Source organism: Oryx dammah, unplaced genomic scaffold, assembly GCF_014754425.2.
Source record: "Oryx dammah isolate SB20612 unplaced genomic scaffold, SCBI_Odam_1.1 HiC_scaffold_27, whole genome shotgun sequence".
Lineage (NCBI taxonomy): Eukaryota > Metazoa > Chordata > Mammalia > Artiodactyla > Bovidae > Oryx > Oryx dammah.
In genome coordinates, this window is record NW_024070211.1 from 86,746,363 (window position 1) to 86,890,541 (window position 144,179).

Sequence of the window (144,179 nt, forward strand, 5' to 3'; positions counted from 1 at the left end):
GCCTCCTTTAGTTCCTGCCAATCCTGGCTCTATAGCCTTGACACTGATACCCTTCCAATAAATTCTTTAGCCAGAATTTGTTTCTGTTGCTTGCAGTAAGAACCATAATTATTATACACTGGAATGGATGTGTGTAATGCATGGTGAAAATGATGCCTGGAAGATGTAAAATGAAAGTTTCTACTGAGAAATATTTGGAATAAGTTGGATGAAGAATGAATTGTATCCCAAAGCACTATTTGAACAAAACTCATCTGAAGACTATCGGGGGAAGAGAAATGAGCAGGACAGAGCCCTGCCAAACATCCCACTGAAACTAAGGGAATACAGGCTATCTTTTATGTGTGCACAAGAAGTCTGCACCAATTTACATGTGGAAAGCAGAGGAGCCCCTTTTCTTTGTGCATTGCAGTGATCCTCCCAGGGTCATCACTAGTGGCTCTGTCGATGCCTTATCATCCTCTTCCTTATCTTCTCTATATACACGAACAGTCAGTCTCTAGTTCTCCAGTGTGACTGAAAGCTATACAGATCTGGAGAGATGGAGACTTAAACCAGCCCAAAGTTAATCCTGCTACTTTCTAAGCATCATTCACAACATGTCCCAGTGAAGACTATCTTGGGAAATTACCATAGTCATATTGACTCTGTAGAAATCCATAACTCAGCTCCCCCAAAATAAGAACACACAACTGAATTCTATAATTAATCCACATTGTGGCAGTTTGTGAATTGTAAGTTATAAACTCACTGTTGAGTACAGCAGTCCTGCTGTTCCCAGAATGTTAATTTTCATGGCTCCATCCCTATAGCAACCTTTCCATTGCTAAGTGCCCATATTCTTCACAACCAAGCCTTGCTTGGCATTGTTAAACTTTGTAAACCAGTGTTTCATTTGCCCTCAGAAAAACTCTTAAGGTTAACATGAATCTCATTTGAAGACCAGGAAATTGGAGCTCAGGGATACTAAGTGACTTATTCAACATCACACAGTCAGTAAATTGCAATTTCAGGAAAGAAATGCACCATGTTTTTAAATAGAGCTTAATGATATTGTTAAAGGGCATTTGTTTTTATATCAATCTCTGTGTTATGATTACTGTCTTTTTAAGACAAGTATAAAGCATCATTTTCATAGGTGGGGTATTAGAAAGTCCTGCTGACTAAAAATACCTCCCTTATAGAAAAATGAAAGATCACTGCTACTAATGTATTGCTTTGGGTTAAGCATTTGTTTCACCCTTTGCCTACCTTCTTTTAAAATGCAAATGTCACTGGAAGAATAACACATCAAATCAATGGTTTTTGTCCTTTTGCTCCTTTTAATATCTAGTTAAGTCAACAACAGCAAAAAAACAAGGATGACTACAAAAAAAGCCAAAGGTCATGAGAAGATGCTTAAGGGTGAACGAGAAAGGAGATAAGAAGACAAGCATCTGCTCTTCGGTTTCCTGGATCATGAGGGGCTTCCTCACTCTCTACATCTCCCTGTCCACGTGCCAGTCTCAGGACCAGAAATAGCGATTGAGATGCCAGGACCATGCTTGTCCTAGCACTCATCTTCCCTGCTGAAAGTGCAGCTCTTAATTCTGGGGCAGATAAAGATGGAGGTGGATGACCAACCTCACAGATGTTTTTCCCAGGGTGTTTCCCTGACACTGATTAAGCAAAGGTGTGGAGTGGTCCCATCCATCTCTATAGTCCTCCACAGGGATCTCTGAAAACTACTACAGAAAATCAGATAGGGCTGACTCACAGGTATTATCCTCAGAAAATTCTTTCAGAAACCTACCAAGATGTAATTCCCTATTTTACGAAGTAATGAATGCACAAAGTATATAGGAGTGCCTACTCTTCTGCAATGCTGAAACCCAGAGGTGAGGCGATTTCGACTGGAGCTCTGAAAGAGATTCAGCCTCTCTTAGGTGATGACCTTGGAACATCAGAACCTCTGAGTTCCCAGATGGCCGCTGCTATCACCTCTATGGTATTTTAAATATTCAAATGAATCTCCACTCTGGAAAACTCACATCAGGCATTCATTGAAATGAGTAAGACTTGCACCCTCTTAAGATAGCTTTTATGACATAGAGGTCTCTAATATGAGTTTATTAAAGTATTAGATATTAGGCCATTTGTAAGTTTTGCAAACTCCTCTATTTTTTCCCCTTTGACCACTATATTAAAGGGGACAAAGATTTTTGCTTTTGTTTTTCTTATAATCATGGAAAACTTCTGTTATTTATTTAATAATTTAAATTCATTTTAAAAATTAAATTTATTAAAGAGAAAAATAATCTGGACCTTGATTGAAAATTATTAGAAAAAATATTAGAAAATAATTTTAAAGCTTTATATTTTCAATTAATTTAGATAAAAATTGTGAGAAAGATACATTCCCCAAATATGAAGATAAACAATAAAAGTATAAAAACTATTAGCCAAACAGACTGAACAGTCAAAAATCAAAACACATCTAATTATTTTTTATTAATGTAAAAGTACAGATGATATCATATTTAGAATATTTTTGTAAAATTATTTAATCAGTGTTCTGAGGCTCCAGTACTGTTGGCCAGTGGAACTGGAGCAACCCGTTCCTAACATCTATTTGCAGTATAGCTTGGATCCTTAGCTAATCCTGAGTATTGATTCTCAATTACTGATTTACACAGCAGACTTACCCAGAGTCCCAGAAGGAGAAAGACCATGGCTCAGGACTTCATGGTGATATGTGTGTGGAGCATCTGCTTGGATGGAGGTTAAATTGCAGGTAAAGAATAATGGGCTCCTGAGAAGCGGTATACCTTAGAGGGAAAGGAGTAGGGACATATGAATTTAAAATAGCCCCCCAGGATGAGGGAGATAGAGGAGTACAATTTCTGAGACCCCCATGTTTTTGTTGTTGTTGTTTAGTCACTAAGTCATGTCCTACTCTTTGGAACAGACTGTAGCCTGCCAGGCTCCTCTGTCCATGGGATTCTCCAGGCAAGAATACTGGAGTGGGTTGCTATTTCCTTCTCCAGGGGACCTTCCTAACCCAGGGATTGGACCCTCGTCTCCTGCATTGAAAGGCAGATTTCTTTACCACTGAGCCACCAGGAAAGCCTGCAGTTTCTGAGACCCTCAAATAGCTTAAAAGAACCCATCACAATCCTGTCACTTGGGAGCATCAACTGAACCTTTGGGGAAAAAGTGTGTGTGTGTGTGTGTGTGTGTGTGTGTCCTATAAAGCAGTGTCACTAAAGAGCTAAGCACTTTGCAATCCAGACACCGAGGGACACTCCTTACTAACAAAAAAGGCAGAAGTGAAAAATGGCCCACTTGCATTGTAAAAACATGCTGTGTCAGCAAACTGTTAACCGATCTCTTGTAAATTTTGTCATCAAGATGGCAGGAGATAACCCCAAAGGTGAACCACCTCTCCATAAAGCTGTCAGGAAGAGGCAGCCTTAGCTCCTATCAGCAGCACAACAGAGGACTTTGATATGTAACCAAGGGTAACAGGTTTGAGCCACTCAGAGTCCTGGCTTCTCCACCTCCACGTGGCTATCAGAAAGACTGCAGTGTTGCAACCCAGCCTCCAGGAGGACAGTTCAGCTCCCACTTGAGAGCAAGTGGAGAAAGGCAAGTGAGAAAATACCGAGAACTGTCTTGTAGACACAGGTTTCAAGCTCTAGAGGTTTGAAAATTTTGCAGGGAAAAACTGCAAGAAAGAATCAGAGAGCTTCTTAGTAATGCAAGTGAGGTTTGGAAACCATCATCATTTGGAATATAAGTGTAAATGTGGCCTCATTGATACAAATACTTTTTAGGCCTATAACCTAGTAGCTACTCAATAATCTTATTTTCTAGTTTTTTCCACTGCCCTACTATTTAGGAAGGTCAAAGAGAGATTGATACAACTCAGTGAATTATACAATTCAGTTATATAAATCACAAATTATCCAAAACAGTTTTTTTCTTTTTTAGAAACCATTTTTTACAAAATGGTCCTTTCATTCTGTGTTATAAATATTTATTCATTTGTGTTGCAGTGTTTCTGTGGACTGGCTGCCACTTCTAATAGAAGGTCTTTGAGATTAGAACATTTAATGTGACTTGGTTCATATCAATACTTAACACTTTTGGGGTCTGATCCTTTTGAAAATGTGATGAAATATATGAATATTCTTCTCAGAAAGACACATGGATATATAACCCTAGAGTATGCCAGCTTCTAATTCCCTTCAACACTTCCTCTCCTCCATCATCTTTCATACCTACAGTCCCTCCCTTGAACCCTTGGAAAATCTTCCTGACACCAGCCTCCCTGCTTTCTCTACTTCTTTCACCAATCCCCTTCTCTAGGGAACCTTCCTGACCCAGAGTTCAAACACAGGTCTCCCTCATTGCAGGCAGATTCTTTACTATCTTAGCCACCAGGGAAGCCTGCAAAGAAATTGAAGTGACTTAAAGATGCACAACCATCGTTAGGCACCATGTTAACTGCTGAGGCTGTAAGGAGAAAGATGATTTGGTCTCTGCCCCCAAGTGGCATGATAATCTAATAGGAGTAATATCAAGTAAAAGGCAATTGTGTGAACCCGTAAAAGGTGCCTCGAACCCTGCCTTGGGGCACCAAGAAAGTCTTCCTAAAAGAAGCATATTTAGATTGAGAGTGAGCCAAGTAGGCTCAATCTCTGGAAAGGGAAGTTTGAAGCAGAGAACACTGATTGAAAATGTTTAACCTGAAATCCAGCCTGTGAAACAAGACTATACAGGATAGTGGAGAGGGGAAACAGATGTGGGTCAAATCAAGGTTCTTTAATCATTGGCTAATATTTAAAAGCCACTTGCATTTAAAACTTGTGATAGTCATAAGATTGGCTCAGTATGTGGGACAGATGGCACAGAGCAGACATTCAGTACATCTTTGTTGAACTAATATAAGAAGGAATAGAGAAAAGAGATTTATTTTTCTGGATAGTTTATTTGCAAGCACTTTGGGGTAGTATGCAATGAGGGAAAATTTTCCAACTCTTATAAATTTCCTTGTAGAGCTTTATGATTTTGCTTAAAATATTAAAAACTCCATGACTCAAACTGCAAGTATTAATTTAGATTCTGATACCAATGACAAGTTATATCTAAATTATCGACAGCCTTGGGTTATCTATTCTGTTCTTTGGACCTCCTGCCTTCATTAATGAGTATATTTAGAAGTTGATAATGAGAATCATATGTATGGTTAAAAAGTCTCTGAGAGAAGCAAAACCGTTCATTCCAAAAAATACTCAAAATATCAAACTACAACATATTTCAGGATGATCATGAGGGGAATACTGTCTGCTGGAGAAAAGTTTAGTACTCAGGATTCAGGTGATCTATACTTGGTTAATTGCTTAGCCTTAAGGAAATGATCTATGTCTTATGGTTTTGAGAAAGCCTCACTCTTTTCTAACAATGTATTTTTTATTCTACTCTTTTACTCAATGATGCAAGAATTTATAGTCCTCAGAAATATGTATGGATATTCCAAAACTGGAGTCTCTTACCCATTGCCTTATTATTTGACACTAGAATCGTTATGGGAAAATCACGAAGGTGTATGCATGCATACTAAGTCACTTCAGTTGGGTCCAACTCTTTGCTACTCTATGGACTATAGCCCACCAGACTTCTCTGTCCATAGGATTCTCCAGGCAAGAATAACTGAGTGGGTTGCTATTCCCTCCTCCAGGGGATCTTCCTGATGAAGGGATCAAACCCACACCTCTAATGTCTCCTGCATTGGCAGGCTGGTTCTTTACCACTAGCACCACCTGGGAAACCCATGAAGATGTATAGCTTTATTAATTTGAAAGCTAAGATCTTTCTAAGCAGGTAGCACTATAATTGTACAGTTTCTTTTTCTTACTCTTTGGATTAGAAAATCATCACTTTGAGAGAACACTGGAAGGTAAAAGATCCCCATAGAATGAAAGTGACACTAAATAAAGACACTGGGTTTACTGCACAACTTGTAATATGAAGTAGGTCCAGACATAATCCAGACCTAGATTCTCACGTCATTTTGGCCAGTACAAAGCTTTTCCCCAATGGCTACCTTATTATTTAAGGGCTCATTATGGGGAGAGTACTAACAGCCAATGCTCTGCCTAAATCAGAGCAGAATATATACTAAACTCTTATATTGAGACCCAGAAGTATATAATCTTCCACTTTTCTTAACCTTAGTTTCCTCATTAGGGAATTTTGGAAAAGAAAACAAGTCTTTGTGTCTTTGTTCTACCACTTACTGATTATGTGCTCTTAAAATTATCATTTAATATGTCTTATTATCCCAATTTTACTGAGGCATATGCTGACACCTACCTCACAGGGTTCTAAGAATGAACAAAATAAAATTAAGTGTTTCAAAAGTAGTCATGTAAGGTTTTATCAGATAGTCCCCTTTGCTGAGGCAAGAACGTGTAAACATGCTTCCAAATGAACAACAAGGCGCTGAAATTTTTATACCAGTTCCTTCAATTTCCCAGAACATACATACTCAACATATGTTTATTCTTCCATTCAACAAATATGTATTAACTGTGCATTTTTAATTTTTTAATTATTGGGGATAGTGGGGCACTCAAATCACATTTTGGGGGACCAACAGATACAGAGAGTGAGCCAAGCATTACCATGACATCAAAGGTCAATTTGTACATCATTTTCATCAGTTTAAGTCTTTCAAGCCACACGTTGAGCCCAAATTCTGAATTAACTGAACTGCCAGAACTGTATGCCATCCCAGGAATGTCTCATAGAGTAGCACTGTTCTGTAAAAATAACTTTGTCTTATATTTTAAAAAAAAACCTGAAAGATCCTGGAATGCCATTTCTTTCCAAAAGAGTAGCCATATTTGAATTTTCTTAGCAGCTTGCTGAGAGAGTGCAAAGCTAACAAGAATCAAAACAGACTCTTTACATAGTTTGTTTGGGTCTAGAGGAAATCTGTCCATGAGCTTTTGTGAAGGGGCCAACATGTCAGCATATGCCTGACTACAGTGAGTTTATCTTTCAATTGATTTAGTCCATTCTGAGGAATCAAGATGATGCAAGACTGTGGCACATAACCAAGCTCATTCTCTTTTCATTGACAGAGGTGCTAGAAATGTCTTTATTCTTGTGGATCACTTGATCAGAGTCAGAGACGATGTTTAAATTCCTATGATAGTTATTTTTTTCTGCTTCAAGATTGTATTAACATATGATATAATGTTTTCAACAGTAATGGTCATCAACAGCAAAGAGATAGAGTGGATCCATGTTTCTGCTGCCCTGCAGTTTACATGCAATTTCCTGGAACGTATATTCTATTAATGGAGTTTGAAATTAGGCTCTCACCTTCTGAAAATGCTCGAAATTGAGCTACAATGGTAGTGGATATGTTTTTGCGGTATTCTCACAAATAATTCAGTCTTGGATATTCCAAGAAAATGTCCTCTATTCAAAATCTCTGTTTCTTTGAAGTTGGCTGGTATATTTGAACACCAAGGGTAAAAACTGAGGTTAAATTGAGATCATGCACCTGAGTGGCAGTCACCTCAGGCTTCTCTTTCTCCAGGTTATTTGCACAATTTCTCCAGGTTGTTTGCTCAAGCCACAGAACCCTAGAGAACAAGACAGCAGGTGCCAAAGAAGTACAGCCCACAGCTGAATAGAGAGCGGCTGTGCCCAGTACCTTGTTTCATATAGCAACATGTGAAGCACTGCCAGGACCACCAAAACACATGGGGTTAGAGGGAGCTGCGGTCTCACAGAAGCAATAGAGGCATGTTAAGGTACTGAAATGCCAATGCAATGTGGTATAAATGCCAATCTTATTTTTATCCACAGGCTGGTGAAACCTGGTGGCATATGGTTATACATAAAATCAACAAATATTACTTGAGAACCTAATATGCCCAAGGTGTACACACACACACACACACACACACACACACAAACAAACACACACACACATGCAGTTAAATGTAAAAGACATTTATATAACAAAGTTTACTGATTATGTAAAAATTTTTAAATAACAGGAATTAAGGGGCTAGCAAATTCAGGCATGCTAATCTTGTTGCTGGTGAAACATCTACTGAATGATGTTAGGTCTCTGAATAAAACATTAAAAACCTAGGTTTTAATTCTGGCTTTTCTTAACTTTGCTTAAATATGATTGTGTTTTTCTATTCATATTTGGAACATATTTTAGCTATAGAATAAAATAACTCTGGGAGATGAGCTGAAGAAAACCTAACCAGCCTGACCTTAATTATCAGGAAACAAAACATATGCCAAGTCCATTGCTATCAACATGGTTCCCTCTTCCTTTCTCCTCTGTTGTCTCCAAACAAATGCTATGTCTGGTCATCAAGATCAAGGAAGTCAATTATCAAATGGTAGACCCTTAGTGACTGTTCTCGCTTAGCTCCTGGAAACTCTGAACTCTCTTCCATGCCCTCTGCTTACTTGATCCCAAAGATGCTCCTCCCATATCTTCTGTATTCATAAGTCACATTGGCTATCAGCTTTGCCCTGACATGTCTCTGGTTTCTTCTTCCTTTTATTCTAACAGTCTTTTGTCTCTCAAATACACAAATAAAAAGAGCCTTGTGCCAATAAGAGGTGGAAAACAACAAAATGTGTTCAAGACCTCTACAAAGCTGAATGTGGCTGGTGCATGACCAAACAGAGATTTACACAGACAGGACTGGAGAAATGGGGCTTAGTTAGATAAAACCTTAGAGTTCAGTGGTGAAAATTTTGAATTTTTATGCAAAGCATAATACAATATCAATGTAAAGTGTTTTGTTAGCTGCTCAATTGTGTCCAACTCTTTGGGACCCCATGGACTATAGCCCACCAGGCTCCTCTGTCCTTGGGATTTCCAGGCAAGAATACTGGAGTGGGTTGCCATTCCTTTCTCCAGGGAATCTTCCCAACCCAGGGATCAAACCTGAGTCTCCTGCATTGCTGGCAGATCCTTTACCATCTGAACCACCAGAGAAGACTATCAACATAAAATGGGAGATGTAAACAACAGATGCTGACATTCATGAAGGAGAAAGGTAATTATGAGTTGTGTTAGGGAAGACTTGCAGAGAAAAGAGCCTTTAAAAGAGAGCAAAATATGCATGGCTCAAAAGGAGGCAGGCGGGGGGTCATGTATGTAAATGTCATGTTTGATGCTGCTGCTAAGTCGCTTCAGTCGTGTCTGACTCTGTGCAACCCCATAGACGGCAGCCCACCAGGCTCCCCCATCCCTGGGATTCTCCAGGCAAGAACACTGGAGTGGATTGCCATTTCCTTCTCCAATGCATGAAAATGAAAAGTGAAAGTGAAGTCGCTCAGTCGTGTCTAGATGATGCTAAGTTGGTGTTTCTGGTTGGAAAGTGTGTTTGAGGGGAGTGGTAAAGGATAGGTGTGGAATACTAGAGTGGAGTCATACTATGATAGGCTTTAAGTTTAGACTGATTAAGTTATGCTTTATCCTTCAGAACCACCCTTTTCCTATGCCTTATTTGTCTCCCAGAATCAGCTTTGGGTCCTATTTTCTGTCCTTATTCATCCACATTGTGGTGAAGGGGTACTTCCATCTGTTATAAGTCTTTGTCAGTTTCTTCATAAGGCAGATGGTCTATTTCTGTTTCTAGACTTTTCCAGATCTCCTTGAAGGTTTCATCCTTTATCCCTGGGGATTTATTGCTGGTGCATCAACAAATATCATGTGGTAGATGAGTTTAGAGGATGAGTTTTAATAGATTTATTCACCAAGGAGCCACCCTAACACATTAACTAATGGCATCCTCTGTTCATAAGATACAATGGCTAAGAGGAAGGTCAACACAATTTAAGCTGGGATTAGGTCAAACTTTTTATTGGTTGTCCTTGGGTTTTTTTATGGATTTGTTTTTCTTCCCTGCAATGATTTCATTATTCAGTTTATCCTTTTGCATGAACCAAAAGACAAAAAAGTTATTAGATGTGTCCCATTTTCCCAGCACCACTTACATGGAAAGATACTCAACCTCATTTATTAGAGATATTTTCCAAATCAAAACTGCAATGATGTATTACCTCACACCAGTCAGAATAGCCATCATCAAAAAGTCTACAAACAATAAGTGCTTGAGAGAGTGTGGAGAAAAGGGAACACTCCTGCACTGTTGGTGGCAATGTAAATTGCCACAATGTAAATTGATACAGCCACTATGAAGAACAGTATGGAGGTTCCTTAAAAAACTAAAAATAGAATTACTAGCAACCCCATCTTGGGCATATACCCAGAGAAAACCATAATTCAAAAAGATGTATGCACCTCAGTGTTTTTAGCAGCACTATTTACAACAGCCAGGACGTGGAAGCAACCTAAATGCCCATCAACAGAGGAATGGATAACGAAGGTGTGCTATATATATACACAGTGGAATATTACTGAGCCATTGAAAGGAAAAGGATTGGGTCATTAGTAGAGCCTCGAATGGACCTAGAGAGTGTCATACAGAGTGAAGTAAGTCAGAAAGAGAAAAACAAATATATTAATATGTACATGTGGAATCAAGAAAATTGAAATAGATGATCTTATTCGCAAAGCAGAAATAGAGACACAGATGTAAAGAACAAATGTATGGATACTAAGGCAGAAAGGGAGATGAGAGGTTTGGGAGAGTGGAATTGACATATATATACTACTGACACTATTTATAAATGATAACTGATGAAAGCATACTGTATATAGCACAGGGAACTTCAAGCTCTGTGGTAACTTGAATGGGAAGGAAAGTCAAAAAAGGAGAGGATATATATTTGTGTATGGCTGATTCACTGTCCTGTACAATAGAAACTAACACAACATTGTAAAGCAACTAGACTCCAAAAAAAGATTAATTTTAAAAAGATACTGGATGTGTCCCAGTTTGTAGCTGAGTTTGGCTACCTGATGCAAAGAGCTGACTCACTGGAAAAGACCCTGAGGCTGGGAAAGATTGAGGGCATGAAGGAGAAGCGGGCAACAGAAGATGAGATGGTTGGATGGCATCACTGACTCAGTGGACAGAGTTTGAGTAAACTCGGCAGACAGTGAAGGACAGGGGGGCCTGGTGTGCTGTAGTCCATGGTGTCATAAAGATTCAGACATGACTGAGTGACTGAACAACAACAATAAGCTGAGTCTTGAGAACAAACTATGTGCCTGCTCGTTTTTTCAGACAACCTCAAGCCTTTCCTTCATTAATAGTTTCAGCTGGACATGGACCTAAGAAAGACTAGGAGGAAAATAGGGAATGGGAAAAGGGGAGTTTAAAATCTATGCTCATTTAAAACTGAGAATACCATCTTTGGGAAAAGATGAAAACACATTTCTTTCTTTTTTTTATTTTTGCCATTTTATTTTAGTTTTCCTCTTTTTTTTTTTTTTTAATTTTACTTTACAATACTGTATTGGTTTTGCCATACATCAGCATGAATCCGCCATGGGTGTACATGAGTTCCCAATCCTGAACCCTCCACCTACCTCCCTACCCATACCATCTCTCTGGGTCATCCCAGTGCACCAGCCCCAAGCATCCTGTACCCTGTATTGAACCTAGACTGGTGATTTGTTTCTTATGTGATATTATACATGTTTCAATGCCATTTTCCCACATCATCCCACCTTCTCCCTCTCCCACAGAGTCCAAAAGTCTGTTCTATACATCTGTGTCTCTTTTGTTACAGGGTTACCGTTACCATCTTTATAAATTCCATATATATGAGTTAGTATGCTGTACTGGTGTTTTTCTTTCTGGCTTACTTCACTCTGTATAATCAGCTCCAGTTTCATCCACCTCATTAGAACTGATTCAAACTGATTCAAATGTATTCTTTTTAATGGCTGAGTAATACTCCATTGTGTATATGTACCACTGAAGCTTAGACTCTTTCTTCTTTTCAGAATTCAATAAGATATCCACTTGTTTCTTCTCAAGTCTCCGAGAAGTCTGCCTCAAACATACCTCTAAAGAACTGAGTATTCTCCTTAAATATTATAAAACTGTTTTAAAAACTAAGAAAAGTACGTCTTTATTTGAGAATAATATTTTTTAAAGCAGATCAAAAGATTGGCCTAGAGCCCTAAAAACTTACCTCTCTAATACTTACTTCTCAGAGCTGATCTTTTATCTTATTTTATATTCATTATGAGAATTTTGTCTTTTTCATTTAGAAAATTTTTGGTGGAATGAATGCTGACTTTCAGTTAAAAGGGAAGAAAATGCTATCAAAACAGTCACATAGTCCTTCCTTTGTCATTTTCATACTTGCTGAACAAAGGATCAGAGAAACCACATGACCGTGTGCACGTATGCGCATACACACACTTTTCCTTTTGTGTCTCTCATACTCATAATCTATGGAAGTTTATATAACACTTTACAGAGCTCAAGAGTTAATCTCTTCTCAGCAACTGGATTCTACTGAGGAGGACATAAGAAGACAAAAATCAAAGGACAAAAATTAAAAGACTTCACTTCAGAATGTTGAATTTATAAACACTAGCTTAAAGTCATACATGACACTATGTGTTCTGAATGAACGTCAGTCGCATTTTGAGTACCTTAATGTAGCTGGTTTTAGAAAAGGCAGAGGAACCAGAGATCAAATTGCCAACATCCACTGGATCATGGAAAAAGCAAGAGAGTTCCAGAAGAATATCTATTTCTGCTTTATTGACTATGCCGAAGCCTTTGACTGTGTGGATCACAATAAACTGTGGAAAATTCTGAAAGAGATGGGAATACTAGACCACCTAACCTGCCTCTTGAGAAATCTGTATGCGGGTCAGGAAGCAACAGTTAGAACTGGACATGGAACAACAGACTGGTTCCAAATAGGAAAAGGTGTACGTCAAAGCTGTATATTGTCACCCTGCTTATTTAACTTCTATGCAGAGTACATCATGAGAAACGCTGGACTGGAAGAAACACAAGCTGGAATCAAGATTGCCGGGAGAAATATCAATAACCTCAGATATGCAGATGACACCACCTTTATGGCAGAAAGTGAAGAGGAACTAAAAAGCCTCTTGATGAAAGTAAAAGAGGAGAGTGAAAAAGTTGGCTTAAAGCTCAACATTCAGAAAACGAAGATCATGGCATCTGGTCCCATCACTTCATAGGAAATAGATGGGGAAACAGTGGAAACAGTGTCAGACTTTATTTCTGGGGGCTCCAAAATCACCGCAGATGGTGACTGCAGCCATGAAATTAAAAGACGCTTACTCCTTGGAAGAAAAGTTATGACCAACCTAGATAGCATATTCAAAAGCAGGGACATTACTTTGCCTACTCAGGTCCGTCTAGTCAAGGCTATGGTTTTTCCAGTGGTCATGTATGGATGTGAGTGTTGGACTGTGAAGAAGGCTGAGCGCTGAAGAATTGATGCTTTTGAACTGTGGTATTGGAGAAGACTCTTGAGAGTCCCTTGGACTGCAAGGAGATCCAACCAGTCCATTCTGAAGGAGATCAACCCTGGGATTTCTTTGGAGGGAATGATGCTAAAGCTGAAACTCCAGTACTTTGGCCACCTCATGAGAAGAGTTGACTCATTGGAAAAGACTCTGATGCTGGGAGGGATTGGGGGCAGGAGGAGAAGGGGACGACCGACGATGGGATTGGCTGGATGGCATCACGGACTCGATGGACATGAGTCTGGGTGAACTCTGGGAGTTGGTGATGGACAGGGAGGCCTGGAGTGCTGCGATTCACGGGGTCTCAAAGAGTCGGACAGGACTGAGCGACTGAACTGAACTGAACTGAACTGAATGTAGCCAAATTTCTTGGTCACCAAAAATTTGTCAGAATGTCTCCCAGAAAACATTTTAATTCATTGATTTTCCAGGCAAATATTTAAGTGTCTAGACAAACTGAGCGACTTCACTTTCGTGCATTGGAGAAGGAAATGGAAAGCCACTCCAGTGTTCTTGCCTGGAGAATCCCAGGGACGGGGGAGCCTGGTGGGCTGCCGTCTACAGGGTCGCACAGGGTTGGACACGACTGAAGCGACTTAGCAGCAGCAGACAAACCTTTAGGGAGAGAGAAATGAGATTTTTTTTCTTAACAAAATAAAATTTCCGTCTCACCTTTGCCAGACTCTCAACTCTGTCTCTTATGCATCTTTCCATTCTGGCTTCTAACAGAATGTTTGAAAAATAGATCTTGGTTTGAATCTGAAGTCTTGTTTGTTTTTCAATTTTGTATGTGTGTGAGAGAGAGAGTTGAAATGAACGAAGTAAATTGCTTTAATATGTTTCTGTTCCTAGCAAAGACAAAATCCACATGGGAAGGGTGAGCTGAAGCTGGCCTGAACTACCACAGAAATTTGCTCTTGATTTAATTTTAACATATACAATCCCTGGATATATTTGAAATGAAGATGCGTTGGGCATCTGGGCAACTAAAGTATTTTGTAACGCTGTTCTTTTACAATATCTTGCACTCTATTTTACCTTATAGGGTATTTACCCCTGTAGAATAGATTACTGACACCCAAGTACAAACAGCCAAAGTATTACACCCTCCAAGAAGCAAAGCCAGCAGAGAGAAAATGTCCTTGCTCTTGTCACAGTACATTTTTAGAACTAAGCAGCTGATTTTATTTTCTAATGAAAAAAATCTGTGAGTAAATTTTAATTGTGCTGTGAGGGAAAAAATCCATTTGCAATTGAATCCAATTACAACTCATTTGTGATTAAGATTTAGTATTTAATATTGATGGGTTTATATTGTTTTCTTATTGCTATCTATGGAGAATTCAGTATGAACAATATACTGAACACAGAATACATAAATGCCTATTGTTTCTTTAATCAATAAATATTGGATTGGATTTATATGATAAACATAAAGGAATCATTTGTTAAGAGCATTTTAAATTAAAAAAACATGAATATGCATAAATGAAGAGCACCAGAGTTCCTGTCTAATGAAACTCCATAGGAAGACATTACGCAGCATTTAATATACAGACTGCAAAGGAAAAAAATCAGGTTACCGTTAGATAATAAACCTCTCCAATTCCCAAATTTCCTCTTGGCAAAACATGTAAAGAAAGATACTTTTCCATGTGATTTGTCGGAAATTAGACTTGACAACAGATGTTTGATTTAATAGCTAAGCAGTTTACTGTTCAACTTTGAACTACATCACAGATAGACAAAGGTTTGTTGTCTCAGTCCTTCCTGCACCTTTTTCACTCCAAGTTAATGGCCTCACAGGATGCGAGAATCTACCTTTGGCTTTGAAAGTTGCACTTGGCTTGCATAAAGGAGAGAAAATAAGGCAAAATAACAAACAAACACAACCACAATGGATAACAAAGGGGAATAATTAAGTAAATTGTAGTCTACCTATATAAGCAAAATCATAAAGACATGAATATATCCAAAATATGCTAAAATACTTAAAAATGAAAAGGAAAATATTTATATTGTATTTTTAAGTGATAGAAGGTAGAATGGCACAATTATAAATACATTAAAAAATACATAGCATACTGAAAGAAATGTACCAAAAATTTTAACGATTTTTAAATCTAGTTTGGGAACTGTAATTTTTTCTTTATACTTTTGAAATTTCCCAATTTGTATAATGGGAAAGTATTATTTCTAAAACTGAGAAAATACACAGTGTTATGTGAATAAAAGTAAACTAATACTTTCCTCTGTGCAAAACAAGGGGACACCAAAAACTGAGGGGAAAAAATGGCATCCAGGTGCCCATGTATTATAAATCATTTCCTTGCAAATCTAAAAAACAGTGAAAGCCAGAGGAAGAGAGAATCGGGCTAATTAAGATATTGTTCCAACAAAGCTGAAGCCATAGATACTGCATTCCCTCCACAACACCAGCGTGTTTTCCTGGCCAAAGCTCATTCCATAGGAATTGCTTCACTCCACTCCAGTGTTTCAGCCAATCCCTAGTGTCTATGATTCAACTGAGAGAAATGGCCTATTCCAGTTCTCTTCCCAGTAACCTCCAGCACTTAGGCCTTCACATCAGATCACTCACTCTTGGGAACAATCTTCCCATAATATTTTGGCATTTAAGATATGTTAGAATTAATGGACAGGGAAGCCTGGAGTGCTGTACTCCATGAGGTCACAAAGAGTCAGACACAACTGAGGGACTGAACTGAATTGAACTGAGAATGAATGGATTTATAAATTTCAACTGAACTCCCAATATTGAACTCCCAGTAGTGAACCTCTTTATGGTACACTGCACAAAATATGATATTTTTTCAAGTCTCCTTAAAAAATATATTTTTCATTCTATTAACAGGGTTTTAGAGCAGAAAAGTTGTTTTTGTGTGACTGTTTCTTAGACCAGGCATAGGAGCTGGGTTCTCATCCAGCTGCTGGAGCTTGGGGAGAGGCTAGATTTTGTCTTTAAAAACTGGGGACATATAGAACAGAGTAGGACAGGCTTGTGTGGAGAAAACCGATATTTTCTATTCAGATATTGGGGGAGCTTAATATCTGCACTGCAAAGAGCTTAAGGTGGAACCTGAGTTCAGGTGTACTAGTTCTAAGAGACTAAAACAAGATGAAGTTGAGATTAATGCAAAAATATTCCATAGAGGAAATAGTTCTAGTTAAGCAGCATTTACAGGGTCATAATTTCAAAGAGTATCTGATATCCTGGGTAGTAGTTATGAGATAGCAAGAGTGACAAATCAGGCAAGATTAAAGAGTTGAAATGTATACTGTGCAGTATAGGGACCATTTAAGAAAATCCTAAGTCACTTGTACCTTAAATACACTCATTTATAAATATGATATATTCTTCAAAATGTGCCAAAGTGTCTCATTTAAGTGTCAAAGGGAAAGATTAATGATTTAACTTTATCTAGACTACTTGACTACTAACTCAATACACTACCAAGTAAGCAATACTAAGTCTCATACAAGGATCAACACAAACATAAAAATTATTTTAATATTAACTCATCAATTTCTACACCTTCTAAGACTGTAAGGCATTGCCATCAGTGAATCCTAACTTCCATATAGCAGGATTAATATCAGTATATAACAAATAAAACATGTTATGCAATTTATTTATTGACAATCAAAGGTCCCAAAGATAATATAATGAAATAGAAATAAGTGGTATCTTATTTATTCATTTGCCTCTCATTTTTTTGAAAAGTTATGATATGTTAAACTTGATGTTGAGGTATAATAGAAGATTGCCAAGGAAATAAGACATAGTTCTTACCTTTAAGAAACTTGAAATTTAAAGGATAAGAAATGAATGTGAAATATTTTAATAATGAAAATAGTAATGGTCAGATTAGTCCCTTCAGCTGAAATAGTCTCACCATCATCATTCCTTCTTCCTTCACTGTCTGATGAAGCACACCCTCTCATTGCCACTCCAGCTAAAAATTGCATACACCATGCAAAAGGTAGCATCCAGAAAGTATATTCAACCCTTGCTGGCTTTGTTATCACTCTAGAATCTCTACCTGCTTCTTATAATGGACAAAGGAATAGCTCTTCTGACAACTTGAATCCTTGAATAAAAATAATATTTACCTACATTTATTACAAGATATCCCTGGTGGCTCAGTTGGTAAAGAATCTGCCTGCAATGCAGAAGACCTGGATTGATCCCTGGGTTGGGAAGATCCCCTGGAGAAAGGAATGGCTACCCGCTCCAGTATTCTTGCCTCGAGAATTCCATAGAGGGAGAAGCGAGAATTCCATAGAGGAAGAAGCTTGGCAGCTACAGTCCATGGGGTCGCAAAGAGTTGGACATAACTGAGCGACTAACACTAATGCATTAGAGCTACTGCCTAGGACTGTGCTAAGTACTTAATATGCATTGCACTATGAGTATTTCCTGAACTAAGGACCCAGTTTTGTGACGGAAAAAATTAACTGATGAAGAAGCTATGAGATACTTTTATCTGATAAGATGCTAATCTGCTGTCAAAGGTACTGTTAGAAGGATCAGATGTTCGCCTGTCCTAAGATTGGTTAAAGAGGCCCCTCCAGGTTCTGGGAGTCTATGAGAGACCCACATAGTTCTACAGAAATATTTCAGAATAGTGAGGCTGAGCTGCAGAGTCTGAAAAGAGGAGGGAAAGAGTTGGAAAAAACCCTCACATCTGAAACATTTTTAGGGGGAAAAGCAAATCACTGTCTGGTTGGATTTGTTCATGTTCAACATCCTTATATCATTCATCATTCTTTATATTTTCTTCACGTGGGAAGGGAGGTAGGAGGGGATTTCAGGATGGAGGGGACACATGTATACTTATGGCTGATTCATATTGATATATGGCAAAACTATCACAATATTGTAATTATCCTCCAATTAAAATAAATAAATTTTTTAAAAAAGAATTGACTGCTAGTCGATTCCTTTTCTTTATTTTCCCAAGAAATCTAAAAATGTGTTGATAATCACATTAATACATCTTTCAAAAGCTGAAGTCCACTTTTCATTCATTTGCGTGTGCTTGTCTCCCAACCCAAGAGCTGGGAGTAATAGCAACTGTGGTCTGACAAAATTGGACAGCTGCCTTTATCCCAGGGCTGTACAGGCGACAGTCTGACTCCAGATTCAGTGCATTTTAGACTTAGAGTTGCTTGGCTAGGAATAAGAGAAAGATTATATAATATTTGTGATTTGATATTCCCAATTACCATATAGAGCTAAACCTATGCATATTAATTAAAATATGAGAGCACTCCTTTCTCAAAGGATTTGTATCCCAAATGATTCCAGTAACCGTGGGACTTTATGATTGTGTTCTCATTGTGTTGCCTTGGATTATGATAAACCAGCAATTGCAAATGGTAGGGCTTAGGTCTAGGTCATATATGGACCACAGGTGTATTCAGGGATGCTGAACAAGTGTTCAAGAAATAAGGAATCTACATAAGAGTACATATTTCTGACTTCTTTTGGACATTCTTAGTGGACAACAATCAGCTGTTCCAAGTAGCACTTACTCCATTAGACACAGAGTGTGATTTCCACTTTGCCACAAGTCCCCACTGAATTGAACCATGCCTTTTCCACCTTTCATTTAAATTACCTCCTTTCCTCTGTCTGCATTCAAGTTTACAATTCTAAGCATAGGCTCTGATATGAAATTCATGAAATTCACGGTTTTTGAAAGTGGTAAACACCTTGAAAATAAATGACATTGTACCTGTAGCATAAATGTGAAAAATAGATATAGCACTAACTTGCAGATGAACACTTAATTAAAGAAATCAAATCTGGAATATTCTTTATCTTGGTTTGGCAAGTCGTACATGAGTAAACACTATTATTTGCTGCTATGAATGGACACATTGTATTTTTATTCATTTGCATGTTGAAATCATAATACCCTAGGCATATTTGAATTGTGTATATGATAAAACTGAGGGCCAATTTCCCAAAGTCATTACATTTAGAGGCTGGTATTTGATCTATTAAGTTTCTATAGCTTTCATCTATTCTGCATTGATCTGTGCTGAAGGACTTCAAAGTGTTGTCCTTCAAAAGAAGCTGCAGTTTGCATTGTTTCCATTAGATGGCACAGAAGATTCTTAAGGTCCCAAACAAACAGGCGCATTGGCGAATTCTGTGTCATCAGCTATGTGTAAACACCAGCAGATTCAGTCCCACCACACTTAAAGTATTTCAAGGGAGGAGTTAGTTTGTAACTCATGAACTATTTTTCCATAAATACTTTAATAAGATATGAGACCATTTCCTTTGCAATCCAAGTTTGTTGTTCCTTGGTTATAGCCCTATTCCTTATCAAATTTGTGAAAAATTATACCAAGTATTGCAAAAGATATGGGATAGAAAAAAAAAAAAGAAGGTCACTTTTACACAACATGGAGCAAGGGTCAAATTTGAAGCCCATGAGATATTAACAAACATTTCTAAAAATTTTGTCATTGTCTATAATTACCAGAATATGCTGTTAGACCATTTATGGTCATTTGTGTCCAATCACCCTTTGAGTTTTCCCTCTAACATTATTTTTTTCCCTTTGATAATTTAGGATATAAAATGGTTTTCAATACTTTGGATAAACTTGACGTAGTCACATCTAAGTTCTTTTATTATTCCAAGTGCCAATTATTCTATTATACTTCCTCATTTGTGACTTCCAGAGTTTTTTGGGGTTCTGGAGGATTTGAGCATTGCTTTATTTTAATTCTAGAATAAACTGTCCCACGTTTATTTTATTGGTAATTTAACTGAGCACTGCACTTGATTATGGTCCATATTTAGAGAAAGAGTTTGAGCCTGAACCATTAAGATGCCTGATGACTTAGCTTGGATATCCTTAATTCTTCCCTTCACATGTGTTGAAAGATTTAGGGAAGTCCCACGAGACTCCATGCACTGGCTAACAGGCAAGCCCAATGTTTTATATAAACAGGAAGAACATTTTTCTACCAGATTAGAAGGCTCAGCATACTTGAACCAAAATCTGTTGAGCCAGGAGTGCAAGTACACAATATTTGTGTACTGCCCTTACTACTGTCTCATGCCCCATAATTAGTGCAATCTCTTCTTCGAGTGGCTCATTTCCATTATTCTCTTCTATACAGCTGTCTAAACATTTATGTTTCAAAGTCAGGCCCATCTTGGAAAATCACAGCTTAAACTTATCACAGAGTCATGGTGATAATGCTGAACACTGGACTGCTTTGACCATCTCTCCATGGAGATATGAGCAGAGACAGCAAAATAGATTATGAGGAACTAATGGCAGACGGGCTACATTTAATTCTATGTCCTTTCCATCCCTGTTGAGGTAGCTTTCTGGTGACAAAGAATGTAATTTTTTATATAATATGTAGTCCCATTTCAATAGAAATGGAACGGCTCTAAGGTGAATTGAGGACTCAAGGTAAAATCTGCACACCTTGAAAAACAGTACAGGGAACAATGCATCATTGTTTCAGAGAATGTCTTGGAAACAGAACAATTAGAAATAGGAGGATTATGAGCTCAACTGAAGTGGCTCACATAAAATTGGAAAAGCAGAGGGAGCAAACTCCATGAGGCCTTTTTTAGTGTGAACCTGTGGATATTAGGATTCTTATGATGGCGCTAATGGCAGGCTTCACTTAGCACAATTAGCATAGCTGATCAATTTGAAGAACTAAAACATAAACCTTAAATAAATGAAACTAGGTTAGGAGACTCTTAGGACATTCTTGCTAAGCACTAGACAAGGGCATCAGAAGATCTAAGTTCAGTCCTTATTCTTACTTATACTGAGTTAAAATTCATCTCACTAAAGCTTCCTTTTATTGATTTTATTTTTAGTCACATAGGCACACAGTATGGTGGATTTTCTGCCCTTTAGGAAGCAATCAACACTTCTTTGTTGTTATTTTCATTCCTTCAGATCCATAACACACACAAACACACACACCTTTAAGTCCTAAACCTGCATAGCATGGGTATTCTGCACTAATCTTTCTAAAATTCTTTGCTCTTTTTTTAATTTTATTTTATAAATGCTTGATCATTGTAATTGCATACTCTAGAGCATACACACTTGTTCAGATCTGAATAACACATGTTCACTTCCAAGTAATAAAAGCTGTGAACTTGTTGATATGACAATAGTACTAATATCAATCCAATAAAAATATAATATTTCAAAAAATAAAAATACTGACTTTTAAAGAAATGAGTAAGAAGCAAAAGCCAGGAATACCAATATAATAAGAAACAGAAAGCTTGAAATTAAATGACTATTTGGTTTTAGAATCAATAATTTTATTATTATTTATTCAAATCTGAAAAGAAGGTTGGATCAAAAGCAGATATTCCTGTATAACTTATATTCTAAATTCTTTTGCAGATTCTACTCTTTTTCAATTCTGAGTAGATAAAATAAGTGTGGAGAGAGAAATTGGGGAGAAAAGCTAACCTTTATTTTGAATGGTGAAAGTTTTTTTGGATGTGAAAGGCACTATTTTCAACCCAGTTTGAGTTTGATTTATGCTACAGATTGTCTTGTCCAATACCAGCTGTAAGTTTGGACTGATGTTGCCATTACTTCTGATCTCAGTTTGGAGCCTGTGGAAAGGTGAAAAGGAGCTCGACAAAAACTCAGGTTCTCAGAGAAGAGCAAAGTTAAATGGTCCACACAGAGACTGAAAACCTGACCCTGGAGTTAATGACAACATCCCTGTTTTTTTTTTTTTCTCCCCACTATATTAAAGAAAATCTCTCTGTCCTGAGAAATACCTGTCATATGAGTTACAAATGGGTGTTCTGGAAGACAGAAAAAGATTCCATGAGTTCAGAAATTTCTGGATACATTATGTCGCTCTTTGAAATTCACAGTCTACATCAACACAGTAAGTATTCTGAGGAAAGCTGTTCCAAAGAATCCTGGTTAAGAGAAATGTTTCCAGACTTAATTGGCCAATATCAGTATCTAAGAGGATATTTGAGCATATTAGCTTGAGGGAAAAATAGAAGATGTTAAAATGATAGTATTGAAAATTAATGACATATTTTCAACCTCTCAGTTGTAAACAGGTTCTAAGGAAAAGTCTACTTTCCTCCCACCAGTTCTAATCTCCCATTAGGCATTACATAGGAGAGCATAAGAAATTACCACAAAATAAGGGAAACCAATTTGGCTATCATCTAAGGACCCTGACAAATGATTTCATTTGAAAAAAAAAAAATCACAAATCAGCTTTCTGTCACAGGCTAAAGTATGAAAACTATTTTATTATAAAAACTGAATTTCATCTCCAACTTCTTAAATACTGCTATTTTCATACTTTATATCTCTTTCTGTGGGTCTCTACCATCATTATCCATTGTTAAACTTCATAAGAAAGGAAGGTGTAACTGCCATAAAACCCTAATGCAGAGACATCTGCACTTATACATTAACCCTTTTATAAATTATTGCAAAGTAAAATTTTCTATCCATATTAAAGGAATTTTAGGTGGCCATTAAAGCTTGCAGAAAGGTCTTGAATTAAACAATTATAACATATATGGGTTTACTACAAATCTTATTTTTATTTTATAATTTCCTCTTATAAAATTATTTCTTATGCTTTTTTTTAATTTAAAAGAAATGGATTTATTTCATGGTTAAGGATTTTCAGGGTGGAGTGTGTACAGTTTATATATGTAAATACACACACTCTCATGAAGTAATATTGACAATAAATGAACAAATGAATAAATAGATTTTACCTACTGAGAAAACTTGCCTACACAAGCTTCGGCAGTTCTGTTCAAATATGTGTGTGAGTGACACAGATTTCTCAATTCACCTCACCCTATTGCTCCAGGGCAAATTGTCAGGTGGATGTGCAACAGGAGACCAAGATTAAGATTTGTTTTGATTTTCAGCTAGCACTAGTATACTTGAAATTTTTCATTCACTTTTTTAATTTTTTTGCAAAATTTACTCAAAGTGTATGAGGAAGACATATTAATGTATCAGATGGAAAGACATATGCAGGACAAAGGCAAGGACAGAGGATTAAGTGAATGGCCTGGAACATAAAAGACTACAAATAGAAGTACAGTGCCCAAATGAAAAGTCTCCCCAATAGTATATTCCCTGGAATGATTCACCTTCATCTCTCATCGACTTGCTCTGAATAATCACATGAGAACTATAAAGAAAAAAGGTATGTTACTTAGAAACAAAAAGCATGATCAAAGGGAGAAGTCAACTGTAAAGAAGGAGCAAAAGAAATAATGTGAAGTGCTCAGTGTCCCACAGCATCGTCTGCTCTGAGAAAGCTGCCCTCGGGGATATTACAACCTGGACTCAGACCTGGGAGGACCAAGGTGAGAAAGGCTACGTGTAGGCTGAGCTAGCCCTGGGCATCATTGTGAAGTGGGAGCTTTGTATTTTTTACTCCTATCTTTCAATGCATGAAACAGAAAACCCTGTCAAGACAAGCTCCATTAAAAAAAAAAAGGGCAAAAAAAACCGGAATGTACTGGTTCATCTCACGGGGACCTAGGGCCAGAACAGACCTCATTCAGAAGCCCAACAGGGCTCAGGAGGGTATTTCTGTGGTTCTGTTGCCTTCACTCCATATCCTTGATGTCGGCTCTAATTTCAGGTGTATTCTCACTATGTTGTCCCAAGATGACTGCCAGCAAGTGCTTGGTTGCGTGCTTCCTTCTTTGGGTCTGTCAAGGAAGGGAAAAATCTACATGTGATCATTTCTTAGCAAAATCCTTTTGGTTCATTTTGATAGTACCAACTTGGAACACAAACCGCTTAAAACACAAAGCACTGAAGGAGGGCAATGTAACGTAATTGCCCTCTGACTGACTAATGTCTGTGTTATGTACCTATTCCTAAATCATTTACCAGGATCATAAGAATGGCTTGCTCAGATTATCCTAATGAAATTAAGGTCCACCTCTGGAAGTAGGAATGAGTTCTGCTGCTGCTGCGGCTAAGTCGCTTCAGTTGTGTCCAACTCTGTGTGACCCCATAGATGGCAGCCCACCAGGCTCCACCATCCCTGGGATTCTCCAAGCAAGAACACCCAAATGACTAACAGTGAGGGCAAGGTGTGTGCATATGTGATTGTGTGTGTATGTGTGTATGTCTGTGTTGGGGGTAGAACATTGCTAAGAAAAACATAGACTCTATGCCAGGAAGGATGAGACACAGTATCAGACAGCAATCCAGGCGGGCTGCCCAGTATAACACTCCCTTTGTAGATCCTAATTCCTTGACTATGTATTGAGCCAGAATGCCATTTAATGAGTACCTAAATTCAGTTAGCCCTTTGATTCATATGAATTCACTTAACTCAGAAATATCTCAGAACTCGCTTGAAAGCCTACCTACAGAAACATTTTGAAGGAAAAAAAAAAAACTTATTTGAATACTCAAGTACTCTTGCCTAGAAAATCTCATGGACGGAGGAGCCTGGTGAGCTGCAGTTCATGGTGTCGCTACTAGTCGGACATGACTGAGCGACTTCACTTTCAATTTTCACTTTCATGCATTGGAGAAGGAAATGGCAACCCACTCCAGTGTTCTTGCCTGGAGAATCCCAGGGACGGGGGAGCCTGGTGGGCTGCCATCTATGGGGTCGCACAGAGTCGGACATGACTGAAGCGACTTAGCAGTAGCAGCAGCATGCCTATATAAGCATGTATATTTTGAAGTAGAAAATGGCACCCCACTCCACTATTCTTGCCTGGAAAACTCTATGGACAGAGGACCCTGGTGGGCTATAGTCCATCAAGTCTCAAAGAGTCAGAGCAGACACAATTGAGCACACATGAATGATATATACAACATATATACTTAGGACGTGTTCATTGATAATGCAGTATATAGTATCTGAAAATGAATAGTAAGTTATAACGTGGTCAGTAAAAATGCAACATAATAAACTGGTTAAAATCAAAAGTATTAGTTCTTTACTGCTGTCTTAACAAATCACCACAATCTCAGCAGCTTGAAACACTGGCCATTTATTAGCACATAAACCCTGCAGGCCAGCTTTATGGCATGGCACAACTAGACTCTCTGTTTAAGATCTCATTAGCATAAAATCAGAGTATCATCTGAGGTTGTTTTTCACGTGGCGCTCAGGATTGGCTTCCAAGCTCTTTGGTTGTTGATAGAATCCAGTTCCTTGTGATTATAGGAATGACATTGCCATTTCCTTGACACATGACTTCCTTTATCTTGAAGCTAATGGGGTTGGTTCACTGAATCCCTCTAATGCCTTGAATCTCTGTGCTTTCCTCTTCTTCTCTTAAAGGCTTGTGTGATTATGTTATGTCTACTTGGATAATAAGTAAAATCTCCCATTTTAAAGTCAGCTATTTAGTAATCTTCTTTATTGACTATGCCAAAGCCTTTGACTGTGTGGATCACAATAAACTGTGGAAAATTCTGAAAGAGATGGGAATATCAGACCACCTGACCTTGAGAAACCTGTATGCAGGTGAGGAAGCAATAGTTAGAACTGGACATGGAACAACAGACTGGTTCCAAATAGGAAAAGGAGGACGTCAAGGCTGTATATTGTCACCCTGCTTATTTAACTTATATGCAGAGTACATCATGAAAAACGTTGGGCTGGAGGAAGCACAAACTGGAATCAGGATTGCAGGGAGAAATATCAATAACCTCAGATATGCAGATGACGCCATCCTTATGGCAGAAAGTGAAGAAGAACTAAAGAGCCTCTTGATGAAACTGAAAGAAGAGAGTGAAAAAGTTGGCTTAAAGCTCAACATTCAGAAAACGAAGATCATGGCATCCAGTCCCATCACTTCATGGGAAATAGATGGGGAAACAGTGGCTGACTTTATTTTTCTGGGCTCCAAAATCACTGCAGATGGTGATTGCAGCCATGGAATTAAAAGATGCTTACTCCTTGGAAGGAAAGTTATGAGCAACCCAAACAGCATATTAAAAAGCAGAGACATTACTTTGTCAACAAAGGTCTGTCTAGTCAAGGCTATGGTTTTTCCAGTGGTCATGTATGGATATGAGAGTTGGACTATAAAGAAAGCTGAGCACCAAAGAATTGATGCTTTTGAACTGTGGTGTTGGAGAAGACTCTTGAGAGTCCCTTGGACTGCAAGGAGATCCAACCAGTCCATCCTAAGGGAGATCAGTCCTGGGTGTTTATTGGAAGGACTGATGTTGAAGCTGAAACTCCAGTACTTTGGCCACCTGATGCAAAGAGCTGACTCACTTGAAAAGACCCTGATGCTGAGAAAGACTGAGGGCAGGAGGAGAAGGGGACAACAGAGGATGAGGTGGCTGGATGGCATCAACGACTCGATGGACATGAGTTTGGGTAAACTCCGGGAGTTGGTGATGGACAGGAGGCCTGGCATGCTGGGGTTCATGGGGTTGCAAAGAGTCAGACACTACTGAGTGACTGAACTGAACTGAACTGATTTAGTAAACTTAATTATGTTTGCAAGCATCCATTGGCCATGTAATACAATCACAGGTACAACAACAGAGAGTGAAGACAAGAAGGGGTCAAAATTCTGACTCCCACACTGGATGTTTCATTTTCCACACTGGAGGTGAAATTAAGTGAAATTTGAGGAAGCACACATAGGCAGGAATCTAAGGGTGGGTTCTTCATCTTTCTCATTTTGGTGAAAAACATCCTTACATCTATCTATATATGTAGATACATATGTAAATTACAAAAAGATAAAAGGTGCTGAGACTTTTCATTTGTTCTGATTTAGACTTCTAAAATCTCTGTTCTGCAGACTAGGAATCAGTAATAAGAACAACTTTGAAAGAATCTGCCTGCATTTATCTTGTGTTTCTTTTTTGTCAGACAGTACAAAGAAATTAAGGTTTTTCTTCTTTGCTATACATATAATACTCAGAAGTGAAAGCTTAATTAACTTGTCAGAATCGTGGCATCTCTTTTCTTGAACTGCTGTATCCACCTTCCCAAAAGATTTGAAAAAGGAAGAATAAACCTCCCAAACACCTTAGCTGGAGGAATGCAAATCCACGGCAATCTTGCCCTCTAATATGGCTTCCTGTCATTACAAGTGGTGTTTTCATCCATCTGGCTGAACACACACTTTCACATTTGTCAAGAAATGTCTATGGTGCAAGAACACCAATTGTTTCATAAGGGAGGGCCCATCAGGTTACAAAGAGGAAGCAAAGCAGAGCAGCTAATTACCATGTACCAAATTCATCTTTTTCAGCAAGACAAAAAAAAAAAAAAAAAGAAAATTAAAAGAAGCAAAGTAGTTGACAACTCTACTGTTGCCTGTAAGTTAATTTTCACTTTCTCACAGCTGACTTTTTAGTATTCTACTGTCTCAGAAAATGATGTTCCCAGAAACACCTCAAATATCAGACCAGATTCTCTCAGTGTGTAAGCTTTCCTCTGGGTCTAAATTATTTACCTTTGAAAGCTGCATAAACTCCTTCCAGAGGCTAAGAGACTGAGTATAAATTGTTTCTTTCACTTATCATGGGTAATTGTAGGGATTTGAGTTACTTCTATAATGAAAAGGATTGACAACATTTTTTTCAATCTTTGACATTCACTTTCTTAAACCTCCCATTGACCCACATCAGAACTTAGCTTTTCTAGGTACTGCTTCTCTGATACAGCCCCATATCTCTCTGGCTACTCCAGAAAGGATTTAACTTTTCCCAGTTCTTATGTGTGTGTGTTGCTGAGTTATTTGGTATGTCATCTGTGCTGGTGGGTTCCAACTTCCCAATTGAAACACAATGTGCACAGGAACAGAGACCACACTTTGTATTACTAACAGCTCTCAGTTAATATTATTGACATGATCATAAGTTTGACAACATTAAAAAAGTTAATAGTCTGACAATTTCAAAATCTCTGTCATATCTGAGTCTAGTTCTGATGCTTGCTCTGCTTTTCATACTGTTTTTGTCTTTTGATTTGCTTTATAAGTTTTTCCTGATAACTGAACATAATGTACCAGGTAAAAGCAACTGCTTTAGAAAGGTCTTTGGTATGTAGTGGTGAGTTATGAGGGACGGGTAGGCTGACAAATAGGCTTCAGTCTTTGGCATTCCACTTCTGGACTGTGAAGTTCACTTGTGCTTTTCACTCTTCTCTGCCCACTCCCAGCTGGGTCGAGATGGCTACAGTTGGCTGAAGTTGAATATTTCCTTCCCCTTGGGTCACTTAGTAAGTAAGTAAGTAAGTAAGTAAGTGAAGTCACTCAGTCCTGTCCGACTCTTTGTGACCCTATGGACTCTAACCTACCGGGCTCTTCCGTCCATGCGATTCTCCAGGCAAGAATACTGGAGTGGGTTGCCATTTCCTTCTCCAGGGGATCTTCCTGACCCAGGAATTGAACCCGGGTCTCCCACATTGTAAGCAGACACTTAACCATCTGAGCCACCAGGGAAGAGGGTGGTTTGGGTCACTTAGACTCTGATAAAACTCTAGCACGTTGGTCTCTGGTTAACTATTATTAATAGTTTCTCCCGAGGGCAGATTTCATTAAGTAGAAAAGAGAAGGTATTCTGGAGTATTTCAAAATTGTTTCTTTCCCTTCCACTGTAGGAATTCTGAGAGGATTTTTCTCTGTGAGAACCTGGTCAAGCTTCTGGAGGTAAAATTCACAAAAGTGTGAGAGTCTCTGATGATTGATTCCCCCAGGACTTTTTAGCTTTAAGACTTGCCAACTCTGAGCCTCCAGCAATTCATCAATTACAGTTCAAGTCTTTCTTCTCAGGACACTGGATCCTGCTCCAGTAGGATGTGATTCTCTATATTTACCTGTTTCTCCAGTTTGGGGTTGCAGGGAGGGGGGTGTGGGGGGTGGGAAGTGGTTTGCCCTGTGACCTCATGAATCTAAAAAATCTAAAAAGAAGTATTTATTTTGCACTGTATCCAGTCTTTTACTTGTTAAGACAGTGTCAACTTCTAGTTTCTTACATGCTGGACTGGAAACCACCAGTCCTCAGCTTCTAGTTTTTAGCTTTTGACTTAAACATTTACCACATGTCAGGTGCTGTTCTAAGAGTTTTACAAATATTCAGTCATTTAATCTCCCTACTAACCCTATGAGACAGTTAATGTTATTATCAGGTAATATTATTACAGGTGAGAGTCACAGAAGTCATAGGACTGGTGGGGGTGGAGCTGGGATTCTGCATACTTTACTCACAAGAGATAAAATCAACAAGTTATAGTTTCTAAGTATAGTTCCTCTCTGCAATGAACTGAAGAAAAATACTCCCTCATCATGAATTCATATCTTTTGAGTATCTACTGGGTTTGAGTTGCTCTTACATATTCTCTTGGCTTTTACTTTTGTAACAGGAAACAAACCTTAAATGTTGGATCTATTTCTTTAGGCCTAACTCTTGTACTCTAGTGCCTGTACTTAGTCATGCTGGCTTTGCACCTTTGTAAAAGAATGTTGCCTATAGCCTAAAATATACAGGATAGCCTATTCTCAAGGCACTGACCTTTAAAGATACAACACTTTTCCATTCATGTAGGAATAAAAAGTTGCAGAACAGAAAATAACAGTGATCTTGTCAGAAGTTACAGGAACACTGTGACCAGAACTAAGCAGGCAGCTGCAAGAACAAAGGATTCTTGTACCAATAAGTTTGTAATAACCAGCCATGCCATCTCCTCTTTTAATATAAAAGATGCCTGAATTCTAAGATGGTTCCTTGGGATGCTAATTCACCATCTTCTTGCTTTGCTGGCTTTTTGAATAAAATCACTATTTCTTGCCCTAACAACTTGTCTCTCAGTTTATTGGCCTGGCATGTGGCAGGCAGTATGAGCTTGAACTCGGTAACACTTTTTCCAGGTAAACCACGGTCAACCTTGTTTGGCAAGCTTTATCATTCGTCTTCCAGACTGTTCAGTGAGCCTACATGCTCCTTTAAGAACTAAAAGTGAAAGTGAAGTCGCTCAGTCATGTCCGACTCTTTGTGACCCCATGGACTGTAGCCCACCAGGCTCCTCCGTCCATGGGATTCTCCAGGCAAGAATACTGGAGTGGGTTGCCATTTCCTTCTTCAGGGGATCTTCCTGACCCAGGGATCGAACGCAGGTCTCCCGCATTGTGGGCAGACACTTTAACCTCTGAGCCACCAGGGAAACCCAGCAAATGACTTCCTTGCTTGTCTGGCTTTGAACTAGGAGGCGGGGTGAGGTGGGGCTTTGTGGTTTATCACGTGTAAGATACCTCTTTCCAAAGGATAGTTTCTTAGAGCAGTTATATCATCATTTCAGATGCAGGCAGATAAAATATATCTTAAAAAGAGAAACAAAGAGAATGTCAAAAACCTGGTCAAAGGAGATGTCTTTGGCAGGGAAAATATTCGTTAATTTATAAATTCATTTCAGTTTAAATATCAACTATGATAAAAGAAACTCCTGGCTAACTTAAGAAGAACCACCTTCTGCAGAAGCTCTTCCACGCACAAACAGGTTAGATTGTAAAAGGCTTTCTGTAATTTCATGTGTCAGAATGTCTCCAAGAGCTACTATACTGAGATAGCTTACTATCTGTTGGTGGAATGCAAAGTTGACACTTTTTTCCCCCTTAAATTTAGCTTGTCATTTATTTATGTACACTTTTAAACGAAAGTTCCAGAAGTAGAGGGGTTTCATTATTATGACTGAAAGTGTCAACATAAATAAATATTTACCATTGTAATCATTTACCTTTGCCACAACAATACTGCATAATAAGCAGACAAACCTCACAGGCATCCGACAGAATTTAGTTTGCTCAGCTATCTGTCAGTTACCTGGGTGCTTCTAAACTGGCTTATCTGAGCTGAACTTGTTCATGTGACTGTGATCAGTTTTCAGTCTGGTGAGGAGATGGCCTGTCTAGAAGTCCTCAGTTGGAATGACTTAGCTTTGTTTTTCTTGGTCTCTCATCCTAGAGCAGGCAGGCCTGGGCTGATTCTCAAGATGGATGCAAGAGTCCTGGAGAAAGAACAGAAACATATATGGCTTCCTGAGGTCATCGTTTCTGCCACATTCTGTTAGTCAAAGAAAACTATACCACCATCTTAGCTAAGGCCACTCCAGATTGAAGAGGTAGAGAAAGTGATTCTATGTTCTAGTGAGAGGAGCTGCAAAGTCACTTTGCCAGGGGTGAAGGTAAGAGAGTGAGGGGAATAATTGTGCTTATTTGTTACCAAGTCCAAACTTCAACCACTTGCTGCATGACAGGCCAATAAATTGAGAAGAGTTGTTGGGGTAAGGAACAGCGACTTTATTCAAAAAGCCAGCAGACCAAGAAGATGTTGAACTAGTATCCCAAAGAACCATATTAGAATTCAGACATCTTTTATACTAAAAGGGGAGAGGGTGTAGCTAGTTGTTGCAAGCTTCCTGGTGTCAGAATCCTTTGCTCTTATAGTTGCCTGCTTAGATCTGTTCACAGTGTTCCAGTAAACACAACTGGAACACAACTGTCTTGTTCCAACAAGACAACTGTTATTTTCTGTTCTGCAACTTTTTTTGCAACATGAGTGGAAAATTGTACCTACAAAGGTCAGAGCTTTGAGAACGGGCTATCGTGTACATTTTAGGCTGCAGGCAACATTCTTTTACAAAGATGCAAAACCAGCATGACTCAGTACAGGCACAAGATTTAGAACTAAAGGAATAGGTCCAGTATGGAGTCTTCTCTGTTATACATTTTTGCAGTTTTTCTGCCATACCAATCTCATGAGTAGTGTTTCAACATGCTTGAAGCAATTCAAATATATTTACCTATACCATATCAGATACAATAAAACAGATTCAATTCAAGCAAATAATTTGTGGAAACTAGACAAAAAAACATAAAAAATATGCTAGTGTGTCTTATTTGGTAGACAACACTAGCCTCATTTTCTTTATTTTCCAAATTTGAATAACTTTCGAAATCTCATGAAGTTCAACCAAGACTTCTTACATAAAAGAAAAATACATCTGTTCGTGTCTTGCTTATTTGTTTTTGAAGCTAATGTAGCAACATTGTGATGGAGAGAAAAGAAAATAATATTTTCTTAGAAGGCACTTTTTATTATTTTTTCTAAGCAAACCTCATAATACATAAGTCCATTTTAATTTTAGTGAGCCCTTGCACTGAACATAGAGTTCTATCTGTCTTTAAATTCCAGGGCTACTTTATGTAATTGCAAGCTCACACACCCCTATTCCTTTTACCCTGTTGAGAAATTCTATTCCCTGTTCTCATTATGAAAGGTGCATAAAAATCTGAAATTACTGAGTCCCACATTTATTTCTACACATGTAACTAATTAGATCTGGCTTAAAAGGAAAAAAAAAAATAGTACATCAAGGTAATGGGCTGGAAATATTTTATCCAGACATTTTCTGACCATGTGAATATTTAGGATCAAGCTAGTTTTGAGACAGCCTTTTTTATTGCTAACAAACATGCTCCCTGAAGAAGAAAACCTTTCACTGGAGACTAAGCATAGTCACACTTACACTGGAATTGAGAAAGACATAATCTTTCAAGATACTGGGGGCTCTCATTTAGTGCTACAAAGTAACTTATGAAGCAAGTGTTGCCTTTAAAATGTCAGCATGGTGCCATATGGTCTTATATAGAACCCTGCCCTTGTAAACAAGAATGAAATGTGACCCAGCCACACTGGGTATGTTCCTTAAGAATAGTGTTTCATCTCAGATTCCCAATAAAAAGTTCCTTTAGGGAAATGAGTGTGAGCAGAAAGTACCTTTCTTTAAAATATACTATAGTAAAAAGCTTTTTCATGCAAGGCAGGTAGAGAGTTATGCCAGTTAGACAAAGACTCTGAGAAAGAGAATTCACATTGGCTCAGGGGTCTCCTGCTTCCAGCTCACATACTTTTAACTCCTAAGACATATGTGCGAAATAAAGGACAGTGAGGAATCACCCACATTAGTAGAGTCCCTCTAGGGAAGAGTTCTAACTTTTTTCTAAAACTGCGGGAGAAATAAATAACAACCCAAGAGGTGACCAGCATAGTCTAACTCGTTTCTTCCTGTTGCCTTGATAACAGTCTCAAAAATCTAACAGCCTGTACTATATGACAGGGTGGCCTGGTGGTCAAGCACAAGTTGGAGGCTCTTTCAATGACTCGTTTTGAGACTGAATAATTCACTAATTGCCTCAACTCAGGAATACCTAAAAGGAGGCAATGAGGACCCCTCTACCGACCTCAGAGGCACTCGTGTATGTGTGTGTGTAAGTCACTGTCGGGTCCGACTCTGTGACCCCACGCACTGCAGCCCTGCCAGGCTCCTCTGTCCCTGGGATTCTCCAGGCAAGAATACTGGAGTGGGTAGCCATTCCCTTCTCCGAGGGATCTTCATGACCCTGTGATCGAACCCAGGTCTCTTGCACTGCAGGCAGATTCTTTACTATCTGAGCCACCAGGGGAGCCCCTGGATGAACTCTATAACCATGAAATAAAAAATAAAATGTTTAAATGCCACTAAAGGTGCTGTGAAATTTTAAAGATCACGGTAGTCATTAGATGGAGGTGGGGGAGGATGCAGAAAAGTGCAGAAGAAACAGCACTGGATTAGAAATCAGGTGACCTGATTATTAATCCCAGTTCTGCTCTAAACCAGCTGGATATCCTTGGGCAAGTCATTCACATTCTGGGCTATAGTATCCTCATTGGGCAACCACATGAGATTATGGCAAGATCAAAATGAGAAACTGGGAAACCAGAGTAAATAAGGCTGTTTTTGCCCTGGAGGAGTTCACCTCCAGTGGGAGAGATGGAGATGTAAAGAGATGAAGACGATAAAAGGATTATAGAGGACACTATGCACTCTGCTTGGAGAGGAGGGAGGAAGAGTGATTCATATTGTCTTGAGGGGCTTTAGGTGAGTTCCACAGAGAAGGGAACTTTTTAGTTAGGTGTTTCCCAGACAGCAAGAAGGGGCTGGAAAGGTTGAGCTGAAGGACTTTTCATGTCATGCTGTTTATACAAAGGGACAGGTGACAGCACAAATATCTGTTGATTGCATGGCGTCATTGGCTACAGATGTGACATTATTAATGGCTCATTCCCAAGTCTGCCTTTTTATTCACACATGTGAATGGTACACGCAACAGTTTAGGGTTATCCTGGCTATACATTCTGGAGCCTTATCTTCTCTCTTCAATGGATTGTCTGTCTTCTGCTTGCATAGTTTCCATGTCCTAATAGCAAAACATAAAACCCTAAGGTCTATATGTGTGTGTGAGATCAGTAGGAGATAAGGATGGGCTCTAAAGAACTCTAATACAGTGCTCAGTATCTTGCTGTTCTTGTTATTGAACAGCTCTGATCCTCAGCTCCAGTTATGACTTGTGTTAAGATCTTACCCCCTCAACTCCTTTATCTGATTTCTTATGCCCAGCTCCTCATCCTGATTATCTGTAGTAAGCACTTCATAGCCCTTTGGAATTTGGGGGTATTTCTTATTCTTTATTAGCCACTTTGATCCAAAAGCTTGTCTTCTGCTGATGGACACCCTTGAAAACATCCACTGAGGCATCTGACTAAATGCTAATTGCTGAATATTAACCTGTCTAAGGTTTCTGCTGCTGGTCATTACTATGCTCCATCTGCTTGTGACATCAATCTTGCACTTTCTGTTGGACTTCCATGACCTGGTCTGCTTACTGATGCTCTTTTGGTGCATTGCTCAAATATTGTCCTACTTTCTACCTGGACTTTGTTCTCATACCTCCAGGTGGGCTTATCCTTGTAGCCTGCTTCACTCCACCAGCCAGGCCTGCTTCCAGGTCTCTCTGGACCCTGCAGTGCTACCTTCCACCTTTCCAGTTAGCCATGGCCTGCCAGGACAGGACACAAGCTATCTCATACACTGTGTAACAAAAATAGAAACAAAAATATCTCATAATGGTAAGAAGTCTTCCAAACTCAGGCACTCAAGACCTCTAATAAAACTGAAAATATACCCTAAAAGGAAAATTGGTATAAATAATTACTACCACAAATACACCTGCCAATACATTTGTACTATTTTAGTTTTCCTGTCATAGTTAATCCATCACCTACCAATGCTTTGAGGACAAGAAGCACAGAATAACACCTAATGAGGGGCCTATAATAATCTTTCAAGGTAAAGGTCATGATATTTCACAAAGGTAGAAACTGAGATAGAAGCTAATTTGTCCAAGGAAAGCAACCAGTTAGTAAATTAAAAAAACAACCTTAATTTACACCCCTTCCTCCCTTTAGTCTTCGATTTGTGCATCTAACAACTTTTACTGATAGCCATATGAATCGTCACTGGTGTTAGTGGCACTGTTAGTCGCTCAGTCGTGTCTGACTCTTTGTGACCCCATGGGCTGCAGCCCACCAGGCTCCTCAGTCCATGAGATTTTCCAGGCAAGGATACTGGAGTGGGGTTGCCATTTCCTTCTCCAGGGGATATTCCCAACCCAGGGATTGAACCCAAGTCTCCTGCACGCCTAAGTTTAGGATATCACTACAGCAGAGTTGAAATAAACAACTCAGCGGAAGACATCACTGCTCCTGTTATCCCTGAAGCATTTCTTCCTGATCCTGTCTTCCTGTAGTTTCTGGTCTCATGCTTTGTTTCTTAGGAAGCTTTATTCTCTAAACTCTTCCTCATGCCCTCTTCTTTCTTTTGGAGTAGCTGAGCCCTCAATTCGGTGATCCTTTATAGGTAGGTTGGTTCCTGTAGAAGTGTCAGAAAGCATGAGAAGAAAGTAAGAAATACTTCCAGCACAGAACATGCTGAGACCATAGGTCACATATTGTGGAAGTTGGGAAGGGATATTGGTGAGGACAAGGAAAGGTAAACAAATTGCACATGTTTCACAACTATGTCGAGAATCAGTATCCCACTATCTAGCAGTGAGGATGGATAAATGAATAACAAACCTGACTTAGGGGCACTGTGCAAAATGAAGGAGAGGGATACTAGATTAGATACTGTCATTAGAATAATCTAGATGGATGAGAACAAAGAATAGTGTAAGCTATCTTTCAGTATTATCTTCCCAGTTAAACCCTACATTGATCTGAACTTCTGGGTTTTGAACCATGCTTTGCCTGCTTGGTCTCACTAAAGATTACAAAGTCATTCTGTGTGGAGCTGTTATAATGTGAATCTCATCATTGGGGCCTCCTCTTCCTTGCCCTTGGTCCTTTAATTTCCCATCACCATATTGTAGGCTCTATTGCCACCCCCAGAAGCTCCCTCTGCACTCCCACCTCAGCCTTGGCAGAGTATCTTATCTTATACATCAAGCATATATGTGCAAACTACATCAAAGTACCTCCATTCATCCCCATTAGATTCATCGTGTATTTTGCCACCTCTAACTCAAAGAAAGTCTTGTCTCTAATCCTTTCCAAGGCAAACATTCCCATGTGTACTCAAGATTTCAGTCCCTCCATATCATCTGAAAAGTTAATTTTTAGTAAATCCCTTTTGTAGGTTCACTCTTTTCTTCTCCGCCCATTCATTCCCCTCAACAAGCATATTCAGGTGTCTTTCACTCCCAAAATAATTTCATTTTTTGTTTCATTTTTAGCACTCATGCTCTCCTTTCACTTCCCAATAGCAGTAATTTTTTGAACGAGTAATTGAAATTTTCAGCCTTTAATTCATTACTTTCCATTTATTCCTCAGCTTAGTTTCTGTTTCCACTATTGTGCTATTAAAGTTGCTCTGACGATGTCATCAATAGCTGAAACTCAGGTAGGCTCTCAGGCCTGCTTAAATCTTGGAAACACAAAGCTGGAGAAGACAGGGAGCTCACTTCTGAGACTGGACTAGTAGGATTAGGGAAGTAACCCAGACACAAACATAAACAATGAGCAACACAGGATAACATTTAGAGTAAAATGAACTGTAGATGGGAAATTATACATATATTTATATAATATTCTTGAAGAAGTTAAATAAAATTCAAAAATATGTGCAATGCTTTGAGTAAGTGCTCTAAAAGCTATTGATGAAGTTTGAAATATGTATATATATACATAATAGAAAACAATATACATCTAGAAAAGACTAAAAGATATTCACCAAGATGTTAACTTTGATAGCCTTTTTGTGTGTGGAATTGTGGGTGACCCTGTTTTCATGTTTATAAATTTTTATTATTTTTAAGTGTTTAACAATTTTTTTTTTCCAGAGATACAGTTTGTAAAGGAAATATCATTGTTAACCTTTTCAACTTTTCAGTTTTTAAATAGTCAAATTTTCACTGTAAACATCTTTTCTTCTTGCTTTAAGTCTGTGGTTCACAGCTATGTTCTCAGATATGTGCAGATGTGTGCATAAGAATGACCACAGTGCTTACAAAAAAAGAAAAAAAACTGATTCTGGACTCTACCCCTCCCACCAGATTCTGTTTCTTTAGATCTTCCATTCCAGGGATCTGCTCATTTTAATAATTTCTTCTGTTGGTTCTGATGCAGGAGATCATCCCTCTATCAGACTAGATGCATCATGGGATGTCAATTATTCTTCTCAGTATACAATACTAGCTTTTGTTCCCTTAAGGTAGAAGTCCAGCAAAAATACATGGTGGTAATAAGGCAGGATAGCTCTCTTCTTTGTGGTTCTTGGAGCCACTGACCATATTCTAAGAACAGAACCTTAAGAAGAACAAGATCCAATTAAGGGGTCAATCAGAAGCCTAGTCCTAAATTGAAGAATTAAACAAAGAATTACTCCTAATATACCAAGCGGTTAATGCAAAGCTATTGTTCAGATTCAGGATGGAAGATTATCATCCTGACACTTCAAGTACAAAATTAGAGGTGCTTGAGCAGCTAAGACAGCTAATGAATAAAAAATAGAGAACACCAATAGTCAGAGGAAGTAGATCTACCGAAATTCTCAAACTTCATAATGAGCAATGACAGTGCTTTTATTAATCTCCTGTGGATACCAGGAGAAGAGTAAGTACAAAATTCCGGAACTATTTATCTGAGCTCTAATCCACATTTCCAGCTACCAGTGAAACACTGACAGCTGATTAGGACACAGGCATCAGGGACTCAAATTTTCCAAATCCAAACTCATTACGTTTCCTGCTAATCAGATACTTACTGGTTTAATCTCTTCCTCCATTGAAACTATCACTCTCTACCCACTGGCCCCAGTAAGAAGTCTTCATCATCCTGTACTTCTCCTTTGGTTGCAAAACCTCATCTTCTGGTTTCACCATAAGCAGTGTGATATTGGTTATACTATGCATCAAATAGAGAATTGACAGCACCTAGCTTAGCACCTGGACAAAGTATGCGTTTTAATATCCACATCTTTGCATATATGGTATTACCTGTTAAGGGATCTTTTCCTGATTGACCTTTTAGGTAACTTTTTCAGAAGACCCAACTTAAACACTCATGAGTTCTAAGATCTCACCGTATAAGTCTATTTTAGTATTTAAACTTCACTAGATTATAGTTACTTATTTATCTTTCTACCATTTGGATCAAGAGAAACAGACTGCACACGATAAGAGCCTAAGTGACATTCATCAATGTGTAACAGATATTTCCCCAAAACATTTTAACCTGGGGTTGTGTGCAAGGGTCCAATAATCACAAATCTGACTTTGTAACTATACTTTCTTGGAACTTTAGACCTCATCCAAGGCCTCTTATCTGATTTTAGGATGTGTGCCTGAGCTCAAAAGCAGCCCACAACAGGCAGACAATATTTATTTTTTTATATAAATTTATTTATTTTACTTGGAGGTTAATTACTTTACAATATTATATTGGTTTCAGTTCTAATGAGGTGGATGAAACTGGAGCCTATTATACAGAGTGAAGTAAGTCAGAAAGAAAAATACCAATACAGTATACTAACACATATATATGGAATATCTATTTTATACTCAACTTCTTGGCCCATCAAGCTGCTGAGGGACTGCCCAGACGTGCTACACTCATTACCATTACCCTGCTACCCCATGTCAATGCCGTTTCTCCACAACTGCCTCACCGAAGCTGACATCTGCTGTCTTTATCTGGAACCCTGACTAATCTTCTGATAATAGAAATCCTTTTTTCTAGCTCAGAATCCATTCTTGTGGTAGCACAGATTTGCTAATCAAAATTCTCTATTATTGTTTCATTCTCAGGAAGTACTCAGGAAATAGTATACGAACCATGCCAAGAAAATCAGAGCCCCTGCTGGGACTGCTCTAAACGGGAAGGCTATGACTCTGGGGCTGGTTACCATCTCACCTGCCACATAAAAATGGCATACTTGCAAAGTAAAGTTACACAAATCAGTAGAGCTTAGAGAATAAGCTAGAGCCCTCGAAACTTGTCATGTGAGCCAGTAAGTTTCATTGTGGTTTAAATTTGAGTAGGATTTCTATTGGAGAAGGCAATGGCACCCCACTCCAGGTCTCTGGCCTGGAAAATCCCATGGATGGAGGAGCCTGGTGGGCTGCAGTCCATGGGGTGGCTAAGAGTCAGACGCGACTAAGCAATTTCACTTTCACTTTTCACTTTCATGCATTGGAGAAGGAAATGGCAACCCACTCCAGTGTTCTTGCCTGGAGAATCCCAGGGACAGGGGAACCTGGTGGACTGCTGTCTATGGGGTCACACAGAGTCGGACACGACTGAAGTGACTTAGCAGCAGCAGCAGCAGCAGCAGGATTTCTATTATTTGTAACTACAAGAGTTCCAATAGCTTCTAATACTATTTTTACCATGGAACCTAGACTGCTTGTTACTTGAGCAAGTGACATCTGTGCATTGCCAGGACTGAGTCCCTGGGATGCCTCCTCCCCTGCCCTGCCATTGGAGATGTGTCATTCTACTCCCGTAACTTCTAACTACCTAAAATCTCATCTGTAATTCCTAAGCCTTAGCCCCTAGCTGTCCACCACAGCCTGGTGTTCTGCAGTAAGTTATTTTGCTTCAGCTCCTAAAGAATGAATGAAGATTTCTTTCTTAACCCCTTTTCAGAGGCAAGAAAACTTCTTTCTATAAAGGGCAAGGTGATAAATATTTTTGTTTATTATAATAATACTATCTTGGCTGGCCACACTCACATCTGTTGTAACTATTCAGTTCTAACATTATGAACATAGACAATATAAAATGAATGAACATTCTGTGTTCCAATACAACTTTATTTATGAACACAGAAATTTGTCTTTCATGTAAGTCTCATGTGTTACAAGTTTTTTTTTTTTTAATTAGTTCTCTGAAGTTTTTCAACTAATTGAAATTGCAAAATCATTCTTAACTTGCAATCTGTATACAGATTGTAGATTGCCTTTCTCTGCGCTAGGCCAGAGTCCCCCCATCAGTTCCGTCAAATAATTTCTCCCCCTTCCTATGCCCATCCAACTCTCTACTAGAATTCAGTCAACAAATTCAAACTATTTGAAATTATTCCCAAACCTATCTATCCAATATACTAGCCCAGGTTTGTTATATGAGAGATCATTCAACACAAGTCTGTTAGATGACTGGATGAAGAAAAGCTAGTGGAAGAAATGACAAAATTAGAAGGGAAAATTCCTCATTCTTTCTTAAATTAAACAAGTTTTTAACATAATATCTTTTTTCCTAGCATAATTTCATCAGAAAGTGAAAAGACCATGCAGAATCGTACTTTTGGAGGACACCCAAAGCTGTCATCTCAGTCAGGGGAAGGATTCTCCTAGTGAGCCAGTTAAAAGAGCCAAGTTGAATGTTACAGGAAAAGATTGGCCAGCTGGACCCCTGTACTTTGAATGTGGACTCTGAGAATTCACTGTGGAGAAGGGGAGAAGAGTTCTAAACTGGCAGCATATTCGGGGTTGAGTGAATCCAGACAAGAGGCTGAAAAATGACTAATTTATCATTTTCAATTAATTTAAAGTTTTCTGATATTCGAACATTTTCATATTTACCAAATCGATTTCCCTGTGGAGTTTAAGCATTCTGGTAGGAAATGAAGTAATTTTTCAAATTTAAGTTCAAATATCTTGTGTTTTAATGTAATAAAGATAAAATGATATGTTATTGCCAAGAAGGAGAAAAAGCCATGAGTTCCATCCCAAACACCCCAGTCCCTGGCCACCCTGTGAACCCGCTGCGTCTACCAGAACTCCTGTTTCAGGCAGACTGTGTGGCTGCACATACATGCTAACCTCTAAGGGTATCTGGTTTGTTAAACAATTACAGCTCTAAGAGTCTGGAAAAACCACATCTGGCACACAAGAGTGAGAGTCTTGGGACTGACCACATTAACAAAGGTGGAAAATCACTACTTTCAGTGTGTGTGAAACAGAAAGTCAGAGGCTCCCCGGCACATGGCCTTGGACATTCTCATATTCTGATCTCACCTTGATTCCTCCCTGGCTTTTCGTCTTTTTCTCTTTATTTCTTTCTCTCATTTCCAGATTCTTCCTCCTTCAAAGAACAAAACAAACGATTGATTTTTTTACATTCCAATACACTCAGATTGGAAGGATTTGGAAACTTTTCTTCCAAATGCATTAGCAAACAACCAGCTTTCTGCAAATAAATCCTCTAGCCCAGGTGTCCACTGCCACATAATCAATCATTCACCTGTACTACATGCCAGGAAGACACAGTTCTTGGTGCTTAGGAAATGCAGTTGGCAGAAACTTGACCCCCATGACCTTTATTCCCCATTACTACTCCTGTGAATATGTTACATTACATGGCAAAAGGAACTTTGCAGATGCAGTTAAGGTTACTAGTCAATTGACCTTAAAATAGGGAGATTGTTTTAGATTGCCCAAGGGGGGCTGATGTAATCACATGAGCTCTTAAAAGCAGAAGTAAGGGTAAAAGGAAAATTCAGAGTGATTTGAAGCATATAAAAGACACAATATGCCATTATAGGTTGAAAGATGAAGAATCACATTCAAAAAGAGTTGCAAGAGACCTTTGGGATTTTAGGATCTGAAAGCAAATACTCTGGTCAACAGTCAGCAAAGGATGGGGACCTCAGCTCTTCAACTACAAGGAGCTGAATTCTGCCAACAAGGTGAATGAGCTTAGAAGTAAATTCTTCCCTAGGGCCCCTGGATAAAAACCAAGGCTGGCCAACACCTTGATGTCAGCCTTGTGAAACCCTAGGCAGAAAACCCAGTTGAACCATGCCAGGCTTATGACCTACAGAGAACTGTGAGCTGATAAATTTGCACCATTTTAAGCCACTATACTTGTTGGCATTTTGTTACTCAGCAGTAGAACTAGCACAGGAAGCATCAGTGAACAAGATGGAGAGACAGCTCTGCCTGCATCAAGTAAAGATAATGAACAACACACATGACTAAAAACTAAATAATACAGTGTACTGGCAGTTGTAAGTACCAGGAAAGGAAGCAAATATAGGAATGATGCAGGTAAGTGGTAACATAAGAAAAAGTGAAATGAAGAAATAAGGTAGGAAAATGTAGACAAGAGGAATCGGAAAGCTGTTTGGTTGGAGTGGTGCAGATGACAGTTGAATTAACAGATGGTCAGAGCCTCGCCGAGGAAGTAGTGTTTGAGTGAAGAGGTGAAGGAGGCAAGACACTGAGTCAAACAAACACTTGGATTGGTAGAACAGTACAGTTAAATGTCCTAAAGCAGGGCAGGGCTGGTCAGGCTCCAGAAATGGCTAAAGGGCTGATGCTTTGGGGCAGACTTGTCAAGGGAAGAGCAATAGGAGGCAGGTCAGAGAGGTGACAGGAAGCTATATCACATGGGGCTTTGTTGACCTGTCTGAATCTTTGATTTTACTCTGAGAAAAATGAGAGAATCATTGCAGTGTTTTGAGCAGAAGCAAGACATAAGGCTCACCAAGAGTCTCAAGGTAAAATAAGGATAAGAGACTGCAAATCAGTAGAAGGCAATATCCAGGGGATAATGATTACTCTTTGGACCTGGATAGTAGCAATGAATATTGTGAGAAAAAGTCTGTATATATCTTGAAGATAGAGCCAACAGGATTTCCACTGAATTGGATGTGTGGCTATGAGAAAAAAATAAGACTTTACAATGACGACAAGATTTTTAGACTGAGTAACTGAAAGGATAAGTTACCATCATCTGAGATGAGAAAGATTATAGGTAAAGAAAATTTTATGGGAAAGGAGAGAGTCAGACATGTTAGACTTAACATGTCAGTCTTAGACATATTAAGTTTGAGGTGCCTTATATGTTAAACATGTAAGTGGAGAGTTTGATTACGCAGTTGTATAAACCCAGTCTGCAGCTCATGAGAGAGCTCCGGACTGAGCTGGTAATTGGAGAATCACCAGCATATAGATGATGTTTAAAAACACTGGCATGAGTAAGGCCATCAGGGCTATGATTCAATAAAAGAACAGAATCTAGAATGGAGTTATGAAATTCCCTAATGTTAAGAAGCTTGTGAGAAGAGAAGATAAACTTACAAAGGTGACCTAGAAGAAGTTACAAATGACATCATAAACCTCATACATTTCCCTTACACCCTTGGCATAAATTCTTCTTTTCAATATCATTCCCACTTCATCCCTTCCCAGCATCCGAATGAAAGTGATGGAAAAGCAACACTTCAAAATCCCCAATATGCAAATTGCATGAGTAAGGGACATCTGGAAAAAGTCATTCTTAATTAAGCCCTATTGGCTAAATCAATCAATTTAGTGTCTTCAGGAACATATTATATGTTATTTTTTGGCCATTTGTCTTCATGTTAGTCCCAACTATCTTTACCTTTTATTTCCCAAACTCCAAAAGGTATTTGCTTATACTAATCTTCACATGTATTGTCAGAATCCCTCCATTCTCTTCATTCATTGAATCTTTTCTTGCCACTAGATTAAACGCCCCCTGAGAACTGAAACTATGTTGCCTACTTCTTACAACCTCATAGTTGATAACAAGAATTTCACTGTATTTACTGAACACATCGATATGAGTTTATCTTCTTTCTGTTTCCACATATCTAATTTGCAAAAATTAATTGAATCTGGGTAAACTGCCTGCCAATGACAGGTTGGAATGATGAAAGTAACTCTGTTTCTCTTGTTAGATTTAAGAATTGAGCTCATGATATGAGCCAAATCAGAGAAGGCAATGACACCCCACTCCAGTACTCTTGCTTGGAAAATCCCATGGATGGAGGAGTCTGGAACTTGCAGTCCATGGGGTCGCTGAGGGTCAGACATGACTGAACAACTTCACTTTCACTTTCACTTTTCACTTTCATGCATTGGAGAAGGAAATGGCAACCCACTCCAGTGTTCTTGCCTGGAGAATCCCAGGGACTGGGGAGCCTGGTGGGCTGCCATCTATGGGGTTGCACAGAGTCAGACACGACTGAAGCAACTTAGCAGCAGCAGCAGCAGCAGCATGAGCCAAATGCTTTCAAACCTAGCTCAAAATATTTTCATGGGTCTCAGATACTATGAAAATGACAGCAATGGCAGAACATTTTAACTGGAAGAAAAGGTGAGAAAAAATCCTAACAGCATTGTCTCTCATCTGCATCCCATCTAATGCATTCTGAGCCTTCATTATGATGGTCACTCATCTAGAGAATTTTTCTGGTTTTCATGTATCACAGACAAATATAATAACTATCCCAATGTAACTATTCAATCTTTGTGAAATCCATTGCAATGAGCAAATTATACCTGGAAAACTTTGGACTAGAGATTTCATACTAGATTTTGCCAGGGAGATGTGGTTGAATTCCCCAAGAAGCAGACCCAAGATAAGGAGGTAAGTATAAGGAATTAATGTGAGAGTTTATCCTGGGTAGAGGGAAATAGACATACAAGCCAGTGGAAGGGAAAGAAATCAATAAATGATGTGTTCTAAAGTTTTTTATTCCTATGGCATCTACCATCCAGTATTGCCAGGGAATTCTAGGTGACAGTGAAAAGCATGACGCTAAGATATCCTAATAGATCATCCTGAAAGATGATGCTGTGAAAGTGCTGCACTCAATATGCCAGCAAATTTGGAAAACTCAGTAGAGGCCACAGGACTGGAAAAGGTCAGTTTTCATTCCAATCCCAAAGAAAGGCAATGCCAGAGAATGCTCAGACTACCAACACAATTGCACTCATCTCACATGCTGGTAAATTAATGCTCAAAATTCTCCAAGCCAGGCTTCAGCAATACGTGAACTGTGAACTCCCTGATGTTCAAGCTGGTTTTAGAAAAGGCAGAGGAACCAGAGATCAAATTGCCAACATCGCTGGATCATGGAAAAAGTAGGAGAGTTCCAGAGAAACATCTATTTCTGGTTTATTGACTATGACAAAGCCTTTGACTGTGTGGATCACAATCAACTGTGGAAAATTCTGAAAGAGATGGGAATACCAGACCACCTGACCTGCCTCTTGAGAAACCTACATGCAGGTCAGGAAGCAACAGTTAGAACTGGACATGGAACAACAGACTGGTGCCAAATAGGAAAAGGAGTACATCAAGGCTGTATATTGTCACCCTGCTTATTTAACTTCTATGCAGAGAACATCATGAGAAATGCTGGGCTGGAGGAAGCACAAGCTGGAATCAGGATTGCAGGGAGAAATCTCAATAATCTCAGATATGCAGATGACACCACCCTTATGGCAGAAAGTGAAAAGGAACTAAAAAGCCTCTTGATGAAAGTGAAAGAGGAGAGTGAAAAAGTTGGAGTAAAGCTCAACATTCAGAAAACGAAGATCATGGCATCCAGTCCCATCACTTCATGGTGAATAGATGGGGAAAGAGTGGAAACAGTGGCTGACTTTATTTTTCTGGGCTCCAAAATCACTGCAGATGATGATTGCAGCCATGAAATTAAGACACTTACTCCTTGGAAGGAAAGTTATGACCAATCTATATAGCATATTGAAAAGCAGAGATATTACTTTGCCAACAAAAGTCCATCTAGTCAAGGCTATGGTTTTTCCAGTGGTCATGTATGGATGTGAGAGTTTGACTGTGAAGAAGGCTGAGTGCTGAAAAATTCATGCTTTTGAACTGTGGTGTTTGGAGAAGACTCTTGAGAGTCCCTTAGACTACGAGCAGATCCAACCAGTCCATCCTAAAGGAGATCAGTCCTGGATGTTCATTGGAAGGACTGATGCTGAAGCTGAAACTCCAGTACTTTGGCCACCTCATGCAAAGATTTGACTCATTGGAAAAGACTCTGATGCTGGGAGGGATTGGGGGCAGGAGGAGAAGGGGACGATAGAGGATGAGATGGCTGGATGGCATCATGGACTCGATGGACGTGAGTCTGAGTGAACTCTGGGAGTTGGTGATGGACAGGGAGGCCTGGCGTGCTACGATTCATGGGGTCACAAAGAGTCGGACATGACTGAGAGACTGAATTGAACTGAACTGAAGCTATCCTAATAGAGGAGAGAGGGAGCTGAGGTATATATCCACCAGTTCCTCTCTCATCATTGGTCAAGTGATATTTCCAGAGGCACTTACTGCACCTCACTGCCTGCCTGCCCTATATGTCAGTCAGGCCAAAAGAAAGTCCTTGGGTGAAGGTAAAGGTAGATCCCATAGTATGCTGTCAGCATGGTGCTGCAATAGTGAGAAGCTGAAGGAATGTGAGTGAGACACAAAGAACATCCATTACACCAGTCCTAGAATACCTGTGTTCATGCAACCTCACTTTTTCTTTTTTTTATAGACAGGGTATCTATTATTTTATATCTGTGCTATATCTTTTCTCTCTGAAACTATTGGGGCTGTCAGTCAGAGACTCTTCCTCCTCTATAAAACCCTGGGCCAGTGAGGTACTCAGAGTAACTCAACATGCTGGACATAGTGATTATTTCAAGGTATATAACTAAAGAAAAAAAAAAAGCCAATAAGAGTCCTTGAGGACTGATACACAGGTTGGTAGAGAGGCTCCCAAGTAAGGATACTACTTGAAAGTGCTGCTTTTGGCCTTACTGTCTGCATTTAGAGACAAATTGCTTAATAATGAAGCCAACACAAAGGAGGAAAACAAAAAAGATGGAGTGAGACAGAGCCTTAGTGACACTACCTGTGTATCCCAGATCCATCTGTGTCTAAATCTAATGCTAATCCTGGGACTTTGTAGTTTCCTGAGACGATGAATATTCATTCTCTCTCCCTATCTCATTTTAAAGATTTCTTTGCCTTACACTAGTTTGAGTTGGTATTCAGCCACATGCATCCATAAGTCCCAACAAATATGAATTTTATAATTTGGGCAAATGGATACTATTGTTAAATATTGTTTATCTGAGTAATGCCCAAGTTATATGCAAGAACATTAAACAATTAGGGGTGGAGATTAATCAGTACAATGTTTGCATCAGTCTTTTCTGTACATTTTTACACATTCAGAAAATATTTATTGGAAGTGGAAACAAAATGCACTAATGCATATTGACTCTCTAGTAAGATTTAATATTCATTCATATTCTATGTTGTATAATCCTTGAAGAGATTCAAACCTTGTTTTCCCTTAGTCCCACAGCTAATAAATTTCAGAAGGTAAGAACTAAACCCAGTTTCCTTGATTTCCCATTTTTTATAGCTCTTTTCTACTGGTTACCTAGGTTTAAGCCAAGTACTATGGGAAAGGAAGCTATAGTAATATAAACGAGAAAGCCCCTGACTACAAGGTGAATAAAGCAAACATACTGACAAATGTTCTCAAAAAGTATATAATTGACTGTTTGCGGCTTTATGGACTATATGCAGCCCACCAGGCTCCTCTGTCCGTGAAACTCTCTGGGCAAGGATACTGGAGTAGGTAGCCATTCCCTTCTCCAGGAGATCTTCCTGACCCAGCGGTCAAACCCAGGTTTCTTGCATTGCAAGCAGATTCTTTACTGTCTGAGCCACCAAGGAAGGCCCAGTATATAATCCATGTTAGTGCCATGTCAATGTATGAATGAAGATCTCCAGAAGAGAGGTAGCTGGGAAAGGTTGTGTGATGGGAGTGCCATATAAGCAGGATTTTGATGAGAAGGCAAGGTGGATATTCTAGATGGAGAAGGTAGCACAAAAGCACGGAGGTTATTCAAACTACACATCGTATAGTGGCTCTTAGAGAACAGTTGGCAAAAGGATAAAGAAATATAGTCAGATAGTATTTCCTAAACTTTTTTCAGCTGAAAAACATCCTTACAATTATTTTTCACATCTGTAGGCTACTTGTACTATCATTTAATAATTTAAATGAAAATAGCTCTGAATCAACTCATTTGTTTTTATTAAATTAAACAATAGTATCTGTAAAATCATGACTTGTTCTATATTTCTTAAAATAGTTATTGAAATAAATATATAATCATCAAAGTAGATTAACCATCATCTAAAATTATCTCTCCTACTGGTTTGGAGGTAAATTCAAGTGATTCAGAAGCAAACTGACTTGGTCTCTATCTGAACTTGTCCCTTTAACTTTGATCTCAAGTGCTGAACTTTTCTGGTGTTTTGTTTCCTCATTTGGAATGTTGTGAAGTTTAAATGAAATAATGCCTGTGGGACTCACAATAAAATGATGTGTTGTTTATACCCCTTCTCTTATTCCCTTTCCTACCCAGATGCTTTGGTAGGTGCTTTGTTTTGCTGAACCACAGAAAAAAAAAACTGAGAATGAATGGGCAAACAGTTTTCTAACTATTTAAAGAAACTATCACAACATTGTCAGTTGGCTATACCCCAGTACAAAAGGTTTTTGGTGTTAAAAAATAATAAAAAATAAAATTAAAAAGGAAAGGATGAGTCAGTGTCTGCAAAAAAAGAAACTTTGGGACAAAAGCAAAGACACTTAGCATTCAGGGGTCATTTGACTATATGCATTCCATGTAACTTTACAGTCTCTCTCTGTGAACACAGCTCTAAAAACAGGTGTATTATTTGTTGATATTTTTAGAGTGTGTTTATAGGGTGAAAAAAAAACATAAAAATTGACGGAGATTGACCTAAGAAAAAACATATAAGAAGAGGTTGCTGGTGGCATTGTTGAAGGAGATCAACACAAAAGAGAAAAATACATTGATAGGAGTAATCAAGATGGGTTGGAGGGATAAGATACTTGAGAGAAAGAAAAAAGTATAAAATCTATTAGCTCAGGCAGTGATATTAGTCATAGCTATGCACAAGCAAATAGATAAAAATGGGGGTGGAGGGCAATGGGTGGGGAGTAATATGAGAACAAATGAAAATAACAAGTTGCTATCAAGCTTTGTCCAGTTGATTCTTATACTATATAGGCTTAGAGTCAAAAAAGAAAAGAGAAGCAAAAAAATAAATAAATAAAATAAAGGATGGTAATACTTTTATGAGAGTCATGAACAGTATTGACCAAGCAATCTAAAAAATTGAGTTTCTGTACTGTTTTTGAGAGCTTGTTTTATCTGATGCTTGAAAAGTTGAACCAACCCCATTTCCATTTCCTTTATCTAAACTACTATTGATCCATATTTCCCACTGGTGATATGGACATGCCTCAAGGTCAACTGAAACTTAAGAATGAAAAGTAAATAAACTAAGTACACCAGCTTTCTACTCTTCCAATTGTGTTCATGCCTGGTAACATAGGCAGTGCTGTGTTTAGGATTATTCTTTGAAAAGTAGTTCAGTTTGAGACAAGTCAGTTTAGAATCAGGGCTCCATTTGGCTTTCCTTTATTAATTACAGTAATGGAAATCCTGCAAAACGTGTTGACAAACTTTGGGAAATTGTCCTTAAAACCTTGGTGAATAATAAATGCCAACCTTGATGAGTTGATGTGGAGTGACTCATTATGAATTATGATGAAGTAAAGTGTGTCACGTTAGACTACAAAATGCATAAGAGCAAATCTGATTAAATTATCGTAAGTGATGACTGAACCTAACTAAGCCATCTGACTCATGGGTGCTAATGAGTGATAAAACCTCCCACACCAGGAGTTCTCAAACTCATACTAGGCCTCCTGTTGAAATCAGTACCATAGGGGATTCCCCAAACACACGCTTATCTACAAAGTCAAGGGAGGAAAGTGATTTCTTCAGTCATATCTTTTCCATATCATTAACTGTTTAGCATTTCAGCAGTTTACTACCTGTTTGCTTGCAGAGTCAAGTGGAGAGATTTCTTTCATATACTCTGAGCATTTGTAACCATCCATCCACTTTCAGATTTGAAAATGCTTACATTTTCAGACTTGTTTTACAGGAAGAAAGGTCAAAGAACTGGCATTAATCTGAAGTGTTAGCTTGAGTTTTTTGGAACTTGGTTGAACTTGATGAATTGAATGTATATTTACATTTTCTTTGAAGAAAGAACAATGGGAATACAAGGAAAATATCATATCAGTTCAAACTCAGATTCCATTCACTGCATCTCAGCAACTCAAATAAATACCTATAAGTAATGCATTTCAATATTTGTGATGATTTCTCCAGTTTTATGGCATAAAATAGATGTTTATATGATTAAACTAGATCATCATTATACACAGTGATAAAAACACAGATATGAATTCACAACAAGGTGATAAAGAGATCTAGAAATTTAGTAAGAAAGGCACACATGTTGAATGTTTCTGATATCCCATACCCTGTGCCATTTCATTCATCATGTACTGTTAAACACTGCAATGACACTGTTATAAAGTATTTTATTCCCTTTTTGATAAAAGAGAAAACTCAGGATCAAAAAATCAAATAACTGGTAAAGTTTTCATAGATTGTAGCAAAGCTAGGACTGAAGTTCAAGTTTGCCTGCCAAATTCACATTTATTTTATAATTGTCAGAATAGAAAAAGCAAATATCACAATAAGTACATTGAGGCAGAAATAATATAGAAAACAAACACTTCATTAGGGAATCCACTTTATAAACTGAAAACATCTTCTAAATAATGTGTTTCTTCCAAAAACACATTTTAGAATTATTTCATTTTAGATGTGAAATTAGAAATTCAGACCACCAGCAAGCAAAGAATGTCATCTTTTAAATATGTATATATAGCATAAATGAGGTTTGTAAGATGCCACAGAATGACATAATCCAGTCTAGAACATCTTTGTCTTAATTTTGTCTTTTCAAATGTGAAGCTTAATTTTTCTTAACCTCGGGTTTTATTTAAAGGACAATTAGCCTCTGATAATGTTTAGCTCCATCCTAAGTAGCATTTATTTTTAATGTCCATTTACAAGGAAGACTAAAATCAGACTAATTCTGTGGAGGAGGCAAATAACATCTCTCCTTTAAAGAAGGCAAAAAAAAAAAAAAAAAATCCCAGAGTCTGGAAATAGTTATTGTTGTCTCTAACTGCAAGTGTGGTTTATTACACTCTTCAGGAGGACAAACTCTTAAAAGGCATATGAAGAACAGGTGAAGCTTTTTAAGTTCATTATTTACTGTGGACTCAAGAAACATGCAGTTCATGAGGGGTTATTGGAGCCAGTTACAGAATTCCAAACGAAGCTCTATGAACAGCTTTCTAATTGAATCTCAAAAGACTGTAATTGTGTTCCACTCTGTAGTCAGCCTCCATTCCATGTGGCTACAGTCGGTTGTAGGTAATCAGATTACTCATGGGTTACTGCCTGCAGCCTGCAGGAGAGTGCCAAGAGTAAGAAGGCAACGTGTTGTAGGGTTAATGAAGCTTAATATGGTGCCAATATCACACTGAGCCATTGCCTACAGAGTGAGAAAGGATTATATCCCATGTTAATATGCCATTTGACCCGTGCCAGAGAAGCAGTCTAAATCACTGAATAAGTATGTAAGTCACCACTGAGAAGTGTTTGCCATGCCAGCTCTCATTGCTGTGAAAACAAGTTGTTCCCTGCTTGTGAATTTTAACTTTGGTGCTCTTTAAAGTACAGTGTCAACATTGGCTCCCAACATCCCTGGGAAGGCCATACAGACAGACATAAGATTCTCTAGATTGTAGCCAATGCAAGAAAACGTGCAGGCTTTTCTTCAGTTTGAACTAAACTTCTCTGGAGAATAAATCTAAGGTCAGTGTTCTGTAATTTCCCAACATCCATCAGTGATTTCATTTCTCCAAATTTGCCTCTAAACAAAGGTGTTTAGGCCCTCATGGGCCTTGGGATTTACTGCTAGTTAAATTTTTGGTCAGATGATATCCCAATTTGTGGAGTGAAGAAAACTCAGAGAATTGATAGGAAAAACAGCAAAATTCGTCCAGTTTGTACTGTGAAAGCTGAACCTCATAACAATAGGACAATATAACCAATATTCCGTTTCCTCATTTCCATTATGCTCTTGACATGGTGGGATGAGAATGAAGCGACTCTCACTGGTATAACGCTATTAGAGAATTTTGGTTGTGTTCTTAAATTCATAAATATTTAGGATTAAAAACCAACTTCTGAGGAGAACAAGATGGTGGAGGAGTAGGTGGACGCAGAGTACATCGCTCTCCACAGATATATCAGGAATACACCTTCAGGCACAGAAATCCATGCAGAACACCAGCTGAGAGCAGACAGGAGTACCTGACCAGCAGAAAAGAATATACAGACCCAAGCAAAACTTGGTAGGGCAAAGGAACGAGGGGGAAAAACAGGAGTGTTAGTAGGACTGGACCTGCCCTTGAGGGTGGGGAACTGAAGCAGGCGTCCGATCCCCACAGCAGGACAATTGTCTGAGTCAGAGGAGAATCATTTAAGACTGAGAGTGAAACAGCTGATCTGTGGCAGCCTACATGGAATGAGAATCAGACAGTCCTTGCCACAGCCATACATACCCTGGACAGGGATGCAGATGCCCTGGGAGGTGCAGAGCCTGGGAGCTGGAGTTTAGGGATTGTGGAGCAATCCCAGGGCGAGGGCTGATATTGACTGCAGAGAGACAGATCGAGAGGATGTGAGGGGGGAGAGTGTGTAGTGGGAAATGCCTGTGGAGGAAAAGCCAGGCAGCCATGGAGGCAAGGCAATACTGCTGAGAGATGTGTATTGGGTGGAGCCATCACCATAGCCTCTGTCCCTCCATACGCCACCATTGGCAGCTGAACAATAGAGAGGCTGGCCCATCAAACGCCTGATGCATTGAACTATAGAGTAGGACCCCACCCAGGGTGCTCCTTTAAGTGCCTGATGTGATGATCTACAGAGTAGGAGCCCAGCCAAGGGGGTCCCCTCTATGTGTCTGATGTGCCCAACAACAGAGAAGGACCCCAGGCAGGGAAACATCTAAGAGGCTGAATGGGCAGAGCTACAGGGAAAGATTGGCCAAAGAGGCCTTCTGATCACCAGTTACAAGAGGCTCGAAAAAAGACTCTGATAGGACCATAACTCCTGCGGCGAAGGCAGTCAGTTGTCGCTGCACACTACGCCACTCTCATACTCAACTCTCACTGGGGCAGAGTTGCCACAGGCAAAAAAGTCTTGCATCTATGTGTGCAGGGTCACTTCCTTAGTGTCCTACTCTTTGTGACCCTGTAGACTGTGGCCTGCTAGGCTTCTCTGTCACGGAGGGGGGTTCTCCAGGCAAGAATATTGGAGAACATTGGCCAATACTGGTTGCCATACCCTTCTAGAGCACTATATTTCCTGCTGCCCTAGCTGCCAACTCCCCTGAGTACCTGGTGCTGCTGGAACCCCTGCAACCCAAGCAGCTGCACCACCTCTACACTTGGATCTCACAAGGGCAAACCCAAGTCTTCCAGGGCAGCCTCAGGAGCAAACCTCAGTGGACAACCCACATGAAGAAGTGGAAATAAAACCATAATTGAAACCCAGGGGCAGTGTGATGAAGGAAGACCCAAAACCTTCCCACCAGCTGTACAAGCTGCAGATCAAATCCACCTGATCAGCTAGGCAGACTCTGTGTCTACGAAATATATAAAAGGTCATTGAGAGCTCCCACAAAAGAAAGTGCACTAGTTCTGATAGCTGTGGACATCGGAGGAAAGAACATACAGGAGTAGGACCGGATTAGAATCTGAGCCACCCCCCACAACAGGTCCAGAGATCAGCGCAGTGCTGAAGGGCATCCTAGGGAGGTGGAGTGGACTGGGACTTCCAGCGAGGGAAAGGACTTTGACAGCAGTGACTGAAGAAAAACATTTATTATTCTTATGTTTTGATTTGTTCTGTAGATTTTTTTGGATTCTCTCCCCCCCCTTTTCCTTCCCTCCTCTGTTGTAGTTGTCAATTTTATTAGAACCATGAAATCTAATTAAGCTTTAGAGCTTTTTTTTTCCTCAGTCACTTTTTTTTATTGTTGTTATAAACCTCTGCATCTATGTTGGGCTTTTGCAGTTCTGGGGTGTTTTTTCCTTTCCCCCACCCCCTCTCTTTTTAAAAATTTTCACTTTTTAAACCTATTATATGTTTTCTACATTTATTTCTTTGTTTGCCTTTCCTACTACTCTTTTCTAATTTCAGTTAATCTTTAATGTATATATATCTTCTTCATCTGCCTCTATTTAACTTTGCATATCCATTCTTTCTTTCTTATATTTCTTTCCTTTGCTTTCAACATATTTATTAGTTTTGTTTTCATTGCTTTATTCCCCACTTGGCAGCTTGCTTTAGTTTTGTTTTCCACTTTGTGCTTTACTTAGACTGTTCTCAACTGGTAAATATAATTTTGGATTTCCTTTGTTCATCAGGTCAATCTATTGTACTTTATTTTTCTTGAACTCTATTTTCTTTGGATGTATATGTATATGTGTATATTACATTATTTTAATTATCATTTGCCTGATTTTGTACTGCCATTTGTCTAGGGTTCATCTTTGGTTTCTCGTTTTTGGATATTTGTTTTCATCTCACTTAATGCCATAACAAACCACTTGTGGAATCTTCATTCCTGACCAGAGATAAAGCCCTGGGCCTTTGGAGTGGGAGCACTGACTCCAAGAAAATAGTGAAAACTCACACAAAGGGAACCATTGGAATACAATGCCAGTAGCAACCTGGGCAGGATGCCTCTTCTAAACAACAAACAAAAGTACAAACCTGTTCCTCAGCAGACAGGATCAGCAACTCACTAGGCCTTGCCCATCAGAGGAAAAACAAACAAACAAAAACTCAGCACAAATCTCACCCTGTACAAAGCTTACACAAACCACTGGACCAAACTTAGGAGGGAAGAAAACAAAAGGAAGAAAGAATTCAACCTTGAAGCCTGGCAAAAGGAGACCTAAAACACAATAAGTTTAAAAAAAAGCAAAGCAAAGAAAAGGCAGCAAAATACTACACAAAGGAAGGAATGAACTAGAAACACAGAAGTCCAAATAAATGAATAGGAAATAGGCAAACTACCTGAAAAAGAATTCATATTAATGAAGTAAAGATGATCAAAAACCTTGAAGACAAAATGGAGAAAATGCAAGAATCAATTAACAAAAACCTAGAAGAATTAAAGTATAAACATACAGAGACAAACAACACAATTACTGAAATTAAAAATACTCTAGAGATAGTGTATTAGGAATAGGAATCAATAGAAGAATATCTGAAGCAGAAGAATGAATCAGTGTTCTGGAAGATAAAATGGTGGAAATAACTTCTGAAGAGCAGAATAAAGTAACAAGAATGAAAAGAACTTAAGACAGTCTCAGAGACCTCTGAGACAATATAAAATACAACAACATTTGAATTATAGGGATCCCTGAAGAACAAGAGAAAAAGGAAGGGTATGAGAAAATTCTTGAAGGGATGGATTATAGTTGAAAATTTCCCCAAAATGGAAAAGAAAATAGTCAATCAAATCCAACAGGCACAAAGAGTCCCATACAGGATAAACCCAAGGAGAAACATGCCAAGACACATACTAATCAAACTAACAAAGACTAAACACAAAGAAAGAATATTAAAAGCAGCAAGGGAAAAGCAACAAGTAACATACAAGGACCTGACATTCCAGGTTCCTATGCAATATTGCTCTTTACAGCATCAGATCTTGCTTCTGTCACCAGTCACATCCACAGCTGGGTATTGTTTTTGCTTTGGCTCCATCCCTTCATTCTTTCTGGAGTTATTTCTCCACTGATCTCCAGTAGCATATTGGGCACCTAATGACCTGGGGAGTTCCTCTTTTGGTATCCTATCATTTTGCCTTTTCATACTGTTCATGTGGTTCTCAAGGCAAGAATACTGAAGTGGCTTGCCATTCCCTTCTCCAGTGGACCACGCTCGGTCAGACCTCTCTACCATGACCCGCCCATCTTGGGTTGCCCCGCAGGCATGGCTTGGTTTCATTGAGTTAGACAAGGCTGTGGTCCTAGTGTGATTAGATCGACTAGTTTTCTGTGAGTATGGTTTCAGTGTGTCTAGGAATCGGTGAACTAAAATGGACTGGAATGGGTGAATTTAACTCAGATGACCATTATATCTACTACTGCAGGCAGGAATCCCTCAAAAGAAATGGAGTAGCCATCATGGTCAACAAAAGAGTCCGAAATGCAGTACTTGGATGCAATCTCAAAAATGACAGAATGATCTCTGTACATTTCCAAGGCAAACCATTCAATATCACAGTTATCCAAGTCTATGCCCCAACCAGTAATGCTGAAGAAGCTGAAGTTGAACGGTTCTACAAAGACCTACAAGACCTTTTAGAACTAACAGACAAAAAAGATGTCCTTTTCATTATACGGGACTGGAATGCAAAAGTAGGAAGTCAAGAAACACCTGGAGTAACAGGCAAATTTGGCCTTGGAATGTGGAATGAAGCAGGGCAAAGACTAATAGAGTTTTGCCAAGAGAACACACTGGTCATCAAAAACACTGTCTTCCAACAACAAAAGAGAAGACTCTACACATGGACATCACCAGATGGTCAACACCAAAATCAGATTGATTATATTCTTTGCAGCCAAAGATGGAGAAGCTCTATACAGTCAACAAAAACAAGACCAGGAGCTGACTGTGGCTCAGATCATGAACTCCTTATTATCAAATTCAGACTCAAATTGAAGAAAGTAGGGAAAACCTCTAGACCATTCAGGTATGACCTAAATCAAATCCCTTATGATTATACAGTGGAAGTGAGAAATAGATTTAAGGGCCTAGATCTGATAGATAGAGTGGAACTATGGACAGAGGATTGTGACATTGTACAGGAGACAGGGATCAAGACCATCTCCATGGAAAAGAAATGCAAAAAAGCAAAATAGCTATCTGGGGTGGCCTTACAAATAGCTGTGAAAAGAAGAGAAGCAAAAAGCAAAGGAGAAAAGGAACGATATAAGCATCTGAATGCAGAGTTCCAAAGAATAGCAAGAAGAGATGAGAAAGCCTTCTTCAGCGATCAATGCAAAGAAATAGAGGAAAACAACAGAATGGGAAAGTCTACAGATCTCTTCAAGAAAATTAGAGATACCAAGGGAACATTTCATGCAAAGCTGGGCTTGATAAAGGACAGAAATGGTATGGACCTAACAGAAGCAGAAGATATTAAGAAGAGGTGGCAAGAATACATGGAAGAACTATACAAAAAAGATCTTCATGACCCAGATAATCACGATGATGTGATCACTAATCTAGAGCCAGACATCTTGGAATGTGAAGTCAAGTGGGCCTCAGAAAGCATCACTACGAGCAAAGCTATTGGAGGTGATGGAATTCCCGTTGAGCTGTTTCAAATCCTGAAAGATGATGCTGTGAAAGTGCTGCACTCAATATGCCAGCAAATTTGGAACACTCAGCAGTGGCCACAGGACTGGAAAAGGTCAGTTTTCATTCCAATTCCAACGAAAGGCAATGCCAAAGAATGCTCAAACTACTGCACAATTGCACTCATCTCACATGCTAGTAAGGTAATGCTCAAAATTCTCGAAGCCAGGCTTCAGCAATACGTGAACCGTGAACTCCCTGATGTTCAAGCTGGTTTTAGAAAAGGCAGAGGAACCAGAGATCAAATTGCCAACATCTGTTGGATCATCAAAAAAGCAAGAGAGTTCCAGAAAACCATCTATTTCTGCTTTATTGACTATGCCAAAGCCTTTGACTGTGTGGATCACAATCAACTGTGGAAAATTCTGAAAGAGATGGGAATACCAGACCACCTAACTGCCTCTTGAGAAATCTGTATGCAGGTCAGGAAGCAACAGTTAGAAATGGACATGAACAACAGACTAGTTCAAAATAGGGAAAGGCGTATGTCAAGGCTGTATATTGTCACCCTGCTTATTTAACTTCTATGCAGAGAACATCATGAGAAACACTGGACTGGAAGAAACACAAGCTGGAATCAAGATTGCCAGGAGAAATCTCAATAACCTCAGATATGCAGATGACACCACCCTTATGGCAGAAAGTGAAGAGGAACTAAAAAGCCTTTTGATGAAAGTGAAAGAGGAGAGCGAAAAAAATTGGCTTAAAGCTCAACATTCAGAAAACGAAGATCATGGCATCCAGTCCCATCACTTCATGGGAAATAGATGGGGAAACAGTGGAAACAGTGTCAGACTTTATTTTTTGGGCTCCAAAATCACTGCAGATGGTGACTGCAGCCATGAAATTAAAAGACACTTACTCCTTGGAAGAAAAGTTATGACCAACCTAGATAGCATATTCAAAAGCAGAGACATTACTTTGCCAACTAAGGTCCATCTAGTCAAGGCTATGGTTTTTCCAGTGGTCATGTATGAATGTGAGAGTTGGACTGTGAAGAAGGCTGAGCACTGAAGAATTGATGCTTTTGAACTGTGGTATTGGAGAAGACTCTTGAGAGTCCCGTGGACTGCAAGGAGATCCAACCAGTCCATTCTGAAGGAGATCAACCCTGGAATTTCTTTGGAAGGAATGATGCTGAAGCTGAAACTTCAGTACTTTGGCCACCTCATGCAAAGAGTTGACTCATTGGAAAAGACTCTGATGCTGGGAGGGATTGGGTGCAGGAGGAGAAGGGGACAACCGAGGATGAGATGGCTGGATGGCATCACAGACTCGATGGAGGTGAGTCTGAGTGAACTCCACAAGATAGTGATGAACAGGGAGGCCTGGTGTGCTGCGATTCATGGGGTCGCAAAGAGTTGGACACGACTGAGTGACTGAACTAAACTTAACTGAACTGAACATACAAGGGAAACCCCATACACTTAACAGCTGATCTTTCAACAAAAATCTGCAGGTAGAAAGGAATGGCAGGATATAGTTAAAGAACTGAAAGTGAAAAATCAACAGCTAAGATTACTGTACCTAGCAAGGATCTCATTAAAAATTGATGGAGAAATGAAAAAGCTTTTCAGACAAGCAAAAGTTAAGAGAATTCAGTACCACCAATTAGCTTTACAAGAAATGTTAAAGGGGCTTATATAGTCAAGAAATACAAGAGAAGGAAAAGGATCTTCAAAATCAACTCCAAACAATTAAGAAAGTGACAATGAAATAAATATATCAATAATTACTTTAAATGTAAATGAATTAAATGCTCCAACCAAAAGACAGACTGACTGAATGAATATAGAAACAAGACCCATATGTATGCTGTCTACAAGAAACCCACTTCCATCCTCAAGACACATATAGACTGAAAGTGAGAGGATGGGAAAATATATTCCATGCAAATGGGAAGTAAAAGAAAGCTAGAGTAGCAATCCTATATCTGACAAAATAGACCTTAAAATAAAGAAGATTACAAGAAATAAGGAAGGACTCTACATAATGATCCAGGGATCAATCCAAGATGAACAGATAACAATTGAAGCTATGTATGCACCCAACATAGGAGCAGCTCAATACATAAGACAAATACTAACAGACATGAAAGGAGAAATTCCTGGTAACAAATATAGTAGGAGAGTTTAGCACTCTACCCACACCAAAGGACATATCATCAAAACAGAAAATTAATAAGGAAACACAAGTCTTACATGATACATTAGATGAGATGGATGGATCTCATTAATATCTTCAGGACATTCCATCCAAATGCAGAAGAATACACTTTCTTCTCAAGTGCACATAGAACATTATCCAGGATAGACTACATCTTAGGTCACAAATCAAACCTCAGTAAATTTAAGAGAATTCAAATCATATTAAGCATCTTCTCTGATCACAACATATGAGACTAGATATCAATTACAGAATAAAACTGTAAGAAACACAAATATGGAGATTAAACAACATGTTTCTAAATAACCAATGGGTTACTGAAGAAATCAAAAGTGAAATAAAAAAATTCTAGATACAAATGACAATGAAACATGACATCTCAAAACCTATGAGATGCAGCAAAAACAGTCCTCAGAGGGAAATGTATAGCAATATACACTACCTGAAGCAATCCTACCTCAAGAAACAAGAAAAACATTGAATAGACTACCTAATTTCACACCTAAAATAACTGGAAAAAGAACAACAAAGAACCCCCAAAATTAGTATAAGGAAAGAAACCATGAATATCAGAGCAGAAATAACTGAAAAAGAAATGAAAGAAACAATAGTAAAGATTAATAAAACTAAAAGATGGTTCTTTGAGAAGATAAAACTTTAGCCAGACTCATCAAGAAAAAATAGAGGGAAGAATCAAAACAACAAAATTTAAAATGAAAAAGGAGAGGTTACAACAGACAATGCAGAAATACAAAGGATTTAAAGAGACTATTATGAACAACTATATGGCAATAAAATGGATAACCTGGAAGAAATGGACAGATTCTTAGAAAAGTTCAATCTTCCAAGACTGAACCAGGAAGAGATAGAAATTATGAACAACCCAAATACAAGCACTGAAATTGAAGCCATGATCAAAAATCTCCCCAAACACAAAAGCCCAGGACCAGATGGCTTCACAGGAGAACTCCAGGAAACATTTGGATAAGACCTAATGCCTTATCTTTCTAAAACTCTTTCAAAAAATTGCAGAGGAAGGAACACTTCCAAATTCATTCTACTAGACCACCATCACCCTGATACCAAAACCGGACAAAGACAACACATAAAAAGAAAACTACAGGCCAATATCACTGATGAACATAGATGCAAAAACCTTCAACAAAATTTTAGCAAACAGAATTCAGCAACACATCAAAAAGCTCATACACCATGATCAAGTTGGGTTTATTCCAGGAATGCAAGGATTCTTCAATATACACAAATCTATCAGTGTGATACACCATATTAATAAATTGAAAGATAAAAACTATATGATCATCTCAATAGATGCAAAAAAAGCCTTTGACAAAATTAAGCACACATTTATGATTAAAACTCTTCAAAAAATGGGCATAGAAGGAACCTACCTCACCATAGTAAAGGCCATATATGATAAGCCTACAACAAACGTTATTCTCAATGGTGAAAAACTGAAAGCATTCCCCATAAGATCAGGAACAAGACAAGGGTGCCAACTTTCACCATTATTATTCAACATAGTTCTGGAAGTCCTAGCTTCAGCAATCAGAGAAACAAAAGAAATAAAGGGAATCCAGATTGGAAAAGAAGAAATAAAGCTCTCACTGTTGGCAGATGACATGATACTGTCCATAGAAAACCCTAAAGATAGTATCAGAAAATTACTAGAGCTAATCAGTGAATTTAGCAAAGTTGCAGGACACAAAATAAATACATAGAAATCACTTGCATTTCTATATACTAACAATGGAAAATCAGAAAGAGAAATTAAGGAATCAACCCCATTCACCCTTTGCAACAAAAAGAATTAAATATCTCGGAATAAACTTACCTAAGGAGACAAAAGAACTGTACACAGAAAATTATAAGACACTGATGAAAAATATCAAAGACAACATTAACAGATAGAGAGATATTCCATTTTTCTGGTTAGGAAGAATCAATACTGTGAAAATGACTATACTATGAAAAGCAATCTAAAGATTCAATGCAATCCTTATCAAATTACCAATGGCATTTTTCACAGAACTAGAACCAAAAATTTCACAATTCACATGGAAACACAAAAGACCCTGAAAAGCCAAAGCAGTCTTGAGAAAGAATGGAGCTGGAGGAATCAACCTTCCCAACTTCAGATCATATTACAAAGCTACAGTCATCAAGACAATATGATATTGGCACAAAAACAGAAATATAGATCAATGGAACAAGATAGAAAGCCCAGAATTAAATCTATGCATCTATGGGTACCTTATTTTTGACAAAGGAGGCAAGAATACACAACAGGGCAAAGACAGCTTCTTCAATAAATGGTGCTGGGAAAACCGGACAGTTATGGGTAAAAAGAATGAAATTAGAACACTTCCTGGCACCATATACAAAGATAAACTCAAAATGGAATAAAGACCTAAATGTAAGACCAGAAACTAAAGCTCTTAGAGGAAAACATAGGCAGAACAGTCGATGACATAAATCAAAGCAAGATCCTCTAAGACCCACCTCCTAGAGTAATGGAAATACAAACAAAAGTAAACAAGTGGGACCTGATTAAACTTAAAAGCTTTTGCACAGCAAAGGAAATTATAAGCAAGGTGAAAAGACAACCCACAGAATGGGAGGAAATAATAGCGAATGAAACAACTGACAAAGGATTCATTTCCAAAATATACAAGCAGCTCATACAACTCAATACCAGAAAAACAAACAAGCCAATCAAAAAGTGGGAAAAAGACCTAAACAGACATTTCTCCAAAGAAGACATACTGATGGCTAATAAACGCATGAAAAAATGCTCAACATCACTCATTATTAGAGAAATGCAAATCAAAATTACAATGAGTTATCATCTTACACCAGTCAGAAAGCCCCTCATCTACAAACAGTCTACAAACAATGCTGGAAAGGGTGTGGAGAAAAGGAAACATTCTTGCACTGTTGGTGGGACTGTAAATTGATACAGCCCCTATGGAAGAGGGTATGGAGATACTTTTAAAAACTAGGAACAAATTCACCATATGAGCCAGCAATCCCACTCCTAGGCATATACTCTGAGGAAACCAAACTTGAAAGAGACACATGTATCCCATTGTTCATTGCAGCACTATTTACAATAGCTAGAAAATGGAAGCAACCAGATCTCCATTGACAGATGAATGGATAAAGAAGTTGTGGTACATATACACAATGGAATATTAATCAGCCATAAAAAGGAACACATTTGAGTCAGTCTAATGAGGTGGATGAAGCTAGAACCTTGTATACAGAGTGAAGTGAGTCAGGAAAAGAAAGATAAATACTGAATTCTAATGCATATATATGGAATCTACAACAATGGTACTGAAGAAAATATTTACAGGGCAACAGTGGAGAAACAGATATAGAGAACAGACTTATGGACATGGGGAATGGGGAGGAGAAGGTGAGATGTATGGAAAGAGGAACATGGAAACTTACCTTTAGTTCAGTTCAGTTCAGTCGCTCAGTAGTGTCCAACTCTGTGAGCCCATGAACTGCAGCACACCAGGCCTCCCCATCCATCACCAACTCCTGGAGTCCACCCAAACCCATGTCCATTGAGTTGGTGATGCCAACCAACCATCTCATCCTCTGTCATCCCTTTCTCCTCCTGCCCCCAATCCCTCCCAGAATCAGGGTCTTTTCAAGTGAGTCAGCTCTTCGCATCGGTGGCCAAAGTATTGGAGTTTCAGTTTCAACATCAGTCTTACCAATGAACACCCAGGACTGATCTCCTTTAGGATGGACTGGTTGGATCTCCTTGCAGTCCAAGGGACTCTCAAGAGTCTTCTCCAACACCACAGTTCAAAAGCATCAATTCTTCGGCACTCAGCTTTCTTTAAAGTCCAACTCTCACATCCATACATGACCACTGGAAAAACCATAGCCTTGACTAGATGGACCTTTGTTGGCAAAGTAATGTCTCTGCTTTTTAATATGCTATCTAGGTTGGGCATAACTTTTGTTCCAAGGAGTAAGCGTCTTTTAATTTCATGGCTGCAGTCACCATCTTCAGTGATTTTGGAGCCCCAAAAGATAAAGTCAGCCACTGTTTCCCATCTATTTGCCATGAAGTGATAGGACCGGATGCCATGACCTTAGTTTTCTGAATGTTGAGCTTTAAGTTAACTTTTTCACTCTCCTCTTTCACTTTCATCAAGAGGCTTTTTAGCTCCTCTTCACTTTCTGCCATAAGGGTGGTGTCATCTGCATATCTGAGGTGATTGATATTTCTCCCGGCAATCTTGATTCCAGCTTGTGCTTCCTCCAGCCCAGCATTTCTCATGATGTACTCTGCATATAAGTTAAATAAGCAGGGTGACAATATACAGCCTTGACATACTCCTTTTCCTATTTGGACCCAGTCAGTCTGTTGTTCCATGTCCATTTCTAACTGTTGCTTCCTGACCTGCATACATATTTCTCAAGAGGCAGGTCAGGTGGTCTGGTATTCCCATCTTTCAGAATTTTCCACAGTTGATTGTGATCCACACAGTCAAAGGCTTTGGCGTAGTCAATAAAACAAAAATAGATGTTTTTCTGGAACTCTCTTGCTTTTTTGATGATCCAACAGATGTTGGCAATTTGATCTCTGGTTCCTCTGCCTTTTCTAAAACCGGCTTGGACATCTGGAAGTTCACGGTTCACGTATTGCTGAAGCCTGGCTTGGAGAATTTTGAGCATTACTTTACTAGCGTGTGAGATGAGTACAATTGTGCAGTAGGTTGAGCATTCTTTGGCATTGCCTTTCTTTGGAAACTTACATTACCATATGTAAAATAAAAGCCAAGGAGAATTTTCTGTATGGCTCAGGAAGCTCAAACAGGGGTTCTATATCAAAGTAGATGGGTGGGATTGGGAGGGAGATGGGAGGGAGGTTCAAGAGGGAGGCGAATATATGTATACCTATGGCTGATACATGTTGAGGTTTGACAGAAAACAGGAAAATTCTGTAAAGAAATTATCCTTCAATTAAAAACAACTTCTAACATCAGAAAAATCTATATAATTTTCTACATGTTGTTAGGTCATTTAAAAATTATTTTAATTCCTAGTTAAAGAAGCAAAGGATTAATTCAAGTTAAGCAGACTCCAGAGCAGTGATGTAGTATTTTGTTAATATTTCCTTCTTGCAGTCCATCTGTTTGCTGTTTGAATAGGAAATGCATGTAAAGGGTACAAACTCCAAAAGATACAAAAGCCAGTACAGCTCCCATTTCTTACAATAACCAATGGCTCCTACATCTTGTCAGAAATATTCCATTAGTATACCTGCATATATCCACCTTTGTATTTAGTATTTATGAATCTACCTAGATATGCTTGTATATATATGTGGTGGTGGTTCAGTCACTAAGTCGTGTCAGATTCTTGCAACCCCATGGACTGTAGCCTGCCAGCCTCCTCTGTCCATGGGGATTCTCTAGGCAAGAATACTGGAGTGGATTGCCAGTGCCTTCTCCAGGGAATCTTCCCAACCCAGGGATTGAACCCAGGTCTCCTGCGTTGCAGGCAGATTCTTTACCAGCTGAGCCACAAGGGAAGCCCAAGAATACTGGAGTGGGTAGCCTATCCCTTCTCTAGCAGATCTTCCTGACCCAGGAATGGAAGTGGGGTCTCCTGCATTGCAGGCAGATTCCTTATCAACTGAGCTATCAGGGAAGCCCCTGTTTACATTAGGGAATTCATTCATTTTTTCATCTGATACTCCATTGAACCTAAAGAAAGTATCACAAAATAAAACAAGTCACACAAATGTTTTGGCTTCCCAGTGCATATAAAAATTATGTTTATGCTACACTGTAGTCTACTCAGTGCACAACAGCATTATATATTAAATGTGCATACCTTAATTAAAAATTCTTTATTACTAAAAAAATGCTAACCATCATATGAGCCTCCAGTGAGTTGTAAATTTTTTGCTGATGAAGACTTTCACCTCAGTGTTGATATCTGCAGACTAATGAGCATAGTGATTACTGAAGGTTGGAGTTCGTGTGGCAGTTTCTTAAAATAAGACAATGAAGTGTGCCACATTGACTGACTGACTTTTATGAACAATTTCTCTGTGGCATACAATCTTGTTCAATAGAATTTTATCCATTATGGAATTCCTTTGAAAACTGAGTTAATCCTCTCTAACCATGCTGTTGCTGTATCAACTAAGTTTATGTAATATTTTACATAATTTGTTTTTTACAAATTTATTGTGGTATAATAATCTGTACATTACTTTGCCAACAAAGGTCCATATAGTCAAAGCTATGGTTTGAGAGATGCACCATAAAGAAAGCTGAGTTCCAAAGAATTGATGCTTTTGGACTGTGGTGTTGGAGAAGACTCTTGAGAGTCTCTTGGACATCAAGGAGATCCAGTCAGTCAATTCTAAAGGAAATCAGTCCTGAATATTAATTGGAAGGACTGATGCTGAAGCTGAATCTCCAATATTTTGGCCACCTGATGCAAAGAACTTACTCTTTGGAAAAGACCCTGATGCTGGGCAAGATTGAAGGCAGAAGGGGATGATAGTACATGAGGTGGTTGGATAGCATCACCAACTTGATGGACATGAATTTGAGCAAGCTCTGAGAGTTGGTAATGGACAGGGAAGCCTGGTGTGTTGCCCTCCATGGGATTGCAGAGTCAGATACAACTGAGCAACTGAACTGAACTGAATATATACATCTAAAATGTTCAATTTGATAGGCTTTGACATGTGTTTAATTGTGAAGTAATTACTACAATGTAGTTAACAAACATGTCCATCACCCCCAAAAGTTTCCTCATACTGATGTAATCTAGCCTTCCCTCCCTCCACCCACAGGCAACCACTGATATACTTTCTCTCACTATAGGTTAGTTTACAATTTCTAGAATTTTATATAAATGAAATCATAGAATATTTAGTCTTTCGTATTTGGCTTCTCTCACTCAACACAGTTACTTTAAGATTTATCCATGTTACTACATGTAATAACAGTTCTTATTTTCTAAATTGGGGCGTAGTTGCTTTACAGTGTTGTGTCAATTTCTGCTGTACAATGAAGTGAATCAGCTATATGTAAACGTGCATCCCCTCTCTATTGGGTCTTCCTCCCACCCCACTCCCATCCTACCCATCTAGGTCTCCAAGAGCACTGAGGTGAGCTTCCTGCATTATACAGTATGTTCCCCTTAGCTGTCTGTTTTTAAAATGGCAGTACACATAGTGTTTCACAGTATTCCATAATTTGCTTAACCACTCACCTGTTGATGAATATATGGGTTATTTCCAGTGTTGATTATTATAAATAAAAGTGCTATAAACAATGAAAAAAACAGTCTTTGTGTGGATATTAGCTCATGTTTATTTTGGGTAAATACCTAGGGGTAGAATGACAAGGTTGTATAGTAAGTGTAAGCTTACATTTTTTTTTTTAAACTGTCAATATGTTCTCTAAAGTGCTTATATCATTTTATATTCCAAGAGATGTGTATGAGCTTTCTAGCAGCACAATGGTGCCAACACTTAATATGATCAGTATTTTTTTAAAATTTAGCCATTCCAGTTGGTATTAAGGAATATCTCAATGGGATTTAATTTGCACACCCTAATTTCAATTGGTGTAGAACATTTTTTCATGTGCTCATCTCCTATATGCATATTTTTTTTTTTGGTGAAATGGCTATTCAACTATTTTGTCCATTTCCAGTGGGGCTATTTGTTGTCTTATAAGAATTGTTTGCAAATTCTACATACAAGTCCTACATGATTTGCAAATATTTTATTTTATTCAGCTGCCTGCTCTTAACAGTGGCTTTAGAAGAATAAAAGTTTTATTCTTGCTAAAGAGCAACTTATTGACTTTATTCTTTAATAGTTCATGCTTTTGTGTTCTATTTAAGAATTCTTAAAATTCCCCAATTTTAAACTAGATGGAGATTCAGGAGGGAGGGAACATGTGTATGCCTATGTCCAATTCATGTTGATGTATGGCAAAAGCTATTACAATATTGTTGAGTAATTATCTTCCAATTAAAATGAATAAATTTAAAAATCAAATGATGGTGTATGTGTGAGTTTCTTTTGGACATCCCATTCAGTTCCAATAATCCATTCTTGGTCACTATAGCTTTTTAAGTCTGAAATCAGATATTCTATGTTATCTGATTTTGTTCTTTTTCAAAGACCTTTTGGCTATTTTAGGTTTTCTGTACTTCTATACAAATTTTAGAATCAGTTTGATAATTTCTACAAAAAAAAAAAAAACAGCCTTATTTGATTTTGTTTGCTATTGTAATGAATCTATAAATAAATTTGGGTAAAACTGTCATGATAACAACATTAACTTTTCATCAGTTAACAAAGTATTTGTTGTTGGTGTTCAGTCGCTCAGTAGTGTCGTACTCTTTGAGACCCCACAGACTGCAGCATGCCAGACTTCCCTGTCCTTCACTGTCTCTCAGAGTTTGCTCAGACTCGTGTCCATTGAGTTGGCGATGCTATCCAACCGCCTCATTCTCTGTCTCCCGCTTCTCAGGCCCTCAGTCTTTCTTAGCATCAGTGTCTTTTCCAATGAGTTGGTTCTTCACATCAAAGTATATATTTCTACTAATTTAGTCATATTTAATTCTCTCAGAAACATTTTGTAATTCTTAGTGCAGAAGGTTTTTTATGTCTTTTGCCAGATTTATACCTAAGTATTTCATATCCTGGTGGGCTACAGTCCATGGGGTTGCAAAAGAGTTGGACATGACTTAGTGACTAAAGAACAACAAAAATTTCATATTCTGGTATTCCCAGGTGGCTCGGTGGTGAAGAGTCCACCTGCCAATGCAGGAGTCATGGGTTCAATCCCTGGGTCAGGAAGATCCCCTGGAGAAGGAAATTGCAACCCATTCCAGTATTCTTCCCTGGGAAATACCATGGACAGAGGAGCAGGGCAGGCTATAGTCCATGGGATCACAAGAGTCAGACATGACTTAGCAACTACACAACAAATTCATTTTTTAAATTTTATATGAGTATAGTTGATTAACAATGTATTAAATTCAGGTGTACAACAAAGTGATTAAGTTATGCATGCAATCTATTCTTTTTAAAATTCTTTTCCCATTTAGGTTATTACAGAATATTGAGCAGAGTTCCCTGTGCTGTACAGTAAGTGTTGGTTATCTATTTTAAATATAGCAGTGTGTCAATCCCAAGCTTCTTAACTATCTCTCCCTCCTAACCTTCCCCTCTGGTTCAGTTCAGTTCAGTTCAGTCACTCAGTCATGTGCAACTCTTTGCGACCCCATGGACTGCAGCACACCAGGCTCCCCTCTGGTAACTCTAAGTTATTCTTGATGATACTATCAATGGTATTTTTTATTTCAATTTCTGATTGTCAGCAGTATAAAGAAAACTAATTGATTTTTCCATAATGGCCTTGTATTCTATAATTCCTCTAACCTTATTAATTTACTAGCTTTCTAGGTACATTCCACTAGATTAAATTCATAGACTACTATGTCATCTGGGTATAAAGACTGCTTTATTACCTCCTTTACATTATGGATGCCTTTTATTTCTTCTTCTTGCCTTATTATGCCAGATAAACCCTCCAGAGCACAGTTGTGAATAGAAGTGGTGAGAGTGGGCATGTTTGCCATGTTTCTGATCTTAGAGGGGAAAATGTTGTTTTCAACACTAATAATGATGTTAGCTGTAGATTTTCATAGATGGTCTTTATCAGGTTGAGGAGATTCCTTCCTATTTCTGCTTTTCTGATATGTATTTGTTTAGTGAGTGGATGTTGGATAAATCATATTTAGAATAAATCATTTTTGGTCATGATATATTATCATTTTTATATCTCGTGGGATTTGACTGGTTAAAATTCTGTTAAGAATTTATTCATTGATGCCAATGAGGGATACTGGTCTGTTGTTTTCCTTTCTTGTTAGATCATTTCTCTTCTGTTGTTTGTTCATTGGTTGGTTTTTCTCAAGGTAATACTGAAGTCATAAAAGCGTTGGGAAGAATTTCTTCTTCCATTTCCTGAAAGTGTATAGAATTGGTATTATTTCCTTATGAAATATTTAGTATCAGTAACCAGAAAAGTAATCTAGGTTTGGAATATTACTTGTGAAAATACTTTCACCTGAAAATTTATTTAACAGGTATGGAGCTATTCAGATTTTTTTTTTTTTTTGAGTGAGCTTGGTTATATGTGTCCTTCAAAATATGCATCCGTTTCATCTAAGTTACTAAATTTATAAGTATAAATTTCTTTATCATATTTCATATTATTTTAAAAATTTCTGTAGAACGTAGTAGAGGCTATCATTTTCCTATCTGCGGGTGTGGAAATTTTTATCATTTTTCCTGATCAATCTGGCTAGGGCTTTATCAATTTTTTGATACTTCTAAAAAATAGCTTGTGATGTTACTGTTTTTTTTTTTTTATTTTTTTAAATTGAAGGATAATTGCTTTATAGAATTTTTTTGTTTTCTGTCAAACCTCAACATGAATCAGCCATAGGAACACATATACCCCCTCCCTCTTGAGCCTCTTTCCCATCTCCCTCCCCATCCTACACCTCTAGGTTGATGCAGAGCCCCTGTTTGAGCTTCCTGAGCCATACAGCAAATTCCTGTTGGCTATCTATTTTACATACGGTAATGTAAGTTTCCATGTTACTCTTTCCATACATCTCACCCTCTCCTCCCCTCTCCCCATGTTCATAAGTCTATTCTCTATGTCTGTTTCTCCATTGCTGCCCTGTAAATAAATTCTTCATCCACTCCAGCACTCTTGCCTGGAAAATCCCATGGACTGAGGACCCTGATAGGCTACAGTCCAAGGAGTCGCAAACAGTTGGACATGACTGAGCAACTTCACTTTCTTTCACTTTCACCATTTTCCTAGATTCCGTATATGTGTGTTTATGATATTTATCTATTCTTTCTGACACCCTTCACTCTGTATAATAGGTTCTAGGTTCATCCACCTCATAAGAACTGACTCAAATGTGTTCCTTTTTATGGCTGCTTAATATTCCATTGTGTATATGTACCACAACTTCTTTATCCATTCATCTGTCAATGGACATCTAGGTTGCTTCCATGTTCTAGCTATTATAAATAGTGCTGCAGTGAACAATGGGACACATGAGTCTTCTTCAATTTCGATTTCTTCAAGGTATATGCATAGGAGTGGGATTACTGGGTCATATGGTGGTTTTATTCCTTTTTTTTTTTTTTTTTAAAGGAATCTCCATACCATCTAACATAGTGATTTTTTATCACAGCTTAAATCTCAGTGCTTGTAATTGGGTTGTTTATAATTTTGATTTCTTCCTGGTCAGTCTTGGAAGATTGAACTTTTCTAAGAATCTGTCCATTTTTTCCAGGTTATCCATTTTATTGCCATATAGTTGTTTTTAATAGTCTCTTATAGTCCTTTATATTTCTGCATTGTCTGTTTTAACCTTTCCTTTTTCATTTCTAATTTCGTTGATTTGATTCTTCTCTCTCTTTTTATTGATGAGTCTCATTAAATGTTTGTCAATTTTGTTCATCTTCTCAAAGAACCATCTTTTAGTTTTATTTATCTTTACTATTATCTTGCATTTCTTTTTCAGTTATTTCTGCTCTGATCTTTATGATTTCTTTCCTTATACTAATTTGTTGTTGTTGTTCTTTTTCCAGTTGTTTTAGGTGTGAAACTGGGTTGTTTATTTGATGTTTTTCTTGTTTCTTGGGGTAGAATTGTATTGCTATAAACTTCCCTCTTAGGACTCTTTTTGCTGCATCCCATAGGTTTTGAGTTGTGTTTTCATTATCACTTTTTTCTAGAAATGTTTTTATTTCACTTTTGATTTCTTCAGTAACCTGTTGGTTATTTAGAAACGTCATTTAACCTCCATGTGTTTGTGTTTCTTACAGTTTTTTTCCTTGTAATTGATATCTAGTCTCATAGTGTTGTGGAAGATGCTTGATATGATTTCAATTTTCTTAAATTTAGTGAGGTTTGATTTGTGACCCAAGACATGGTCTATCCTGGAGAATGTTCCATGTGCACTTGAGAAGAAAGTGTATTCTTCTACATTTGGCTGGAATGTCCTGAAGATATCAATGGGATCCGTCTCATCTAATGTATCATTTAAGACTTGTGCTTCCTTATTAATTTTCTGTTTTGATGATCTGTCCATTGGTGGGAGTAGGGTGCTAAAGTCTCCTACTATTATTTTGTTCCCATCAGTTTCTCCTTTCATTGTTAGTGTTTGTCTTATGTATTGAGCTGCTCCTATGTTGGGTGCATAGATAGTTATAATTGTTATCTCTTCCTCTTGGATTGATCCCTGGATCATTATGTAGTGTCCTTCCTTATTTCTTGTAATCTTCTTTATTTTAAGGTCTATTCTGTCATATATGAGGATTGCTACTCCAGCTTTCTTTTGATCTCATTTGCATGGAATATATTTTTCCATCCTTTCATTTTCAGTCTATATGTGTCTTTAGGTCTGAAGTGGGTTTCTTGTAGACAGCATTTATCTGGGTCTTGTTTTTTTTTTATGCATTCAGCTAGTCTGTGTCTTTTGGTTGCAGCAGTTACAGTTAAAGTGATTATTGATATATATGTTCCCATTGCCATTTTCTTAATTCTTTGGGGTTGCTTCTGTAGATCTTTATTATTCTCTTGTATTTTAGGAAAATTTTATTCTGTTTAATATTTGTTGTAAAGCTAGTTTGGTGGTACTAAATTCTCTTAACTTTTGCATGTCTGAAAAGCTTTTTCATTTCTCCATCAATTTTGAATGAGATCCTTGCCAGGTACAGTACTCTTAGTTGTAGATTTTCCCTTTTCAAGACTTTAACTATATCCTGCCATTCCTTTCGGAGAAGGCAATGGTACCCCACTCCAGTACTCTTGCCTGGAAATTCCCATGGATGGAGGAGCCTGGTGGGCTGCAGTCCATGGGGTCACTGAGTCAGATATGACTGAGTGACTGAATTGAACTGAACTGATAAATGTTACTGACATCTTAGATCAGGTTGATTGATAGTGCTGTTCATATTTTAAATATCTTCACTAACTTTCTGTCTATATATTCTATCAGATATTGAGAGATACAGTAAAAAATTCCAACTAGTTGCAGATGTGTCTGTTTTGCTTTGCAGTTCTAGCAAATTTCATTCATTTTTGAAACTGTTATATACATACTCCATTAGTATTTTTATGTACTCTTGATAAATTAACCCATTTATCATTATTAAATGGCTTTTTTTTACCTCTGGTAATATTCTTTTCCCTGAAACATATTATGTCTGATATTAATATAACTATTTCAATTTTCTTTTCATTAGTGGTATGTCAGTTTTTTAGACCAAGGATCAACAACTTTTTTTCTGTAGAGGACCAATAATATTAATAAATATTTTTGGCTATTTCTACTTCTCTGGTTTCACTGGCAGTCTAAGAGATCTTCATGGATAAATACATTTGCCAGTGGTTCTTCTATTGGGTACATTTGTGTGTGCATGTGTATACTAAAGAAATGGATTGTCTACTCCCACACACTAAAAATACAGTGGTGGGAGAGACATAACACAGATGCTCTTGTATGAAAGTGAAAGTCACTCAGTCATGTCTGACTCTTTGCAACACCATGGACTGTGTAGTCCACGGAATTCTCCAGGTCAGCATACTGGAGTGGGTAGCCTTTCCCTTCTTCAGGGGATCTTCCTAAACCAGGGATTGAACCCAGGTCTCCCACACTGCAAGCAGATTCTTTACCAGCTAAGCCACAAGGGAAGCCCAAGAATACTGGAGTGGGTAGCCTATCCCTTCTCTAGCAGATCTTCCCAACCCAGGAATTGAACCAGGGTCTTCTGCACTGCAGATGGATTCTTTACCAAATGACCTAATTGTATAAGGAGGTAAAAAAGGAAAGAAAGGAAAAGAAAAATAGAAGATATACAATAGTCACTGGTCCATTATAATTCTGGAATTCAGACAAGCACAGACTCCCAGGTCATTGATTAGGATTTAGTTCCGGTGTCTGACAATAATTCTCCATGATTCTTGGTTCTTCCTTTTGAATCATCTTTTCTTTTGCGTAAATGTGACTCATGACTATAGCTGAATTATCTTCTCTGCTTGTTTCCTTCCCATAGACATTTGGGCATACCAATGCCACTTTTCATTTCATCATGTTGCTTTCCCTTTTAGCCCAAGCTGGCAGTGTTTTGTTAATACAATTATCTTAAAATTCTTATGGATTTTCAATGAATCTTTCAGGGTTCATTTAATTAAACAAAAATACCCAGTTAACATAAAGAGTCTTAAGGTAAAGTCTTCTCTACCTTTACTTCCCAGTCAATTTTCTGTAGGATAAGGCCCTAAAAATTATTACAAGCCCTAATTTTTAATTGAGAGGAAATATGAGGCTTACTCTTCAGATTCTCAAATGGGCTTTTTTTTTCTGTAAAGTATATGAGGCACCACCTTAAATACTTTTGAAGTCTTCAACTGCTTTAAAGTAATTTTTCAGACCAAAATGTTTTCCTGACAGTGCCCTGAATTTGATCTTTGCCTGAAAACTATTTCCTAATTTGAGAATAGTTTACCATCTGGAGAGGTTGGGAATGAGAAACTGTTTTATTTTTGAACCCAAGTCCTGGATTCTTTATATTTAACAGCTTTTTTTAAGCTCTTATTTCTTTAGTTCTTCTCTCATTTCATTACAAGCAGCTGAAGAAACCAGGTTGAATCTTCAACACTATGTCTGGAAATTTCCTTAGGCAGATCATCCATTCATTAGGTATATTTCCTTTCCACATTTCAATGACCAATAGTGCTGCTAAACTTCTCACAACTACATAACAAGGGTCTCCTTTCCTTTTAATAATTGCTTACCCATGTGTATTTACGTTCTCACTAACAAACTCCTCCAGACTGTATTGACTTTGCTAACAAACTTCAGCCTCTGAAAGTTACTCCTCACAACTCAAAGTCAATGCCTCACATTTTACGTTTGGCTATGGGAGTCCCCAGTGTGGCAATAAACTATTTTCTTGTTATCTATGGTGGTAAAACAAACCATCTTAAACTTGGCATCATATGAAAGCAACAGTAATTTACTAGTATCATTTCCCAGAATTCTGAGTGTCAATTTGTTTCAGCTAGTCATTTCTCGCTGGGGGGTTCTCATATGGTTGTAGTCAGATGGTGCCTGGGGCCAGAACCATCTCAAAGGCTTCTCATGTTTTGCTGGTTAATGCTGGTTGCTGCCTAGGACCTCAACTAGGAGCTTTATCTCAGAACACCTACATGATTCCTCTCTATGTGATCAGCACTTTCTTCCTTACACTATGCTGTTAAGAGTCCTAAGGGCAAATGTCCCAGCAGAGTCAGGCTGAGTTTAGCACTGCTTTTAGGATCCAGTCTCAGAATTCATGGAGCATCACTTCTGCTGCATTTTACTTCCATTCAAAGGAAATGAAATCAGAATTCACCTCCTGATGAGAGTGGTATCAAAGACTCTGGAGATATGTTTTTAAACCCCCATAATCCCTCTCTCTTTAATGACTTTTGATATATCATGTTTTTAACAATGCTACAGTTAAAATGTTTATAAATTTTAATGAAATTGAAAAATAAGAAGATAAAGAGGAAGGCTGGAATGTTCTCTCTTAAATATCTTAGGAAGATCTTTTTTAGTAAATTATTAGTAAAATACCAAGACAGTGTGTCAATATTCAGACAACTGCAACAGAACACTAATTAGGAGATGGAATGTCACTGACCTAAAAATGTGAAAACACAAGAAAATGTCATTTCATATCACTGTAGGAAAAGAATCCAAACAGGGTGATGATGTTTTATGAAACTGCAGAGCCCAGGAAAAGGGTTATCACTTGGTTCTCTGCCATGCTTACTATAGCAAGTCACATATTATTCTTAAGACATGTGAAGAAAGACATAAGAAAATATGTTATATTTGCATGACTTCAAAGAGGAAACCAAAGTGTGGGGATTATGGAGAGACTGGTTTGGGCTCCAAATAGCTGCTTTATGTTGAAGTGGATTTTCCAACATTAAAAGTCACTTTAACATATAGAGAAGATAGAATATAGAGGATACAGAGAAATCTATTGAGAGAAGTCCATTTATTATGGACACTTTGTAATTGAGAAATGTCATGGTAATATAAGGATAAAGGGAAAAGGTAAGTAATTGTACATGTTTATGACAAAAAGATTGTACTTTTTTTTTCTACACAGACTTCAAGATATGTCAGACTAGAATTTGGGAGAGTCTAGGAAATCCACACTTAAGCCTACACAGGAACTTTAGTTATGTCAATTACAAAGTGACATAATAAGGAATTTTATTCAAAGTCACCGAAACTAACAGAATTAACTTGGACCAACTGAGAAAAGAGGTAAACAATGACAGAAATGTTAGTGATTTCAGCTAACTGCTTTACCAATCCTCTAACATATATTTTATCAGAAATATAGCTGGGAGAAGTGCTTCTTCTGAATACAATATGGAATAGTAGTTCATCTTTTATGCTAATAAATTTATGTGACAGTTTTAGACAATAAGATGAAAAAAGGTAGCATCTTGAAATCAAGCTCATCTTCCTTAATGTTAGGACTTGGTTCTTTTCTTTGCCTTTTTTTTTTTTTTTACTTTTTCCTGTTTTTTAAATATAAATTTACCAACTACCTAGAGAATAAAAAGATAAGTGAAACTTTGTCCCCATCTTTACAGAAACTAAAGGAGAACATGAAAAGCAAAATATTTACATTGACAACAAACAATGATACAAGTAGAAAGGTAGTAACTACTACCTGCCACACTTGAGTAACTATATCTCAGGTCAGTTCAGATCAGTCACTCAGTCGTGTCCAACTGTTTGCGACCCCATGAACCGCAGCATGCCAGACCTCCCTGTCCATCACCAACTCCTGGAGTCCACCCAAATCCATGTCCATTGAGTGGGTGATCTCATCCAACCATCATCTTATCCACTGTCATGCCCTTCTCCTCCTGCCCTCAATCTTTCCCAGCATCAGGGTCTTCTCAAATGAGTCAGCTCTTCACATCAGGTGGCCAAAGTGTTAGAATTTCAGCTTCAACATCAGTCCTTCCAATGAACACCCAGGACTGATCTCCTTAGGATGGACTGGTTGGATCTCCTCACAGTCCCAAGGACTCTCAAGAGTCTTCTCCAACACCACAGTTCAAAAGCATCAATTCTTCTGTGCTCAGCTTTCTTTATAGTCCAACTCTCACATCCATACATGACCACTAGAAAAACCATAGCCTTGACTAGACAGACCTTTGTTGACAAAGTAATGTCTCTGCTTTTTAATATGCTGTCTAGGTTGGTCATAACTTTCCTTCCAAGGAGCAATTGTCTTTTAATTTCATGGCTGTAATCACCATCTGCAGTGATTTTGGAGCCCCCCCAAAATAAAGTCTGACACTGTTTCCACTCTTTCCCCATTTATTTGCCAGGAAGTGATGGGACCAGATGCCATGATCTTCGTTTTCTGAATGTTGAGCTTTAAGCCAACTTTTTCACTCTCCTCTTTCACTTTCATCAGGAGGCTTTTTAGTTCCTCTTCACTTTCTGCCATAAGGGTGGTGTCATCTGCATATCTGAGGTTATTGATATTTCTCCCAGCAATCTTGATTCCAGCTTGTGCTTCTTCCAGCCCAGTGTTTCTCATGATGTACTCTGTATATAAGTTAAATAATATCTCAGTGTAATACAAATTATAAAGTGACATTATGATATGTCCAAATTTTGAGTGTTGTTCTATATATACATTAAATCTTAATGAGTATTTTCTTTAACTAAAGTCATGTACCACAGCCCAAACAATGTGTCAGAGGTGTAAGAGCATCTAGAAGATGTAGTTTAGATGCTCAAAAAGTGGAGTTTTTAGAATGATTTGTTTGCTTAGCAAAAAGTGAGAAAAAAATTTTTAATGGGATGAAATAAATATGCTATGGTGCCAATAACCAACAAAAATATACAGATAAAATAATAAAGTCTATCAGAGAAGATATTGTTGAATGTCCAAAAGTTACTAGGAACAATATGGATTATATATAAATTACCAGTCATAATAACAGTGTGGGGTAGGCATTGTCATAAACGGAATCAGAAATTTGGAAAAAGAAATTGGATTGCTTCTGGGGACTAGACTTTGAAATTATTTTCAAGTAAAAATAGACTGATTCATTTACCATGTGAAAGCCTTTGGCTGTGTGGATCACAACAAACTGTGGAAAATTCATAAAAAGTTGTGAATACCAGACCACCTTACCTGCCTCCTGAGAAACCTGTATGCAGGTCAAGAAGCAACAGTTAGAACCAGACATGGAAAAATGGACTGGTTCAAAATTGGAAAAGGAATATGTCTAGGTTATATATTACCACTCTTCTTATTTAACTTATATGCAAAGTACATCATGCAAAATTCTGGAATGGATGAAGCACAAGCTGGAATCAAGACTGTTGGGAGAAATATCAATGACTTCAGATATGTAGATGATATCACCCTTATGAAAGAAAGCTAAGAGGAACTAAAGAGCCTCTTGATGAAGGTGAAAGTGGAGAGTGAAAAAGGCAGACCGAAAACTCAACGTTCAAATAACTAAGATCGTGGCATCTGGTCTCATCACTTCATGGCAAATAGATGGCAAAACAATGGAAACAGTGACAGACTTTATTTTCTTGGGCTCCAAAATCACTGTGGATGGTTGCTGCAGTAATGACATTAAAAGACACTTGTTCCTTGGAAGAAAAACTGTGACAAACTTAGACAGCATATTAAAGCAGAGCTGTTACTTTGCTGACAAAGGTCTGTATAGTCAAAGCTATGTTTCTTTTCAGTAGTCATGTATGTATGTGAGTGCTGGACCATAAAGAAGACTGACTGCTGAAGCACTGATACTCCTGAACTGTGGTGCTGGAGAAAACTCTTGAGAGTCCCTTGGACCTCAAGGAGATAAAACAAATTAGGCCTAAAGGAAATGAACCCTGAATGTTCATTGGAAAGACTGATGCTGAAGGTGAAGCTCCAATCCTTTGGCCACCTTATGTGAAGAGCTGACTCATTTGGAAAAGGTGCTGATGCTGGGAAAGATTGAAGGCAGGAGAAGGGGATGACAGAGAACGAGATGGTTGGATGGCCTCACTAACTCAATGGACATGAGTTTGAGCAAACCCTGGGAGATAGTGAACGAGGGAAGACTGGTGTGCTGTAGTCCATGGGGTCACAAAGAGTCAGACATGACTGAATGACTGAACAACAACAGCAACAACAACAACAACAAAATAGGCAGAATGATGTAAAAAGAGAGAGAGAAATAGATTGTTTACCTTGGAGATAAGGCTACAACTTGAATAAATACTTGATCATAGCTCAATAAGAAAAAGTCAAATATAAAGAGACTGGGTGGCTACTGAGCATAAAAATCAAAGATTCACACTGTATATTGGCAGACTTCGTTGTTTGGGGGAGAGGATAACCAAAAGCCTTATCTGTAGCTTTGTGCTACTGACAAAGCCATTTTTAATACTGAGATAACCACGCAGGATTTTGGCCAGTGCATCTGCAACATTCCTGTCCCAGTCATAAAATTATCACTACTTTGAGGTAGATCCATCAGGTCATCTTAGAGTTATGTCATTCAATTTTCACATCACCCAATTCCCTTTTTATCAATCTCAAGATCCTTAGGACTTAAGATCATTAAAACTTAATTCTCTTTGTAAGGCTTAACCCTTCAAGGAGAGAATGGACTGCCAGTATTCCTGCTCTTGTGATTTTTTTTTTTTTTCTCATTGTGAACCAATTCAGCACCATTCCTCATTTACAAATACATGCGGGTTTGTTAACAGAATTACTGTTTTGAGAGATGAGGCTACTCTCCCTATATCAAAAAACCAGGCTTCTGAACCTCATACGCCAAGCACTGCACTTTGGTGTATTTATTGGCTTGTTCCCAAGGAGGCACATGACCCAACATCCTATAACACAAGACTATTCAAGTATAAGCATACATTGTCTTGTAGCCATCATTATTCCCATTTTACAGATGAGGAATTAAGGTTTAGAGAGATTATATTCCGTTTTAAAGTCATATAGTGAGTAGAAGCAGAATTCACTGCAGTTTCTCCAGCAACAGTCCAGGACTTCTTCCAATTACCTAAGGAAGTTCACAAATGCCTCCAGCAAAAGTCCTAAATTCACTAAAGTTCACTAGTAATTTGGACAGTTCACCAAGTAATTGACAGTTCAATTTACCATTCATATTTGCAGAACAATGGAAGAATATTACTTCTTTTCCCCAGTTCCTCATCAAAAAGAAACTATTTCACAAGTGATGATCGAAGGAAGTCATGGAGGGATGAACATGGAAGTACATAGTTACTGTGAAGATTTTAAGGGTTCTGGGTATGGCTTCTGCTTCTAGGATGCAGTTTTTATTAAAAACAAATATACTTACAGAAGGATAACTTTATGAGCTATTGTCACTTAAAACTAATGTGAAATACTAATGATACTACCACCAAGTACTGTAATATTACAAGCACCTTACTTCTTTTGCTATAGCCACTTGTTTTCAACTGAGAGTGGGAAATACACTTGAAAGAAAGGAATAAATGTTGAGGACAGGTGCACTATGCAAGTTCCATTTGCACAGTTCTGTTGGAAACTGGTATTATTTACATATTTTAAAATTCTATATAGTCCCTGCTATTCAAAGAATTAACTTGGCATATTCCAAGATACAGATTGTAAGAAAAGCGTCAGGGAGTTTCACAGTAACATCATCACACTGAAGCAAAGAGTACAATACATAATCTCAAATTTTCCAAAAGATTCAATGAACAAGCACTCCATCCCGCAGCTTTCTAGTCAATTGAAATGTTGCTATTTGAAAACATCATAATTGAGTATCACAATCTCTGTCTTTGAGCTAAAGTTTTTCATGGCTTTAGCCCTTTTACTATACATACACATTTGGATTTACAAACCTGTTGCTAAATTCCCAATTTATTGCCTTGTAATCCAGTTCATAATCTAGTGCTATTTTCTACCACATCTTCAGGAAAACTGGGTGTGGAGGAGCTTCTAAGATGCACCAAAGTCATGCTTTATTATAAAGATTCATCTGGACCTATCTTTTTTTCCCTGTGAAATACCTGCCTGAGATAGACTAGATGATAACTTTTAAAAACCAAGAAAGGAACAGCTACTTAAGGGAATGAATATTTATAATTAAGAACTATTCAAATTAGCTGCTTTAAGTGGGACTAAGTGGATATACTTATCAAAAGAAAGTACCAGTGAATGATAAAGCACATCAGGTTCTTAACACATGTTTCTAAGCCTTAGTGTTTGCTCACTTTCCTCCTCCTTCAATATAATAAGATATGAAGCAAAAACTGGCAACTTAGAGTATGAAGCCAAATAGCATGGAGGAAAGCAGGCAAAGGAGGGGAATAGCTCCTTGGTTCTTATTTCTTTAGAAACCAAAGCTGCGAGTAATTAGATTAAACTTAGATTAGTTAAAGCTGATCTAGAGAGGGGGCTATTTTAGACCCAACCTGTGGCTTTGTAGTACAATTTTATATTAAGAGTATGATTAAAAGCAGCAGCTTTGGAGCCAGACTGAGTTCAAGATTCTTGCTTCACTGCATTAGCTTTCTGTAATGATAGGGAAGTTATTTGACCTTTCTGATCCTCAGTTTTCCAAATACGAAATTAAAGCTAAGAATAAGCCCCATAGAAATTTGTAAGAATTAACTTAAATAATGTATGCAAAATACCTAGCAGATTGCAAGTAGACAAAAATTGTAGTTATTGCATTATCATGATTAAGTCTCTCCTGCTTGGTGAAGTCCATAAAGAATCCAGGAGGCAATGTGCTTTATTTTCTAATACTTTAAGCTCTTATTCTAGCTTGCATTTCACTCCAACCCTTGTAAAAATTCATTTCCCCAAGAAACTTGAGAATTTTTGGTTAAACTAAATTGAAAATATTCAATATTTTAATAAATACTTTTTAGTAAGACTAACTCAGCCTTCACTTCATTTTTTTTTCTTATTCTTCCTTCAGGAAAAATGAAAGACAGGGATCATAGTAATTTAAAATAAGGTCCACATAGAAATGGATAAATCATGGGAGGATTCAATGAAGAAAAAAAAGATTCAGACTTGCCACGTGCAACCCAGGAAGGGCAGCTTTCTCATTGCTCCTACCTCTTGTGGAGTCTCAGGACAAGCTAGGGTTTAAATCCCACACTGGAAGACTCAAGGCTTGCTATCCTTTCAGTGCCATGTGTCTGTGGGGATATTTTAAATGTAAGCAGCAGGAGAGTTGTTATACCAACTGCTGTCATCCAAATAAAACTTCAGCTATCCGCATCACTGATACCAGCTGTTTCTATTAAGGAAAAATGTGTAATCATTTTCTTGTAAGGATTCTTGCCTGAATTCATGAATCTGATGCGTCAGTTATGTGTCAACTCAATCTAGTTGATCCCAATCACAGCCATCAGAAAACACAACAACAAGAAATATACAGAGTCAGGTCTGTGTTTTGTTTAATTCGACCATTCTCAAGAAACCTTTAGGCACAGCCTGAGGAAGCCTGAAGGTGTTTTGTAAAATTCACTGCACCAAAAGCTGATCAATCAAAGCATATTTAAGAAGCACTGATAGGTCCTGGGGCTTCCTGGTGGCTCAGACCGAGGGGAGAAACTGTTTACTGGAAGACTCTCTGTGTGAATGCTATAATTTATTTCTCTTTTTCTATTGTTTGCAAACAAATATACCACATTACTGGTGGCAAATACTCAGCCTGGCCAAGAGAGCCATATTAAACCCATTTCTGAAATTGAAAACTGATAGTATAAAAGAAACTGATCATGATTTAGAAAGATGTTTCTATGTTGAAACTGATTTCCAGTCCATCTCTGGTTGCTTGAATCTGCCCCACACAAGAGTGACTTCCTTGTATCTCTAGTCATCCCCTTCTTCCTTCAGCACTCAACAGGAGCTGAATCCCCTACCCCAACACCACAGGAGCTAGAAGTTCAGGGACTTGAGGGCTGTGAAGAGCTGAGACTATAGCACCAAATCCAAAGAGGAAGAAAAGCTAGGAACCCAAATATCTTGCTGCAGCCATTCTTGGAGATCCCTCTTAGACTCATCTGGTGTTACAAGCTGCAATGTGTGCCCCCTTCCCAATTCATAGGCTTCCTGCTGCTGCTGCTGTTAAGTTGCATCAATCGTGTTCAACTCTGTGCAACCCTGTAGATGGAAGCCCACCAGGCTCCTCTGTCCCTGTGATTCTCTAGGCAAGAACACTGGAGTAGGTTGCCATTTCCTTCTCCAATGCATGCATGCATGCATGCTCAGTCGCTTCAGTCGTGTCTGACTCTGTGCAACCCCATAGACCGCAGCCCACTAGGCTCCTCTCTCCCTGGGATTCTCTAGGCAAGAATACTGGAGTGCGTTGCCATTTCCTTCTCCACCTAGGTGCCACTAATGGTAAAGAATCTGACTGCTTAAGCAGCAGACATGTGAGATGCAGGAGACATAAGAGATGTGGACTCGATCCCTGGGTCAGGATGATCCCCTGGAGTAGGAAAAGGCAACCCACTCCAGTATTCTTGCCTGGAGAATCCCACAGACAAAGGAGCCTGGAAGGTCATATGGGTGGGTCCTACGTCAATACAGTTGGTGTCCTTATAAAAAGAGATTATAAGCCAGCACAGAATGAGGAGTGACACATTGAGATGATTCTGCAAGCCAAGAAGAGTGGCCTCAGAAGAAACCAACCTGGCAAAGGCTTTGATCCTAGACTTCTAGCTTCTGCAACTGTGAGAAATAAATTTCTGTTGTTTGAGCCACCCAGTCTGTGGTATTTGCTTATGGCAGTCCTAAAAATCTAATACACCTGGGCAACCTGACTTCTCTTTTTATTCTTCCAAGGGCTTGGAAGACTAGAAAGTTCCCACCAATTGTTTCAGAAAGGATTTCTCCCTTCCCCTGGTGTGAAATGCACTCTAGACCTTTTCTTAGTGACTGTCCCTGGATCTAAGCACTGCCTTTTTTGATGTTTGTTAAGAGTTTTGATCAGTAGGAACAAGCGGGTAAGCTCATAGGAAGCCTGAGAGTTTCTTTTTTCTACCCCACTTTGGTTTAGTAATACTTTTTAAGAGTGGGAGTTTCTTTTTGATATTGAATAACTTCCCAAACTCCTACATAATATCTGCCACTTAATGAGATTAAAAAAAAAAAAACATTAAAAGACTACTGTGTATCCATAGTGAATACATGGGAAGCATGGCAATGTCCATATGCAAGTAATATGACCCACTTTACAAGCTTGATATACAAATGTAGTCACATATCTCTTGTCTTTTCAATTATCCAATGAATTCTCATAGACCACTATTAGCAAACCTCTCCTGAATCCTAAAAAATAATGCTGGGGCTTGTTTGAAAAAGATACCAATTTCTTTTTCTAAACACCAGATGGAAAGAGAACTGTAAAATCATATCAGTTCTCTGGCCTTAGAGAAGAGTAGGATCTATCAGAAAGATAGAAAGGATGGTAGAAAATGTGGAAAATCTGAAGAGTTTTTTTTATTGTTATTATTCTAGGGTCACCACAGTGAATCACCATCTTAGGGTGGTCATTCCTTTATAATCCCAAGGCCATCAGTGGAATATCTGTTTCCTGTCCCCAAAGAGCTATACTAGTCAAAGGAGTAACGAAAACACACATAAGAGAGAGAGGAATTAAGTGTTATTCTCAGTTCTTATCAAAAGTTTAATAGAGAATGGAGAAAAGTATTCTGCTACTTTTCTCTCCTATAATTTGTTGTTTCCCTCAGGTATTTCTCCTCCTTGCAAGATTTCCAGTATTTTACAGAATAAGGTAGCATTCTATCTGAAAGCATTCAGCAAGTGTGGGAAGCTCTCTTTCAATCTAGGAGGTGGCAATTTAACAAATGGCTTCCTCACACAAACTATAAGCATGATAGAGAATGATTGACAACTATGCCAACATTTCAAAAGCAACTAAGAGCTTTAAAGAATGCAGTAGCCAAGACCAAGACCAGAGTTTCTTATCAGCCTTGAAGACTGTGGTTTATGTCAGCAATATAAAATATTTGTCATTTTAATATAACTAGATTTTTAAACATGTCATAAAATAAACATACCAGAAGGATGGGCCCAGAAGAAACAAGTTTTAAGATAACAACAATGGAATCAAAACACATTATCACCAGATAATTGTCTCCTACTGTTTGATAAAGGAGTCAGCTTCTAAGGTCAAAAAAACACAGAGGCACAACAAAGATGTTTGGTTTAGAAGTGGAAGACATTGATCATAGGACACATTTCTATTACAATGGTATAATTTCTGTTACAGTCAGGCCAGCCTGAACTTACAATTATTCTGTCTAACTTCAGACATGGTCAGGGGAAGGAAAGTCACTCTGTGTATCTTAACATATTTATCACCTGTCTACAGACCTAGTGAAGTCCTCCCCTCCCCGCTTCTCATTATCCCTTGCTTCAGTTCATTTCAGTTCAGTTGTTCAGTCATGTCTGAATCTTTGTGACCCCATAAACTGCAGCATGCCAGGCCTCCCTGTCCATCACCAACTCCTGGAGTTTACCCAAACTCATATCCATTGAGTTGGTGATGCCTTCCAACCATCTCATACTCTGTCATCCCCTTCTCTACCTGCCCTCAATCTTTCCCAGCATCAGGATCTTCTCAAATGAGTCTGCTCTTTGCATCCGGTGGCCAAATATTGGAGTTTCAGCTTCAACATCAGTCCTTCCAATGAACTCCCAGAACTGATCTCCTTTAGGATGGACTGGTTGGATCTCCTCATAGTCCAAGGGACTCTCAAGAGTCTTCTCCAACATCACAGTTCAAAAGCATCAATTCTTCTGTGCTCAGCTTTCTTTATAGTCCAACTCTCACATCCATACATGACTACTGGAAAAAACAGCCTTGAGTAAATAGACTTTTGTTGACAAAATAATGTCTCTGCTTTTTAATATGCTATCTAGGTTGGTCATAACTTTCCTTCTAGGGAGGAAGCGTCTTTTAATTTCATGGCTGCAATCACCATCTGAAGTGATTTTGGAGCCCCCAAAAATAAAGTCTAACACTGTCTCCACTGTTTCCCCATCTATTTCCCATGAAGTGGTGGGACCATGATCTTAGTTTTCTGAATGTTGAGCTTTAAGCCAACTTTTTCACTCTCTTCTTTCACTTTCATCAAGAAGTTCTTTAGTTCTTCTTCACTTTCTGCCATAAGGGTGATTTCATCTGCATATCTGAGGTGATTGATATTTCTCCCTGCAATCTTGATTCCAGCTTGTGTTTCTTCCAGCCCAGCGTTTCTCATGATGTACTCTGCATATAAGTTAAATAAGCAGGGTGACAATATACAGCCTTGATGTACTCCTTTTCCTATTTGGAACCAGTCTGTTGTTCCATGTCCATTTCTAACTGTTTTTTCCTGACCTGCATACAGGTTTCTCAAGAGGCAGGTCGGGAGGTCTGGTATCCCATCTTTTTACAGAATTTTCTGTAGAAGCGGCAGCTGTGCTGTGTGGCACAGGAACAGCCAAGAGGAGATACCCCACGTCCAAGGTAAGAGAAACCCAAGTAAGATGTTAGGCACTAAAAAAGGGCATCAGAGGGCAGACAGACTGAAACCACAATCACAGACAACTAGTCAATCTGATCACATGGACCACAGCCTTGTCCAACTCAATGAAATTAAACCATGCCCTGTGGAGCCACCCAAGATGGATGGGTCATGGTGGAGAGATCTGACAGAATGCGGTCCACTGGAGAAGGGAATGGCAAACCACTTCAATATTCTTGCCTTGAGAACCCCATGAACCGTATGAAAAGGCAAAAGGATAGGATACTGAAAGAGGAACTCCCCAGGTCAGTAGGTGCCCAATATGCTACTAAAGATCAGTGGGGAAATAACTCCAGAAAGAATGAAGGGATGGAGCCAAAGCAGAAGCAACACCCAGTTGTGGATGTGACTGGTGATAGAAGCAAGGTCCGATGCTGTAAAGAGCAATATTGCATAGGAACCTGGAATGTCAGGTCCATGAATCAAGGCAAATTGGAAGTGGTCAAACAGAACACGGCAAGAATTATCATCAACATTCTAGGAATCAGCGAACTAAAATGGACTGGAATGAGTGAATTTAATTCAGATGACCATTATTTCTACTACTGTGGGCAGGAATTCCTTAGAAGAAATGGAGTAGCCATAATAGTCAACAAAAGAGTCCGAAATGCAGTACTTAGATGCAATCTCCAAAACGACAGAATGATCTCTATTCATTTCTGCGGCAAACCACTTAATATCACGGTAATCCAAATCTATCCCCCAATGAGTAATGCTGAAGAAGTTGAAGTTGAACGGTTCTATGAAGACCTACAAGACCTTTTAGAACTAACACCCCAAGAAGATGTCCTTTTCGTTATAGGAGACTGGAATGCAAAAGTAGGAAGTCAAGAAACACCCAGAGTAACAGCACATTTGGCCTTGGAGTAAAGAATAAAGCAGGGTAAAGTCTAATAGAGCTTTGCCAAGAGAATGCACTGGTCATAGCAAACACTCTCTTCCAACAACACAAGAGAAGACTCTACACATAGATATCACCAGATGGCCAACACTGAAATCAAGTGATTATATTCTTTGCAGTCAAAGATGGAGAAGCTCTATATAGTCAGCAAAAACAAGACTGGGAGCTGACTGTGGCTCAGATCATGAATTCCTTATTGCCAAATTCAGACTTAAATTGAAGAAAGTAGGGAAAACCATCTGACCATTCCAGTATGACCTAAATCAAATCCCTTATGATTATATGGTGGAAGTGAGAAATAGACTTAAGGGACTATATCTGATAGAGAGAGTGCCTGATGAACTATGGATGGAGGTTCGTGACATTGTACAGGAAAAGACAGGGATCAAGACCATCCCCAAGAAATAGAAATGCAAAAAAGCAAAATGGCTGTCTGAGGAGGCCTTACAAATAGCTGTGAAAAGAAGAGACGTGAAAAGCAAAGGAGAAAAGGAAAGATATACCCATTTGAATGGAGAGTTCCAAAAAATAGCAAGGAGAGATAAGAAAGCCTTACTCAGTGATCAATGCAAAGAAATAGAGGAAAACAATAGAATGGGAAAGACTAGAGATCGCTTCAAGAAAATTAGAGCTACCAAGGGAACATTTCATGCAAAGATGGGCTCGATAAAGGACAGAAATTGTATAGACCTAACAGAAGCAGAAGATATTAAGAAGAGGTGGCAACAATACACAGAAGAACCATACAAAAAAGAGCTTCACGGCCCAGATAATCACGATGGTGTGATCACTCACCTAGAGACAGACATCCTGGAATGTGAAGTCAAGTGGTCCTTAGAAAGCATCACTATGAACAAAGCTAGTGGAGGTGATGGAATTCAAGTTGAACTATTTCAAATCCTAAAAGATGATGCTGTGAAAGTGCTGCACTCAATATGCCAGCAAATTTGGAAAACTCAGCAGTAGCCACAGGACTGGAAAAGGTCAGTTTTCATTCCAATCCCAAAGAAAGGCAATGCCAAAGAATGCTCAAACTACTACACAACTGCACTCATCTCACACACTAGTAAAGTAATGCTCAAAATTCTGCAAGCCAGGCCTCAGCCTTATGTGAACCATGAACTTCCAGATGTTCAAGCTGGTTTTAGAAAAGGCAGAGGAACCAGAGATCAAATTGCCAACATCTGGTGGATCATCAAAAAGCAAGAGAGTTCCAGAAAAACATCTATTTCTGCTTTACCCCTCACTAGTACCTGCTAAAACGGTCTGCACCACAGTAAGACTAAAGCAAAAAGAACTGGGGCAATATATGTAGGAGATATGTGAGAGGTGGGATCATGATGAGAATTATTATTTTTCACCACAGCATTTTCAAAACTCACATTCGAAACTGAGATCCTGTACCTATCTCTTCAGCAGAGCTCAGGACTTGCTTGGAGATGTCATTAAAAGTGACTAAAAGCCATTTTCAATTCCATTTGCAGTATGGAAGTGGCCTGGTCTGTGTTGTTGGGGTTTAGGAATAAAACAATGTACAATTTAGGGACTTTCACAGGACTTCCCAGGTGGTGCTAGTAGTAAAGAACCCACCTGCCAATGCAGGAGACATAGAGATGTGGGTTCGATTCCTGCATCGGGAAGATCATCTGGAGGAGGGCATAGCAACCTACTCCAGTATACTTGCCTGGAGCATCCCATGGACTGAGGAGCCTGGCAGGGTACAGTCCAGAGGGTCAGAAAGAATTGGACACGTCTGAAGCGATTTAGCATGCATACAATACTGGTAGTCCAGTAAGACTCTGCACTCTCAATGCAGGGTGCCTGGGTTCTGATCCCTAGTCAAGGATCTAGATCCCACATGCCTCAACTAATTCACAGTACAACTAAATAAATTATTTTTTTTAAATAATGTATGACTTAAACCTTGGGCACTGGAATTACATTCTTGCTCTAATATTAAAATGGCTGTCTCCTCTTCTTATTCCCATGATTTACCCAATGTCATGATGGAGATGCCACTCCTCTCTTTCAACCAAACATCATTCCAGCCCTGGCACCAAGTTATACCTTCAGAATTCTAATTCTTATAATCAGAGCCAATCTGAAGAGTGGGCATATGGCATCATTGAAGGACTGCTAAGAGAATTAACCAGATAAGATACCTCCCCCAGTCTAATACTGTCACTGCCTGGCATGCTTTGCATATATTTTATTCTCTCCTACTGTGTGACCAGTGGTGGTCACCAATCTTTCGATGGTTATCAGGGAGTAAGTGGATATCTGTGACCAGCATGATCACGGGCTAAGCATTGTAAAAGACAGCTATGATATGAGGATGAATGAGGCAAGATTCAGACAAAGAGAAGCTCTCCATCAAGGAAGAGAAACAAACAAATTAAAAATTATGAAAAGTGCCACAGCACCACTCTCCTAGAGTACTGAATTAAATTTAAGTCCCTTGGATTGGTGATTAGATCTTAATGTTGGTGACCTTAAAAAGCAGTTTCAGGAGAAAAGATAAAGCCAGATTACACTGTAGTAATCTGGAAGTTAGCAGAAGAGACAAGGACTTGTTCTATTGAAAATTTTGCATAAAAACTGATAAACACTGTATGGTAGCTAGTGGGAACTCAAGGGTCAAGAGACAATTTATTTGCTTCAAGGATGGGAGATTGGTGATCATATTTTTGGGCTATTTTATCATGAAGAAACTTCATGCCTTGAATCTTAGAAGTTTTTTCTTTCCTTTTTTTTTTTTAAGTTTTGAAGTTAACTTTTAAAATGAAAATACTACTGAGAAGAGTAGGCTCTTAGTAAAATCTGTCAGTTGTCAGTTAACACCTTAGCGGGGCACAGGATGCTGCGGGGTGCCAAGAGCAGACAGGAGGAGCGCTGCTCCTGACGAGGTGGGAGAGCACCCAGGATCCGTGTCTTCACAGTTGCGCCTGGGAGTCAGCCAGAGAATCCCAGCTGGTCCTGCTTTGACAAACAATCCTCATTCTCCCTCAATAGCCCAGAATACAAGAACACAAACAGGGCTCCAATTAATGCTTTTGCAAATTGCTCTTCCTTGCTGGGATAAGTTTTTAAGCAAATGAGGATATAGATTATAGAAGCAAACTGGAGATTACATAAGTATAATTTTTATTACTTCAGATAGTATCAAAACAATGCATGCTTATTAAAAGAACATAATCGGTGAAATAAAAATGGAGGCCAACTTCATCCCTTCTGTAGTCCGTGAGCTCCCAATTGTAATCACAGGTACCAGCATGGTGAGTGACTTTCTACATTTGTACACTTAAATTTGTACATGTACATGTAATGTGTATATGTCATCATGTTGCCTGGCCCTCTTGCCAAGCACCTGGCCCTTTCCCTGGTCTAATTTACATGCATCTGGAGAAAGCTGATTTGAAAAGTCTCACTTGTTCTTAATAATAACTACTAACATTTACTAAGTGCTCACTATATTCCAGTTATGATACTAAGCACTTATTCATTTTTTTAGTTCTATAAATACTAATTACTTTCAGGCATCCTCATAAATAGGAAAAATCACAAATAAAGCAAAATTTTCATAATTAATCCTCCTAATCCTATCTTCAACTCTTTCTCTGACATAACCATTGTTGACAGTTAGTTGGGTATCCTCCTAGCCATTTAAAAAATTTGTATACACATTTATATGTCCACATGCATGCATATTAAGGCACTTCAGTGGTGTCCAACTCTTTGCAGCCCCTCTGTAGCCCACCAGGCTCCTCTGTCCATGGAATTTTCCAGGCAAGAATACTGGAGTGGGTTGCCATTTCCTTCTACAGGGGATCTTCCTGAATGAGAAGTCAAACCTACGCCTCTTATATCTCCTATATTTCTTGTGATTTCTTTACCACTGGGCCACCTGGAAAGCCTTATATGTCCACACAAGAATGCAATTTGTTGACTTTTTTTTGGTAACTTTTATCATTCTATAGATATTGTTCAGAACTCCCATTTCCCATTTTGGTCGTGCATATCTTTCCATTTCAAACCACGTAAAAATAATTCATTCTTTTAAACATTAGCATAGAAGGCATGCTAATCCATTCTATGCTTTTATCACAGATTAACCAGTCATTATTTTACTGGCAGGCATTGAGATTGATTCTAATTTTTCACTATAACAAAGATGGCATAATAAAAAGCTCATATGGTTCCTTTGAACACACATGTCAGTGTTTCCTTCAGTTAGTGAGAAGAAAAGTTGTAGGTCAAAGAACAGAGAAGACATGTGGCATCCAGTCTTATCTCCCTCATTTGCAGTAGCCTCATATTCCATTCAAGCTCTTTTGGTACTGGGGCAGTAGGCTTCAGTAGAAGTGGAGCTTAGGACTTGGCTAAAGCAATGAGCACATTTAAACCTCTGATCACAACAGTGATGCACTTATAGGATGGCATATGTCTTAAAACTGTTCCAACCCAAATGAAACTCAGGGATTCTGATGGGAATTCTGAGATACTTATTGTACATATACAGGAGAAAAAGGAGCCCTGGGAGATGTTGGACTTCAACTGTATTAGTTTTCCAGGGTTACTGTAACAAAGTAACGATTGGGTGACTTAAACAACAGAAATTTATTTTCTCATAGTTCTGGAAGCTAGAAGCACAAGACAAAGGTCTCTATAGTGTTGATTCCTTCCGAGGGCCTTGTTAGAAGGTCTGTTCAAAGCCTTGCTTCTTGGCTTATTGATGGCCAACTTCTCTCTGAGTCTTTATATTGTCCTCCCTCTGTGTGTGCTACGTTCAAATTCCCTCTTCTTATAAATATACTATTTACATTGGATTAGGGCACAGCCTGAGGACCTAATTTAAATTAATTCTTCAAAATCCTGTCCCCAAATACTGTTTTATTCTGAGGTACTGGGCATTAGGACTTCAACATATGAATTTTTAGCACATGATTCAGCTCTCATAACACCATCTCAGTATCACAGGGGGAGGCAACTACAGGACAGAAGGGAGAACTGAGAGACAGTAGGAAATAGGTGCTTACTGATCCAGCCTCACTCAAAGCTGAGTTCCTTCCAAGTAAATTTTTCAGTTGGAAGAGTTAATAATTTGCTCAAGTTGAATAAGCAAGCTTAAAGAGGATTTGGTTCCTGTAACAAAGGAATTAGGCTTTTTTTTTTTTTTTTTAACATGCTTAAGTTTGAAAGCCTGCTCAGTTAGCTTGCTTAGTAGTAGTAGGAGTTCAGTCACTCAGTCGCGTCCGACTCTTTGTGACGCCATGGACTGCATGACCACTGGAAAAACCATAGCCTTGACTAGACGGACCTTTGTTGGCAGAGTAATACCTCTGCTTTTTAATATGCTGTCTAGGTAGTAGGTATTTAAAACATATTTTCTCATCAACAATATGTAAAAATTCTCAGTTCCTTTCACTGTCATCAATTATAAACTTGCTTAAAAATTGCCATTGTTATGAAAAATAGTATCTTACTGTCGTTGTTGTTTTCTGATTGCTAAGTTGAGCATCTTAGCTTTTGTTTATTGATCATTTCAATTCTTCTGTGAATTGTCAGTTTTAATCTTTCCCAATAACCATATTTAGCTCTTGAGTAATGATAGCATTTATTGTGAAGTGCTATAGAGAAAGTGAAAGTCAATCAGTCGTGTCTGACTTTTTTGAGACCTCATGGACTACACAGTCCATGGAATTCTTCAGGCCAGAATACTGGAGAGGGTAGCCGTTCTCTACTCCAGGGGATCTTCCCAACCCAGAGATCAAACCCAGGTCTCCTGCACTGCAGGCGTATTCTTTACCAGCTGAGCCACAAGGGAAGCCCTTACAAATAGCTTTGAACAGAAGAGAAGGGAAAAGCAAAGGAGAAAAGGAAAGATATACCCATTTGAATGCAGAGTTCCAAAGAATGGCAAGGAGAGTTAAGAAAGCCTTCCTATTCCCAGGTGGCTCAGATGTTAAAGCGTCTGTCTAAAATGTGGGAGACCTGGGTTCGAGCCCTGGGTTGGGAAGATCCAACCCAGGAAGGAAATGGCAAACCACTCCAGTACTATTGCCTGGAAAATCCCATGGACAGAGGAGCCTGGTAGGCTACAGTCTATGGGGTCACAAAGAGTCGGACAAGACTGAGCAACTTCACTTTCACTTTCCTCAGCGATCAATGCAATGCAAAGAAATAGAGGAAAACAACAGAATGGGAAAGACTAGAGATCTCTTCAAGAAAATTAGAGATACCAAGGGAACATTTTATGCAAAGATGGGCTTGATAAAGGACAGAAATGGTATGGCCTTAACAGAAGCAGAAGATATTAAGAAGAGGTGGCAACAATACACAGAAGAACCATACAAAAAAGATCTTCATGAACCAGATAATCACAATGGTGTGATCACTCACCTAGAGCCAGACATCCTGGAATGTGAAGTCAAGAGGGCCTTAGAAAGCATCACTGTGAACAAAGCTAGTAGAGGTGATGAATTCCAGTTGAGCTATTTCAAGTCCTGAAAGATGATGCTGTGAAAGTGCTGCACTCAATATGTCAGCAAATTTGGAAAACTCAGCAGTGGCCACATGACTGGAAAAGGTCAGTTTTCATTCCAATCCCAAAGAAAGGCAATGCCAAAGAATGCTCAAACTACCACACAATTGTACTCATTTCACACGCTAGTAAAATAATGCTCAAAATTCTCCAAGCCAGGCTTCAGCAATACGTGAACCATGAACTTCCAGATATTCAAGCTGGTTTTAGAAAAGGCAGAGGAACCAGAGATCAAATTGCCAACATCTGCTGGATCATCAAAAAAGCAAGAGAGTTCCAGAAAAACATCTATTTCTCCTTTATTGACTATCCCAAAGCCTTTGACTGTGTGGATCACAATAAACTATGGAAAATTCTGAAAGAGATGGGAATACCACACCACCTGACCTGCCTCTTGAGAAACCTGTATGTAGGTCAGGAAGCAACAGTTAGAACTGGACATGGAACAACAGACTGGTTCCAAATAGGAAAAGGAGTACGTCAAGGCTGTATATTGTCACCCTGCTTATTTAACTTATATGCAGAGTACATCATGAGAAACAGTGGGCTGGAAGAAGCACAAGCTGGAATCAAGATTGCTGGGAGAAATATCAATAACCTCAGATATGCAGATGACATCACCCTTATGGCAGAAAGTGAAGAGGAACTAAGAAACCTCTTGATGAAAGTGAAAGAGAAGAGTGAAAAAGTTGGCTTAAAGCTCAACATTCAGAAAACGAAGATCATGGCATCTGGTCCCATCATGTCATGGGAAATAGATGGAGAAACAGTGGAAACAGTGTCAGACTTTTATTTTTCTGGGCTCCAAAATCACTGCAGATGGTGATTGCAGCCATGGAATTAAAAGACACTTACTCCTTGGAAGGAAAGTTATGACCAACCTAGATAGCATATTAAAAAGCAGAGACATTACTTTGCCAACCATGGTCTCTCTAGTCAAGGTTACGGTTTTTCCTGTGGTCATGTATTGATGTGAGAGTTGGACTATAAAGAAAGCTGAGCACTGAAGAATTGAAGCTTTTGAACTGTGGTGTTAGAGAAGACTCTTGCAAGTCCCTTGGACTGCAAGGACATCCAACCAGTCCATCCTAAAGGAGACCGGTCCTTGGTGTTCATTGGAAGGACTGATGCTGAGGCTGAAACTCCAATACTTTGGCCACCTCATGCGAAGAGTTGACTCATTGGAAAAGATCCTGATCCTGGGAGGGATTGGGGGCAAGAGGAGAAGAGGATGACAGAGGATGAGATGGCTGGATGGCATCACCAACTCGATGGACATGAGTCTGAGTGAACTCCAGGAGTTGGTGATGGACAGGGAGGCCTGGCATGCTGCAATTCATGGGGTCGCAAAGAGTCAGACATGACTGAACGACTGAACTGAACTGATAGAGAAACTAAATATAAACAAATATTTTCTCCTGTCTTATTACTGTTTTTTTAACCTCTATTTATGATGTTTTATGTTATTAGACATTTTAATAAATATTTATTTTTAGTTGATTAAAATGTTCAGTCTTTTCTTTGCAGTGTCTGAGTTCTGTGTCTTCCTTAGCGTTTCCATTCCAAGATTACAAAAACACTATATAATTTCATATATATGATACCTTCTTGTTAGTTTTCCTTATATTTATATCCTTAGTATATTTGGACATGATTGTTGTTAAAGTTATGGTACAGAAAATTAACTTACTGTTCTAATGGATTGCCAATTGTCCCTAAGTCTTTAGTAAGTAATATTTGTCTCTAGATTTTAGTCATCTCCTTTGTCATATACTAATAATATATTTGGAGAAGGAGATGGCAACCTGACAGAGGAGCCTGATGGGTGTTCAGTCCATGAGGTTGCAGAGTCGGACACGACTGAGAGACTGACACACACCCACATGCACACAATGGCATATTTATAGAGTCTGTTTCTGGAAAATCAATTCTGTTCCATTGATTTGCAGTGCTTATTTCTCTACCAAATCTCATTGTTTCAACTGACAGAGCTATATAATACAGTAAACTATTATTTAAATATAATAAGGTAAATCATAATATGTTTAGAAATAAAATCTTGCCTATTGTTACTACTTTAATTTTTTTTTTTTTTTGCATAGTATTTTTCATTTACTGGGAATCAGTTATTCTGTTTCCTAAACATCTAAAATGGGGTTATTTCAGCTTTCACCTAAGACATAGAGGTTATAGGAGATCATGCCCACACTTGCAATGAAAAAGAGCCAGGTTAATTTCAAGTTCATTAGTCTTATTGAACCCATCAAAGAGCTGCTGCTGCTGCTGCTAAGTCTCTTCAGTCATGTCCAACTCTCTGTAAGAAATAAAAACTTGCATGTATAAAAAACTGTATACAATATTAACAGGAATTTGATTCATAAACACCAAAAGTGAGTGAAGTGAAGCCACTCTTTGCAACTCCATGGACTATAGCCCACCAGGCTCCTCCATCCATGGAATTTTCCAGGCAAGAGTACTGGAGTGGGTTGCCATTTTTTCTCCAGGGGGTCTTCCCAACCCAGTGATCGAACCAGGGTCTCCTGCATTGCAGGCAGACGCATTACCATCTGAGCCACCAGGGAAGCCCCAAACACCAAAAACTGGGGGTGGGGGGGAAACATCTCTTTCAATAGTGCATAAACAACTTGTAGAATATTCATGCAATAGACTATTGTGTGCATGCATGCTAAGTCGCTCCAGTCATGTCTGACTCTTTGAGACCCTATGGACTGTAGCCCACCAGGCTCCTCTGTCCACGGGGATTCCAGGCAGAAATACTGGAGTGGGTTGCCATTCCCTTCTCCAGGGATAACAGACTATTACACAGTAGTAAAAACAGTAGCAAACTATTAATTCACCCAACCTACTGAATCATCAATACCTTTTACTGAGTTACAGAACTCAAACCAAAAAGGCAACATAGTACATGATTCCATTTATGTGACACTCTGGAAAAGGCAGATGTAGTAGCTCAGGTGGGGGTTGGGGAGAAGGGGGTATGCACAAGGAAATCTGGGGGGAACTGTGGTGGTGAATACATGATTTTGTGCATTTGTCAGAGAACTATAAACCTCAAAGTGTGAAACTCACTGCACATGAAGTTTTAAAAATTAAGTCAATCATACATAATGTGTGTGGGAGGGAGGAGAAAAATGGAGTGAAAACTGTAACAAATGTATCTAACTACATTACAAATAAATCACACAATAATATTAAAATAAATTAGAAGAAAAAGATGATTAACTTTATAAAATGGTATTGGATACAATAAAGCTAAAGATGAGAAAAACTGTACTCAAATACTGCACTGTACTTGTTAAATTGTTTTTTATGGGGATATGCATTAGAAATTCTAATTCTACTTTGTTGGTATACCTTAGGTGAACAAATAAGTAAAGGTACTGTAGATAACCAGAGTTAGAAAAAGCAGTAACAGTTTAAAAATGAACAAAGACCAGAATGAACCTGTGGTGGAAGATATAAGGCAGAGGTATCAATATAGATGTGTCATTAAAAATATTGATAGCTAGATGGATACATAGATAGGTAGATGGCTAGACAGATGGATAGATAGATAAATAAAGGGTATATACATTAGTATGTGTCTTTGAGTGTATTGTCTGTACTAGCTCAGGGGCTTAGAAGCAGTGACATCCCAGTGACAATGAGCATACTTGGCACCCAGATCTTGGTTTCTAAATACCATTCTGTTAAACTAAAACCAAACACAAAGAAGTAAACCACACACACACACAAATAGGGTTCTCTGGAGAACTGGTTTAGCAGGTAAATCTGCTGCGTGTTCTCAATCATGTCTGACTCTTTGCAACCCCATGGACAGGAAACTGCCAGGCTCCTCTGTCCATGGGATTTCCTAGACAAGAATACTGGAGTGGGTTGTGATTTCCTCTCCAGGGAATATTCCTGATTCAGAGATCAAACCCAGCTCTCTTGCACTCCTGCACTGACAGGTAGATCCTTTACCACTGTGCTACCTGGGAAGCCTCTGAGGCAGGTAAAATAAAATATAAACCTAAATCGTCTTGTGATGCCAGGAGATAAGAAAGTGATTAAAACAAAAACAAAAACAGTGACATTTCAAAAGTCCCTAAGAACCAGTCTAAAAGTTTTCGGTGGTCAATGTGGAATGCCTTGAGGAAAAAATAAATAATGGTGATACTGTAATTATGGGTTTCCCTGGTGCCTCAGGGGTAAAGAATCTGCCTGCCAGTGCAGGAGATGCAGGTTCGATCCCTGGGTTGGGAAGATCCCCTGAGGAGGAATCGGAAACCCACTCCAGCATTCTCGCCTAGGAAACCTCATGGACAGAGGATCCTGGAGGGCTATAGTCCGTGGGATCTCAAAAGAGTTGGACATGAGAGTGATTAAACAATAATACTATATTATAACCCAAAGAATAATATATATATATATATATACACACACATATATATACATATATAACCCAAATAAAAACAAGCAGGGCTTCCCTGGTGGTCTAGTGGTTGGCAGTCTGTCAACCAATGCAGGGGACACAAGTTCGATCCCTAGTCTGGGAAGATCCCACATGCTGCAAGGTAACTAAGCCCCTGTGCCACAGCTACCAAGCCCATGATCTAGAGCCCGTGAGCTGCAACTACTGAAGCTCGCAGGACTAGAGCCTGTGCTCTGCAACAAGAGAGACCATCACAATGACAAGCCCACATACCACAACCAGAGAACAGCCCCTGCTCACTGCAACTAGAGAAAGTTCTCTTACACCAACAAAGACACAGCACAGAAAAAAGTAAAACCAAACAAATGAAAAACTAAAAGTGACAAATCTTTTGAGAAGAATACCAATTAATAAATACAAAAAGAAAGAAGGAGACTTAAAGTTACTATTAAGATGGCATAGTAGCAAATACTGCAGTCAGAGTCCACCCAAAAGATGCTAAATTAATAGATGAAAATTTAAGCACAAACAAATTAAATGTCTTGGAGAAGAAAAAATGTGAGCCATATGATCATAATTAAGTAACTTTAAAGAACTTATTAAAGAATTTTACAAAACAATGTTTAGTGGATATTGTAAAGTTTAAGATATTATACAATAATCCCTCAAAGACTCTATAAATTTGTAATTACAAAGGGCCAAATAGTTATCCAAGAGTACAGAATCTTAGAAGATGCCACTTTAATCAAGTGATCAAGGTTAACATCATCAGTGGTACGAGTCAACTCCATGTATCACTGAGATGATGAACTGAGAAAGGCACATCTCAGATACTTCTGTAATATCCTTTCCAATAATGCAGAACTACAATCTAATGAAGAGAAAACTTCACCCAGACCCAGACTGAGAGAGAGTCTATAAAATAAGTGACTCTTCAAAAGTGTCAAGATTATGTCAAACTTCATGTCAAACCTATGAATCAGCCATAGGTATACATATATTCTCTACCTTTTGAACTTCGTTCCCATCTCCCTCCCCATCCCAACCCTCTAGGTTGATACAGAGCCCTGTTTGAGTTTCCTGAGTGACACAGCAAATTCCCATTGGCTATCTATTTTGCATATGGTAATGTAAGTTTCCATGTTACTCTTTCCATACATCTCACCCTCTCCTCCCCTCTCCCCATGTCCATAAGTCTATTCTCTATGTCTGTTTCTCCATTGCTGCCCTATAAGTAAACACTTCAGTACCATTTTTCTAGATTGCATATACATGCATTCAGTCAATTCAGTCGCTCAGTCGTGTCCAACTCTTTGTGACCCCATGAATCACAGCCCGCCAGGCCTCCCTGTTCATCACCAACTCCCGGAGTTCACTCAGACTCACATCCATCGAGTCAGTGATGCCATCCAGCCATCTCATCCTCTGTCGTCCCCTTCTCCTCCTGCCCCCAATCCCTCCCAGCATCAGAGTCTTTTCCAATGAGTCAACTCTTCGCATGAGGTGGCCAAAATACTGGAGTTTCAGCTTTAGCATCATTCCTTCCAAAGGAATCCCAGGGCTGATCTTCAGAATGGACTGGTTGGATCTCCTTGCAGTCCAAGGGACTCTCAAGAGCCTTCTCCAACACTACAGTTCAAACGCATCTATTCTTTGGCGTTCAGCCTTCTTCACAGTCCAACTCTCACATCCATACATGACCACTGGAAAAACCATAGCCTTGACTAGACAGACCTTAGTCGGCAAAGTAATATCTCTGCTTTTGAATATGCTATCGAGGTTGGTCATAACTTTTCTTCCAAGGAGTAAGTGTCTTTTAATTTCATGCATTAGGATATGATATTTATCTTTCTCTTTCTGACTCTCTTCACTCTGTATAATAGGTTCTAGTTCATCCACCTCATCAGAACTGACTCAAATGTGTTCCTTTTTATGACTGAGTAATATTCCATTGTGTATATATACCACAACTTCTTTATCCATTCATCTGTCAATGGACATTTAGGTTGCTTCCATATTCTAGCAATGCTGCAATGAATAATGGGATACATGTGTCTTTTTCAATTTTTGTTTCCTCAGGGCATATGTATAGGAGTGGGAATGCTGGGTCATATGGTGGTTTTATTCCTAGTTTTTAAAGGAATTGCCAAACTGCCTTCCATAGTGGCTGTATCAATTTACATTCCCACCAACAGAGACAAAAAAAGAATAAGAGTTTTTCGTAGATCAGAGGAGACAGAGGGAGATGACAATTAAATGCAGTGCAGTAACCTGTATTGAAACCTGTAAGAGAAAAATATATATTATTGGAAAAATCAGTAAAATCTATGTTCCTGACTTAAATTAGTAGAAATTACCAAGGTTCATTTTTTACTTTCAACAGAAGTTCTAAGGTTATGTAAGATGTTAACTTAAGAGGCACCTGAGGGAAAAATATATGGGAATATGTACTATTTATGCAGACTTTTCTATTAGCTTAAAATTATCTCAATACAAAATTTTAATTTTGAAAAATGAAAACCTCCAATGCCAGTGAGATGTTTATTGAAGCTGAACTGAAATCACAGGTTAATTTGAAAATCGATATTTCTATAATATTAAATCCTACTGCCAGAAACCATTTCTTTCAATTTACTCAGGGGATTTTGTTTTATCTTTTAATCAACTCTTATCTGTGATTTTAATATGATATTATACTTTATTATAATAAATATAGAGTCCAAAATGCAGTACTTGGATGCAATCTCAAAAGTGACAGAATGATCTCTGTTCATTTCTGTGGCAAACCACTCAATACTACAGTAATCCAAGTCTATGCTCCAACCAGTAACACTGAAGAAGCTGAAGTTGAATGGTTCTATGAAGACCTACAAGACCTTTTAGAACTAACACCCCAAAAGATGTCCTTTTCATTATAGGGGACTGAAATGCAAAAGTAGGAAGTCAAGGAACACCTGGAGTAACAGGCAAATCTGGCCATGGAGTATGGAATGAAGCAGGGCAAAGACTAATAGAGTTTTGCCAAGAGAACGCACTGGTCCTAGCAAACACCCTCTTCCAACAACACAAGAGAAGACTCTACACATGGACATCACCAGATGGTCAACACAAAAATCAGATTGATTATATTCTTTGCAGCCAAAGATGGAGAAGCTCTATACAGTCAACAAAAACAAGACCAGGAGCTGACTGTGGCTCAGATCATGAACTCCTTATTGCCAAATTCAGACTCAAATTTAAGAAAGTAGGGAAAACCGCTAGACCATTCAGGTATGACCTAAATCAAATCCCTTATGATTATACAGTGGAAGTGAGAAATAGATTTAAGGGCCTAGATCTGATAGATAGAGTGGAACTATGGACAGAGGATCGTGACATTGTACAGGAGACAAGGATCAAGACCATCTCCATGGAAAAGAAATGCAAAAAAGCAAAATGGCTGTCTGAGGAGGCCTTACAAATAGCTGAGAAAAGAAAAGAAGTAAAAAGCAAAGGAGAAAAGGAAAGATATAAGCATCTGAATGCAGAGTTCCAAAGAATAGCAAGAAAAGATAAGAACCCTTTCCTCAGTGATCAATACAAAGAAATAAAGGAAAACAACAGAATGGGAAAGACTAGAGATCTCTTCAAGAAAATTAGAGACACCAAGGGAACATTTCATGCACAGATGGGCTCGATAAAGGACAGAAGTGGTATGGACCTAACAGAAGCGGAAGATATTAAGAAGAGGTGGCAAGAATACACAGAAGAACTATACAAAAAAGATCTTCATGACCAAGATAATCATGATGTGTGATCACTCACCTAGAGACAGACATCCTGGAATGTGAAGTCAAGTGGGCCTTAGGAAGCATCACTATGAACAAAGCTAGTGGAGGTGATGGAATTCCAGTGGAGCTATTTCAAATCCTGAAAGATGATGTTGTGAAAGTGCTGCAATCACTATGCCAGCAAATTTGGAAAACTCAGCAGTGGCCCCAGGACTGGAAAAGGTCAGTTTTCATTCCAATCCCAAAGAAAGGCAATGCCAAAGAATGCTCAAACTATCACACAATTGCACTCATCTCACATGCTAGTAAAGTAATGCTCAAAATTCTCCAAGCCAGGCTTCAACAATACATGAACTGTGAACTTCCAGATACTCAAGCTGGTTTTAGAAAAGGCAGAGGAACCAGAGATCAAATTACCAACATCTGCTGGATCATCGAAAAAGCAAGAAGAGTTCCAGAAAAACATCTATTTCTGCTTTATTGACTATGCCAACCTTTGACTGTGTGGATCACAATAAACTGTGGAAAATTCTGAAAGAGAAGGGAATCCCACACCACCTGTCCTGCCTCTTGAGAAACCTGTATGCAGGTCAGGATTCAACAGTTAGAACTGGACATGGAACAACGGACTGGTTCGAAATAGGAAAAGGAGGACGTCAAGGCTGTATATTGTCACCCTGCTTATTTAACTTCTATGCAGAGCATATCATGAGAAACGCTGGGCTGGAATAAGCACAAGCTGGAATCAAGATTGCCGGGAGAAATATCAATAACCTCAGATGTGTAGATGCCACCACCCTATGGCAGAAAGTGAAGAGGAACTAAAAAGCCTCTTGATGAAAGTGAAAGAGGAGAGTGAAAAAGTTGGCTTAAAGCTCAACATTCAGAAAACGAAGATCATAGCATCTGGTCCCATCATGTCATGGGAAATCGATGGGGAAACAGTGGAAACAGTGGCTGACTTTATTTTTCTGGGCTCCAAAATCACTGCAGATGGTGATTGCAGCCATGTAATTAAAAGACACTTACTCCTTGGAAGGAAAGTTATGACCAACCTAGATAGCATATTAAAAAGCAGAGACATTACTTTGCCAACACAGGTCCATCTAGTCAAGTCTATTGTTTTTCCAGTGGTCATGCATGGATGTGAGAGTTGGACTGTGAAGAAAGCTGAGCGCCGAAGAATTGATGCTTTTGAACTGTGGTGTTGTTGAAGACTCTTGCAAGGAGATCCAACCAGTTCATTCTAAAGGAGATCAGTCCTGAGTGTTCTTTGGAATGAATGATGCCAAAGCTGAAACTCTAGTACTTTGGCCACCTCATGTGAAGAGTTGATTCATTGGAAAAGACGTTGATTCATTGGAAAAGACTTTGATTCTGGGAGGCATTGGGGGCAGGAGGAGAACGGGACGACAGAGGATGAGATGGCTGGATGGCATTACTGACTCAATGGACATGAGTCTGAGTGAACTCCGGGAGTTGGTGATGGATTGTGTCCATTCAGTTTATCTATTATATCTTGTCTTAAATCAATGATTTTGTCTTTAGATTTCATGAATTATGAGAACTTTCTTAAATAACAATCTGATTGTGTAGTTGGTATTACTGTTTTGTCATTTTTAAGTAGAATTGATACATTTCATCATATCTTCAAACATTTATTTAGGGGTAATAATTTGATAGGTATTAATTTATCTATTTGTTCCCATCACAAACAGTATCCCTTAACATTTTTATTCTCTTTGTTGTATGTAGAGGTCTTCTTTCATGCTCTTAGCTTTCCTCAATTTATTTGTGCATTAGGAAATGATATTTATGTCCTAAGTTCAAGTGAAAACATCTCTTCCACTACAGCAAATCAAGATTCTAATTGTAAGAACCTGGGTTGTGTGCTCATAGGAGACATGAAAGAGAGTACATAAATTTAGATTTTCTTTACCAACTGTTGGTAATTACTCTTAGAGTATCAATTTCTCTTTCCTCCTAACAGCTGTAAATGCAGCAGAAAACTGTCCTGGTTTGATAGACCTCCGTACTCAATCTTGGAACTTCTTGTATCAGGAATACCAAATGTATTTGGCAAGAGATGTGTACCTCTGTTTATACCCGACAAATAGTGAAAACAGCTAATCCAAGCAGGTGGTATAGATGAAGCTGTTAAACAGCAAACTCTGTATGGCCTCCTTTTCCTGTCTACTCTTTCTCTCACCCTGAATTACTTTACAGTTCTACTAAAACAAGCAAAACAAACAAAAAACCTGTATATTTTGGAGCTGGTTCCATCTGCTTATTTTCTTACAGAAATCCCTCAATTGTTTCAGCCTGAAAACAACATCCCACCAAGCTTTTCCAAGATCCTTAAAAATATTATTTTTATATTTTTGCACATTATTTTATTAAAACTTAGAGAGGGATTAGAGGTAATATGTTCAGACAGTTATTTTGAACTTAAAAAAAAAATCACCTTTTGTTTGTTTTCAAATAGAGAAAACACACCATTACACATATTGCACTTCAGTTCTCTGATTTCATGGTCAAAAGAGAGAACAATGAAATGTTCAGAAAGATGTGATGAAGATACGTGTTATGAACAGAAAGATGATGTGAAGGAGATAGGCAAAAACAAGATCAGCAATTGTTAACACAAAAGAGGGAGGAATTTAGAGGAAAAGACTTTGAAACAATAATTCATATATATAAGTAAAATACAAATTTCATGAGAAGATAAGTGAGAGAAAAGTAGAAAAAAGCCAGGCATGTACAGAAAATGGAAAACACACCTTCAGATACAAATGGGAAGACAATGGTAAAATGCACACACAGACACACACACGCGCGTGTGCACACCATCTACATGGAGCAGTTTAACAGTCCATCAGTCATTTTCAGGGCAAGACGTTCATTTCATTCTTTCTCCAGTTCAGCACTAGCTTTCGTTTTACTTTCATTCTCCATGCTAAACTCCGGACTTTTTTAAGCTTCAGGTTGCCAATGTGAAAATACAAAAGGAAGCAAAATATGTTTAAATGTACAAAGATTTCACACTAGTAGAGATAAGACATCGCTGAGACAACTGCCCAGCAGTCTTCCTAGGTGTTCAATGTGCATTCAGCAGTGACCTGTCCAGGTCCTCGTGTACTCTCCATGGTGATAGGCAGTTCCTCAGGGTTGGATACTATTCTATCTGTAACATGCACAGGATACAGAGAATGCTGTGCCTCTGATTGTTAGATAGGTTGCGTGCCACTATCCCCAGTAATATACATATACAACCCCCATTTTTTGTGTCACTTAGTTTTTATACTACCTAGGAGGCAAGGGATTGCTAAGTTCTTCAGTGGCTGGTGACCTGGCCAGTATCAAAAGTGAATAACAAATGAATTATTGACTGAAGGTATACTCTTGGACAGCACTGCCCATGGAAATTAGATAAGAAATGAGAGAAGATTAATGTGAAGAGTATATTGTTATTGGTTGCCCTAGATATTCCAGAGGTAATCAGAATATAACTAAGATGTCCAGGTACCAAGAAAGTAGGGCTACAAGTTAAAACCTCAACTCTAAAAGCTCTCTTTCATATTTGGGTAAGGTAATAATACATATACTCAGGAGACTATATTTTATTCAGGAGACTATATTTTATTTATCTACAGTTAAAGGGAAAACTGCAGTATCTCCTGAACCAACTATAGATTTCTATCTTGTGGCTACTGGGTTTCTGGTTTGCAATAAAAAGAAGAAAATTACACATAAAAGAAAACCTAAAAATAGCTTGCACAAAGTATAGGTTAATTCCTCCTCACATAAAAGAACTCTGGAACTAAGCAGTCCAGAGTCAACTGATATCTCTGCAGTCCTCAGAGATACAGGTTTGGGTTCTATTCAGGCATCTCAGTATGTGAATTCCAGTTTCACTGATAATCTAGAATGACTGCTGGAGCTCCGTCTATCTCATCCACATACCAGCCCATAGGAAAGTACAAAAGTTTGCCCTAATTTTCTCTGAAACTTCCTGGAAGCCTCACTCAATATTTTTTTCCCCCCATCTCAGTGGTCAAATTTAGTTATATGGCTACCCCTTTCTAAAAGATTGGAAAATGTAGCCTAAAAGACTTCAAAGTCATCCCAAATTATATTGTGGATTTCTTACTAAGATGGAAGGGAAAGGAAACATTGCCATAGTACTTGATCCAAAGGCTTAATGAAATTAGGTGCAAGTTGGTCTTAGGTGGAGCAATGCAACTTCCTCAGATATCAATTCAGCATTTCAGCTGAGCTTTAGCTTGGGGGGAAAAAAAGACCACTCATGCAATAGACTCTTTTTTCATTTAGGAAACATTATAAAATTTAGTGCAAGGGAGGAGACCACAAATACAAGAACACACATGGCAGATCAGTGTAGCCATTCCCTTCTCCAGGATATCCTACTGACCCAGGGATTGACTTCGGATCTCCCACTGAGGCAGATCTTTACCATCTGAGGTACCAGGGAAGCCCAAAATAAGCTAATAGTGTCTGAGTGCTAAGTTGCTTCAGCTGTGTCTGACTCTGTACAGCCCTACGGGCTGTAGCCCACCAGACTCCTCTGTCCATGGGATACTCCAGGCAAGAATACTGGAGAGGGTTGCATTGCCCTCAAACCCCTAAGAGAGGAAGAGAAAGAAAATGTCATCATCCTGCTGGTCCCTTATTCCTCCCTCACCCTCTAGTTCTTTCTTCCTGGGAAGTTTGTTTCCTAAAATAAACGATCCAAACTCTGCTCCTAGTTTTAACGCCATTTGGAGTTAGTATAAGGGGAAGATAGGATGTTGAGTATTATCTCTACTAGGGTTCTGCTTCTGTGAACTCATCACTCTGCCAACCCAAAGATTTTCTATATAAGGTGTGCTGACCATAATACCAACATACACTTTGGCTTCTGACAGAAGTTTATGACTATTTAAAAATGCTAAAGTTCATATACTTCTTCATCGAGAAGTGAAGGAATTGTACAATGATGGGAGGATGAGAGTGTAACTCAGTGAAGGCCGCCTTTTATAGATTTTCACTCCAGAAATTTAAGTATGTAAGATTGAAAATAAAAATGGCTTCAGTATAAACTAAGATAGTGACATGAGAAATGGTGTTAAACATTAAAGAAATTAACAAAGTAAAATAAAAATAGCATTAATGTTTGAATCGATAACACCACTTTTTTTTGGTTTCTAAAAACACATTCTCTAAGAGCTTCAAACTCTGTTACAAATCATTTTTCACACCATTTCCAAGAACTAGACATGTCCCTCTTAGGATTAATAGACAGACTTTTCTTAAAGTTTTTTAGATAATTTGAGATAAGACTTCAAATTATACCACTGACACAATAAAGAATGTTAGGCAAATAACTGGTATTAAGACAGAGAGTTATGTACTAATTGATCATTTGTTATGAATGTATATTATATGACTGTTCTGTAAATTTCAGTGGTAATCCTAGCTTGGATATCTGTGATGTTTTTTGTACCAGAGATTAGTCTATGTTACACATAAGATATAAAATTACAAGAAAACTCAAGAGTAGGGGGAAAGCCTCAAAGACAATATTTAAAAGACATATAACAAAAGGATTAATACCTGTAAAATATAAACCGTTCCTATAAATTAAAAAATGTTTATGATGTCATTCAGTACATCATTGTTTGTGGTGGTAAAAACTGAAAAAATTGGTTTTAAAAAGCACAAACAACATTGCACTCATATTGTATACAATGTAGATAACCATTAAGGGTTTAGGGGTTTTCTTTCAGTAGTTCAATATTTGTTGATTAAACCAGTGAAACCCTGGAGATGGAAGTAAAAAATAACAGCTTCTAAATGAAATTAATTTTTCATTAATTTATCACATTATATAATAGTTACTTTCTTTAGAATAAAAAGTATCATAAAGCTGGATTGGTTCATAAATGCTAATTGTTCTGATAAGCAAGCCACAAAGGGACCCAAGAATATGACCTTGACCACAACGTAAGGTACATAATGTATAAGAGTTTTCTTTCAGTCTTCTTATTTTTCTTTTCTTTCTCTCTTTCAGTCTTGATGAGAAATCTCCTCATATAGAGACTTGACAATGACTAATCCTCAAGATAAAATTTTAAGAAATAAAATAAAATCTTAAGAACCACCTGTGGCACTCCCTGATAACCATCAAGACAACAATCAAGGATCTCTGTCCAGCTATTCCCCATTATCAGATTACCAATTCAGTTGCCACAGGTTTTTGTCCATCTGCCCCACCTCCTGCCACTCATCACATGTTGAGAGGACTGATCAAAAATGTTGATTGAAGGTATAATACATTCAGAACTCCTAAATAGGTAAATTAGAACTAATAAAAGGGAAAAAAAAAAAAACCCTGGTCTTTCTCTAAAAGAGATTGTTATCTGTTGAGACCCTCTAAACACATAGGGCAACACTTCTCTGAATTTAAATTTGTTTAATGAAAAAAAAAAAAGTGGTTTTCATTTGAAATTACTAAAGTGGCCCATTAATGGCCTATGAGTCACTAACTACATTGACAAAGATAGTCAAATCCTCAAACCCAATGACTGCCTTCCTGGAGAGTGTCTACTCATCCCTTAACACACACACACACACACACACACACACACACACACACATATACACACAAAGATATATGGACTTCCCTAGTGACTCAGATGGTAAAGAATCTGCCTGCAATGCAGGAGACCAGGGTTCAATCCCTGGATTGGGAAGATCCCCTGGAGAAAGAAATGGCTACCCATTCAGTATTCTTGCCTGGAGAATTCCATGGACACAGGAGCCCAGCAGGTTACAGTCCATGAGGTCGTGGAGTCGGACGTGACTGAGCAACTAACACTATACAGATCTGTATCTATATGCTTCCTACCATCCAGCTCTTTATTTATTATTTAGGGGAGTAGAGTTAAAAGTAATAATTTTAGATGCCTCTTCTCTTTTCTCAGATTCTTTTCCACTAATTTTTATTCTTCTGATCCTTCAAAGCCCTGACAGCAAACTCCATATTCTGATAATAACCTCATAGGTCATAGAACAACACTCAACCTTATTTTAATGGCCATTTAGGCTCTACTCTCTAGAGAAGTGATTTTTACTCCCAGGTCACCCAGAGAAAACTTGACAGTAGACTAGTTGTCACCTTTCTGTCAGAGTAAGATCGATAGTCACCAAAACATGGCCAACTCACAACACAACATCCCCATTTAGGATAGAATAGTGAAACAGCACTCAACTAAAGACGATGGCTTCAAAGATGGTTAGAAGACAGGGAAAATGAATATACAGGTCCAATCTGTGAAAGCCTTAGGATAGTGTGTCATGATGAACTGACCAGAGTATTAGAGTCAAACTCCAGCTCTCATATGCACCCCCCCTTGTCTGTGAAAATATACAGCTTGATATTTCCAGATGTATATCTCTCCCCACAACGCTTGGTGCCTCCAAATATTTTCTTCCCACTGTCTCTTAAATTTGGACTTCTCAGGCAGCACTACGAACCTGTCTGCCAATGCAGGAGACATAAGAGATGTGGGTTCAATCCCTGGGTCGGGAAAATCCCTGGAGAAGGAAATGGCAACCCACTCCAGTATTCTTACCTGGAGAATCCCATGGACAGAGGAGCCTGCTGGGTACCAGTCCTTGGCATTGCAAAGAGTTGGACACAACCGAAGCAATTTAGCATGCATGCACGTGTCTTAAATCTGCTTCAAACTGCCTTGTTTCCCCAAAGATTCATGCAAACTCACATTATCAAATAGTTCCTTTCAAGACCACTAATGAACCCTGCCTATGTTGTTAAGTCTAAATGGTCAGCTATCACCCTTCATCTTGGTGGATAGCAGCATTTGGACACAACTGAGTCCCTCCCTTTTCTTAATTTTTTAAATATTTATTTTTTTGTTTGGTTGCATTGGGTTTCAGTTGCAGCATGTGGGATCTCCAGTTGTGGCATGCCAGCTTAGTTGGTGTTAATCCACTTAATCCTGCAAAGTGGATTCTTTACCACTGAACCAACAGTGAAGAACCCCTCTCTTCTATTTAATGCACTTTTGCACTTGGCTTCCAGGACACCACAATCCTTTTCTTCCCCCCTGTTCCCCTGGATGTGTTTTCTCATTGTCCTTTGCTAACACTGCCTCTTCCTTCCCAATTTATAAGAGGTATGGCCCACCCAAGACATTGTCTTTACTACATAAAGAATAGATAAACAACAAAGACCTACTATATAGTGCAGGGAACTATATTCAGTATCATGTAATAACCTATAATAGAAAAGAACCCCAATATATATATACATATATATATATATATATATACACACACACACACATATGTATATATAACTGAATCAATTTTCTATACATCTGAAACTAACATGAGATTGTAAATGAACTAGACTTCTATTTTTTAAAAAATCTATGGGCCAGAATACTAAGTTTCTATCTCCAAAGAGGTCTGTCTTGAATTTCAGAGTATTTACCTGACATCTCCATTTGGATGTTTCCTACAATATCTCAAACTTAACAGGTCCAAAACTGAATTCTTGTTCTCACTTTCTAAACCTGCTTCCCCTTCAGCCTTTCACACTTTGTTTGTGGCAATTTCAACTGTCTTATTTCCTCAGGCCAACAAATTTCATTTCCTCCTTGACTCTTTGGCTTCTATCCTTACCCACATTCATTCTGTCAGATATACCTTCAACTGTATCCAGGATCTGACAATATGCCACCAACTCCAGCATTTCCACCTAGGTCTAAGCCTCCATTATGTCTCATCTAGACTGTAACTGTACCCTTCTAATTGTTCTTATTGACTTAATTCCTGCATTCTACTTACCTTTAACCTAAGTCAGTTTATGGTATCATACAGCAAATAATATAATCTCTCTGAGCAGTACATCGATCATATGAAAAAATAAACCTAATAATATGTTACCATATTTATTTTCTTTTATTTTTTATTGGGTTGATCTAAGGACCAATGAAATGACAGACACAAACTGCTATAACATTCAGTACAAAGTATGCATTAAATTTTAGTAGCATGGGCAAGAAATAAATTTTTATGCCATTTCTTAATCTATTATCTCCATGAATTAAGAGCTATTTATTCTTTTCCAAGCATTAGAGAATATGATTTAAAATTTTCTGTATCTACAACTGCTAAGCTACTGTTTGAAGAAGTCGTAGATGTCCCCCAGCCCCAGTGAACATCATGACCAACTTAGAACCTGATTTACCTGGTCATAACGATAGCTAAGGGAAACTGTTTCCTGTCTCAAGAATACATTCAGTTCAGTTCAGTTCAGTTGCTCAGTTGTGTCCAACTCTTATGACCCCATGGACTGCAGCATGCCAGGCCTCTCTCTCTATCACCAACTCCTGGAGTTTACTCACACTCATGTCCATTGAGTCAGTGATGTCATCCAACCACCTCATTCTCTGTCATCCCCTTCTCCCGCCTTCAATCTTTTCCAGCATCAGGGTCTTTACCAGAGTCAGTTCTTTGCATCAGGTGGCCAAAGTATTGGAGTTTCAACTTCAACATCAGTCCTTCCAATGAATATTCAGGACTGAATTCCTTTAGGATGGACTGGTTGGATCTCCTTGCAGTCCAAGGGACTCTCAAGAGTCTTCTCCAACACCACAGTTCAAAAGCATCAATTCTGCTTTCTTTATAGTCCAGCTCTCACATCTGTACATGACTACTGGAAAAACCATAGTCTTGATTAGATGGACCTTTGTTGGCAAAGTAATGTCTCTGCTTTTTAATATGCTGTCTGGGTTGCTCATAACTTTCCTTCCAAGGAGTAAGCACCTTTTAATTTTGTGGTTGCAGTCACCATCTGCAGTGATTTTAGAGCCCCCCAAAATAAAGTCAGCTACTATTTCCATTGTTTGCCCATCTATTTGCCATGAAGTGATGGGACTGGATGCCATGATCTTAGTTTTCTGAATGATGAACTTTATGCCAACTTTTTCACTCTCCTCTTTCACTTTTATCAAGAGGCTCTTTAGCTCTTCTTCACTTTCTGCCATAAGGGTGGTGTCATCTGCATATCTGAGGTTATTGATATTTCTCCCAGCAATCTTGATTCCAGCTTGTGCTTCATCCAGCCCAGGAATGTACCAAAAGTTTCTAACAAGTTAGCTAAGGAAAGTGTCAAACTTAACCTATTAGGGGAAAGAATGGGTAGTTCATCATGACTGCTCTGATCCTTCTTATTTCAGTATAGCCAACCCACCCATGCCACATCACAAATTTTCCTAGGCCTAGCCCCTGTTGTCATCTTATGATTCTCTAGTACAATACATATTACTCTTCTCACCTCCGTCAGCTTTCCTACAACAGGCTTATATATCATGCATCAAGCTTGTTTTTGTGACTTGTGTGAATCCTTTTCTCCAGCATTCCAGTGACATTTCAGCATATGATACGGCCTTGTATCCAGCAAACCCACAGGTCTGGTTATAAGATTCCCCTGTTCTCCGCTCTAACCTCCAGTCTTACTTGCTTTCAGAGGGATCCATCATACACTCCTCTTGGAAATTCTAGACCTGAATACTAGCAGGATGATGACTACAGTTTGACTAGTGCTCTTCCCCAGAAAAGAGGGACCAGTCTATTTCACATGCATAACAATAATGACAACGGTTAACACTTCCATAGTGCTTGCTATGCAGGGACTGTTTATTAGTGCTTTACATACACAAACTCATTTAATCCATATAAGCATTCTGTGAAGATGAGGAACTTGAGGTCCAGAAGGGTTAAGTGACTTGTCTTAGCTCACATACATAGCGAACCATAGTTCTGGAATAGAACCTGAACAGTCTGCTCCAGTGTTTGTGCCCTTAACCATGATACCGTGCCATGCAAACCCTCATAAAAATAAGGTAGTTGTTGATGGGCATCTAGGTTGCTTCCATGTTGCAGCTATTGTAAATAGTGCTGCAGAAGTGAGTCAGAAAGAGAAAGATACATATTGTATTCTAACACACATATACAGAATCTAGAAAAATGGTTCTGAAGAATTTATTTTCAGGGTAGCAATGGAGAAATGGACATGGGGAGAGGGGAGGAGAGGGGAGGATGTATGGAAAGAGTAACATGGAAACTTACATTACCATATGTAAAATAAATAGCCAATGGGAATTTGCTGTATGGCTCAAGAAATTCAAACAGGGGCTCTGTATCAACCTAGAGGGATGGGATGGGGAGGGAGATGGGAGGGAGGTTCAAAAGGGAGGGGATATATATATACCTGGCTGATTCACATTGAAGTTTGACAGAAAACAACAAAATTCTGTAAAGCAATTATCCTTCATTAAAAAGTAAATTAAAAAAATATAAGGTAGTTGTTAGTAAGATGCATCATCTCACATTTAAAGACCTTGATCTATATACTAGGAAATTTAGAGACTAGGAGCCAGTTAGTTAATTCAAGATTGGAAATGATCTGAGTTGGTGCTTAAAATTGGACAATTAAAAGTTCACAGTTGGGAAACTAAGAAACAGAAGCCAGAACTTCATAAAGCTGATAAATAAAGTCATAACACCAATATCAATAAACACTTAAAGTAACTTAAGACAAATTCAAATGGCAAAAAAAGAAAGTTCTTTATAATGGTACACAGGGCAGGTGGTAACATGTAGTTCCAAGCCTGATATACCTGTGGGTGTATCTGTTAAGTCATCCAAACCAACCTGAGGCAAAGAGAGTGGGTAACTTCATATTTTACAGTGAGGCACTGACGTCAGCCATGAGGGGTTCAAAAGCAGTATTTCAGTAAGATCTCACTGTCTTCCTAGATCATCTGCCAATGCTGGTATCTAGTGTCCACTAGGAAGTAAGCGCTGGCTCAGTGTTTCTCTGTAGGTTCCCATCAATCAAAAGCTCCATAAAAGCCTGGATAAGACTGAGAAGGAAGATAAGCAGGCCCTGGGTAAGAAGATACATTCCAAACAGAATTTTACTATAAACTACTATGTATTCGGCAATCACTATGCCATGGACTGTCCCCAGCACTTCACTCCAATGTACTTAATCCTCCCAAGAAACATGCCAGGGAGATTTGAATATCCTTGTTACATATGAGAAGACTCAGGCTCTCAAGGGACTAACTCAGCCAAGACCCCACAGCTAGTAAGTATTCAAGTTTCGATTCAAATCTAATTTTTTATGACACCAACACTTATGTTCCTTACCACAAAGCTATGGGGAAAAAAATAAACATTGATGCTGAGTGTAATACTTTTGCCTTATTTGTCTAGAGTGCTGAGACAAAGAGGTTGTAAATTCTCTTTTAAAATATCTAGGTCACTATCTCCAATCACCACTACTTGGCAGTAAACTTCATACAGTCTTTAAAAATAATCATATCTTTTTACTTCTACCCCAGCCTCTTTATTCTCCTATCTATAAGAGGGGGATATAGGTTAGATGGACCCTGAGGAGGATTTCTGGAATGTCATTAGCTTAAGATACTATGAACTGGCTCTATATTTCTCTGGCTAAAACAGATGTAGGCTCTGTGCTCTTTCACGCCATTGACATGTTTCTCCCAAGCTAGAGAATAGATTTGCTTGTCTGGCATAACTGAGGGTTGGGGGCAAAGGGGAGTCTTGACCTTTAGGCAGCCACTGATGTCATGCCACCCACCCTTTGCACCCTGAAAATTACTTTCCCAAGCTAGGTACCATGGGAAGGAGCAATGCTTTGATAGGTGACATTTAAAAGTATCCTAAAAATTATTCAGAGAGAAAAGGGCTTCTCTGACAGCTCCAGTGTCTCTGTACATCGCCCTCAGAACAAACTTGAGAGTCCAAGGTCATGGGAGGCTTATTGTGCAATGTGGAACAAGGCTGTGATTGTGTAGGTATCACCCCCTTAGGATTTGTATCAAAGGCAGTGTATGGAGGAGACCTAGGCAGGGTTTGACAGCTGTTTCTAAGATTTCCATATCAGAGATAGAAACAGATAAGATCTGCATCGCCTCCTTTTTACTTTACACTTTCAGATGGTTGGGTTGTCTTTTCACGTTACACAATCAATCTCAAGTTACCCAGCCTCCCACCTCACTCATCCTTGCCCAGCCCCACCTTGTTAACCACTGCCATCTTTTCATAACCATTTCCAAGATACCCAAAATCATATCAACATCCTGAAGACCTGCTAAGCCCCAGGGTGTGTTGCAGAATGAATAATACAAATATCAGCTAGAGATGAGCACTGGAAGGGACTCAGGCTCCTGGAAATGGAACTCTGCTGTGCTTTAACAAATTCAAAGAATTTCATGGTTGTCTGGGATTCATTTCAATAATATTTGCTGAAGACCTTTTGCTGGCTAGATGGATGCCTGGGATACCACATTAAGCAGTCACAAGCCCATGCTTTAGACAATGTGCAGTCTAGTGATGGTTACACACTTACACAGAAGCAACCTCAGTAGGATGTAATGAGAGTTCAGCAAGAAATGCAGCTAAGAAATAATGATGGCCCTAGAAATAACAAGTGAGGCACATGCAAAATAATATTCCTCTGCAGAGGCTAAAACTGACAAGAAAAATAAATACTGAATGGGCTTACCAAAAGCCAGTGACAGTCAAGGACTTCCTTATCCCTCTTGAGAAACGGGCTGGGTGAAGCACAAGCTGGAATCAAGATTGCCAGGAGAAATATCAATAAACTCAGATATGCAGATGACACCACCCTTACGGCAGAAAGCAAAGAAGAACTAAAGCCTCTTGATGAAAGTGAAAGAGGAGAGTGAAAAAGTTGGCTTAAAACTCAACATTCAGAAAACTAAGATCATGACATCCAATTCCATCACTTCATAGTAAATAGATGGGGAAACAATGGAAACAGTGACAGACTTTTTGAGGGGGGGCTCCAAAATCACTGCAGATGGTGACTGCAGCCACAAAATTAAAAGATGTTTGCTCCTTGGAAGAAAAGTTATGACCAACCTAGACATCATATTAAAAAGCAGAGACATTATTCTGCCAACAAAGGTCTATCTAGTCAAAGCTGTGGTTTTTACAGTAGTCATGTATGGATGTGAGAGTTGGACCATAAAGAAAGGTGAGCACTGAAGAACTGTGGTGTTGGAGAAGAACTGAATTGTGGTGTTGGAGACGTCTCTTGAGAGTCCCTTGGGCTGCAAGGAGATCCAGCCAGTCTATCCTAAAGGAAATCAGTCTTGAATATTCATTGGAAGGACTGATGTTGAAGCTGAAACTCCAATACTTCAGCCACCTGATACAAAGAACTGACTCACTTGAAAAGATCCTGATGCTAGGAAAGATTGAAGGCAGGAGGAGAAGGGGACCGAGGATGAGATGGTTAGATGGCATCACTGACTCGATGGACATGAGTAAATTCTGGGAGTTGGTGATGGACAGGGAAGTCTGGCATGCTGCAGTCCATGGGGTTGCAAAGAGTCGGACACAACTGAGTGACTGAACTGGACTGACTCCTCCCACATCCACCTGACTTTTACAACACATGAGTCCACCTCCCAGGCAACAGGTTGTACCAGGTGTATGGGCATCTGATAGAAAGACCACTCTGTACTTCACATACACTAGAAAGGAGAACAGTTTCCTAAGGTATGACCCCAAGAGATGATCTTGGCCAATCCAATTCTTCCTCCCTCTCAGGAATTTTAACTGAGAAAATCAGAGAACTTGTCAGTTGGTAGTGGGATAGTTATGGAAGGCACCACAGGAACATGGCTATGAGGTGCTAACAGTGAGCACAAGAGTCAATCTCGGGTGGTTTTTCTGAAGTTCCAAAAGTCTTCATGAATTCAGAGTTCACCCTCTGGGTAAAGTTCTCAGAAAATCTAGCTTGTTCTCCTGTCTCTGGGTCCTATGCAGTCATGGCTCACTAATCAATACAACAAATCTCATTTACTTGTGGTAGCCTAACTCATCTCTTCCTTACAATAAGGAAGCTAAATAGATGGCCCTGAATGAAAATAATGTGTTCAGATATTAAGTTCAATCACTCAGAATTCTTCATATATTTATTAATTTTTGTGAGAAGCCACACAAAAATGAATAAAAATGTAATAATCTCCAACTAAAATTCCCTTCAATCCCCCCACCCTGCTTCCAAGGGAGACAACTGAGAGTGATCTTTCACATTTTTCTCCAGACTCACAAAGCATACATAAAATTAGGTACACACACAAAAGGTCTTTTTGGTTTAGCTGTGGATATTGTTGTTGTTGTTGTTGTTGTTGCTTTTAAGCATTTGTATTTATATAATTTATATTTATAATATATTTGTGTTAAATTCTAAGACTATGCAGGGGATGGTTCAATGTTGTTAGAGCTAAAAAACAAAAACACACAAAAACTCCTGCTGCTGCTGCTAAGTCGCCTCAGTCGTGTCCGACTCTGCGACCCCATAGACGGCAGCCCACCAGGCTCCCCCGTCCCTGGGATTCTCCAGGCAAGAACACTGGAGTGGGTTGCCATTTCCTTCTCCAATGCATGAAAGTGAAACAAAAACTCCTACATAGATTCAAATTTGTTTAATTTTGTCACCAGTTCCCTACAAGATTGTATGGAAATCAATTTAGCTCATTATGAATTAGCGTTTGGATCTTTTCATCAAAGAAAAAAGGCAATAAAGTAGCTTTTGGGCTAATGCTGTGCAAAGTAAATTTTTAAAATTCCATCCTCACTCTGTAGGTACTCACACAGCAAAAAAAAAAAAAAAACCTGGAAAATTACCTGCGAGTGATAACAGCGTGCTCAGAGGAGCATGGTTAGAAAGTAACACCCCCTTACATACATCATACAAAGAGAAAGAGACTAATACTTACACCAGCTGAGGACCACAGTTTTGTAGTATAAATTATGAGCAGGAGAAATCTTTCCTGGTCTTGCTATCTACCTGTGACTTCAGCAAATTGCTTAACATTTTGGCACTTAGTTTGAAATTCAATTCAATACATTTTGGTAACTACACTCCCTCTGTATTAGGTAATAGGTATTGAGAAAAAAAGGATTAGAACAGAACTTCTGACCTTGGATTGCTTGCAGCCCCAATAATGATGGGAAAAGAGAGAACTGTGAACAATAACACGTAACAAAATCTAGCCAGTGCTCTTATAGCCACAGGGGAAAATGTCATGGATCTCCTAAGAAAGATAAACTCTCTAGGCCTATGGGCTTTGGAGTTAGGAAAGGCTGGCAGAGGCTTCTGTTTGCCAATGGAATTAAGTTTGGAGGTCATCTAATAGAGCAAGAGAGTTGGGCTAGGAAGTCTCTGAGGACCCCCTGCCAGTTCCACCCTCTGAGCTTGAGACAGTTAAAAATACTTCCCCCTCTCCACATACACAGATTCAGACTATAGAAACAAGTGTGTGGCTATAACACCTAATGAACAGACAAGCTCTGTTTGCCTGTTACAGTGGGTCAGTTCTTTCCCTGAAATTCTACCCCTTCATCTATAAATCACACTCCATGACTAACCCGAGACAAGGGTAAGATAAGATTTTATGCAGCTCCCACTGCATATTGCCCATTCTCATATGAATGAGAAAGAGATGTTATTAGAGACAGAAAGTGTGTTAGTCGCTCTGTTGTGTCCAAGTCTTTGTGACCCCATGGACTGTAGCCCACCAGGCTCTTCTGTCCTGGAGACAAAGAGTCTGGTTTTTAAAAACCCAGACTCTAGAGTAGATCTTGAATGCTCGCTTTCTTTATTTACTGCCCATATGCCTTTGAGCAAGGGATCTACCTTTTCTGAGCATTAGTTGTTTTGCTGTTGTTGTTAATATGAAAATGAAATAATGAAATTCAGAATGTGTGCACGTGTGCTAAGCTGCTTCAGTTGTGTCCAACCCTTTGTGACCCCATGTACTGTAGCCTGCCAGGCTCCTTTGTCCATGGGATTCCCCAGATAAGAATATTGGAGTGGGTGGCTGTGCCCTTCTCCAGAGGATCTTCCCAACTGGGGAATCCAACTCCACGTTTCTTATATCTCCTGCTTTGGCAGGCAGGTTCTTTACCACTAGCACCACCTGGGAAGCCCCAAATTAAGAGGATATAACTGTTAAAAGAATTAAACAATGCATGTAAATTCTTAGTTCCTGGAATGTAAAGAAGCCACCGGTAAATAGCGGAGATTCTGGTGATGGCAGTGACAATGATGCTGATGATGATAATACTGAAGGAAATTACAGCCTTGATTCTCACCCTCAATCTCATAGACTCCCATTGAAACAGGGATAGATCTCAATGGAGTTAACCAATTATCCCTTTATGTTATGTGTTCTGTCTGCCTTCTCAGAATCTGCTTCCAGGCTTTGCTGACCTATAACAACCATGCCTATATTTTGATCTAGTTTTACCTGCAGTTAACTCCTGATTACTCTGCAACTTCACCTCTATTTTCCTGCCCTTAGGCTATTCTCCCCCAGAACTGCAGAGTTCATCCTGGATTTCTATTAGTCAATTCATGCTTCTGTCCTGAGATCTCCCTTCTCATGGATTCCTGACCATACACAAGATCATGTATGATTTAGCTTCAACCCTGCTTCTTGCATACCTTTCTAATCCATACTTACTCACCTATGCTTATACTATGGCTGCTTATGTTTACCTGCTGCTATTAGCCTGGCAATGTCAGCCTTCAAGATCTTATATTTATATGTTACCTTTCAAGAACCCTAGTAGTAGAAACTCAGTAAGTAGAAGTCTAGGGCTTAAGCTCTTTAACTCTAGCTATAATTATAATTATTTGGAACCTTGTATTATTGGCTCTAACCTCACAGGGAAATTAATGGCAGAATTTTTATCACCGTGATGAGCCAGTACATACAAACTCCATAATGGCTCAACTCTATCCAGCCCTCTGAATTTGAATGTCAATTATTTATTTTAAAAGACACAGAAGTACTTTTTAAGAAAATCAGGAGATGAGCATCAGTTTGAAAGAATTTTTATGCTCATAAAATTCTTATAAACAAAAATCTGGAACAACTTCACTATTGTTTCCATTTTTTAGCTGAACAGTGGATTAAGAAATATTTAAGAAAAAATTTAGAAAGTTATAAGACAAACATACACTTGTTAAAAAAACCGCAACATCAAAATAATGTCCAAATCGACTTTCAAACAAACTTGTATCTTCATGCTGCTCAAATATATGCTGACTATGCTTGGGAAGCACAGTATCACCAAGGAAAAAAGCCAGAGAAGTGTGTGGTCCACTTCTAGGCTCATGGCAAGGAGGACTATGTATAGTTCTCGACTTACCTTTTGACTGAACCCACCCTAGTATCTTTCAGGGTCCAATACTACACTTGCAGATTCTCTTGCCAAGACCTTTATTTCTCCTCAATACTTTAAAAGTTGTTAGGAATTGGCACACACAGTATTATACTCCCCAAGATAGGAATCATACTAAGATGCCAGGAAAAATAGAAGGAGCATTTAAGATGTTTTCTCTGAGCAGCAAGGACTTGGCCTGGTTCAGAGAACTCTCTCAACTCTTTGAAAATGCTTATTGAGAAATGGGTGTGTGAGAGAATAGATACCAAACAAGAGGTGTACCTGGCTCAGTCTGGTAATTCACCATGATAAGCCTACATTTTCATTTCTACCCCTGACAAGCCCTGTTTCAGATGTGGCTGAAAGGGTTCATTGTGTAACTTAAGAAAATCTGTACTCACTTACGCAATAAGAACCATCAGTGAAACACATCCAGGGGGAAAAAGGAGAAACTATTTTAATAATTTATGGAATTACTCTATTGGAATTATAATCATTTTCATAATGGAAAATAAACACCACTGTTTACTAGGTTATAGACATCACAGGTTGTTTCATCAGCCAAGGTTACCTCGTTATAAGAACTAACAGCGAAATTCTGTCTCCTGTGAATCTTTTCTTAATAGCAGCTTTATTGAGATATAATTCACAAACCATAAAAATTACACTGTTTCAGTGTAAAATTAAGCTTTTTTAGTATATCCACAAAGTAGTGCAATGATTGAAAATGAAACTCGTTCAGTCATGTCTGACTCTTTGTGACCCCATGGATGATACAGTCCATGGAATTCTCTAGGCCAGAATATTGTAATAGGTAGCCGTTCCCTTCTCCAGGGGATCTTCCCAACCCAGGGATCAAACCCAGGTCTCCCACATTGCAAGAGGATTCTTTACCAGCTGAGCCACAAGTGCAATGATTAGCACTATCTAAATTTGGAAAATGTTCATCACCACAAGAAGAAACCCGTTTATTAGAATTATTCCCCACTTTTTTCCTCAGAAGCCCCCCAATCAATAATTTACCTCTTATTTTTATAAAATTTATTATTCTGAACATTTCATATAAATAGAATCATATAATATAGTCTTTCTTTGCCTTAGCATAATGCTTTCAAGGTTCATCCTTACTATAGTATGTATCAGTATGCCATTCATTTTTATGGCTGAGTAATAATATGTTTTATGGATGTACTGCATATAGTTTATCAATTCTGTCAGCTGATGTACATTTGGGTCATTTCCATTATTTGACTATTATGACTAATGTTATTCTGAACAACCATGACAGGCTTTTGTGTGGACATTGTCTTCAATTCTGTTGATTTTATAATTAAAAATTATGGAATTTCTATATCATATGGTAATTTTATGTTTGACATTTTGAGGAACAAATTGTTTCCTAAAGTGGTTGAGTGAGTGAGTGAGTGTGAAAGTCACTCAGTTGTGTCTGACTCTTTGAGACTCCATGGACTATATACCCCATGGACCCCATGGACTGTAAGTCCATGGAATTCTCCAGGCCAGAATACTGGAGTGGGTAGCCTTTCCCTTCTTCAGGAGATCTTCCCAACTTGGGGATTAAACCCAGGTCTCCCACATTGCAGGCAGATTCTTTATCAGCTGAGCCACAAGAGAAGCCCTTCCCAAAGTGGTTAAACCATCTTATAAATCCACCAAGAATGTAAGAAGGATTCAACTTCTCTGCATCCTTATTAACACACTGTCTTTTTCATTTTATCTATCCTAGTAATTATGAATACCTTGATGCATTTTTGTGCTTTTCAAATTGTGATAAAATATACATAAACATATAACTTATCATTTTTACCACTTTTAAATGTATAGTTCAAGGGCATTAAATACATTCATATTGTTGTGTAATCATCACCACTATCCATCCCCAGAAAAATTTTCATCTTGCAAAACTAGAACTCTACCCATTCTATCTCTCTACATTTGACTCCTCTAGCTGAGCTTGTGTGTGTGTATATGGTTACCATGGGAATTACATTTAACATCTTTAAGTTACAACAGTCAAATTTACATTTGTACCAGCTTAATGACAATATGAAAAAAATCCTCTACTCCTATACAGCTACTTCCCTACTCCTTTGAGTTTTTGATGTCACAAAATTATACCTATGTCTGAAACATAGACTAAAGATTGTTTTTATATGGTCTTAAATCATGAAGGAAAAAAAATAGAGTTACAAACCAAAGTTACAATAAAACTAACTTCTATAATTTGTCTTAGTCCATTCTGACTGCTACAACAAAATGCCACAGACTAGACAGCATATAAATAATAGAAATTTACTTCTCTCATTTCTGGAAATTGGAAGTCCAAGATCAAGGTGAATTCATGGTCACATTCTGTCGAAGGCCTTTTTCCTGGTTCATAGTGTCTTCTCACTGTGACCTCACACTGTGGAAGGGATGAGAGATCTCTCAGGCCTCTTTCATAAGGGTGTTAATTTCATTATGAGGGCTCTGCCCTGATGACCTAATCACTGCCCAAAGGCCCAACTTTCTAATACTACTAATAACACATTAGGTATTAGAATTTCAACATGTGAATTCAGGGTGGTGGGGCACGAACATTCAAATCATAGTATAATTGTTTGTGTATCTACCTTTAGCAAAGATCTTCAGTTCTTCTTATGGCTTCATTTATAGCCTAATGTCCTTTTATTTCAATTTTAAGGATTCCCTTTAGCATTTCCTGTAGGGTAGGTCTAGGAGTAATTATTGTAATTACCCTCAATTCTTGTTTATCTGGGACTGTCTTAATTTCACCCTCATGTTGAAAGACAGTTTTCCATATACAAGAATTTTGGTTGATAAAATTCTTTCTTCAGCATTTTGAATATGTCAGCCCATTTCCTTCTGCCCTTCAAGTTCCTAATGAGAAATCTACTAATAATCTTACTAGGAATCGTTTGAGTGTGACAACTCACTTGTCTCTTGCTGCTTTCAAAACTGTCTCTCTCTCTCTGGCTCTCAAAGTTTTGATTGTATTTTGCTCCAGAAGGAATCTTTTTGAGTTTATCAAGTCTGAAGTTGGTTGAGCCTCTCGGATGCCTATATCCATGTATTTCACAAAACATGGGAAATTCTCAGGAATTATCTCTTCAAATAATTTCTCTCTCTCTCTCTTTTCTTTCTGGAACTTTCACAATAGGTATGTTACTTGATTTGATGGCATCTCACAGATCCCTCAGGCTCTTCTAATTTTCCTTCAATCTATTTTTTTCTGTTCCTCAGACTCAGTAATTTCAACTGCCCTATGTTCAAGTTCTCTTTTTCTTCCTTCTATCTACTCAAATATGTTTTTGAATCTCAGTAGTGGCTTCTTCATTTCAATTATTGTAACTTATCATATCCACAATTTCTTTCTTGGTTCCTTTTTATGTTTTTTAATCTCTTCATTGATATTTCCATTTTGCTTATACATCATATTTTCTTGACTTTATCCATGTTCCATGTCTTCTTTCAGCTCTTTAAATGTCTTCTACAATTGTTTTTTACATTTGGAATCAAACTGGAATTAAGATTGCTAGGAGACATATCAATAACCTCAAAAATGCAGATGATACCATCCTTATGGCAGAAATAACAATTTTACAATTGTCTTTCTTGCAAAATTCAGACTTAAATTGAAGAAAGTAGTGAAAACTACTAGACCATTCAGGTATGATTTAAATCAAATCCCTTATGATTATACAGTGGAAGTGACAAATAGATTCAAGGGATTAGATCTGATGGATAGAGTGCCTGAAGAACTATGGATGGAAGTTCATGACATTCTACAGGAAGCAGTGATCAAGACCATCCTCAAGAAAAAAGAAATGCAAAAAGGCAAAATGATTGTCTGAGGAGGCCTTATGAATAGCTGAGAAAAGAAGAGAATCAAAAGGCAAAGGAGAAAAGGAAAGATATACCTATTTGAATGCAGAGTCACAAAGAATAGCAAGGAAAGATGAGAAAGGCTTCCTCAGTGATCAATGCAAAGAAATAGAAGAAAACAATAGAATGGGAAAGACTACAGATCTCTTCAAGATACCAAGGAAATATTTCATGCAAAGATGGGCACAATAAAGGACACAAATGGTATGGACCTAACAGAAGAAGAAGCTATAAGGAAGAGGTGGTAAGAATATACAGAAGAACTGTACAAAAAAGATCTTCATGACCCAGATAATCACGATGGTGTGATCGCTCACCTAGAGACAGACTTCCTGGAATGTGAAGTCAAGTGGGCCTTAGGAAGCATCACCATGAACAAAGCTAGTGGAGGTGATGGAATTCCAGTTGAGCTATTTCAAGTCCTAAAAGATGATACTGTGAAAGTGTTGCACTCAATATGTCAGCAAATTTGGAAAACTCACCAGTGGCCACAGGACTGGAAAAAGTCAGTTTTCATTCCAATCCCAAAGAAAGACAATGCCAAAGAATGTTCAAGCTACCACACAGTTGTACTCATCTCACACACTATCAAAGTAATGCTCAAAATTCTCCAAACCAGGCTTCAAGAGTACATGAAGAGTGAACTTACAGTTGTTCAAGCTAGATTTGAAAAGGCAGAGGAACCAGCGATCAAATTGCCAATATCTGTTGGATCATCAAAAAATCAAGAGCCTTCCAGAAAAACATCTACTTCTACTTTATTGACAACAACAAGGCCTTCGACTGTGGATCACAACAAAATGTGGAAAGTTCTTCAAGACATGGAAATACCAGACCACCTTACCTGCTTCCTGAGAAATGTGTATGCAAGTCAAGAAGCAACAGTTAGAACTGGACATGGAACAAAAGACTGGTTCCAAATTGGGGAAGGAGTATGTCAAGACTGTATATTGTCACCCTGCTTATTTAGATCTTTGCAGAGTACATCATCATCATGTGAAATGCCAGGATGGATGAAACACAAGCTGGAATCAAGATTGCTGTGAGAAATTTAGATATGCAGATGATACCACCCTTATGGCAGAAATCAAAGAAGAACTAAAGCCTCCCGATGAAAGTGAGAGGAGAGTGAAAAAGGTAGCTAAAACTCATCATTCAGAAAGCTAAGATCATGGCATCTGGCCCCATCACTTCATGGCAAATAGGTGGGGAAACAATGGAAACAGTGAGAGACTTTATTTTTTTGGACTCCAAAATCACTGCAGATGGTGACTGCAGCCATGAAATTAAAAGACACTTGCTCCTTGGAAGAAAAGCTATGACCAACCTAGACAGTATATTAAAAAGCAGAGACATTATTCTGCCAACAAAGGTCCATCTAGTCAAAGCTACAGTTTTTCCAGTAGTCATGTATGGATGTGAGAGTTGGACTATAAAGAAAGCTGAGCACCGAAAAATTGACACTTTTGAACTGTGGTGTTGGAGAAGACTCTCAAGAGTCCATTGGACTGCAAGGAGATCCAACCAGCCCATCCTAAAGGAAATCAGTCCTGAATATTCATTGAAAGACTGGTGCTGAAGCTGAAACTCCAATACACTGGCCACCTGATCTGAAGAACTGGATCATTGGTAAAGACCCTGACACTGGGCAAGATTGAAGGTAGGAGGAAAAGGACAACAGAGGATGAGATGGTTGGATGGCATCATATACTCAATGGACATGGATTTGAGCAAGCTCTGAGAGTTGGTGATGGACAGGGAGGCCTGACATGCTGCAGTCCATGGGGTGGCAAAGAGTCAGACATGACTGAGCGACTGAAGTGAACTGAACTGCTAATCATTTCAAAGAGTTGTTTAAAGCTCTGTCTACTAAGTCAATCATCTGGTCTTTCTTAGGGATATTTTCTGTTTTTTTTTTTTTCCCCTTTGAAAATCTTACTTTCCTATTCTTTTATGCCTTGTGATTTTTTTTGTTATTGTTGTTGAAAACTAGGCCTGTGATTCTTATAATGCAGTAACTAGAGATTCAGTTATTCCCCTTCCCTAGAGTTTGCCATTTTATTTTTATTTTGTTTTGTTTATCGTTGTGTGTTGGGGGTGGGGGTGGGGGCAGGGGTCTCTGTGCTGGGGACCCGCCTAAAGTATGAACTTAAGGTTTTCTCAGGTCTTTTCTGAGATTATGCCTTTCCCTAGATAAGCACAATGACTTTCTAAATTTCCTCATATATTTAGCATGTTTTAGTCCTTAAATATCTGACACACAGAATGAGAAAAGAGAAAAATAAAGGGAGTAAAAAGTACACCAGTCCTTTAAATCACCTGGAATTACTCGGCTGATCAAGGAGAGGTTTGAACAATGGCTACCCAACTCTATATTTGCACCTCCCAAATCAGAAGTGCTAATCAGTTATCAGAGGACAGATCCTCAGATATGGAGGGCATTCTTTATTGTCCACTCTGGTTTCCGCTAGTTGTGGGCAACCTGCTCCAGGAATGCATGTACAGCTGCAAACCATGGAACTATGAGCAGGAGACAGGTGACTGCTACCATGCTAAGAATTGAAATTGACCAAAATTAACCGTTATTTACTAACCAAGACTTCCTTTAGAATCTGCAAGGCTTTAAAAAACTCCAGAGCTCCAAAATAGCTACATCAGTCAGATTCTGTCAGTGCAATTCTTGTCTAAGTTGTGAGATGGATTCCTGGTGCTTATACTCAAAAAACTTCCTAGAATTCTTCCTCAATATGGTTTTGTGGTTTTTATTTGCCTAATGACTAATGATATCAAGCATTGTTTTATTTGCTCTTCAATCTACTGAAATTGAGTTTCAAAGTCTTCAGAAATTATTGTTGAATGATCCCTTTCTCCTTTCAGTTGTATCAGTTTTGCTTTGTGTGTTTTGTGGTTCTGTTGTTAAGTGTATGTATGTTTATAATTGTGACTTTTTTCCCAAATGGATTATCTTTCTTCATGATGTCTTTCATTGTTTCAAGTAATTTCAGTCACAAGTTCTATTTTGTCTGATCTTAATATAGCTCTTTTTGAATGGTATATCCTTTTTTCAATCCTTTTATTTTCAACTTGTTTTTCTTTGAATCTAAATTGTCTCTTGTAGACATAACAGAGTTAAATAATGTGTTTTTATCCATTCTTCCAGTCTCTGACTTGTAATTGCAATGTGTAACCCACTTTCATTTTCTTTCATTGCTGATAAAGAAAAATTTGCAGATGACATCTTGTTTTCTATGGCTCATTTTGTTTATTGGTCTATTTCTTCATTATTGCCTTATTTTATATCAGATAAATATTTCTAATGTACCATTTTAATTCCTGTATAATTTATTTTACCATATATATATATATATATATATATATAAGCTATTTTTTTAGTGATTTCCCTGGGTATTACCAATGATATCTTAATTTAGAACAGTTTAGCTCATATTAGTATCAATTTAAGTATACAAAAATCTTTGCTGCTAAGTTTCTTCTGTTATTATTATTAGACAAACAAGACCTTTATTCATCATAAGCCCATCAATAGTGTTTTATAGTAAATTTTTATGTGAATATTGTAAAATAAGATTAGAGAAGAAAAATACACTTATGTTGTCTTGTACATTTCCCACAGTTACACTTCCTGGTGCTCTTTATTTCTTCAAGTAGATTTGAGATACTTAAGAATGTCCTTTCACTTCAGCCTGAAGGAATTTCTTGTAGGTCATATTAACTAAACAGAAATTCTCTCAAAGTTTGCTTATCTGGGGATGACTTAATTTCTCCCAAGGTTTTGAAGGATAGTTTTGTTGGGTACAGAATTCTTGGTTGACAGTTTTTCTCTTTTAGCACTTTGAATATATCACTTCACTGCCATATGGCATCCAAGGTTGTCTATAAGAAATTAGCTATTAACTTTACTGAGATACTATGTGCATGTAAGTTCCTTCTCTCTTACTGCTTTCAAAATTCTCTTTGTCTTTGAATTTTGATGACTTTATGTCTAAGTGTCAGGTGTTTATTTTTTTAAGTTTATACTCCTTGGACTGAACTTCTTTGTTGTGCAGATTAAGGTTTTTAGTTAGTTTAAATCACTGGTGAGCACTTCCAGTGTTTTTTTTTTTTTTCTTTCAATTGTTGCACTACCTTTCAAATGTAGAATTTTTAAAAAATAATTAATTTCAGGTGTACAACAGCCTGATCCAGTTACACATATACGTACATGTATTCTTTTCAAAACCTTTTCCCATTTAGGTTATTGCAGTTATTGAGCAGAGTTTCCTGTGATACACTGTAAGTCCTTGTTGGTTATTTTAAATATAATAATGTTATATATCAGTCCCAAACTCCCAATTTATCCTTCACCCCTCCCCCCACCCATTTTTCCCCTTTGGTAATCATACATTTGTTTCCTAAGTCTGTGAGTTGCTTCCTGTTTTGTAAATAAGATCATTTGTATCATTTTTTAAGATTTCCCATCTAAATAAAGCCATATGATATTTGAAAAAAAAAATAAATAAAATAAAAATAAAAATAATTTCTCTTTATTGATATTCTCTACTGGCAAGATGTCATTCTCATACTTCCTTTCTTTCCTTTAGTTATTTATACATGATTTCCTTTAATTATTTGAGCATATAGTAGTTGATTTAAATCACTTTTTTTTCTGATAAATCTAATGTCAAGACTTCCTTAGAGACATTCTCTATTGGCTGCTTTTTTTCCTCCCTGTGTATTGATGGGCCATAATTTCTTAGTTCTTCACATGAATGATAATTTCTTATTAAAAACTGGACATTGGAAATAATATAAGGTGACAACTCTATGTTAGATCAGTCCTACCAGAGTTTTTTCCTTATTGCTTTTGTAGTTGCTATTGTTTTGCATACTAACTTTTCTCCACTAGTTCTTTGAAGTATGAAATCTTTAACATGTGGGGCCACTGAAGTTTCTGTGGTTTGCTTAATGGTCAGCTAATTATTTGACAGAGTATTTTTAAATGCTTTGGATCAATTAGTCTCTCAACATTTGCTGAGAGGTGGCACATGGGTGTGTTGAGATATGCTTCTAATATTCCAGGAGGCAGTGCCTAACTCTGCCTTAACTTTCATTTCCTGCTTCTGCAGCACCTCTAGGTCAGTCAGAGGTGAGAGACTAACTTCTCAGATATTGCTCTAGACTTGCATATGTGCTTTTAGACTATCAGAAGCATGTTATAGCTTTTCAAAGCTCCCTCTGGACAGCTTGTTACCCAGCTTCTTAAGTCTTTTGGTCAGCTTCTTGTTTGTCCAACAGTTATGGCCACCTCAGGCAGCTGCAAATTTATACAATTGCTACTGACTGTCTTTGCCAAATGACCCAAAAGAAAGTAAGCACTAAAGCAGATCAAATAAAGGATTGGTGTGGTCTTGGGATCACTCCTTAAGAGAGTGGCAAGGCTAAATTCTGTGACTTAGCTGAGGGAAGTGCCCACAATGCATAAGCCAGATAGTGTTTTGATGGTTAGGTAAGTGGTTGAATTATTTCTTTAATTTGGATTCAATTCAACAATAGATCTCTTGTGGCTTCAGACCTCCATCAGAAAATGATTTCTTTTAATAAAACTTTCATGATTACAACTAGGTACTCTGATTTCTTAATAATTGCCAACCTGGCCATAATTAATTTATACATTTCTCTTTTGCCCTTATTTTTTATTGAACCCACGTTGGTTCTTTGCAGTACCTAAATATCTGTGTTCTCAATAATATGGTGAAGTACATAAGAGGGACCATTTCTGCTGTGCTTTTAGGATTCACAACTGTGAAGTCATTGACACAACCACATTTTCATTGTGCTTTCTTATTTCAAAAACAATTTTTCCTCCACCATTTTGCTTGATTATATTCCAAACAAAACCAATATTGCAGAGTACCTAAGCTAGTTGTATAAATTACTAAGATTCTTGGTATCCCTTACCTTGTCTTATAAGAGACACCCAAATTACCCTTATCTCATTATAAATCCTCATGGTTTAAGTGGGAGAAGATCTCATTCCAATCTCTAGAGAAGACACATGACTCAGGTCAGTCTAGTGAATGTATTTTATGCCCTGGCCACAGTAATAAGCTTCCTGGATGACATTATTCATAATTATAATTAACATTTATTACTATCAATTGTTAAAACTTGTTATGTGCTTGGCATATATATTAAACTTATTTAATACTCTCAACACACCTACAATTGAACACTATTATTATCTTCAATTTGCAGATGTGGAAACTTAAGGACAAAGTATTAGTGTCCTTCCAGATCTCAAAAGCTTGTAGGTGGTAGAGTCAGGATGCAAACCTAGGCAGTACACACCAATTTGTGCCCTGATTATGGTGCTGAGAGTCTAGCCCTTTGCTAGAATCACTGGAAACAAAGCTCTTCAAAAGTAAGCTGAGGCAGGAGATGCATTGTATAGAAACACCTGTCTGAGAATAAAAGGCACTGTAGAGGAAAGCATATAGAAGAACAGACTGGGTTCCAATGGCATTGATGGAGGCCTTGGCTCTGGCAGTTTCTGAAACCTTTAACCTGGAACTTGGCAACATTACCAACTAATATATTTCCTTTTCTTCTTAATCTGCTTTTCACTGGATTCTCTCACTGATGCCAAAAATGTGTTCACTAATAAAAACAAGGAAATGGCAAGCCTAGAACCCAAAGAAAACTAAGTTGAAAGCCAAATTTAGATTACATATACAAAAGCAGCTATCACTTACTACCACTATCCACAGACAAATCATTACAAAATGAACATGTTGAAAGAATTAGTGAGCAACATAGGTGTGGCAAGGGGTGGGGAGGGGGAACTTCCCAGGTGGTGCTAGTGGTAAAGAGTCTGCTTGCCAATGCAGGAGACATAAGAGATATGGGTTTGATCCCTGGGTCAGGAAGATCATGTGGAAGACAGCATGGCAACCCACTGTAGTGTTCTTGCCTCAAGAATCCCATTGACAAAGAAGCCTAGTGGGCTATGGTCCATAGGGTCGCAAAGAGTCAGACACAACTGAAGCAACTTAGCATGCACACATGGATAAGTTTATGTATATATAGTTAGATAGATACACATGTGTATTTCTAAAAATTCTATAAATACTTAGGTACAGGGACCAGGACCTGATAGATTCATTTTCTATTTATTTTTAATATCATGTATTAATTAGAGTAATTAATCTTGTTAAGAGCTACAGGATGGGGCAACCCTAGTAATCACAAACAGCCACTATTATTGGAAAAGGAAAACTTAGAAACAAAAGAACAACAACAACAACAAATGAATGAAAACAATACAAAATACAATGCAAAATAGTATGCTGGAACACAGGAACACTGAAATACAGTGGGAAAGATCTATATAACATGGTTGAGAAGAAGGGATAGGAGAGGGTTAACCTTATACCCCCCCTCTCCTATCAACAAAGGATAAATACCCAGAAGTGACTTTTGAAGTGTTAGGAAGTTTCCAGAATAGAGAGGAACATTCTAAGTGTGATGTCCAGCATGAGATTCTGTATTTCCGTCCTTAATATAAGGGTTAGATTCCTGTCTGCAAAGATCCTATTGTGTAGAAATATGAGCTCTTTACTACCTTCACCTAGATGATTTTCTCTCTCCACCCTCCAAGAGGGTAAATGAGTAATCCTGACCAATAATAGAAGTGGCCAAAAATGATTAATATTATCAGGAAATTCATCCCCCAACACCACCCAGAAATCCCCCTTGGTACCTGCTACTTAAAAATGCCCCTCTTATAATCAGCCTGTCTAATATGCTTGTGCTGCCAGAGAGGGTGCCCCTAAAGGCACTTAAGGGATTTGAAGGTATATGATTACAGAATCAGTTTCATATTTGAGGGATTTGTATCTGCCATTATGTCGATATTTGAAGAGGGAAAAAATACTCAGTATAATTTCATTTATGAAAACTAGAGAAAGGCTGCCTTCCCTCCCCCATCACATCTTAACCAACTTATGCAGTATTAATGTCTACAACCTGATTTCTGATTCTGTTGATCATTTTACTTTTTTTTTTTCTCCTTCCTGATTGGACAATTTTATCTGGGCTAGTTATAACAGCCAGCACAACATCAGGTCCTCTAATTTATGTGTTAATGTGGTATTCTGGAAGCTTGATGTTAAAATGATGAATATCACCTGGGAAGAAGATTGGACGAGCGTAAAAGAACTGGCAAGTTGCCTTGTGGAAATAGCTTTCGACTTTATCAAACCATGGGGTAACATGTCAGATTATATTACGTACAATTAATTATTAATGCAGGCTGAGACTTATTTTGAAAAGCACAAACACGCACTTCCAATAATTTCCTTCCCATGGAAAATCTGTTGTGTCCCTCAAATTGAGCAGCAAAATATCCCTCACAAAATACCTTAAGGCTTCCATTTCTCCAGATTTAGCATTCATCTGAGACAAGAAAGCTTTCACAAGCCTCCTTGCCATGGACAAAACAGAGATGTGTTTTTGCTTAATTAAAATTCTTTTTTGGCAACAGATGTCCTTGCAAAAATAGCTCAGAGCTCGGTGAAGCATTTTTATAGGCTGGAGTTCAGCAATGAGGAGCCCGTCATCTGCCTTCTCTGCTCTGAGAGCAGCACAAGAGACCAGGTGGCTGGTCACAGTTTGAAAAGTGAACAAATGTATTTATTCACTCTGAGCAATTTGCAACCTACTGGGAGAGCAGGAGCCCTCTCCAGCCCCTAGCTTCTGAGAACTAGGACTGTGGGAGAAAGGGGCTGTTTAATTGCTTTGCACAGTCTCTCTCACTAAAGCAATTAGCACCCAGAGGAAAGTCTGGGAGAAGAACACAGCCAGGCCTCACACCCATATGGTGGCCTGAAATCGGCCTGCCTGCTGTCCAGGCACATAGACAATTCAATCAGCAATGCAGGCAAGGGCCCTGGTGCTCTGCTTCCTGGCTTGCTGCTGATAAAGTATCCTCCATTCCTGAGCTCCTAATCCTTTGAAGAATTAGTGTACAGTGGGTTTAAGCTCATCAGCTTCACACCTAGCTAACTCAACTGGAAAAGAAAAAAAAAAAAAACACTTAATAAGCTTGGGAATTTAGAAGGCAGCTTAGATCTGGTCTTGGGGTGCAATGACTGCTGAGTGGCAGATGAAAAATCAGATAAAGCAACATAGGTCAACTGACAAAGCATCTGAGGGGGATTGGAACCTGGGTCTTAAAATAAATCATGCAGAAGGACATAGACTTTTAAAAATTTTTTAAAAAGATACTTGCTAAGGATGCTGTGGGTAGGACACATAGCTTCAATGCATATCAGCCCTCAATGGAAATTATGTGAATCAATTTTATGTGCATTTTTTTAAACTTAGCTGCAAAGCTAGATTAGAGCAAAGGCATTCTGTTTATTTTTAGCATGTTCTGTCAAGGACTGAACCAGATAATTCAATAGAGAACAGCTCATTAATTAACCAAGATAATCACATAGAGTTATATTTCATGTCAGTAAATTTTCCTGATAAATGAAGCTTTTCTTAGAGATTTAGGGCTTTCTAATACATTAGCCACTTTTGTTGGAAATCAGTCTAACATGTATTATACACTTTCCTTTATTGTCACACAAGGTCCAGAGAACACTCATTCACAGAGGGATAGATTAACAAATTATTTTCTTTTGTGCAAACTGAGTGCATTCACGTGCTCTTTGTGGTTAAGCTACTTATTTTTTATATTGAAATAATATAACTTTAAAAATCTTACTTGCTTGCATGGAGATGGCACCAAAGTGGTTTATTTTAAAAGACTGAGACACTGGGTAGGGTTACTAAACAGAATTATTCAGATGTCCATTTCACTTAACAACTATTTAGTGATCACCTATTCTGTCAGTTACTAATCCAGGAGCCGTGGAATCAACAGTAAACAAAACAAACTTCTGGACACCATGAAGCTTGCATTTTAATAGGGCAGGTAGCCAATCCAAAGTAAAGTCATATGTCAGACAGAGCCAAGGCCACAAAGAAAAGGAGGTGGGGGAGAGATAGGGTGGTCAGGAAAGGTGACATTTAAACAGAGATCTGAATAAAATGAGGGAGAATGCCATGTAAGTATCTGAAAGAGGAGGATTCCAGACAGCAGCAGTGTCAACTGGGAAACAATTCTCCATGAGGTTTTCACTTGTAACAACATTCTTTGAAAATAATTCCAAGGATATTGTAGAGTAGCCTTGCAAGCTAGAGATAGTGGCTTCCTCTCAGGAAGAGGGCAGATTTGTTTCCTGATCGGGGTAACAAAGACCCTCTCTCTTGAGGGCGAAAGTTGAGTAGGTTTTCTAGTAACCACTTTAAAACGTTGGGGTTTTCCAAACTCAAAATTCTGAAGCTGTAACATCAACTGTCACTGTATACACCATTCGCTCAGACTGGCCCCTGAGTGAACACTCCCGTGGGACTTGCGACAAGTGGAACTGGTGCAAACCAGAAGTTCATACCATCTGCTGCCCCAGGAATAATAAAATGTCTAGGTCTTCTTAGGCTGGTTGTGGGAAAATGAAAGAAGTATTTCCACAAGGAGGGAAGGATAACCTGGGTGAAATGCTGGGAAGGAGCAAATAGAAACAGGATTTGTCACCATGGGGATCATATTGTCAAAAAGAAAAGTTCCTGAGGGAAAAATCCTGACTAGAGTGGGTTTTAGAGAAAATGAAAGGAGACAGATAGAGGTAGTGAGTACAGAAAACTCCTTCAAGAACTTTTTCTATAAACCAGAGTACAGAAAATGGAAAGAATATGGGAAACAAGAAAGGGATTTAGGGTTTCTTGTTTAGTTCTGTTTTTAATATCAGAGAGAGTAGAAAATATTTGCATGTTGGGAAATAATCTTGTAGACCATGAACAATTGGTGACATGAAATAAACAGCATCATTGCAGGGGAAAAATTCTCAAGTGGCTAAAAAGGGATGGAACTTCATCATGTTAGTAGTAGTGTTGCCCTCACATCAGGATGTGGGCAATCGCTTTTCTGCAACAGGATAGATGAGATCCTGTATGTGGCACAGGTGCAAGTAACATGCTAAATTTGGTGATGAGAGGGTACAGAAGTTTTCTTCTGATTGCTTCTATTTTCTTAGTGAGTGGAGTCATAATCAAGTCATCAGCACTCAGTAAGGAGGGTGAGTGAAGGGCACCTGGAGGCTTGAGGAGAGAGATGATGGAGGGAAATTGTATCTAGGACAGAGAGACAGGGCATTGATTGGGAAAATAGTATCAATAGTTCTGAAACTAGAAATAATTTAATCTATATTTCCTCATCAGTAGTCTACAGGACACTAAAAGATGTTAAAAGGTGATTTTATTGGGGGAAAATGACTATGCCACCATCAATTACGTTGGAATATGTTGGTATAAAAAACCAATTAAGTATCTTTACTGAAGGACTTCATAGGATTGTCAATATGCTATGCAAATAGCAAGTTTTCCTAAAGGGCTACAATATGCAATTTCTTAAATTTATTTGATTGAGGGTTATTAGCAGGCTTTTATAAAACGTGACTTGGAAAATGTTGGATTAAGTCACTCATTGATATCCAGCTACATTTGCTTTTGCCTTATAGGAAACCCATGCTTCTTCAAAGTAGAAATAGAAGCATCAGGCATGGTCCATCAGAGAACAGGGCTGTAAACTATAATTGATGCATTGATGAGACCCTCCAGTCCTTGTGAGAGGCAACATGGCCAGGCTGCTGGGGACTCCAGTGACTTCTGAGGAGGCCAAGACAAGATGTGGAAATAAAGTAAGTGAAGAAAATCTGAACAATATTGCAAGATAAAAGCTGCTTCAGCAATCCATTAGTGAGATGACACCCCCTGGAAGACCTGGGCCAAGGGAGATCTCTACTGAGGTTTCCAAGAAGGTGACTACAGGACAGTCTGAGATCCAGGAAACAAATCTTTAGACCTGATAGAAAATAGCCTTTCTTGTCCTGAGGGATCTCTGAGGGTTTGAAGGAAATGTCTGCAAAAATGATTTTAGAATATCAAGGATCCCCTAGAGGAAAGCCCTCGACACAAGGGTAGAAAGTGACTTCCTCTCTTCAGAAGATTGAAGGGCACCTGGAAGGGTCCAAGTGTAAGAACAAATTAGTGAACAGCTTTGTCAGGGGTAGATTCTTCCACCGGGTCAGCAGCAGTTCTAATCTGATTCTACTTTGACATCTCATCACTCCCCACAGCTTAAGCTAAAAACAGATAAAATACAATTCTAGCTATATTATTAAATTTTTAAGTACTAGATAGGAAGGAGATTCTGAAAAAGCTTACTAGAATTAAAATAAAATTTGATTTCTTTAAGTATTGTGATATTATTTTAGCTAATTTTGTCATTATCCTCTGTGTGCTTTTTCCTAGACATTAGAAATGAACACACACACATACACACACAACCCTTGTCTGAAAAATGAGAACACCCCCCTTTCTAAAAGATAACAAGACAAGGTTAAAGTGAAGACTCTTTCTCCTCACCCTGTCTTGGAGTAAGTGAGAGCAATTCCAAGAAAGAGTCAGTGGCCACCATTTTAGAAAAGAAAGGAGAGATGCTTATGGACGGAAAGAAAGTAACATATGGTGGGACATAATTTCAGGAATACAGCCTTGAAAGGTGGGTGCCCAACAACAGGTTCCAAAGAGCTCTGCAAATGAAAAACTGAAACTGGCATATATTCCTTCTACTTCTTTGACTCGGCGCTGCAGAGGTGTCCCTTTTTCCCTTCCCTTTTTTCTGACTCCCATAATGCTATTTAACACAAAGTCTGCAAATTCAAATGCCTTTGAAGGCCAAGCATGTAATTTTAAAAAAGGAAAGCTCAGCCTGATATTATAGCAGTGAGGATGAGAAGTATTAATCTCAATTCATTTAAGAGCATTGCAATTGGACTGGCAAGCTGATGGTTTAAGACCTCTGCTTCAAAGCCTGACCACCTCCTTTTGCAAAGTTTTGCCATTGCCCTTTTAAAATAAGGCAGGAAAAGTTAAAACCAACAAATATAAACTTATAAAATATTCAGGCATTAGAAGATGCTATCTCCTCCTGAAGGCAAGGGATCACTTTTGAGTGAAGAAGAAATCATTGAAAGAATTGATGCTGGTCTAGATCTGGATCATGAAGTCAAAAAAAGAGCTTCCAAGGAATTCTACCTCAAGCTTAGAAGTTCTGAAAGTTGAATTAAATTAAACCACCTTCTAGTAATGAGATTCCAGTGTCTTTCCTGTGAGAGCTATGTGGCTTCTTCACAATCCCAAAGAATCTCTGGCTAGAGGAGCCCAGAAACCTGTCATGGAATCCTAGCAGAGGATCAAGTTTCCTTGGAGAATGAGGTATATATAGCTTTTAGCATGAAATTCTTCTGTGCAGTTGTAATGCAGGCAAATATATGAAAGAAGTAGAAGGACTGGGACATTTTAATTTTTCCAATACTGTTTCATGAGATTGAAAAATCTGCCTTCAAACATGTTATACAAGTCAAAGCAAATTAGAAACTAACAAAGACTTTCTATAAGACCTTAAACAATACCTTAATCTATTCCCATTCCCAATCATTTTACATTTAAATTATTTAGAAATGTTACAATTATAAGAAGCTTATATACATAGTTATGTTTCAAGGAGAAAGTGGGGTAAGCAGTAAAAGAAGTGAATATCCCAGGGAAATAATAATTCACTTCTATATGGACCACTTTTAGGTGTAAGAAATTTAAGGGCAGTCCCCTTACGTATGTTTTGAAGGTTCCCAGGCACATGTTTCCTGATCTGAATTGTCTCCCTTCAGGTGTGAGGGGACTGGGAATCGCCTCAGGTCTTCTATTCTGTCTAGCTTTCCCTGTTGCTATTCGTAAAACCTGGAGAAGGAAATGGTAACCACTCCAGTATTATTGCCTGGAGAATCCCATGGACGGAGAAGCCCGGTAGGCTACAGTCCATGGGGTCGCAAAGAGTCGGACACTATAAGCAAGTTTCCAGAAGCACATCCATCCTGATAGTTTGCTTAGGTGGTTCATTAATCAGAGTTCTTCAAAGCCAAACGAAAAACATCAGGAAGTTATACGTGTACACAAATAAAATAAGGAATTGGTTCATGTGTTTAGGGAGGCAGCCAAATATAAGCAGCAATTAGGAGACCCTAGAGAGTCAGTGGTACAGTTCCGGTCCAAAAGTTGATAGGTTCAAGATCCAAGAAGACCTGATGTTTCAGTTTCAGTTTGAAGGCAGGAAAAGACCAATGTCTAGCTCAAGCAAACAAGCAAGAGGAGTTCTCTCCTCATCGTGGGAGGATCAGCGTTTTTATTCTCCTCAGTCCTTTGGTTGAATGATGGCCATCCGTATCAGAGAGGGCAATCTCCTTTTACTCAGTATACCAAGTCAAATGTTCATCTCATCCAAAACCACTCACAGACACACCCAGAATAATGTGTGACCAAATATCTGGGCCCCCTGTGGCCCAGATAGGTTGACACAAAATTAATCATCACAGGTACCATCAACTTTATTCATGACTATTTCCAAAGTTCTAAGTGTACCCCGAAGAAAGAAAGCAAGTCAAACATTCACCTGCCTGACTCCAGTTAGATCATAAGTGTGACAGAAAGACTTTCCACCAACTTCCATTGCAAATATGCATGTGCAGTGCTATAAATAAATACCTAGAGCATATTCAGATCAGATATAAACTGACATGTTTATGAACTCTGATAAAAACACAGAATCACAGGACTATCGGTTTCCAGAACTGAAAGAGGCCCCAGAATTCACTGGATGAATGCACTCGTTCTTCACATAAACATAAAAACACCAGAAACACATGATATATAGACAGGAACACAGACATGCACGAGCATGAATAAGAGATAGAGATGTTCATATATGCAGGGCCGTGATGCACACACTTTTGCAGCAGCCCTCTTTTTACCCTGCAAAGTATCAAATTTCATCTGGTTACAAATTCTGATTTTTCTTTCGCTTTTGCTTCTAAATTTATCAGGACAATTTTATCCTGTGGTGGATCCAACCATATCCCATTCATAGTAGATAACCTCCCCTAAATTCCTATATATATATATCCTCCTCATTCACTTGCAAATGTACCTCAAAGGCCAAGCTGAAGCTCAGTACCTACTCAATAGGAACTGAGGATCCCAATTCAATACTAGACAGACACAATGGCTAGGAAAATCTGTGTACTGACCTAAAATTATTACTCTTCTCTGGAATATAATAGATGACAGAAAAAAATGCTACAAAGGTAAGGTGTATACAACAACCAAAGTCCTAAAGTAATTAATATGATAATTAACAGCAATAAATAACACCCACACATATGCCTACAAAATAAAGTCATTGATGATTCTGAATCAGTACAGCAATCCTTTGGAATGAATTCAAATTGTATCTACTCTATTAACTGGAGGCTGTCTTCCATCACCAAAATATTGGTAACCTCTTCCAAGTGTTACCAGACTTTTAAAAACTTTCCAATAAATCTGCTTTCTTTCAGTCAGTCCCAGCCCACTTTCATGTCTCTACAGCTGCGTCTGAAACACTTCCTTTCACCTGGAATTGTTCTTTATCTTAAAATTCAAACTCTAAAGGTATCAGCATATCATGCTAGTTTAATTTAGTTAAGCATATAAAAACAAAGAACTCTTTATTTCTCCAATCATCATAAGACCTGAAATAATATATGTAACTGTGGCCTGAAGAATCTAACTTCTTATTGTGTAATCTAAAAATTTGCAGGAGAAGACATGAGGGGAGTAAAGAGTCATCAGAATTATAGTAGAAAAATCATGAAAATGATTTTTTGTCAAATTTTGCTGATAGGTTGAATAAGATGAAAAGAGAAATATAACCAATGGACTTGGCAACATGAAGGTCATTGTTGATTTTGACAGAACCATTTAAGTGGAACAGGAGGGGTGAAAACAAGATTAGACACAGTTATGGACTGTAAGGACAGTGAAAAGTAGAAACAGAAATTTATTCAGCTATTTTTAAGGCAAGACTGGCTTCCCACGTTTCGGAAATCTTTGATTATGCCAGCATGGAAGTAATTTCTTCATGCTCTTGTTCACCATACAAAAATTATCTCTACATGTTTTATTCCTTTTATACATAGAGTTCCTTATAATTCAGGACAAGAACTGTTTCATCTTATATCTCCAATGCCTACTACATGGAAGAAAATGAGTAAATATTTGTTGAATAAATGAATACCTTTCAGATATGGTCTATTCTACCTCTTGTTCTTTAGGATCTTTACATCCTATTAAGAGAATATCTCATTCTTCTGAAAGAAGACAACATAGGATCTCACCTTTCTTATTTTTCTCCCAAGTGATATAAGAAGAGAGAAAAAAAGATTAGAAATTTTATTCTTATGAAATTCAATTCAACTAACAGTTATTGACTATTAACTACTTTTTAGACCCAAAAGACTCGAAAAAGATATTGTCCAGACAGACAAAAAAATAGAAAAACCTTGGTATAATTTGAGAAATAATAAAATAGATGCCCAACAATCCCAGATTGGTACATGAAAAGGACTGCCTGGGAGAGATGCAGCCTGAGCTGGTTTTAAGAAGACAGGAGTTATGCAAGAGAAGTAAGTAGAAATTCCATTCCAGGGAAATTGTACATGTATTAAGAATGTAGAAAATTTGGTGACATGAGAGGCAAGAAATAGCAAGATAAATGTGAAAATGGCCAGATTGTGAACTAGACTGCAAGAGATGTAAAGAAACTTGGGAATTAGCCTGCAGATGACAGGAAAGTACTGAAGACATTGAGTCAGAATTATATGAGAAGCCATGGTTTGGTTTTCAAGTCCCTCTTGCATATTAAAATATGGCTACTCATTCATGAGAGACCTTGCCGCCTACATCCTATTCCCAGGAAACTAAAAGATTCTCTTATTCCTGTTTAGGAATTCACCTGTCCAGGTAACGCCTGCTATTCACTGCCCTGTGGTCCTGAAAAGTTCTGGAAGTAAATCTCACCGCAGCTGCAGTATAATCACAGTGTGTCTGCTGACTACTTGAGAGTGAAAACAAATAGCAGCCATGTGCTGGCCACACATTCCAATGGGGATTCTGCCATCTGTCTTTGTGTTCACAGAGCCATCCAGATTTCCAGTTCATACCAGCTCGATGCCACTTCCAAGCAGAACTTTGAAGAGTTAGACCAGAGAGAAAGTTTATGGACAGGCATCAAGCTTTACAAAGGGTTGAACAAACCCACACGGAAGAAGCAGAGTTAGAATAGCATTATAATAATATTCGTGGTAATAATATTTTGCCAAGGCAACAAGTAGAGTTGGTGGTAGCAGAACCAGTGGTGCCAACAGGGTCCAAAGACTGACTCTTTTATGAAGTCATACATGATAGATGTTGGGGAGCCCAAAAAGTGATTTTTCCCCCCATGGGTACAAACCTATTTGCAGTGGTCTTTGTGCTATTAACTTATTTAATTCATCTCTTGGTGCTATGATAAAGGCATTTGATTTTTACCCACTGTTATAGGTTGAACTGCATTCCCTAAAACTTATACTGAACCCCTTACTCTGTACACTCATACTCTGAATATGACCTTATTTGAAAACGTGTGCATGCATGCTAAGTTGGTTTAGTCATGTCTAACTCATTGCAACCCTATGGGCTGTAGCCCAGTGGGCTCTCCTGTCCATGGGATTCTCCAGGCAAGAATACTGGAGTGGGTTGCTATGCCCTCCTCCAGGGGATCTTTTGTGATCCAGGCATCAAACCTACATCTCTTAGGTACGCTGCATTGGCTACATTGCAGGAAAAGATCCTGATACTGGGAAAGATTGAGGGCAGGAGGAGAAGGAGGTGACAGAGGGTGAGATGGTTGGATGGCATCATTGACTTAATGGATATGAATTTGAGTAAACTCCAGGAGATAGTGAAGGACAGGGAAGCCTGGCATGCTACAGTCCATGGGGTCACATAGAGTCAGACATTACTGAGTGACTGAACAGCAACACTTTACCATTAGTGCCACCTGGGAAGCCTATTTGAAAATAGGGACCCCGCAAATATAATCAAGTTAAGATGAAATCACTAGCGTGTGCCTTAATCCAGCATGATTGGTGTCCTTAAGAAGAGAGAAATTTGGACATAAACACAGGAAGACTGTAATGCTAGGACAGAGGCAGAGATTGGAGTGAAGCAGCTACATGCCAAGAAATGTGAAGGACTGTCAGCTCTCACTGGAGCTAGGAGACAGACTGGGAATGGATTATCCCTGTGTCCTCAGAAGGAACTTGCCCTGTTGACATTTGGACTTCTGTCCTCTAAAACTGTGTGATAAGAAATTTCTGTAGTTTTAAACGACCCAGGTCATGGCACTTTGCTATGACAGTCCTAAGAAATCTGTACATTCCCTTTAGCAGATAAGGAGATGATATCTAGAGAGTCACAGTTCAGTTCAGTCACTCACTCGTGTGCAACTCTTTGCGACCCAAGGACTGCAGCATGCCAGGCTTCCCTGTCCATCACCAACTCTCGGACCTTGTGCAAAGTCATGTCCAACGAGTCAGTGATGCCATTCAAAAATCTCATTCTCTGTTGTACCCTTCTCCTCCTGCCTTCAATCGGGCTCATTTGAAAAGACCCTGATGCAGTTCTTCTCATCAGGTGGGCAAAATTATTGGAGATTCAGCTTCAACATCAGTCCTTCCAATGAATATTCAGGACTAATTTCCTTTAGGATGGACTGGTTGGATATCCTTGCAGTCCAAGGGACTCTCAAGAGTCTTCTCCATATTTGAACACCATAGTTCAAAAGCATCAATTCTTCTGCTTTCTTTATAGTCCAGCTCTCACATCCGTACATGACTACTGGAAAAAATATAGCTTTGACAAGATGGACCTTTGTTGGCAGAGTAATGTCTCTGCTTTTTAATATGCTGTCTAGGTTGGTCATAGCTTTTCTTCCAAGGAGCAAGCATCTTTTAATTTCATGACTGCAGTCACCATCTGCAGTGATTTTGGAGCCCAGAAAATTAAAGTCAGACACTATTTCCATTGTTTCCCCATTTATTTGCCATGAAGTGATGGGACCAGATGCCATGATCTTAGTTTTTTTGAATGTTGAGTTTTAAGCCAACTTTTTCATTCTCCTCTT